Source organism: Oncorhynchus gorbuscha, linkage group LG12, assembly GCF_021184085.1.
Source record: "Oncorhynchus gorbuscha isolate QuinsamMale2020 ecotype Even-year linkage group LG12, OgorEven_v1.0, whole genome shotgun sequence".
Classification (NCBI taxonomy): Eukaryota; Metazoa; Chordata; class Actinopteri; order Salmoniformes; family Salmonidae; genus Oncorhynchus; species Oncorhynchus gorbuscha.
This window is the reverse complement of record NC_060184.1, coordinates 69,396,172-69,540,350: the sequence shown is the minus strand read 5'-3', so window position 1 is coordinate 69,540,350 and position 144,179 is coordinate 69,396,172. Positions and strand designations below refer to the sequence as shown.

The following is a 144,179-nucleotide window of genomic DNA, read 5'->3' as shown; positions in this document are numbered from 1 at the left end:
CTACCTATTGTTCACCTAATTCCTTTTTTGCACTATTGGTTAGAGCCTATAAGTAAGCATTTCATTGTAAGGCCTGTTGTATTCGGCGCACGTGATAAATACACTTTGATTTGATTTGAATACTCACCCAATCTTACAGCAGTCATCTGTGGAAGGAGCAGAGAAAATAGAGGGATGGAGAGAGGCAACAATGTTGAGTTATTATATCTCTTTTCAATTTGATCAAGTTGTGCCCATTATCAAGACTTGGGTAGATGGTGTGACAAAAAATAAGCTATATTTCCATTATAATTTTTTATTTTAAGACGCTGGAACTTTAATCTCTGTATACATACAGACTGATGGTGTTGCCCCCCAACGGTGCTATTATTTTTATTTTTGGACCCCAACGGTGTGAGACTCGTCAGAGCCAAGGTTCTGACAGCCATTGAAATGAGCCTACGGTGATGCCACCATATATATGTACTGCAGGTAGTGTGAGGAGGGGAATCTTAATGAGGCACTTAAGAGGCTAAACACACACACATGTTTGTTTTACTATCCTTGTGGGTACCAAACCCCAAACCCTAAACCTAACCCTAAACATAACCCGTAAGCCTAAAATAGCATGTTTTTTTGTGGGGACCAGAAAATGTCCCCACTTCTCAGAATTGTCCTTGTTTTACTGTCCTTGTGAGGACTTCTGGTACCCACAAGGATAGTAAAACCAACACACACACACTCGACACACAATCCAAAAGGCTCTAAGGAAAAGAATGCTATATCGCCTTCTTTTGTTGTTCAAACAGCATCAGCGAGTCAGTTCGTTGTATCATTTATATTCAATACAGTGGTTTGTATAGATTAGTACAGGGTGCTCTGTAATTACCACAGGGTCCTCCACAGGATGCTCTGTAATTACCACAGGGTGCTCTGTAATTACCACAGGGTCCTCCACAGGGTGCTCCACAGGGTGCTCTGTAATTACCACAGGGTCCTCCACAGGGTGCTCTAATTACCACAGGGTGCTCCACAGGGTGCTCTGTAATTACCACAGGGTGCTCCACAGGGTGCTCTGTAATTACCACAGGGTCCTCCACAGGGTGCTCTGTAATTACCACAGGGTTCTCTGTAATTACCACAGGGTCCTCCACAGGGTGCTCTAATTACCACAGGGTGCTCCACAGGGTGCTCTGTAATTACCACAGGGTGCTCTGGGTGCTCTGTAATTAACACAGGGTTCTCTATAATCATCACAGGGTGCTCTGTAATTACCACAGGGTGCTCCAAAGTGTGCTCTAATTACCACAGGGTGCTCTGGGTGCTCTGTAATTAACACAGGGTTCTCTATAATCATCACAGGGTGCTCTGTAATTACCACAGGGTGCTCCACAGGGTGCTCTGTAATTAACACAGGGTGCTCTGGGTGCTCTGTAATTAACACAGGGTTCTCCATAATCATCACAGGGTGCTCTATAATCACCACAGGGTGCTCTGTAATTTCCACAGGGTGCTCTGTAATTATCACATGGTGCTCCACATGGTCCTTTGTAATCACCACAGGGTGCTCTGTAATTACCACAGGGTTCTCCATAATCACCACATGGTGCTCTATAATTACCACAGGGTGCTCTGTAATTACCACATGGTGCTCCACAAGGTGCTCTGTAATTACCACAGGGTGCTCCACAGGGTGCTCTGTGATTACCACATGGCGCTCCACAGGGTGCTCTGTAATTACCACATGGTGCTCCACAAGGTGCTCTGTAATTGCCACATGGTGCTCCACAGGGTGCTCTGTAATTACCACAGGGTGCTCTGTAATTACCACATGGTGCTCCACACGGTGCTCTGTAATTACCACAGGGTGCTCTGTAATTACCACAGGGTTCTCCATAATCACCACAGGGTGCTCTGTAATTACCACATGGTGCTCTGTAATTACCACATGGTGCTCCACAAGGTGCTCTGTAATCACCACATGGTGCTCTGTAATTACCACAGGGTGCTCTGTAATTACCACAAGGTGCTCTGTAATCACCACAGGGTGCTCTGTAATTATCACAGGGTGCTCTTTAATTACCACAAGGTGCTCTGTAATCACCACAGGGTGCTCTGTAATTATCACATGGTGCTCCACACGGTGCTCTGTAATTACCACATGGTGCTCCACACGGTGCTCTGTAATTACCACAGGGTGCTCTGTAATTACCACATGGTGCTCTGTAATTACCACATGGTGCTCCACACGGTGCTCTGTAATTACCACACGGTGCTCTGTAATTACCACAGGGTGCTCTGTAATTACCACATGGTGCTCCACACGGTGCTCTGTAATTACCACATGGTGCTCCACAAGGTGCTCTGTAATCACCACATGGTGCTCTGTAATTACCACAGGGTGCTCTGTAATTACCACAAGGTGCTCTGTAATCACCACAGGGTGCTCTGTAATTATCACAGGGTGCTCTTTAATTACCACAAGGTGCTCTGTAATCACCACAGGGTGCTCTGTAATTATCACATGGTGCTCCACACGGTGCTCTGTAATTACCACATGGTGCTCCACACGGTGCTCTGTAATTACCACAGGGTGCTCTGTAATTACCACATGGTGCTCTGTAATTACCACATGGTGCTCCACACGGTGCTCTGTAATTACCACACGGTGCTCTGTAATTACCACAGGGTGCTCTGTAATTACCACATGGTGCTCCACACGGTGCTCTGTAATTACCACAGGGTGCTCTGTAATTACCACATGGTGCTCCACAAGGTGCTCTGTAATCACCACAGGGTGCTCTGTAATTATCACATTGTGCTCCACACGGTGCTCTGTAATTACCACAGGGTGCTCTGTAATTACCACATGGTGCTCCACACGGTGCTCTGTAATTACCACATGGTGCTCCACAGGGTGCTCTTTAATTACCACAAGGTGCTCTGTAATCACCACAGGGTGCTCTGTAATTATCACATGGTGCTCCACACGGTGCTCTGTAATTACCACATGGTGCTCCACACGGTGCTCTGTAATTACCACAGGGTGCTCTGTAATTACCACATGGTGCTCTGTAATTACCACATGGTGCTCCACACGGTGCTCTGTAATTACCACACGGTGCTCTGTAATTACCACAGGGTGCTCTGTAATTACCACATGGTGCTCCACACGGTGCTCTGTAATTACCACAGGGTGCTCTGTAATTACCACATGGTGCTCCACAAGGTGCTCTGTAATCACCACAGGGTGCTCTGTAATTATCACATTGTGCTCCACACGGTGCTCTGTAATTACCACAGGGTGCTCTGTAATTACCACATGGTGCTCCACACGGTGCTCTGTAATTACCACATGGTGCTCCACAGGGTGCTCTGTAATCACCACAGGGTGCTCTGTAATTACCACATGGTGCTCTACAGGGTGCTCTATAATCACCACATGGTGCTCCACAGGGTGCTCTATAATATGGTGCTCCACACGGTGCTCTGTAATTACCACATGGTGCTCCACAGGGTGCTCTGTAATCACCACAGGGTGCTCTGTAATTACCACATGGTGCTCCACAGGGTGCTCTATAATCACCACATGGTGCTCCACAGGGTGCTCTGTAATTACCACATGGTGCTCCACAGGGTGCTCTATAATCACCATAGGGTGCTCTGTAATTACCACATGGTGCTCTGTAATTATCACAGGGTGTTCTGTAACACTATGCTAGTTATGAACCTGTCTCTATATACTCTGTCATGAGACCATTCTTCCTGGCTCTTGAGATGGTTATAATAGAGGTAAATAAAGACTGCAAATAGAAAATTCACCACCAGTTGACGTAAACCAGCATCATTGAATACGAACTCATGTGCAAATATAAAGTGGTATGGTGTGTGCATGCTTTGTCAAAGCCTGATTTCTACAGCAGTATAGAGTAGCATATATGTACTGTATGAGCATCATTGTTGAGGATCAGGGATGTGAGCACGGGCTTATACTACCATTTAAGGTCAGACTGCCATGTGTTGCCTATGGTGCCTTTCTCAGTCTCTCACCTAAACATCTTGTGAGTGGTGACACCTTGCAGGAGCTTCCAGCCATCATGATCTATGACTCACAGCAGAAACATGGAATTCAGATAGGGAGAATCTAAAGAGCATGCCCAAATTAGCCGGCTGCTTTACACTTCATACAAGGGCGCAACTTTCACAGGGGACGGGGGGGACTTGAGCCCCCCCCCCCCACATTCTGAAATTGCATTTTTGTCCCCCCCAGATTTACCATTGCACTGTGATACAAAAAGCGGCTTCAGTGTGCTTTAGGACCATGCGGACGCCTCAGAGTGGACGGGCAGGCTATTTTGCAGTTTCAGTCGGCTGGATTAAGGACCGCACGGATACCACAGAGCGGACGGACAGTCTGTGTGAAGGAAAAGTTATTATTATAGGACCAGCACGATGCTGCTGTCTTCATCTGCGATCTTTGTGTGTTGCGCTTTTTCTCCAGATCGTAAAAGCAAGCAGAGCAGAAACTGGCTACTTTTTATTTGACTGATTTAGCTGGCAATGTAACAGCTGTTTGACTTAATGGGAAAAAAGGTATTTATTTCCAGTGCTGAGCTAGTAGTGTAACTGACAACGTTAGCTAATGTTTTATCCCCTCTCAACTGAAGTTCTGAGAATTAACTAGCTAGCTATCTAGTAGCTACCACAGCCAGTTCAGCTCTAGCCTCTAGCTATCTATCAGGTAGTAGCATCAAACAGCTGTTGTGTGTATGGAGATGTTTTGTAGCTTTTTTGTCCCGTTTTAACAAGTAAATTTACTTGGCAATTTTTCGCCAGTTGATGTACCATTTGGAGCTAATCAAAAGTTGGCTAATGTTAGCTTACTAGCTAGCTCACTAACTGTAGTTATTAATTCTTTCCTCAATCACACTAGATCTGAATCAAACGGTGAACCAAGTGGCCAAACGATTGAAGACCGATATTCAGATTGTTTTGACAGTGCAATGTCGAGTCAGTAAAACAATGTAACATTATTGATATGTCAGTTTCCCTAGCTAATTCCCTACTTTTCACACTGACACGGTATAAACAGCTCTAAATGCTACACTGTCACGGTGCACAGTCACTACACAACACTATGCTCATCCTGTCTTAGCAGGATCAGATGGTGACAGGTGTCCCTACAGGGTCAGACAACCAGGGAAGACCAGTCTACGGAGCTCAGGTTCATTTAGCAGTATATTATAAGAATCAGTGAATGGATACAATTGTTTAAATTTTTTATTTTTTAAAATCACCTTTAATTAACCAGGTAAGCTAGTTGAGAACAAGTTCTCATTTACAACTGCGACCTGGCCAAGATAAAGCAAAGCCGTGCGACACATCCAACAACACAGAGTTACACATGGAATTAATAGGCGTACAGTCAATAACACAATAGAACAAAAAGAAAGTCTATATGCAGTGTGTGCAAATGGAGTGAGGAGGTAAGGCAATAAATAGGCCATCGTAACGAAGTAATTACAGATTAGCAAATTAACACTGGAGTGATAGATGAGCAGATGATGAAAAAAGAGCAGAAAAGTAAATAAAAACAATATGGGGATGAGGTAGGTAGATTGTGTGGGCTACTTACAGATGGGCTATGTACAGCTGCAGCGATCGGTTAGCTGCTCAGATAGCTGATGTTTAAAGTCTGTGAGGGAAATATAAATATAAGTCTCCAGCTTCAGCGATTTGTTTTTAGTTCCAGTCATTGGCAGCAGAGAACTGGAAGGAAAGGCGGCCAAAGGAATGTTCCATCTTTAATTGATGGGTAGGCTACAGTCTGGGATATGGGAATAATGGTCATTTCAGTTATTGAACCATTGATTCTATTCTTGAATAATATAATGTATAAATGTACAGCAAGGTCATTCTTTGTCATGCCTCATCTGAGCAGGATCAGATGGTGATGGGGTCTCAGCAGGGTCAGGCAACCAGGGAAGACCAGTCTGTGACGGAGCTGAGATGCAGCAAACACTGGACCAACCAGAAGCTTCAAAGATTGAAACAATTTTATGACAGTCTGTTAACCTCAAGTTGATTTTCAGACTGTATCAAGGGTTAATAGAGGCTTAACAATGTATGTGAAGAAGACATGGGAGACACTATCTGGGATGATGATGATGAATAGATACAGACATATTTGAATACCCAGTCATGTTCATATAATCTCAGACATAAATTACTGCAGTTTAAGACTATCCAATCAATTGGTCGAAAGAAAGACTACTCTTGGTTGACCAAGATTTATTTTAGTCGGGGACAACCCTAGGAGAAATGCAGGAAATTAGCTTTACTGTAGATGCCCAGGTTATGCCCCCCACTTCTAAAACAAAAGTTGTGCCCATGATTTATATTACAGCTGACCCACTATCACCTGGAGAGAAAGAGAGCGATGGAGACAAAGAGAGAGAGTGAGAGAGAGATGGAGACAGAAAGAGAGAATGAGAGAGAGAGATGTGGAGACAGAAAGAGAGAATGAGAGAGAGATGGAGACAGAAAGAGAGAATGAGAGAGAGATGGAGACAGAAAGAGAGAATGAGAGAGAGATGGAGACAGAAAGAGAGAATGAGAGAGAGATGGAGACAGAAAGAGAGAATGAGAGAGAGAGATGTGGAGACAGAAAGAGAGAATGAGAGAGAGAGATGTGGAGACAGAAAGAGAGAGTGAGAGAGATGTGGAGACAGAAAGAGAGAGTGAGAGAGATGTGGAGACAGAAAGAGAGAGTGAGAGAGATGTGGAGACAGAAAGAGAGAGAGAGAGAGCTGGAGACAGAAAGAGAGGGTGAGAGAGAAAGAGATGTGGAGACAGAAAGAGAGAGTGAGAGAGAAAGAGATGTGGAGAGAGAGAGATGGAGACAGAAAGAGAGAGTGAGAGAGAAAGAGATGTGGAGACAGAAAGAGAGAGTGAGAGAGAAAGAGATGTGGAGAGAGAGAGATGGAGACAGAAAGAGAGAGCGAGAGAGCAAGAGATGTGGAGAGAGAGAGAGATGGAGACAGAAAGAGAGAGAGAGAGAAAGAGTGGAAGTGAGTTAGGGAAGGGGGAGGAGAGAAAGAAAAGTCCTTCAGGAGTTAAGAGAGAGAGACAGGCAACGGATGGTAACGCAGGTGACCAGCTGTTGACAGAAGAGACCAGCTGTTGACAGTGACAGAAAAGCAGGTTGTGTGTAAGTGAAGCGTGTATATAGTTACCGTATGGATTGCATAAGTTACTGTGAACCATTTGGCTCGGAGACCTAATGGACATGAGAAGTAGAACTGCCCATTAGAGAAGGTGAAGCAGGCCATTAGACAGAAGTCCTGGAGGACTAGTGATTGGCTAGGGAATCCAGTCTACACAGTTGGTTTTCCAGGTCTAAATTAGATAGCAATTAAGAGAAAAGAAGGAAAACCAGCGGACACTGTGGTCCTCCACAAGTTGACTTTCTCCAAAGCTATAAGGACGACAGTCCGTGATGGAGGAAGCATCCTGGTGGATTATGGGTAAAAGGACAGTGAAGACACATACTACAAGCTAAACTCTCCTATTCCCTCACAATGCAAGGTCAACATATACTGAGTGTGCAACACATTAAGAACACCTTCCTAATATTGAGTTTACATCAGAACAGCCTGAATTTGTTGGGATATGGACTCTACAAGGTGTTGAAAGCGTTCCACAGGGATGCTGGCCCATGTTGACTCAGTTGTGTGAAGTTGGCTGGATGGCCTTTGGGTGATGGACCATTCTTAATACACATGGGAAACTGTTGAGCGTGAAAAACCTAGCATTTTTTGTCTTGCCTATTCACCCTCTGAATAGCACACATACACAATCCATGTCTCAATTGTTGCAAGGCTTAAAAATCCTTCTTTAACCTACAGTATTTCCTCTCCTTCAACTACACTGATTGAAGTGGATTTAACAAGTGATATCAATAAGGGATCATAGCTTTCACCTGGTCAGTCTATGTCATGGAAAGGGAAGGTGTCCTTAATCTTTATATACTCACTGTATAGAAAAGCTCCCAATCCATCGCAGTGGTCTTCACTCCACGTCCGTAAATAGAAGTAAACAGTACAGTAGGGTCACTCTCTGAATCGACTCTTTAGATGGCTCTCAGGAGAATTATGACAAAAAAGTGAAATCACTTCAGTGGCTTGGGGCTGCTTGGCAGACTGATTTAGTGGCACTGGCTTAGTATAGATTTAGCGGCACTCTTACCGATAAACAGTAGAATACCTGACACTATGAGTCTAAAATGTGTCTTTGACTTGAGTCAATAACCAGATTGTGCTGGAAGGAAGCAAACGCCAGTCATTAGCTCTATGACAGCTGAGGTCAGAGCCTGTACTGATCTAGTGTGACGTGACCACACCTTGTTTTTCTCTGGTCAATATCTCATGACTACCTGCTGCTTCCAAACCACTTCCATGCTGGCATGACAGCTCACACCCTGAAAGGGATGAGTGAGAAGACAAACCACCTCCTCCACTGTTGCGCCCTCTCTCTATTTAAGCACATTACACAGATTTCACAGATTCAAGGTACGTTGTTCCAGCTCTTGTAACTTCAAGCTTAATATGTCATAATACAGGAACAAATAAGGACAAAAGGTGAACCTTTGTTTGGTTGATGAACCTTTTTACTGTAACAGAGAGGATCACACCTCTGTCTGCCCCGGTCACAGTGTTGTGTGTCTGTTCTGTTGTCGTTGTGTGTAGGAGGTGCTGGGGGACAAACAGCTGGGGTCTCCCTTAAGTACTGTGGCGGCCGGTAAACACTACAGAAGCTGCTCCGGTTGTGGACAGCTTCTCACCAAACCTGGCCCGGTTCCTAGAAACCACACAGCATGGAATGGAGAGTCCTTGAGATAACATTCCAAGTTGGGTGTGAGTGCGTGTAAGGGAGAGAGCGAGTGTGTGTGTGTGTGTGTGTGTGTGTGTGTGTGTGTGTGTGTGTGTGTGTGTGTGTGTGTGTGTGTGTGTGTGTGTGTGTGTGTGTGTGTGTGTGTGTGTGTGTGTGTGTGTGTGTGTGTGTGTGTGTGTGTGTGTGTGTGTGAGTGTCTGTGCTGTGGGTTGGCATGCTCGTGATTGAGTTTGTGTGTGTGTATGCACTTGTGTATGTGTGTGATTGGTCTGCAGTATTATCCATTGACTCCATGCTGGGGCTTGGAAGCGGAGAGAGAGTTGGTCACTGGCTGGGATCACAGCAGTTACCAGAGGTCATCCCTCAGCCCGTTACTCTACACTGTGGGAGCTGACTTGGATGACATCATACAGAAGGAACACTCACAGACCTCAGTCAATGCCCCTACAACACACTAAGGTCCACTTGCTCAACCCCACAAGTTCAGTCAAAGTTTGGTTGATGTAAGAACAATCCCTCTCCTAGCTCAGTTTATATGATCCCACTTCTTGTCCACCTCTTATTTGTTAAAACCCTGGCCTGCCAGTCACTGGAACGACAACCAAACTTGGGATGGGGGATGTTTTAGCGGGTGGAATAGTGGAGAACAATTGGAGATTTACTTAGTAGCAATGCAAATATCAAGGTACAGCTATATGGAAACTTTTTAATGGTATGTTTACAAACATATATTATGATAAATATAATTTAAACTTGTATCTCATTATGGTAAATGGTCAAATCAGTGAAGCCACGTATAATTGTAATGAATTAGCAGATAATATGAGAAGACGATCAGTATTTACCTGGCTGAAAGAGAAGGAATATAATATCTATTGTTTACAGAAAACTCACTAAACATTTGAAATTATGTTTTGTGGGAAATGAACTGAGCAAAGAAACTCAAAAGGGGTAATGATATGTCCAAACAGATCTGCAAAGTAGACGGATTATTTAAAAAACGTTATTAGACCATAAAAGGATTTGGTGTCATGCAGGTGAAGGAGGACCCAAACGCGACTTAACAGAAACAGAGTTTATTAATGCTCAAAACCGAATAACTGAAATCCTCTAGATAGTAGAGGGGAAAACAACTGGAGAAGCGGCCACAGACTGCAGGTCGCTTCGGGTAGGCGCAGGCCGTAGTCAACTGAGACACCTGCTCACACGCAGCGTCTGAAGAAGGCACAAAACACGACAGGACAGGGTGATACACAATCACGGCAAAAAACACGACAGGACAGGGCGAAACGCAATTACAGCATGGAATACAAAACAAGGAACCGACGGCACAGGAACGGAACACAAAGGAATAAATAGGGACTCTAATCAGGGGAAAGGATCGGGAACAGGTGTGGGAAGACTAAATGATGATTAGGGGAATAGGAACAGCTGGGAGCAGGAACGGAACGATAGAGAGAAGAGAGAGCGAGAGAGTGAGAGAGGGAGGGGGAGAGAGAGGGATAGGAGGGAAAGAACCAAATAAGACCAGCAGAGGGAAACGAATAGCATGGGGAGCACAGGGACAAGACATGATAATAATTGACAAACATGACAGTACCCCCCCACTCACCGAGCGCCTCCTGGCGCTCTCGAGGAGGAACACTGGCAGCAACGGAGGAAATCATAGATCAAACGGTCCAGCACGTCCCGAGAAAGAACCCAACTCCTCTCCTCAGGACCGTAACGAAAAACGATAAAAAGGGAAACTAGGGTACTACTCTAAAAAAAAAAATGAGAACTAGGGACAGACTGAGACACAGCAAGGGCAGGGACAAGAACAGGAGAGATGCGATGGCAGGGAACAGACTGAGACCCAGCAAGACCAGGAGCAGAAGCAGAAAAAAATTACCAGACTTCTTCTGCGCGCAGTCTGAACACGCAGCCACGAAACGGCGCGTGTCACGCTCCTGAGTCGGCCACCAAAAGCGCTGGCGAATAGACGCAAGAGTGCCTCGAACACCGGGATGACCAGCTAACTTGGCAGAGTGAGCCCACTGAAGAACAGCCAGACGAGTGGAAACAGGAACGAAAAGGAGGTTACTAGGACAAGCGCGCGGCGACGCAGTGTGCGTGAGTGCTTGCTTAACCTGTCTTTCAATTCCCCAGACTGTCAACCCGACAACACGCCCATAAGGAAGAATCCCCTCGAGATCAGTAGAAGCCACAGAAGAACTAAACAGACGGGATAAGGCATCAGGCTTGGTGTTCTTGCTACCCGGACGGTAAGAAATCACAAACTCGAAACGAGCGAAAAACAACGCCCAACGAGCTTGACGGGCATTAAGTCGTTTGGCAGAACGGATGTACTCAAGGTTCTTATGGTCTGTCCAAACGACAAAAGGAACGGTCGCCCCCTCCAACCACTGTCGCCATTCGCCTAGGGCTAAGCGGATGGCGAGCAGTTCACGGTTACCCACATCATAGTTGCGCTCAGATGGCGACAGGCGATGAGAAAAATAAGCGCAAGGATGAACCTTATCGTCAGACTGGAAGCGCTGGGATAGAATGGCTCCCACGCCTACCTCTGAAGCGTCAACCTCGACAATAAATTGTCTAGTGACGTCAGGAGTAACGAGGATAGGAGCGGACGTAAAACGTTCTCTTAGAAGATCAAAAGCTCCTGGGCGGAACCGGACCACTTAAAACACGTCTTGACAGAAGTAAGAGCTGTGAGAGGGGCAGCAACTTGACCGAAATTACGAATGAAACGCCGATAGAAATTAGCGAAACCTAAAAAGCGCTGCAACTCGACACGTGACCTTGGAACGGGCCAATCACTGACAGCTTGGACCTTAGCGGAATCCATCTGAATGCCTTCAGCGGAAATAACGGAACCGAGAAAAGTAACGGAGGAGACATGAAAAGAGCACTTCTCAGCCTTTACGTAGAGACAATTCTCTAAAAGGCGCTGTAGAACACGTCGAACGTGCTGAACATGAATCTCGAGTGACGGAGAAAAAATCAGGATATCGTCAAGATAGACAAAAACAAAAATGTTCAGCATGTCTCTCAGAACATCATTAACTAATGCCTGAAAAACAGCTGGCGCATTGGCGAGACCGAACGGCAGAACCCGGTACTCAAAATGCCCTAACGGAGTGTTAAACGCCGTTTTCCACTCGTCCCCCTCTCTGATGCGCACGAGATGGTAAGCGTTACGAAGGTCCAACTTAGTAAAGCACCTGGCTCCCTGCAGAATCTCGAAGGCTGATGACATAAGGGGAAGCGGATAACGATTCTTAACCGTTATGTCATTCAGCCCTCGATAATCACGCAGGGGCGCAGAGTACCGTCCTTCTTCTTAACAAAAAGAACCCCGCCCCGGCCGGAGAAGAAGAAGGCACTATGGTACCGGCGTCAAGAGACACAGACAAATAATCCTCGAGAGCCTTACGTTCGGGAGCCGACAGAGAGTATAGTCTACCTCGAGGAGGCGTGGTCCCTGGAAGGAGATCAATACTACAATCATACGACCGGTGAGGAGGAAGGGAGTTGGCTCGGGACCGACTGAAGACCGTGCGCAGATCATGATATTCCTCCGGCACTCCTGTCAAATCGCCAGGTTCCTCCTGAGAAGTAGGGAGAGAAGAAACGGGAGGGATGGCAGACATTAAACACTTCACATGACAAGAAACGTTCCAGGATAGGATAGAATTACTAGACCAATTAATAGAAGGATTATGACATACTAGCCAGGGATGACCCAAAACAACAGGTGTAAACGGTGAACGGAAAATCAAAAAAGAAATAGTCTCACTGTGGTTACCAGATACTGTGAGAGTTAAAGGTAGTGTCTCAAATTTGATACTGGGAAGATGACTACCATCTAAGGCAAACATGGGCGTAGGCTTGTCTAATGGTCTGAAAGGAATGTTATGTTTCCGAACCCATGCTTCGTCCATGAAACAACCCTCAGCCCCAGAGTCAATCAAGGCACTGCATGTAGCACCCGAACCGGTCCAGCGTAGATGGACCGACATAGTAGTACAAGATCTAGATGAAGAGGACTGAGTAGTAGCGCTCACCAGTAGCCCTCCGCTTACTGATGGGCTCTGGCCTCTTACTGGACATGAATTAACAAAATGTCCAGCAACTCCGCAATAGAGGCACAGGCGGTTGGTGATCCTCCGTTCCCTCTCCTTATTCGAGATGCGAATCCCTCCCAGCTGCATGGGCTCAGTCTCAAAGCCAGAGGAGGGAGATGGTTGCGATGCGGAGCAGGGAAACACCGTTGATGCGAGCTCTCTTCCACGAGCCCGGTGACGAAGATCTACCCGTCGTTCTATGCGGATGGCGAGAGCAATCAAAGAGTCCACATCTGAAGGAACCTCCCGGGAGAGAATCTCATCCTTAACCACTGCGTGGAGTCCCTCCAGAAAACGAGCGAGCAGCGCCGGCTCGTTCCACTCACTAGAGGCAGCAAGAGTGCGAAACTCAATGGAATAATCCGTTATGGACCGTTCACCTTGGCATAAGGAAGCCAGGGCCCTAGAAGCCTCCCCACCAAAAACTGAACGGTCAAAAACCCGAATCATCTCCTCTTTAAAGTTCTGGAATTTGATAGAGCAATCAGCCCTTGCCTCCCAGATAGCTGTGCCCCATTCTCGAGCCCGGCCAGTAAGGAGTGAAATGACGTAAGCAACCCGAGCTCTCTCTCTAGAGTATGTGTTGGGTTGGAGAGAGAACACAATCTCACACTGCGTGAGAAAGGAGCGGCACTCAGTGGGCTGCCCGGAGTAGCAAGGTGGGTTATTAACCCTGGGTTCTGGAGGCTCGGCAGGCCAGGGAGTAACAGGTGGCACGAGACGTGTGACTCTGGAACTGTCCAGAGAGGTCGGAAACCTGAGCGGCCAGGTTCTCCACGGCATGGCGAGCAGCAGACAATTCCTGCTCGTGTCTGCCGAGCATGGCTCCTTGGATCTCGACGGCAGTGTAACGAGCGTCTGAAGTCGCTGGGTCCATTCCTTGGTCGGTTCCTTCTGTCATGCAGGTGAAGGAGGACCCAAACGCGACTTAACAGAAACAGAGTTTATTAATGCTCAAAACCGAATAACTGAAATCCTCTAGATAGTAGAGGGGAAAACAACTGGAGAAGCGGCCACAGACTGCAGGTCGCCGGGTAGGCGCAGGCCGTAGTCAACTGAGACACCTGCTCACACGCAGCGTCTGAAGAAGGCACAAAACACGACAGGACAGGGTGATACACAATCACGGCAAAAAACACGACAGGACAGGGCGAAACGCAATTACAGCATGGAATACAAAACAAGGAACCGACGGCACAGGAACGGAACACAAAGGAATAAATAGGGACTCTAATCAGGGGAAAGGATCGGGAACAGGTGTGGGAAGACTAAATGATGATTAGGGGAATAGGAACAGCTGGGAGCAGGAACGGAACGATAGAGAGAAGAGAGAGCGAGAGAGTGAGAGAGGGAGGGGGAGAGAGAGGGATAGGAGGGAAAGAACCAAATAAGACCAGCAGAGGGAAACGAATAGCATGGGGAGCACAGGGACAAGACATGATAATAATTGACAAACATGACATTTGGCTCATTAATCTATAATGTCCAAATAATGATGATCCACGCTTCTTTGAAAATATATATAATAATTTATCAAGCCTACAAGCAATACAGGACTAATATTATGGTGGGAGATTATAAGTGTGGTTTTAAATACCTCGATGGACAGTACATTTAATCACACTACAAACTATCAGCCTCATGCACTTAAGGAAATCACGAATGTCATGGATATGTTGGAACTAGTGAATAAACACAGCAAAAAAAGAAACCTCTTCTCACTGTCAACTGCGTTTATTTTCAGCAAACTTAACATGTGTAAATATTTGTATGAACATAACAAGATTCAACAACTGAGACAAAAACTGAACAACTCACAGAAATGTGACTAACAGAAATGGAATAATGTGTCCCTGAACAAAGTGGGGGGGTCAAAATCAAAAGTAAGTCAGTATCTGGTGTGGCCACCAGCTGCATTAAGTACTGCAGTGCATCTCCTCCTCATGGACCAGATGTGTCAGATTTGCCAGTTCTTGCTGTGAGATGTTACCTCACTCTTCCACCAAGGCACCTGCAAGTTCCCGGACATTTCTGGGGGAACGGCCCTAGACCTCACCCTCCGATCCAACAGGTCCCAGACGTGCTCAATGGGATTGAGATCCGGGCTCTTCACTGGCCATGGCAGAACACTGACATTCCTGTCTTGCAGGAAATCACGCACAGAACGAGAAGTATGGCTGGTGGCATTGTCATGCTGGAGGGTCATGTCAGGATGAGCCTGCAGGAAGGGTATCACATGAGGGAGGAGGATGTCTTCCCTGAAACACACATCGTTGAGATTGCCCTCAATGACAATAAGCTCAGTCCAATGATGCTGTGACACATCGCCCCAGACCATGACGGACCCTCCACCTCCAAATCTATCCCGCTCCAGAGTACAGGCCTCGGTGTAACGCTTATTCCTTTGATGATAAACGCGAATCCGACCATCACCCCTGGTGAGACAAAATCATGACTTGTCAGTAAAGAGCACTTTTTGCCAGTCCTAACTGGTCCAGGGTTTGTGCCCATAGGCGATGTTGTTGCTGGTGATGTCTGGTGAGGACCTGCCTTACAACAGGCCTACAAGCCTTCAGTCCAGCCTCTCTCAGCCTATTGCAGACAGTCTGAGCACTGATGGAGGGATTGTGTGTTCCTGGTGTAACTCGGGCAGTTGTTGTTGCCATCCTGTACCTGTCCCGCAGGTGTGATGTTCGGATGTACCGATCCTGTGCAGGTGTTGTTACACGTGGTCTGCCACTGCGAGGATGATCAGCTGTTCATCCTGTCTCTCTGTACCGCTGTCTTAGGCATCTCACAGTACGACATTGCAATTTATTACCCTGGCCACATCTGCAGTCCTCATGCCACCTTGCAGCATGCCTAAGGCACGTTCATGCAGATGAGCAGGGACCCTGGGCATCTTTCTTTTGGTGTTTTTCAGAGTCAGTAGAAGGGCCTCTTTAGTGTCCTAAGTTTCCATAACTGTGACCTTAATTGCCTACTGTCTGTAAGCTGTTAATGTCTTAACGACTGTTGTTTATGGTTCATTGAACAAGCATGGGAAACAGTAAACCCTTTGCAATGAAGATCTGTGAAGTTATTTGGATTTTTACAAATTATCTTTGAAAGACAGGGTCCTGAAAAAGGGCTATTTCTTTTTTTGCTGAGTTTATATGGAGGCTTAAATATCCTGACCTAGTGAGATATACATGGTGGAGGCTCAATCAAGCTAGTATCACGCCCTGACCTTAGAGAGCCTTTTAATGTCTCTATTTGGTTTGGTCAGGGTGTGATTTGGGATGGGCATTCTAGGTTTTGTTTTCTATGATTTTGTGTTTCTATGTTTTGGCCGGGTATGGTTCTCAATCAGGGACAGCTGTCTATCGTTGTCTCTGATTGGGAACCATACTTAGGTAGCCCTTTCCCTCCTTTCTGTGTGGGAAGTTGTCTTTGTTTGTTGGCACTATAGCCTTAAGCTTCACGGTTGTTTTTGTATTGTTTATTGTTTTTGTCGGCGTCATCATCCAAAATAAAAAGGAATATGTACGCTCACAACGCTGCACCTTGGTCCAGTTCTTTCGACAGCCGTGACAGCTAGTTGTCTTGACTACTTTCTTATGTCATTCTCGCTGGGACATTTTGAAATGTGGTTTTAGAGACCGTGGCAATTCAGTACTCATCTTTAAAACAAAAGCAATTTAGGTCAAAAGAGTTCATATTAACTAAGGAAATAGAAGGACTAACCATAGAGGCACAGAATACGTTTGAGGGGGAAAAATGGAGGAACTTATTCAAGAAAGATCAAGTGTAATATATTATCAAAATAAATCAAACTAGATGGAATATGTGGAAAAGGCACCTAATTATTTTTTAATCATCAACATAGAAATGCTACCAAAAATAATTTACTGAAACTTGTTACAAATGACAGACACACATGATTCACCAAATTATATTTTGAAAGGGAAAACAAAGTATTTCAAGCATATGTGTATATTTGTAAACAACAGCTGGTGCACGAAATCTAAGAGTAAGGAAGTCTCAAGGTTTTGCTCGGCTGAGGTAGAGTATCTCATGATAAGCTGTAGACCACACTATTTACCTAGAGAGTTTTCATTTATATTCTACGTATCTGTTTATTTACCACTACAAACCGATGCTGGCACTAAGACCGCACACAATGAGCTGTATACAACCATAAGCAAACAGGAAAACGCTAAATGCAGTGAAGCTTAAATCCGTTTTACCAAATTTCTACCAGCCTGTTAAATGTGCAACCAAAGGAAAAAAAACTCTAGACCACCTTTACACTACACACAGAGACGTGTAAAAAGCTCTCCCTCGCCCTCCATTTGGCAAATCTGACCATAATTCTATCCTCCTGCTTACAAGCAAAAACAAATGCAGGAAGCACCAGTGACTCGGTCAATAAAGAAGTGGTCAGATGAAGCAGATGCTAATCTACAGGACTGTTTTGCTAGCACAGGCTGGAATATGTTCCGAGATTCTTCCGAATGGCATTGAGGAGTACACCACATCAGTCACTGGCTTCATCAATAAGTCCATCGATGATGTTGTCCCCACAGTGACTGTACGAACATACCCCAACCAGAACCCATGGACTACAGGCAACATCTGCACTGAGCTAAAGGGTAGAGCAGCTGCTTTCAAGGGGCGGGTCTCTAACCCGGAAGCTTATAAGAAATCCCACTATGCCCTCCAACGAATCATCAAACAGGCTAAGTGTCAATACAGGACTAACACTGAATCGTACTACACTGGCTCTAACGCTTGTCGGTTGTGGCAGAGCTTGCAAACTATTATAGACTACAAAGGGAAGCACTGCCGCCAGCTGCCCAGTGACACGAGCCTACCAGATGAGCTAATTTACTTCTATGCTCACTTCGAGACAAGCAAAACTGAAGCATGTATGAGAGCATCAGCTATTCCGGACGTCAGTGTGATCACGCTCTCTGTAGTCGATGTGAGTCAGACCTTTAAACAGGTCACAAGGCCGCAGGGCCAGATGGATTACCAAGACGTGTACTCCGAGCATGCATGGATTAACTGGAAAGTGTCTTCACTGACATTTTCAACCTGTCCCTGACTGAGTCTGTAATACCAACATGTTTCAAGCAGACAGCCATAGTCCCTGTGCCCAAGAACACTAAGGTAACCTGCCTAAATGACTACCGACCTGTAGCACTCACATCTATAGCCATGAAGCGCTTTGAATGGCTGGTCATCAACACCATTATCCCAGAAACCCCAGACACAATCCAATTTGCATACCGCCCCAACAGATCCACAGATGATGCAATCTCTATTGCACTCCACACTGCCCTTTCCCATCTGGACAAAAGTAACACCTATGTGAGAATGCTATTGATTTACTACAGCTCAGTGTTCAACACCATAGTGCCCTCAAAGCTCATCACTAAGCTAAGGACCCTGGGACTAAACACCTCCCTCTGAAACTGGATCCTGGACGTCCTGACGGGCCACTCCCAGGTGGTAAGGGTAGGTAACAACACATAAGCCACGCTGATCCTCAACACAGGGGCCCCTCAGGGGTGCGTGCTCAGTCCCCTCCTGTACTCCCTGTTCACTCATGACTGCACGGCCAGGCACGACTCCAACACAACAGCCTGATCACCGACAATGAGGAGACATCCTATAGGCAGGAGGTCAGAGACCTGGCCGTGTGGTGCCAGGATAACAACCTCTCCCTCAACGTGATCAAAACAAAGGAGATGATTGTGGACAACAGGAAAAGGAGGACCGAGCCCACCCCTATTCTCATCAACGGGGCTGTAGTGGAGCAGGTTGAGAGCTTCAAGTTCCTTGGTGTCCACATCACCAACAAACTATCATGGTCCAAACACTCCAAGACAGTTGTGAAGACGTCATGACAAACCCTATTCCCCCTCAGAAAATATTTGGCATGGGTCCTCAGATCCTCAAAAAGTTCTACAGCTGCACCATTGAGAGAATGGTTGTATCACTGCCTGGTATGGCAACTGCTTGGCCTCCGACCGCAAGGTACTACAGAGGGTAGTGCGAACGGCCCAGTACATGACTGGGCCAAGCGTCCTGCCATCCAGGACCTCTATACCAGGCGGTGTCAGAAGAAGGCCCTAAAAAACCTTGTCATAGACTGTTTTCTCTCCTACCGCACAGCAAGTGGTACCGGAGCACCAAGTCTAGATCCAAGAGGCTTCTTCAAAGCTTCTACCCCCAAGCCATAAGACTCCTGAAAAGCTAATCAAATGGCTACCCACACCCCTCTCTCCCCTCTTTTACACTGCTGCTTCTCTCTGTTTATTATCTACACATAGTCACTTTAACTCTACCTACATGTACATATTACCTCAATTACTTCAACTAACTTGTGCCCCCGCACTTTGACTCTGTACCGGTACCCCCTGTATATAGCCTCGCTATTGTTATTTTTCTGCTTCTCTTTAATTCTTTGTTGTTTTTATTTTTTACTTAACACTTATTTGACTTAAAACTGCATTGTTGGTTAAGGGCTTGTAAGTATGCATTTCACTGTTAGGTCTTCACCTGTTGTTTTCGGCGCATGTGACAAATACAATTTTATTTGATTTGGAATTAAGATGAGGGGTGGTAGGGCTAGGGGAACATACTAAAGGAAAATATATTTTATGTACGGTGCATTCGGAAAGTATTCAGACCCCTTGACTTTTTCAATTTTTTTATGTTACAGCCTAATTCTAAAATGGATTAAATACATGTTTTTCCTCATCAATCTACACACAATACCACATAATTACAAAGCGAAAACTGGTTTTAAGAAATGTTTTCAAATGTATTCAAAAAACGAAACAGAAATACCCTTTTTACATCAGTATTTAGACCTGTTTCCATTGATCATCCTTGAGATGTTTCTACAACTTGATTGGATCCACCTGTCTATATACAGGGCCTTGCAAAAGTATTCACCCCCTTGGCATTTTTCCTATTTTGTGGCATTACAACCTGGAATTTAAATGGATTTTTATTTTGGATTTCAATGGACATACATAATTACAAATAAAATAATTATAAATACATGGCCCTGGTTCTGTTCACGTGTTTATTATATAAACCAGACCACTGGCAGTTAATATGAGACACACAACTCCACAACCCCCATCAGTTCACATGTTTATTATATAAACCAGACCACTGGCAGTTAATATGAGACACACAACTCCACAACCCCCATCAGTTCACATGTTTATTATATAAACCAGACCACTGGCAGTTAATATGAGACACACAACTCCACAACCCCCATCAGTTCACATGTTTATTATATAAACCACACCACTGGCAGTTAATATGAGACACACAACTCCACAACCCCCATCAGTTCACATGTTTATTATATAAACCAGACCACTGGCAGTTAATATGAGACACACAACTCCACAACCCCCATCAGTTCACATGTTTATTATATAAACCAGACCACTGGCAGTTAATATGAGACACACAACTCCACAACCCCCATCAGTTCACATGTTTATTATATAAACCACACCACTGGCAGTTAATATGAGACACACAACTCCACAACCCCCATCAGTTCACATGTTTATTATATAAACCACACCACTGGCAGTTAATATGAGACACACAACTCCACAACCCCCATCAGTTCACATGTTTATTATATAAACCAGACCACTGGCAGTTAATATGAGACACACAACTCCACAACCCCCATCAGTTCACATGTTTATTATATAAACCACACCACTGGCAGTTAATATGAGACACACAACTCCACAACCCCCATCAGTTCACATGTTTATTATATAAACCAGACCACTGGCAGTTAATATGAGACACACAACTCCACAACCCCCATCAGTTCACATGTTTATTATATAAACCACACCACTGGCAGTTAATATGAGACACACAACTCCACAACCCCCATCAGTTCACATGTTTATTATATAAACCAGACCACTGGCAGTTAATATGAGACACACAACTCCACAACCCCCATCAGTTCACATGTTTATTATATAAACCACACCACTGGCAGTTAATATGAGACACACAACTCCACAACCCCCATCAGTTCACATGTTTATTATATAAACCAGACCACTGGCAGTTAATATGAGACACACAACTCCACAACCCCCATCAGTTCACATGTTTATTATATAAACCAGACCACTGGCAGTTAATATGAGACACACAACTTCAGTTCACATGTTTATTATATAAACCAGACCACTGGCAGTTAATATGAGACACACAACTCCACAACCCCCATCAGTTCACATGTTTATTATATAAACCAGACCACTGGCAGTTAATATGAGACACACAACTCCACAACCCCCATCAGTTCACATGTTTATTATATAAACCAGACCACTGGCAGTTAATATGAGACACACAACTCCACAACCCCCATCAGTTCACATGTTTATTATATAAACCACACCACTGGCAGTTAATATGAGACACACAACTCCACAACCCCCATCAGTTCACATGTTTATTATATAAACCAGACCACTGGCAGTTAATATGAGACACACAACTCCACAACCCCCATCAGTTCACATGTTTATTATATAAACCACACCACTGGCAGTTAATATGAGACACACAACTCCACAACCCCCATCAGTTCACATGTTTATTATATAAACCACACCACTGGCAGTTAATATGAGACACACAACTCCACAACCCCCATCAGTTCACATGTTTATTATATAAACCAGACCACTGGCAGTTAATATGAGACACACAACTCCACAACCCCCATCAGTTCACATGTTTATTATATAAACCACACCACTGGCAGTTAATATGAGACACACAACTCCACAACCCCCATCAGTTCACATGTTTATTATATAAACCAGACCACTGGCAGTTAATATGAGACACACAACTCCACAACCCCCATCAGTTCACATGTTTATTATATAAACCAGACCACTGGCAGTTAATATGAGACACACAACTCCACAACCCCCATCAGTTCACATGTTTATTACTATAAACCAACACCACAGTTCACATGTTTATTATATAAACCACACCATGGCAGTTAATATGAGACACACAACTCCACAACCCCCATCAGTTCACATGTTTATTATATAAACCAGACCACTGGCAGTTAATATGAGACACACAACTCCACAACCCCCATCAGTTCACATGTTTATTATATAAACCAGACCACTGGCAGTTAATATGAGACACACAACTCCACAACCCCCATCAGTTCACATGTTTATTATATAAACCAGACCACTGGCAGTTAATATGAGACACACAACTCCACAACCCCCATCAGTTCACATGTTTATTATATAAACCAGACCACTGGCAGTTAATATGAGACACACAACTCCACAACCCCCATCAGTTCACATGTTTAATATAAACCAGACCACTGACACACAACTCCACAACCCCCATCAGTTCACATGTTTATTATATAAACCACACCACTGGCAGTTAATATGAGACACACAACTCCACAACCCCATCAGTTCACATGTTTATTATATAAACCAGACCACTGGCAGTTAATATGAGACACACAACTCCACAACCCCCATCAGTTCACATGTTTATTATATAAACCAGACCACTGGCAGTTAATATGAGACACACAACTCCACAACCCCATCAGTTCACATGTTTATTATATAAACCAGACCACTGGCAGTTAATATGAGACACACAACTCCACAACCCCCATCAGTTCACATGTTTATTATATAAACCAGACCACTGGCAGTTAATATGAGACACACAACTCCACAACCCCCATCAGTTCACATGTTTATTATATAAACCAGACCACTGGCAGTTAATATGAGACACACAACTCCACAACCCCCATCAGTTCACATGTTTATTATATAAACCAGACCACTGGCAGTTAATATGAGACACACAACTCCACAACCCCCATCAGTTCACATGTTTATTATATAAACCACACCACTGGCAGTTAATATGAGACACACAACTCCACAACCCCCATCAGTTCACATGTTTATTATATAAACCACACCACTGGCATATAAACCACACCAGTTTGCAACAGCAGGAAAATATTCCTGCAGCAACAGGAATTGTGAAATAATATGTGGATTATAATTGATGGGGATTTTTGTAGGAGTTGATACATTTTTCATAAGAGAAAATCAAGTCTGAAATTTCAACCTTTTTATATAATACAAGTGAAACATTTCCTGAATTGCAGGAAAGTTCTCCTGAACAGTTCATATGTAACCCTTGAGTTCATATGTAGTACGCCCCGTTTTAAGTACATGTTCATCACAAATCCCCTCTCTCTCCTACTCATAAACCCTAGTTCATAAACCCTGGTAAACCTGACAGCATGACAAATCTCCACTGGCTCTCTGTAGTTCTAAAAGTGTAACTATCCCATCCTTCCAACCAGCCCTGCGGTTACTAACTTTTTCCAACCCTCATAATCAGATTCTTGAATGAGAACACAAAGAAACGGAAATATGAACTTTGCCAAAAACCTTTATAATGTGTCATTCCCATCAGATCCCTGTGGATATGGCCCTTTTGAAGCTGCATGTAAGCGATGGTAATGAGCTGGTCCTTTAATGGGCTATACGTGAGGGGCATCCAGGGCCGGTATTGATCCGCTCCTAATTAGCTCATAGGTAGGTGTACATAGGTGCATAATGAGAGTGATACTGAGCAGAATGAACACAGACAACCCCTGATACCTAAAAAAGGGAATAGTTGAAAATTAGAGGGGGAGGATTCACACAAGGGGGAAGAGTTTAAATGTTACACAAGGGCTGAATACCATCAGCCATATATGTTTCTATGAGGAAATATATAAATGAGAAATGGGCAACGTTAAACGTTAAAGAGCTAGTGATTAACCCTATTTTAGAGCATTTTGCTTGGAGAAACACATGGCATGCTCCAACGCTGACAAAACCTTCATACAGTTCATCAAAAACAATGAAGCTTATAGCATCAAGGTGCTGCTCAATGTGATGCTACCCATTTTGATGACATTGGACCATGGGGAATAGGAAGGAAAAGAAGCAGAGGAGAAATAGTTTCTCACCAAATGTGCATTTTGACAAGTGACAAATTGGTCTTTTGAGAGACAAACAAAGTACTATTTTCCTTTCTCTCTAGGTCTCTCTCTCACACTCTGACGTTTGAAAGCAGCTCTGGACGGTGCACACTTTAAAATACGACCCATCAGCATCTCACTGTAGGATTGACCTTTTTGAGGATTAAAATAGAGCAGACATTTCTCACTTTTTCATCTGTTAATTTAACTTCAAAATGGCTTAATCAGTTGTCAACGCCAAAGATGTCTTTTAGTCTAGTGGGAAGATGCTGTCACAGGTTCAGTGATGGTTGGTAACAGAAATAAGCACTCTAAGGATAGCTACACTTGATCATGTTAGCTCAGAGGTTGGCTTTAAGGAAGGAATATTGCCATTTTCTTCAACATCTTCTCTAACACTGGTCTCCAATAAAGTCCCCTGTGACCAGTGTGCCCAGAATTACATCTTTATGTGTCATTCTGAGACGCTGTGGCTCCTTCCTACGTCATGTGTTGTTGTGGCATGTCAGAGCTAGGGATGCTCATTAGCCAAAGGGCAGAAGTCACCTTCCACCAGCAGCCATCATCCAGACTGCTCTGCTCCCTGGTACTTACTCCTAACAAGGTGTCAATGCCGTGCTAGCCTACGTGACGGGCCCTGCTAAACGATACACGCCATGTCTGTGTGCTCTGATCCATACGAAGACAACAAGCATTGACACTATTTCCCTATAAGCGGTGCATGTGACACATTTTGGTGACATTCACTGTTTTATTCACCCTCTTAATGAGTGTGTGGGCTATTGCTTCACTGTTGGCCTTTGTCCCGTTGGCTATAAGTCCTGTAATGTTTGGGTCCCAAACTTGACCATGTGATCAATATTGTGCCGTTATTAATGTAAGCCAAGCGCTAAGCTACATTACCCTTGGGTCTGAGTGACGTGTTGCCAATTTGAGTAATTGCGGGCCCCATCCACTCTACCGCTGTCTCCTCCCTGAACATGACAGATGCCCAAAATTTGCAGCGGCGACCAGTCATGAGCCACACATTTTTAGCTAAATAAGTAAATAAAAAAATCAAATACTTTTTTTTTTTGGTGGGGGGGGGGTTTAACTGTTTTGCATGTTATTTTGGCATTAATACGTGTCATATATCAGTTTGCAAACAATGTAAAAAAAAAAATCAAAAAATCATTGAGTTAATAAAGCCGTATACAAACATGGTCTCTTTTTTGCTTTCTTGAGTAAAGGCAGCTCCAAAATGCAGGTGTTTCAGCCTAGCTCAGTGCTTTCTGTGATGGTTGGGCAGCCAGCGGAAAATACTGAGCGTAGGTGTTGGTAATGTTCTCCAGTTGCGCCATGATTAGCTCAGTGTTCTGTCACTCGTGGGGACAGTACGTCACCTCCAAGTCTAAGGGTTGAGACAGGAAACACAGGGATATATACACCAGGGATAATAAGTGACACCTGGAGGGGGTGGAGACAATCACAAGGCAGATGAAACAGATCAGGGTGTGACATGCTGTACATTTCAAAAGTGCTAAACAAATAGTTATACTGGCTACGTCAGTCCTAGCTCGCTCATTAATGTCTTCATTGAAATTACGGATTGCCTCTTATCCGCTTGTCGTCCCCTTATCCATAGTTTGTACATCTCAATTTTCATTAGAAACCACATTTGTTTTAGCAAGTCAGCCATATCAGCTATGTTATTTTAAAAGGCAGTAAATGAGGCTGAATTAACTGTTTCGCTGCCAGACAAGGTTCCGCTGATAGCCAGGTGTAGCAGTGGTGAGGTGTTGGGACTCTGCTGTTGGGACTCTGCTGTTTTGACTCTGCTGTTGGGACAGCTTTATGTAGGCTCTAACAGTTCATGAGCACTTTTTGTCACTGTTATAGTGCAATTAATGTATTATTTAGTGTTGTGTTGTGTAGTGGCTTTGCTGGCATGCATCACACTTTTTACATTTTTCCCCCACCAATATTTACATGCTAAAATCGCCACTGATTATTTGTGAAGATGCAGGTTTTCTACAAGCATACTTATACACTGCAAATTAAATTAATTAACATTTGGCTTCCTATTTTTTAAATGGTTTATTGTAATTGAACAGTAGACTATATTATGTCCTGTTGGCTTCGTGAGGTACCGGTTGACTGACTGTGATTCTCTGGGGAGGTTAGCATAGGGGTGGAGGGGGAGGGAGAGACTCCGCACTATATCTGGGAGGAAATATGTGTGGTTCCAGCCGTGACGCAGACTGGGCAATGTAGAGTCCAGGGATTGGAGAAACCTTAACAATTACACACAGTGGAACAATGGACAATAGAGAGAGAGAGAGAGAGAGAGAGAGAGAGAGAGAGAGAGAGAGAGAGAGAGAGAGAGAGAGAGAGACCAGTTCGACTCTCAAAAGACCAATTTGTCACTTGTCAGAATGCATATTTGGTGAGGAACTATTTCTCCTCTGCTTTTTTCCTTCCTATTCCCCATGGTCCAATGTCATCAAAATGGGTAGCATCACATTGAGCAGCACTTTGATGCTGCAAGCTTCAGTGTCTTTGATGAACTGTGTGAAGGTTTTATCAGCTTTGGAGCATGTTAATCCCTAGCTCTTTAACGTTTAACAGCACATTTTGTCGTTTGCCCATTTCTCATTTATACATTTCTTCATACAAACATGTAGAGAGAGAGAGAGAGAAAGACAGAAAGTAAATCCCCACTGTGCACAGATGTCAATTCAATGTTTATTCCACATTGTGTCTTTGCAATTTCATTGAAATGACGTGGAAACAACATTGATTCAACCAGTGTGTGCCCAGTGGGGCGGGTCCCCCTGCTTGTGGACGACTTCAATTAAAATGAGCTGGGATCAGTTGGGTTGAATTTGATGTGGTGGTAGCGAACAGTGACAGTGAACTGGGTGGGAAGAGAGAAAAAAGAACAACTTCTTATTTTTGAAAAACAGGACTCAACAGGATTTTGATAAAGAGACCTGGGCCCAGTTTCCCGGAAGTGGTGGAATTTAGGCTTACGAGTGTTTTTAAAGATGCATAATTCCTACAACAGCCGATGATGTAACATGCGTTTCCCAAAACACCATGCGGAAAGAAAGTTTGCTGCGTCGTTGAAGCATGTGCCGATGCTGATCGAAAGAAAGGAAGTGCTGCTCTTGGATCAGCTTTCTCCGTTCACATCATACCTTAACATCAAATCAAATCAAAATCAAATCAAATCAAATTTTATTTGTCACATACACATGGTTAGCAGATGTTAATGCGAGTGTAGCGAAATGCTTGTGCTTCTAGTTCCGACAATGCAGTGATAACCAACAAGTAATCTAACTAACAATTCCAAAACTACTGTCTTATACACAGTGTAAGGGGATAAGGAACATGTACATAAGGATATATGAATGAGTGATGGTACAGAGCAGCATACAGTAGATGGTATCGAGTACAGTATATACATATGAGATGAGTATGTAGACAAAGTAAACAAAGTGGCATAGTTAAAGTGGCTAGTGATACATGTGTTACATAAGGATGCAGTCGATGTTGTAGAGTACAGTATATACATATGTATATGAGATGAATAATGTAGGGTAAGTAACATTATATAAGGTAGCATTGTTTAAAGTGGCTAGTGATATATTTACATCATTTCCCATCAATTCCCATTATTAAATGGCTGGAGTTGGGTCAGTGTCAATGACAGTGTGTTGGCAGCAGCCACTCAATGTTAGTGGTGGCTATTTAACAGTCTGATGGCCTTGAGATAGAAGCTGTTTTTCAGTCTCTCGGTCCCAGCTTTGATGCACCTGTACTGACCTCGCCTTCTGGATGATAGCGGGGTGAACAGGCAGTGGTTCGGGTGGTTGATGTCCTTGATGATCTTTATGGCCTTCCTGTAACAACGGGTGGTGTAGGTGTCCTGGAGGGCAGGTAGTTTGCCCCCGGTGATGCGTTGTGCAGTCCTCACTACCCTCTGGAGAGCCTTACGGTTGAGGGCGGAGCAGTTGCCGTACCAGGCGGTGATACAGCCCGCCAGGATGCTCTCGATTGTGCATCTGTAGAAGTTTGTGAGTGCTTTTGGTGACAAGCCGAATTTCTTCAGCCTCCTGAGGTTGAATAGGCGCTGCTGCGCCTTCTTCACGACGCTGTCAGTGTGAGTGGACCAATTCAGTTTGTCTGTGATGTGTATGCCGAGGAACTTAAAACTAGCTACCCTCTCCACTACTGTTCCATCGATGTGGATAGGGGGTGTTCCCTCTGCTGTTTCCTGAAGTCCACAATCATCTCCTTAGTTTTGTTGACGTTGAGTGTGAGGTTATTTTCCTGACACCACACTCCAAGGGCCCTCACCTCCTCCCTGTAGGCCGTCTCGTCGTTGTTGGTAATCAAGCCTACCACTGTTGTGTCGTCCGCAAACTTGATGATTGAGTTGGAGGCGTGCGTGGCCACGCAGTCGTGGGTGAACAGGGAGTACAGGAGAGGGCTCAGAACGCACCCTTGTGGGGCCCCCGTGTTGAGGATCAGCGGGGAGGAGATGTTGTTGCCTACCCTCACCACCTGGGGGCGGCCCGTCAGGAAGTCCAGTACCCAGTTGCACAGGGCGGGGTCGAGACCCAGGGTCTCGAGCTTGATGACGAGCTTGGAGGGTACTATGGTGTTGAATGCCGAGCTGTAGTCGATGAACAGCATTCTCACATAGGTATTCCTCTTGTCCAGGTGGGTTAGGGCAGTGTGCAGTGTGGTTGAGATTATAATTATTCCACAATACAGCGTTGTACGAGATCTTCAGTTTCTTGGAAATTTCTTGCATGAAAAAGCCTTAATTTATCAGACAAGAATAGACTGACGAGTTTCAGAAGAAAATTATTTGTTTCTGGCAATTTTGAGCCTGTAACCAAACCCACAAATCCTGATGCTCCAGATACTAGTCTATTCTAAAGACGGCTAGTTGTATTGCTTCTTTAATCACCACAACAGAGTTCAGCAATGTGCTAACATAATAACAAAAGGGTTTTCTAATGATCAATTAGCCTTTTAAATTGATAAACTTGGATTAGCTAACACAACGTGCCATTGGAACACAGGAGTGATGGTTGCTGATAATGGGCCTCTGCACACCTATGTAGATATTCCATAAAAAATCTGCCATTTCCAGCTACAATAGTCATTTACAACTTTAACAATGTCTACACTGTATTTCTGATCAATTTGATGTTATTTTAATGGACAAAAAATTAGCTTTTCTTTCAAAAACAAGGACATTTCTAAGTGACCCCAAACTTTTGAAAGGTAGTGTATATTTTTTGCGGGGAAAGCCTGGCTTCCATTGGCATCCATGAATACACACCACTGACTTTAAGTCCACACTAGCTGCTTTTCAAACTTAAAGACACCTCATGATTCTCTCATATGAAAACACAACCACAACAACACACACAATTTAACACTTTAGCATCAGCAACAACTATCTCCGTGGAAACACTCACAAGCGCTTCACACTTAAATTAATTCAACATAAAAACAAATCTGTTTACTTCATGTTATCCCCAATCATGAGATCAAAAACAGCATAAACACTCTGCCAGTCCCTTTGTGACATCACCAGAGTTTCGCTTCGCTGTGCCTACCACCAATCAAATTCCCAGGTTTATTTTATGTTCTCTCTCTCTCTCTCTCTCTCTCTCTCTCTCTCTCTCTCTCTCTCTCTCTCTCTCTCTCTCTCTCTCTCTCTCTCTCTCTCTCTCTCTCTCTCTCTCTCTCTCTATGAAGCTCAGCCTTTTAACAGATAATTCACACACTATAGTTGAGCGAAGTGATTAAATTGCTTATTGTCTCAAAAGAAGTGTACAGGGAGGGAACACTCACTGATGGCAGCAAGTCCTCATTTACATTTTCTACTCCAAGTAAAAGCTGATGAGTCATTCTTACAGATGAGTGGGAACAATCAGTGGATGCCAGTGTTCCTATTTGGGGTGTATGGATATTATTATGGACTGGGAAGAGGAGTATGACTGACTCCTGAGGGGTGTGACGAGGCAGCAGCTAGATATTCCTTGTCGTTAGGTTGGCATGGGGCAATGTGTTGTATTCATGGTTGGTTGGTTTGGTTGGTCTCCTTTTCCTTCTGCCTAGCTTGTGAGATGAGGTCACTAACCTTAGTCCAACTAAGCCAAAAGCACCCCAGGGGCAAATGTGACTAGTTTATATCATAGCACACACAACTCTGAACTTGTATGTGTACTGAACACATTCCCATACACATCATCACATAAAATCATCTCAGATCAAGTGTTTAGCAGTTGCAGAACCAGAACAGACTATATGTCCACAAGCATTCAGAGTGTAACTCTAAATCCCTTATCCAATCAGTGTGTAACTGCGGAAAACGTCATTCTTATTAGCTTCTGTCCAGGAACATCGACTGAGGGAAGCCCACAAGAGTTGACCGTTCACCTGGAACCTGCGTGGGCGTAGCTGCACAGCCCAGTGAACTGAACAAATCACAAGAGATTGAAAAACCGTCACTTTAATTACAACATACTGCAACAACAAACTTTGGGCCAGAGTTGTTTATGTGGATGAATGTTCTCATACAACAAGCTCTCACAGTCTCACTGCAGAATTAGACATTCATCCACGTTCTCCAAACATCACATTTCAAAATTGTTGCTGCTGCTCTGTATCATTCAATTTCTCCAAACATCACATTTTTAAATTAAGGGTTAAGTTTTGGCATTCATTCCAAATGGTTAAGGTAAGGGTTAAGTTTTGGCATTCATTCCAAATGGTTAAGGTAAGGGTTAAGTTTTGGCATTCATTCCAAATGGTTAAGGTAAGGGTTAAGTTTTGGCATTCATTCCAAATGGTTAAGGTAAGGGTTACGTTTTGGCATTCATTCCAAATGGTTAAGGTAAGGGTTAAGTTTTGGCATTCATTCCAAATGGTTAAGGTAATGGTTAAGTTTTGGCATTCATTCCAAATGGTTAAGGTAAGTGTTAAGTTTTGGCATTCATTCCAAATGGTTAAGGTAAGGGTTAAGTTTTGGCATTCATTCCAAATGGTTAAGGTAAGGGTTAAGTTTTGGCATTCATTCCAAATGGTTAAGGTAAGGGTTAAGATTTGGCATTCATTCCAAATGGTTAAGGTAAGGGTTAAGTTTTGGCATTCATTCCAAATGATTCAGATAAGGGTTAAGATTTGGTGAGTGGTTTAAAACCAACAAAAAAAATCAGTTTCCTTGACTGGGATCAGAACACACTCTGAACCAGTCATGGGATTACACCCATCCACCACTCCTGTCCAAAAAGCCTACTTGGTGGTAATAGCGCCCACTGTTGCCCCCAGTGGGCAGTTCTGAAGGCATTTCCCGACGTCCTCAGGACGTGGATAGATGTCCAATTTCGACGTCACTCTTGAACAACCTGGCTGCCACAAAGGCTAATCAAATTAAAAGTTATTCTGTGTTTTGGTCGATTGTTGATGCGTTTTTGTGATGATTAAAGAACCAGAGCATTTCTTTTACAAACCCACACTTCTGTCTGTTCCTCTGTCGTGGGATAATCTATAAAGCCCGTCGTTTATGAGTCACACACTTATATTGAACTAAGAGGAGCTGCAGTGGCCTCTACACAAAGTTAATTGTTTCAATGATACATAAAAAACCTGTTAAATAACTTTTAAAACATAATCAAGGAACGTCAACAGTCAGGATTACAAATGTTTTATTTATTTTTTATTTCACCTTTATTTAACCAGGTAGGCTAGTTGAGAACAAGTTCTCATTTGCAACTGCGACCTGGCCAAGATAAAGCATAGCAGTGTGAACAGACAACACAGAGTTACACATGGAGTAAACAATTAACAAGTCAATAACACAGTAGAAAAAAGGGGAGTCTATATACAATGTGTGCAAAAGGCATGAGGAGGTAGGCAAATAATTACAATTTTGCAGATTAGCACTGGAGTGATAAATGATCAGATGGTCATGTACAGGTAGAGATATTGGTGTGCAAAAGAGCAGAAAAGTAAATAAATAAAAACAGTATAAAAACAGTATGGGAATGAGGTAGGTGAAAATGGGTGGGCTATTTACCAATAGAGTATGTACAGCAGCAGCGATCGGTTAGCTGCTCAGATAGCTGATGTTTGAAGTTGGTGAGGGAGATAAAAGTCTCCAACTTCAGCGATTTTTGCAATTCGTTCCAGTCACAGGCAGCAGAGTACTGGAACGAAAGGCGGCCAAATGAGGTGTTGGCTTTAGGGATGATCAGTGAGATACACCTGCTGGAGCGCGTGCTACGGATGGCTGTTGCCATCGTGACCAGTGAACTGAGATAAGGCGGAGCTTTACCTAGCATGGACTTGTAGATGACCTGGAGCCAGTGGGTCTGGCGACGAATATGTAGCGAGGGCCAGCCGACTAGAGCATACAAGTCGCAGTGGTGGGTGGTATAAGGTGCTTTAGTGACAAAACGGATGGCACTATGATAGACTGCATCCAGTTTGCTGAGTAGAGTGTTGGAAGCCATTTTGTAGATGACATCGCCGAAGTTGAGGATCGGTAGGATAGTCAGTTTTACTAGGGTAAGCTTGGCGGCGTGAGTGAAGGAGGCTTTGTTGCGGAATAGAAAGCCGATTCTTGATTTGATTTTCGATTGGAGATGTTTGATATGAGTCTGGAAGGAGAGTTTGCAGTCGAGCCAGACACCTAAGTACTTATAGATGTCCACATATTCAAGGTCGGAACCATCCAGGGTGGTGATGCTAGTCGGGCATGCGGGTGCAGGCAGCGATCGGTTGAAAAGCATGCATTTGGTTTTACTAGCGTTTAAGAGCAGTTGGAGGCCACGAAAGGAGTGTTGTATGGCATTGAAGCTCGTTTGGAGGTTAGATAGCACAGTGTCCAATGACGGGCCGAAAGTATATAGACTGGTGTCGTCTGTATAGAGGTGGATCAGGGAATCGCCCGCAGCAAGAGCAACATCATTGATATATACAGAGAAAAGAGTCGGCCCGAGAATTAAACCCTGTGGCACCCCCATAGAGACTGCCAGAGGACCGGACAGCATGCCCTCCGATTTGACACACTGAACTCTGTCTGCAAAGTAATTGGTGAACCAGGCAAGGCAGTCATCCGAAAAACCGAGGCTACTGAGTCTGCCGATAAGAATATGGTGATTGACAGAGTCGAAGGCCTTGGCAAGGTCGATGAAGACGGCTGCACAGTACTGTCTTTTATCGATGGCAGTTATGATATCGTTTAATACCTTGAGTGTGGCTGAGGTGCACCCGTGACCGGCTCGGAAACCAGATTGCACATTGGAGAAAGTACGGTGGGATTCGAGATGGTCAGTGACCTGTTTGTTGACTTGGCTTTCGAAGACCTTAGATAGGCAGGGCAGGATGGATATAGGTCTGTAACAGTTTGGGTCCAGGGTGTCTCCCCCTTTGAAGCGGCAGCTTTCCAATCCTTGGGGATCTCAGACAATATGAAAGAGAGGTTGAACAGGCTGGTAATAAGGGTTGCGACAATGGCGGCGGATAGTTTCAGAAATAGAGGGTCCAGATTGTCAAGCCCAGCTGATTTGTACGGGTCCTGGTTTTGCAGCTCTTTCAGAACATCTGCTATCTGGATTTGGGTAAAGGAGAACCTGGAGAGGCTTGGGCGAGGAGCTGCGGGGGGGGGTGGAGCTGTTGGCCGAGATTGGAGTAGCCAGGCGGAAGGCATGGCCAGCCGTTGAGAAATGCTTATTGAAGTTTTCGATAATCATGGATTTATCGGTGGTGACCGTGTTACCTAGCCTCAGTGCAGTGTGCAGCTGGGAGGAGGTGCTCTTGTTCTCCATGGACTTCACAGTGTCCCAGAACTTTTTGGAGTTGGAGCTACAGGATGCAAACTTCTGCCTGAAGTAGCTGGCCTTAGCTTTCCTGACTGACTGCGTGTATTGGTTCCTGACTTCCCTGAACAGTTGCATATCGTGGGGACTGTTCGATGCTATTGCAGTCCGCCACAGGATGTGTTTGTGCTGGTCGAGGGCAGTCAGGTCTGGAGTGAACCAAGGGCTGTCTGTATCTGTTCTTCGTTCTGCATTTTTTGAACGGAGCATGCTTATCTAAAATGGTGAGGAAGTTACTTTTAAATAGGTGAGAAAAAGCAGTACCTCCTAACAATGCACTTGTACTCTACATTTGACTAATTCAGAGAAACTTAGAATAATGAGTGCATACATTTTCGTACTGATCCCCAATGGGAATTGAATCCACAACCCTGGTGTTACAAATGCCATGCTCTGCCAACTGAGCCACACGGGACCCCATACTACTTAAACAGATTATGTCTTGTACCTGTCTAGTGTAACTCATTTTTTGTCAAAGCCAGATATTCTACCAGGGTTGTGATTAGAATCTATTGAATACTTGATTGGGACAATTTACTTCGCTTACTTTGTCTAGATATCACAATCTCCTTGCATGAAGTTGTATGCACCTTGACCTTCTTGGCTTTGAGGTCTGATTTCCCCTTATCCTGACAACTTTACTTAATTTTCCTATCGAGGAAGTCCAAAGTAGACAACTGGAAACAACATGATGAACAATGATAACACAACTAAGCATCATTTGAATACTCACAGAAAACAACCTTGAATTGAATGCATTTCCCCCATTTTATATGCAATGACAACCATGTCTAACATCAATCTTGGCACAGATACCACCGTCAACAGATAGCACAGATACCACCGTCAACAGATAGCACAGATACCACCGTCAACAGATAGCACAGATACCACCGTCAACAGATAGCACAGATACCACCGTCAACAGATAGCACAGATACCACCGTCAACAGATAGCACAGATACCACCGTCAACAGATTGCACAGATACCACTGTCAACAGATAGCACAGATACCACTGTCAACAGATAGCACAGATACCACTGTCAACAGATAGCACAGATACCACCGTCAACAGATAGCACAGATACCACCGTCAACAGATAGCACAGATACCACCGTCAACAGATAGCACAGATACCACCGTCAACAGATAGCACAGATACCACCGTCAACAGATAGCACAGATACCACCGTCAACAGATAGCACAGATACCACCGTCAACAGATAGCACAGATACCACCGTCAACAGATAGCACAGATACCACCGTCAACAGATAGCACAGATACCACCGTCAACAGATTGCACAGATACCACTGTCAACAGATAGCACAGATACCACTGTCAACAGATAGCACAGATACCACCGTCAACAGATAGCACAGATACCACCGTCAACAGATAGCACAGATACCACCGTCAACAGATAGCACAGATACCACCGTCAACAGATAGCACAGATACCACCGTCAACAGATTGCACAGATACCACCGTCAACAGATAGCACAGATACCACCGTCAACAGATAGCACAGATACCACCGTCAACAGATAGCACAGATACCACCGTCAACAGATAGCACAGATACCACCGTCAACAGATAGCACAGATACCACCGTCAACAGATAGCACAGATACCACCGTCAACAGATAGCACAGATACCACCGTCAACAGATAGCACAGATACCACCGTCAACAGATAGCACAGATACCACCGTCAACAGATAGCACAGATACCACCGTCAACAGATAGCACAGATACCACCGTCAACAGATAGCACAGATACCACCAGTCAACAGATAGCACAGATACCACCGTCAACAGATAGCACAGATACCACCGTCAACAGATAGCACAGATACCACCGTCAACAGATAGCACAGATACCACCGTCAACAGATAGCACAGATACCACCGTCAACAGATAGCACAGATACCACCGTCAACAGATAGCACAGATACCACCGTCAACAGATAGCACAGATACCACCGTCAACAGATAGCACAGATACCACCGTCAACAGATAGCACAGATACCACCGTCAACAGATAGCACAGATACCACCGTCAACAGATAGCACAGATACCACCGTCAACAGATAGCACAGATACCACCGTCAACAGATAGCACAGATACCACCGTCAACAGATAGCACAGATACCACTGTCAACAGATAGCACAGATACCACTGTCAACAGATAGCACAGATACCACCGTCAACAGATAGCACAGATACCACCGTCAACAGATAGCACAGATACCACCGTCAACAGATAGCACAGATACCACCGTCAACAGATAGCACAGATACCACTGTCAACAGATAGCACAGATACCACTGTCAACAGATAGCACAGATACCACAGTCAACAGATAGCACAGATACCACTGTCAACAGATAGCACAGATACCACCGTCAACAGATAGCACAGATACCACCGTCAACAGATAGCACAGATACCACTGTCAACAGATAGCACAGATACCACCGTCAACAGATAGCACAGATACCACTGTCAACAGATAGCACAGATACCACTGTCAACAGATAGCACAGATACCACTGTCAACAGATAGCACAGATACCACCGTCAACAGATAGCACAGATACCACTGTCAACAGATAGCACAGATACCACCGTCAACAGATAGCACAGATACCACCGTCAACAGATAGCACAGATACCACCGTCAACAGATAGCACAGATACCACCGTCAACAGATAGCACAGATACCACCGTCAACAGATAGCACAGATACCACTGATACCATTTTTGGAGTCTTTAAAGTGTCTTGACAATGGAAGTTATTCAGCAGTTTGGCTGAAAAATGTGTATTTCTCCATAGCATAATATTGTACTGTAAACGAATACTAATTTGAAGTCTATGCCTTTAGTACTTTGTGTTTCAAATAGCCCACAAACACAATTCAAATGCTGTATTTGCTTAAAAGTACTCAACATAATCTGTTACCTGTGGCACAAATTGTAACCATGCCATGGGCAATTACAGTTAACTATGAGCAGTTGCTACAATTCATGGAGGTGTTTTATTATGCTTAGTAAATATTCAATCAATATAAATTATTTTAATTGAAGTAATGAATTGCTAAAATGCCGCATGGAGGTACTCTATCTATATAAATGTATCAATTTGTTTGACTGTGTTTATTGCCTGGAGATACATCAACATTTAGTCAAATAAGATTGAAATGGCCATGCAACCATTATTAACAATCACAATATTGACGCACAGTGATTGACACACAGTATTGACGCACAGTATTGACGCACAGTGATTGACGCACAGTGATTGACACACAGTATTGACGCACAGTATTGACTCACAGTATTGACGCACAGTATTGACGCACTGTGATTGATGCACAGTGATTGACACACAGTGATTGACACACAGTGATTGACACACAGTATTGACGCACAGTATTGACTCACAGTATTGACGCACAGTATTGACGCACTGTGATTGACGCACAGTGATTGACGCACAGTGATTGACGCACAGTGATTGACGCACAGTATTGACGCACAGTGATTGACGCACAGTATTGATGCACAGTGATTGACGCACAGTGATTGACGCACAGTATTGACGCACAGTGATTGACGCACAGTGATTGACGCACAGTGATTGACGCACAGTGATTGACGCACAGTATTGACGCACAGTGATTGACGCACAGTGATTGACGCACAGTGATTGACGCAGAGTGATTGACGCACAGTGATTGACGCACAGTATTGGCACACAGTGATTTGTCATTGAATTTGACAAGGGTTAACTCATAACCCATGCCTATACACTAATATACTTCACTAATATACTACATTAGTATACTACACTAATATACTATACTAATATACTACACTAATATACTACACTAATATACTACACTAATATACTATACACCAATATACTACACTAATATACTACACTAGTATACTTTACTCTAAAATACTACACTAATATACAATACTAATATACTACACTAATATTCTATGCCAAAATACTATACACTAATATACTACACTAATATATTATACACTAATATACTACACTAATATGCCACACTAATATACTATACACTAATATACTATACACTAATATACTATACTAATATACTACACGAATATAATACACTAATATACTACACTAATATACAACACCAATATACTATACACTAATATACTATACTAATATACTATACTAATATACTAATATACTACACTAATATACTATACACTAATATACTATACACTAATAAAGTATTCTACTATACTCTACACGAATATACTATGCTAATATACTATACTACTATTGCTGGTCCTTCTGTAGCTCAGTTGGTAGAGCATGGCGCTTGTAACGCCAGGGTAGTGGGTTCGATTCCCGGGACCACCCATACGTAGAATGTATGCACACATGACTGTAAGTCCCTTTGGATAAAAGCGTCTGCTAAATGGCATATTATTATTATTATTATTATTACTAATATACTACACTAACATACTATACACTAATATACTTTACGAATATACTACACTAATATACTATACTAATATACTTCACTAATATATGACACTAATATACTATACACTAATATACTATACACTAATACAGTATACTAATATACTATACAATAATATACTAAACTAATATACTATACACAACATACGACACTAATATACTACACTAATATAGTATACACTAATACAGTATACTAATATACCATACAATAATATACTAAACTAATATACTATAAACAAAATACTACACTAATATACTACACTAATATAGTATACACTAATATACTTCACTAATATACTACACTAATATACTATACTAATATACGATACACTAATATACTTCACTAATATACTATCGTTGAGTACTTTACCTCTCTATCTCCAAAAAGTTTGTTTGAGTCCTAACCTGCGTTCTCACTTCTCATCACAGTATATACAGAGGAGTATGAATCACTAATTGATGAAGTCTGATACGTAGACACCTTCACCCTTGGTGACATTTACTCCTAACAAATTGTATACGTTTGATGCCACTCAGCCCAGAGCAAGATGTCACTGAAGCTTCTGGCAATCACTTACACTGATGACTTCCAGCAACAGGTGAAAAGAACCAGTTCACTTAATGCAATGAGAGAAGCTCTGAGTGTCTTATCGCTTTCCCCATCTCTCTCTCTCTCTCTCTCTCTCTCTCTCTCTCTCTCTCTCTCTCTCTCTCTCTCTCTCTCTCTCTCTCTCTCTCTCTCTCTCTCTCTCTCTCTCTCTCTCTCTCTCTCTCTATTCAATTCAAATTACTTTATTGGCATGACATAACAATGTACATATTGCTAAAGCGTACTTTGGAAATTAAGTGATTCATTTACAATATTGACATAATTACAATAATAATAATCAACGGGACAATCAGTAACACCAATAATCAAGGGTCAAAATAACCATACATAGGACATGTGCAGGTTGGTTGGTCTGTGAGACACTGTCCCTCAACTGATGGCAGGCAGCAATATAGTGAGCTGCCAACCCACAGCTCTCTGCGTTCTGCCCCAATGGGACGGGTAGCCTATTCTCATCAGAAAGGTATTTGAAACCTTGAATAGGGGTTTTCAATGTGGGGAAATTACACTCTCTAATTGTTTTATAGTTTATAAATGTTGTCAGGATATGTAGCTCTGTCTCAGGTTCTGCTGTGGTGCAGTGGTTGCACAGACTTTCCTCTACAGGGAGCCAGGTTTTCCAGGCTGTACTTTGTCAAGATTTTTCTAAGGTTTTGATCAGTAACCATGGTCAAATATATTGTGTCATGGTGTACTGTCGATTTACGGCCAGATATCACTGCATTTTGCTATGTTCTTGTGTCTGTGTTTCCCAATAGGTAATGTAGTTTTGTTGTGACTATGTTGTAACTTTTGTTGGATGTTCTAGTCAGAAGCATCAGTGCTTTAGTAGAACAGGTTTGTGAACTGAGCCCCAGGACCAGTTGGATGAGGGGATTATTTTCTTGGCTCAGCACTTGGCATTGCAAGGCTTGATAATGATATGAGATGGAGTCACTGTATTTGAGATGTTTCCAAAACTGAATTGGTCTTTTTTTGTTTTTATTATTAGTGGATATTGGCCTAATTCTGCCCTGCATGCATTGTTTGTAGTTTTCATCTGGACATGTAGGAGAATATTACAGAACTATTCATGCAGGGTTTCAATGGGGTGTTTGTGTTGTTTTGCAAGTGGACCCCACACCTCGCTGCCATCAAGTACAATTGGTTCAATGACACATTCAATTAGTTTTACCCACATATTAGATTTTTTTTTGTAACCTTTATTTAACTAGGCAAGTCAGTTAAGAACAAATTATTATTTACAATGACGGCCTATAGTTTGTCGTGGTGTACTGTCGATTTACGGCCAGAATTTTGCTTGTGCCTGTGTTTCCCAATAGGTAATGTAGTTTTGTTGTGACTATGTTGAACTTTTGTTGGATGTTCTAGTCCTAAAGCATCAGTGTGTTAGTAGAACAGGGTAATGGGTAATCCGGGTGACACTGGGCCAATTGTGCGGCGCCCTATGGGACTCCCAATCACAGCCAATTGGAATTCAGCCGGGAATCGAACCAGGGTCTGTGGTGACGCCTCTAGCACTGAGATGCAGTGTCTAAGCCGCTGTGCCACTCGGGAATTATTTTTTTAATGGCGAAAAATGCCCTGCGTGCTTTCGCTCTCAGTTCATTCACTGCCTCATTTAGGTCTCCAGTTGAGCTTTTTTGTTTTACATAAGTAATTGTAGTGTGTGCAGTACTCTATATACACTAAGTGTCCAAAACATGACAGATTGATCTCGTGGATCCAGGTGAAAGCTATTATCCCTTATTGATGTCACTTATTAAATACACTTCAATCAGTGAAGATGAAGGGGAGGAGACAGGTTAAAGAAGGATTTTTAAGCCTTGAGACAATTGAGACATGGATTGTGTATGTGTGCTATTCAGAGGGTGAATGGACAAGAACTGCAACGCTGCTGGGTTTTTCACCCTCAACAGTTTCCCGTGTGTATCAAGAATGGTACACCACCCAAAAGACATCCAGCCAACTTGACACAACTGTGGGAAGCATTGGAGTCAACATGGGCCAGCATCCCTGTAGAACACTTTCGACACCTTCTAGCGTCCATGCCCCAACGAGTTGACGCTGTTCTTAGGGAAAAAGTGGGTGCAACTAAATATTAAGAGGTGTTCCTAATGTTTTCTTCACTCAGTGTATATTGTAACAATGAAGAACTTTGGTCTAATTCCCTGAGATCTGAATCTTCTCTGAAAAATCATATATTTTTGGTCTTTTTGGGGTTTACTGCTAGGGCCCAGGTCTGGCAGTACTGCTCTAGCAGGTCCAGGGTCTGCTGTAGGCCATGTGGGTGACAGCAAGCACGGGCCATCTACAAAGAGCAGGCATTTAACCTGTGAAATGTGGAGACTAGGATTTTTCTAGAATAGGGGCCAATTCTTGTTGTAAATATTGAAGAGCGTGAGCCTGAGATTGCAACCCTGGCAAAGGCGCCGCCCAGAATTCTGTTGTTTTCTTTCCAATTGTAATGCTGCACGTATCAATGTCATATGTTTAACCTCCTACACCACTTTCAATAACTTTGTAGAACATTCCTGTATGCCAAATAGAATCTAATTATTTTTGGAAGTCATTAAAGCAAGCATAAATATTGCTCTTATTGTGGTGGACATATCTATCAGGGTGGAAATATGATCAGTCGTGCCATATTTGTCTTTTACTCAAGTTCATTGTGCTTATTAAGGAAGTTTAGAACTCTTACATTTTATAGTACTACAGAACACCTTCCCAAGGTTACTGTTCACACAAATGCCTCTGTAATGGTCATGACAGTCTTTATTACAGCTATCCAGTTTAACCAACCATGTCGCTCGACTGATAGATGTGCTGTCTTCAGATGATCACAGAGAGTGAGACTGTGGTAGAGAGAGAAAACGAGCAGAGATGACTCCAGAGTTGATGAACAGCAATTAGAGAAGAGAAGTAGCTCTGCAGTCTTTTCTATGCCTCACCACATGTCACCCTCCTCACATATTACCTGGAGTGGAAGAGAGGAAGTCGTGAAATGTGTCATCATAAAACTTCCTTCATGAAGTATAAATCATGAAGAACCCATCGTATCATTTGATACACGAATAAGACTAGCACTACGATGGTTCTAAGAATATCAAGATTTGTTTCTGGCTAGAGTTAATCAAAGTAACTTTTGTTTCGAGCTTTAAAACAGGCACGTCTTCAGTCATAAATGTTCCTTTACTTCATCACATTTGGCCAAAACATCACCCTCCAGAAGTTATATTGACAACTTTATTGGATAAAGAGGATTGCGATGTCAGGATTTCTTGTCTCCATTTGTGTCATCTTGTGATCCTACTGCATTCTACTCATCCATAAAGTTACTGTGCGAAAACATATAAACACAACCCAAAACATTCATGTTTAGCTCATTTGACTGTTTCAATGCAGCTTTGACCCTGTACTCAGAATAGCCTATGTACTTGTTTTCCCTTCACTGGGCAGCATCTTGTGTAACACAGCGTAGTGCATCCGTTACGCACTGTGGGACAAACACTCACAGAGCGATCATCTGCAAAGCCTGATGGGAATTATGCAAATCAGCTGTGACTGAAGGGGACACTAAACATCCGGGATCACCACATGAGCGTGAGACGTATGGATGACAATGTTTTGCAGACTTGGCCTCTGATGTCACTGTGATAAGGTCTTGACCACTCATAGCCAAAACGTGTTTCTGAAGTAAAGCTGACCTGGGAAGAGCCAAAGTAGACAAAGGAACTGTGTTTAACCCCACATGCTCAAAATTAGGGTTTACGAAGGGTAAACTGATCCTATATTTGTGGAAAGACCAGGGGCGTCCTATTGGACTGCAGTTGGTAAGAATACAATCTCAGTTCTGATGCAGTTGTCCGCCATCTTCATGTGCCCTCCTTGTCACACTCTGACCATAGAGAGCTTTTTATTCTCTATGTTGGTTAGGTCGGGGTGTGACTAGGGTGGGACATCTAGGTGATTATATTTCTATGTGGCCTGGTATGGTTCCCAATCAGAGGCAGCTGTTTATCATTGTCTCTGATTGGGGATCATATTTAGGCAGCCATTTCCCCTTTGTGCTTTGTGGGATCTTGACTATGTATAGTTGCCTGTGAGCATTATAGCAGCTTCACATTTATTTTTGCATTTATTGTTTTCTTTGAGTTTCACTTAAAAATAAAGAGAATGGAGCCATACCACTCTGCATCTTGGTCCACTCATTGTAACGATAGTGATAGAAGATCCCACCAACAACGGACCAAGCAGCGTGCCCAGACGAAAAGCCAGGAGTGGAGGACACCCTGGACGTGGGAAGAGATCATGGCAGGAGACAGAAGCCTGCCATGGGAGCAGGTGGAAGCAGCGAGGGAGCAACAGCGACGACACCGGGGTTCGCTGCCACGGCGGAAGCCCGAGAGGCAGCTTCAAATTTATTTAGTGGGAGGGGGCACACGGAGTGGTCGGCGACGCTGAGGGGTGAGTCAGAGACCGAGGAGGAATATTGGGACAGATTGAGCGAGAAGTGGGCGGCGAAAGTTGAGGGGAGTGAACCAGAGACTGTCAGTGAGTTGAGGGAGAATGTGGAGGAGATAGAAATGAGATAGTTATTGAATTGGAGGATGCACAACATTTGCCCTAAGGAGCGTGTGATCGATTTAAAGCCACCTGAGTCAGCTCTCCGTACTCATCCTGAGAAGTGTGTTAAAGTTCCGGTACAAGTAATGCCGGCTATACGCACCAGGTCTCCAGTGCACTTCCACAGTCCAGTACATCCTGTGCCTCCTCCCCGCACTCGTCATGAGGTGCGTGTCACCAGCCCGGTGCCACCTGTACCGGTCCCACGCATCAGGCCTCCAGTGCACCTCCACGGTCCAGTACGTCCTGTGCCTCCTCCCCGCACTCGCCATGAGGTGCGTGTCACCAGGCCGGTGCCACCTGTACTGGTCCCACGCATCAGGCCTCCAGTGCACCTCCACAGTCCAGTACGTCCTGTGCCTCCTCCTCACACTCGCCCTGAGGTGCGTGTCACCAGCCCGGTGCCACCTGTACTGGCCCCACGCATCAGGCCTCCAGTGTGGCTCCACAGTCCAGAGCTTCCGGCGACAGTTCCCAGTCCAGACCTACCGGCGACAGTTCCCAGTCCAGAGCTTCCAACGACAGTTCCCAGTCCAGAGCTTCCGGCGACGTTTCCAGTCCAGAGCTTCCGGCGACATTTCACAGTCCGGAACCTCCAGCGACGGTCCGCAGTCCGGAACCTCCAGCGACGGTCCGCGGTCTGGAACCTCCTGAGACGGTCCGCTGTCCAGAACCTCCTGAGACTGTCCACGGTCCAGAACCTCCTGAGACGGTCCAAGGTCCGGAACCTCCTCAGACAGTCCACGGCCTGGAACCTCCTGAGACGGTCAACGGTCCGGAACCACCAGCGACGGTCTGCAGTCCAGAGCTTCCTGCGACGGTCAGCAGTTCAGAGTCTCTGGCGTCGGTCGGCAGTCCAGAGACTCCAGCGACGGTCGGCAGTCCAGAGACTCCAGTGACGGTATGCAGTCCGGAGCCTCCGGCGACGATCCATTGTCCGGTTCCTCCGGCGACGACCCCTGGTCCGGTTCCTCCGGTGATGACCCACGGTCCGGTTCCTCCGGTGATGACCCACGGTCTGGTTCCTCCGGCGACGATCCCCACACCAGAGCCGCCATTGAGGATGACGTATCCACGAGCAAAGTGGAGCCACCCCCAACGGTAGATGCCCACCAGGACCCTCCCCTATTGAGTCAGGTTTTGTAGTCGGAGTCCGCACCATTGAGGGGGTGTACTGTCACGCTCTGACCATAGAGCGCTTTTTTTTCTCTATGTTGGTTAGGTCGGGTTTGACTAGGGTGGGACATCTAGGTGATTATATTTCTATGTTGGCGTGGTATGGTTCCCAATCAGAGGCAGCTGTTTATCGTTGTCTCTGATCTGGGATCATATTTAAGCAGTCATTTCCCCTTTGTGCTTTGTGGGATCTTGACTATGTATAGTTGCCTGTGAGCACTAAAGAAGCTTCACATTTCGTTTTGCATTTATTGTTTTCTTTGAGTTTCACGTCAAAATAAAGAGGATGGAACCATACCACGCTGCATCTTGGTCCACTCCTTGTAATGATCGTGACACCTCCAATATAGGTTCAGCTCAGCAGTCACTATTTGCCATTTTGTTTACTTCCATAATATCAAATATGAAGTCACAAGAGTGCAAACAAGGAATGAGAAATAATGACAAGAGGCTATGAGAGCAAGTTCTAAGTCACATGCAAATAAATGACTGCAGTCCTGAAACTAAAGATTCAATTGTGACGTCATCACACAAAAGACTGATTCGAGACTCACAAAGTTCTGAGAATTAGTGGCAGGCAGCGTGCGCTGTGGATAGGAGAGGAAAATGCCACACGACATCGACCGCCCTCACCAAGACATGATGGAGGAGAAACATCTTCATTATTTTTCCCACTTAGTTGTCGACAAACACGTCATACACATTCCTATAGACACCTTCATGACTGTGACCTTAGAAAAACAAATCAACTACAATCACTTCCAGTGAATGATTAAGTCATATTATCAAGAAATAAACAAGTTATGTAATATAGGAATTAAAGCAATCCCATTTGAATGGTGTTGATATGCTTTGACACGGACATCACTGGTTAAACGAGTCTCTGCAGATGCATACCCAGATCAGACACCCAGATAAATGGAGTTTCCCAAGAGAACTAAATCTGATTTTTAGTAGTGCACTGCCCACTGTTGTGAGGCAGAAAACGGGCCTATCTGACTGAAGTCTGACTGAAGCCAGTCTGCGGTGGCTTCACGGGAGTCACAGAACAATGAGGAGGAGAGGAAGGCCAGAAATAGATAGTGTATTATTGGGAAAAAATTGGGTGAAAACAATTTTGTGCAGTGCTGTGAGTGACCTACATTTTTCTTTCAATTTCCTTCACAGTAACCCTTCCATGTTCACATTTAAATCAAATCAAATCAAATCAAATTTTATTTGTCACATACACATGGTTAGCAGATGTTAATGCGAATGTAGCGAAATGCTTGTGCTTCTAGTTCCGACAATGCAGTAATAACCAACAAGTAATCTAACTAACAATTCCAAAACTACTGTCTTATACACACAAGTGTAGGGAGATAAAGAATATGTACATAAAGATATATGAATGAGTGATGGTACAGAGCGGGATAGGCAAGATACAGTAGATGGTATTGAGTGCAGTATATACATATGAGATGAGAATGTAAACAAAGTGGCATAGTTAAAGTGGCTAGTGATACATGTATTACATAAAGATGCAGTAGATGATATAGAGTACAGTATATACGTATACATATGATTTTAATAATGTAGGGTATGTAAACATTATATTAGGTAGCATTGTTTAAAGTGGCTAGTGATATATTTTACATAATTTCCCATCAATTCCCATTATTAAAGTGGCTGGAGTTGAGTCAGTGTGTTGGCAGCAGCCACTCAATGTTAGTGGTGGCTGTTTAACAGTCTGATGGCCTTGAGATAGAAGCTGTTTTTCAGTCTCTCGGTCCCAGCTTTGATGCACCTGTACTGACCTCGCCTTCTGGATGATAGCGGGGTGAACAGGCAGTGGCTCGGGTGGTTGTTGTCCTTGATGATCTTTATGGCCTTCCTGTAACATCGGGTGGTGTAGGTGTCCTGGAGGGCAGGTAGTTTGCCCCCGGTGATGCGTTGTGCAGACCTCACTACCCTCTGGAGAGCCTTACAGTTGTGGGCGGAGCAGTTGCCGTAGCAGGCGGTGATACAGCCCGCCAGGATGCTCTCGATTGTGCTTCTGTAGAAGTTTGTGAGTGCTTTTGGTGACAAGCCGAATTTCTTCAGCCTCCTGAGGTTGAAGAGGCGCTGCTGCGCCTTCTTCACGATGCTGTCTGTGTGGGTGGACCAATTCAGTTTGTCTGTGATGTGTATGCCGAGGAACTTAAAACTTACTACCTTCTCCACTACTGTTCCATCGATGTGGATAGGGGGGTGTTCCCTCTGCTGTTTCCTGAAGTCCACAATCATCTCCTTAGTTTTGTTGACGTTGAGTGTGAGGTTATTTTCCTGACACCACATTCCGACGGCCCTCACCTCCTCCCTGTAGGCCGTCTCATCGTTATTGGTAATCAAGCCTACCTCAACACTGGGGCCCCAGTGTTGAGGATCAGCGGGGTGGAGATGTTGTTGCCTACCCTCACCACCTGGGGGCGGCCCGTCAGGAAGTCCAGTACGCAGTTGCACAGGGCGTGGTCGAGACCCTGGGTCTCGAGCTTGATGACGAGCTTGGAGGGTACTATGGTGTTAAATGCCGAGCTGTAGTCGATGAACAGCATTCTCACGTAGGTATTCCTCTTGTCCAGATGGGTTAGGGCAGTGTGCAGTGTGTTTGAGATTGCATCGTCTGTGGACCTATTTATAGCTGTAGATTCACATAGGAAGGCTATGTGCAGCCCCGCATGCAGAATATATCAATGGAAATCTTAAAATAGGAAAGGACAGTATAATATATAAACTCAAAAAAAGAAATGTCCTCTCACTGTCAACTATGTTTATTTTCAGCAAACTTAACATGTGTAAATATTTGTATGAACATAACAAGATTCAACAACTGAGACAAAAACTGAACAACTTCCACAGACATGTGACTAACAGAAATGGAATAATGCAAAGGGGGTGTATCAAAATCAAAAGTAACAGTCAGTATCTGGTGTGGCCACCAGCTGCATTAAGTACTGCAGTGAATCTCCTCCTCATGGACTGCACCAGATTTTCCAGTTGATGCTGCGAGATATTACCTCACTCTTCCAACAAGGCACCTGCAAGTTCCCGGACATTTCTGGGGGGAATGGCCCTAGCCCTCACCCTCCGATCCAACAGTTCCCAGATATGCTCAATGGGATTGAGATACTGGCTCTTCGCTGGCCATGGCAGAACACTGACATTCCTGTTTTGCAGGAAATCACGCACAGGACAAGCAGAATGGCTGGGGGCATTGTCATGCTTGAGGGTCATGTCAGGATGAGCCTGCAGGAAGGGTACCACATGAGGGAGGAGGATGTCTTCCCTGTAGCGCACAGTGTTGAGATTGCCTGATATGAATGCAACGCACAGCGTTGAGATTGCCTGTCCTTCTCCACCTGCATTGCTTGCTGTTTGGGTTTTTTGGCTGGGTTTCTGTACAGCACTTTGAGATATCAGCTGATGTAAGAAGGGCTATATAAATCAATTTGATTTGATTTGAATGACAACAAGCTCAGTCCGATGATGCTGTGACACACCGCCCCAGTCCATGATGGACCCTCCACCTCCAAATCAATCCCGCTCCAGAGTACAGACCTCGGTGTAACGCTCATTCCTTCGACGATAAACCGGAATCCGACCATCACCCCTGGTGAGACAAAACCGCGACTCGTCAGTGAAGAGCACTTTTTTCCAGCTCTGTCTGGTCCAGCGACGGTGGGATTGTGCCCATAGGCAACGTTGTTGCGGGTGATGTCTGGTGAGGACCTGCCTTACAACAGGCCTACAAGCCCTCAGTCCAGCCTCCCTCAGCCTATTGTGGACAGTCTGAGCACTGATGGAGGGATTGTGCGTTCCTGGTGTAACTCAGTTGTTGTTGCCATCCTGTACTTTTCCCGCAGGTGTGATGTTCGGATGTACCGATCCTGTGCAGATGTTGTTACACATGGTCTGCCACTGCGAGGACGATCATGTCTGTCCTGTCTCCCTGTAGTGCTGTCTTAGGCGTCTCACAGTACCGACATTGCAATTTATTGCCCTGGCCACATCTGCAGTCCTCATGACTCTTTGAGCATGCCTAAGGCTGTTTTTCAGTCAGTAGAAAGGCCTCTTTAGTGTCCTAAATGTTCATAACTGTGACCTTAATTGCCTACCGTCTGTAAGCTGTTAGTGTCTTAACGACCGTTCCACAGGTGCATGTTCATTAATTGTTTATGGTTCATTGAACAAGCATGGGGAAACAGTGTTTAAACACTTTACAATGAAGATCTGTGAAGTTATTTGGATCTTTAATAATTATCTTTGAAAGACAGGGTCCTGAAAAAGGGACGTTTCGCCGGAGTGAGATCTGGATTAGCATTTCACTCTATTCCTATCATCAAGCTCCGCTGTATTCACATCCTAATTGGCATTATTAGGGTCACTAGAGATCTCCACCAATCCCCTGGGAGAATCATAGAAACAGGAAGTAATGATAGCAGATGGAGAGAGAGCCAGAAACACCTCACATCTGTAACGGCGTTCTTCGTTTGTCGAAAGAGATTCGGACCGAAATGCAGCATGGTGGTTACTCATGACTTTAATGAATGAATCGCGGTACATGAAATAACTGATACAAATACAAAACAACAAAACGGAACGTGAAACCTAATTACAGCCTATCTGGTGAAACTACACAGAGACAGGAACAATCACCCACGAAATACACAGTGAAACCCCGGCTACCTAAATACGGTTCCCAATCAGAGACAACGAGAATCACCTGACTCTGATTGAGAACCGCCTCAGGCAGCCAAGCCTATACAACACCCCTACTCAGCCGCAATCCCAATAACTACAAAACCCCAATACGAAATACAACAAAATAAACCCATGTCACACCCTGGCCTGACCAAATAATTAACGAAAACACAAAATACTAAGACCAAGGCATGACAACATCCACACACTGCAGCGTGCCACAGTTTTAAAAAAAATGCTAGTTTCAAGGAAGTGAACTACCCCCTCAATAATGATTTAAACAAACAAACCAAGTGCAGAACTTGGAACCTGAGTCTATTTCTGATGTCAATAATGAGAGCTTGCGTGTGTGTGTGTGTCTGTGCATGCGTGCATGTGTGTGTGTGTGTGTGTGAGTGAGATCCGGCTTACCTACATTTAAAGTTGTAACAGAGGGTATTCATCAGGACAGAGTACTGAGTGGCTTGCCCTAGAGGTCTAGAACCAATACACAGAGACATTTTAGCTCCTGAATGGCTGGGTTTACCAAGGGGAATTACAGTGGACTGTATTGAAGATTAACACCAAATGCAATAACTATTGAAAATTTTCCCATGGATTATAACAGATTGTGACTGACAACTGGGAGTTGATATCTAATGAATTCAGCTGTTCAAAATCATGTGATCAGCAGGCCTACCTGTACATAATTAATCTACCTGTCCTCAAGGATGCTTGCGGAGAATTGTATTTGACACTGGTTTATTTTGAGCATTTACCTGGAGTGTGCATGTAATTAACCAAACAAAGCAGGGACATGATCTGTAAAATGTAAAAGAAATACACAGCAATGAATCACTCAAGAGCCTAAAACGACAGCCAGAGGGACAACAAACAAACAAACACACACACACAAACACACAAACACAAAAACACAAAAACAAACAATCACACAAACAAACACACACACACAAACACACAAACACAAAAACAAACAATCACACAAACAAACACACAAACACACAAACAAATACACAAACAAACAAACACACAAAAAACAACCAAACAAACACACAAACAAACACACACACACACACAAAACAAATAACCAAACACAAACAAACAAACACACACACAAACAAACACACAATCAAACATACACAAACAAACACACAAACAAACAAACACACAAGAAACAACCAAACAAACAAACAAAAACAAACAAGCAATCTAGTTATTAGTGTTGCACCACTTCACAGTGAAGTGCAACGTACCTGCATTCTGTTTCACATGACAATTATGAAAGCAAATGATCATAATTTAAGCGGCATCTGTTGCCATGGTGAATTAGTGTCCTCACTTAAAGCTATTTAATGTAGCCGATGCTCTCCAAAGACTTACAGCGAGCCAGTGTCTCTCTGTCTCCCATAGTAATGTCCTTGTAGTCAGTCTCACTACTGTGTCGGATCAACTTCTACCATACTGTAGAAAACATGGCAAGTGATTCCATCATTTCTGCCTTGAGCCCTTCCTGTGTTGCATCACATGGTGTATTGGTGTTGCAGGAATTAAAATCCACTATGTTTTAATACCCGATTAAAATTAATCACTCTATCAATTCAGAAGAGTTTGTAAGACCCTTATTTGTATAAAATGGACAGAGACCAGTCTTTGAAATCAACCAGCTGCGTTTATTCTCGTGAGTACTGAACATGATACAATTTACAACAGGTTATAAACTGAAAATGACCTCATTAGGTTTCGAACTGTCCCGTCCCTCCTCCACTCCGGTACAATGGCAGTATAGTTCTCAAGCCTTCCTACATCGTCTCCCACCAATTTAGATCATTTAGGACCAAGCCAAGGTCTTCCTGTGTAGATAAGCATTCTATCCAGTCTGACGATAAGTTCATTCGTTTCTACCAAGGAACAGACAGTCATTGTTCTAATTCTTGATTATAATTACACACATTATATTCAGTACTAGGATTAAAGTAAAATTCATACATCTATACAGTAACATAATAGTATTCTGATGAGTAGGTCCTGATTGAAATGTATACATAATTAGTCATTATTGCTAAAAAAAATTCCCTTAACAATTGGTTGGTTGATTTGATAGTGAGGTTGATAGTGAGGCAAGTTAATTTTGCGTCGCCCGGTGCGCCGGTTGGGCCGAGTTTGGTCGTAGCATGAAATCTCCACCTATCCGGGGCACTGGGCCATGCAACATGAACTCGCCCATTGATGACCGAAATCGCTCGCACCTCCTGTCTGACATGGTGGTGTGTTCTATTTGTGTCGGACAGCATGTGCTTCTTATGATGGGACCTGACACCTCCCCTACAACAGAGCTAAAACACAGCTACAACAGAGCTAAAACACCAATACAACACCGCTACCACACTGCTACTTTTATTTATTTTACCTTTATTTAACCAGGCAAGTCAGTTAAGAACAAATTCTTATTTTCAATGACGGCCTAGGAACAGTGGGTTAACTGCCTGTTCAGGGGCAGAACGGCAGATTTGTATCTTGTCAGCTCGGGGGTTTGAACTTGCAACCTTCTGGTTACTAGTCCAACGCTCTAACCACTAGGCTACCCTGCCGCAGCTACAACACCGCTACAACACCACTACAACACCATCTGTCACCGCTACAACACCACTACAACACCGTCTAACACCGCTACAACACACCTGTAACACCGCTAAAACACCACTACAACAGAGCTAAAACACCACTACAACAGAGCTAAAACACAGCTACAACACCACTACAACAGAGCTAAAACACAGCTACAACATCATTTACTTTACAACACCATCTATCACCTCTTCCAGTGGGACAACACAATAGTGCATCTAAAACTTAGTCTAACACCGCTACAAAACCACTGTAACACCATTGGGGGCCAAAACACCACTACAACACAGGCCAGCTAAAACACCACTACAACACCGGTCTACAACACCACTACAACAAGGTTGAACACCATGCTCTGAGTTGAAGGGGTTTAATGGCACAGGCAGGAGCTAGCCAACACCAGTAATCCAGACGGGAGATGACAAGTGCCTGGACCTGTCCAGGCACACCGCATGACAACACCACTTGTCGACCGTGATGGCGAGATCATGGAACGGGCAGTCCTTCCCCGGGAGGAAGAGCAGCTCCGTCTTGCCGACACACCTTAACAGAGCTACAACAGAGCTACAACACCACTACAACACCATCTATCACCTATACAAAAGAGCTAAAACACTGCTACAACACCTCTAAAACACCACTACAACACCGCTAAAACACCACTACAACTGAGCTAAAACACCACTACAACACCGTTTATCACCACTACAACAGAGCTGAAACACCGATACAACACCGTCTATCACCGCTACAACACCTCTAAAACATCGCTACAACAGAGCTAAAACACCGCTACAACAGAGCTAAAACACCGCTACAACACCATCTATCACCACTACAACAGAGCTAAAACACTGCTACAACACCATCTATCACCGCTACAACAGGGCTAAAACACTGCTACAACACCATCTATCACCTCTACAACAGAGCTAAAACACCGCTACAACACCGTCTATCACCACTACAACAGAGCTAAAACACCGCTACAACACCGTCTATCACTACTACAACAGAGCTAAAACACCGCCACAACACCATCTATCACCGCTACAACAGAGCTAAAACACCGCTACAACACCGTCTATCACCACTACAACAGAGCTAAAACACCGCTACAACAGAGCTAAAACACTGCTACAACGCCGTCTATCACCACTACAACAGAGCTAAAGCGCCGCTACAACAGAGCTAAAACACCGCTACAACACCGTCTATCACCACTACAACAGAGCTAAAACACCACAACAACACCGTCTATCACCGCTACAACAGAGCTAAAACACCGCTACAACAGAGCTAAAACACCGCTACAACACCGTCTATCACTACTACAACAGAGCTAAAACACCGCCACAACACCATCTATCACCGCTACAACAGAGCTAAAACACTGCTACAACACCGTCTATCAGCGCTACCTCAGAGCTAAAACACCGCTACAACACCACTACAACACCGCTACAACACCACTACAACACCATCTATCACCGCTACAATACCACTACAACACCGCTACAACAGAGCTACAACAGAGCTACAACACCTCTACAACACAGCTACAACACAGCTACAACACTGCTACAACACCGCTACAACACCACTGCTAGAACACCGCTACAACAGAGCTAAAACACTGTCTATCACCGCTACAACACCACTACAACACTGTCTAACACCGCTACAACATCACTGTAACACTGCTACAACAGAGCTAAAACCCTGTCTATCACAGCTACAACACCACCGCTAGAACACCGCTACAACAGAGCTAAAACACCATCTAGCACCGCTGCAACACCACTACAACACTGTCTAACACCGCTACAACACCGCTAAAACAGAGCTAAAAAATGGCGCCGGAAGAAATGGCAGCAGTTTTATGGCCGCCCAACCAATTGTGCTATTATGTGTTTTTTCCCGCATTATTTGTAACTTATTTTGTACATAATGTTTCTGCAACACTATCTTACGGAAAAAAATAGCTTCTGGATATCAGGACAGCGATCACTCACCTCGGATTAGACAAAGATTTCTTCTACAACAAAGATGACGCACAAAATCTAAATCAAATCAAATTTATTATATAGCCCTTCGTACATCAGCTGATATCTCAAAGTGCTGTACAGAAACCCAGCCTAAAACCCCAAACAGCAAGCAATGCAGCTGTAGAAGCACGGTGGCTAGGAAAAACTCCCGAGAAAGGCCAAAACCTAGGAAGAAACCTAGAGAGGAACCAGGCTATGTGGGGTGGCCAGTCCTCTTCTGGCTGTGCCGGGTGGAGATTATAACAGAACATGGCCAAGATGTTCAAATGTTCATAAATGACCAGCATGGTCGAATAATAATAAGGCAGAACAGTTGAAACTGGAGACATTCTCCAAACACCAACAGGACCGACATCCCCGTTATTTGCAAGAGGAAGTGACGCAGGTACAGAGGACAAAGAGCCGGAAGCCTGGTCAGGACCCGGCGAAGGTGAATGGGAAAGCTGCCGTTACCGTCAATACTACTCGCCAACGTGCAATCATTGGACAATAAATTAGATGAGGTACAATCACGAATATCCTACCAACGGGACATCAAAAACTGTAATATCCTATGTTTCACGGAATCGTGGCTGAATGAAGACATGGATATTCACCGACAAGACAGAACAGCACACTCCGGTAAGACGAGGGGGGGTAGATTTGTACCTTGTCACTACAACACCGCTACAACACCACTACAACACCACAATAACACTGTCTAACACCTCTACAACACCGCTACAACACCGTCTAACACCGCTACAACACCGCTACAACACCACTATAACACCATCTAACACCGCTACAACACCACTATAACACCGCTACAACACCACTATAACACCGCTACAACACCACTATAACACCATCTAACACCACTCCAACCCCCTATAACACTTTCTAACACAGCTACAACACCGTCTAACACCGCTACAACATCGCTACAACACTGTCTAACACCGCTACAACCCCCCTATAACACTTTCTAACACCGCTACAACACCGTCTAACACCGCTACAACATCGCTACAACACCACTATAACACTGTCTAACACCACTACAACCCACTACAACACCACTATAACACTGTCTAACATCTCTACAACACAACTATAACACCATCTAACACCACTACAACACCACTATAACACTGTCTAACACCTCTACAACACTGCTACAACACCGCTACAACACCACTATAACACTGTCTAACACCACTACAACCCACTACAACACCACTATAACACTGTCTAACATCTCTACAACACAACTATAACACCATCTAACACCACTACAACACCACTATAACACTGTCTAACACCACTACAACACCGTCTAACACCGCTACAACACACCTGTAACACCGCTAAAACACCACTACAACAGAGCTAAAGCACCACTACAACAGAGCTAAAACACAGCTACAACACCACTACAACAGAGCTAAAACACAGCTACAACATCACTACAACACCATCTATCACCTCTACAACACCGTCTAACACCGCTACAAAACCACTGTAACACCGCTAAAACACCACTACAACACCGCTAAAACACCACTACAACACCGCTACAACACCACTACAACACCATCTATCACCGCTACAACACCACTACAACACCGTCCAACACCGCTACAACACCACTGTAACACCGCTACAACAGAGCTACAACAGAGCTACAACACCACTACAACACCATCTATCACCTATACAAAAGAGCTAAAACACTGCTACAACACCTCTAAAACACCACTACAACACCGCTAAAACACCACTACAACTGAGCTAAAACACCACTACAACACCGTTTATCACCACTACAACAGAGCTGAAACACCGATACAACACCGTCTATCACCGCTACAACACCTCTAAAACATCGCTACAACAGAGCTAAAACACCGCTACAACACCATCTATCACCACTACAACAGAGCTAAAACACCGCTACAACACCATCTATCACCGCTACAACAGGGCTAAAACACTGCTACAACACCATCTATCACCTCTACAACAGAGCTAAAACACCGCTACAACACCGTCTATCACCACTACAACAGAGCTAAAACACCGCTACAACACCGTCTATCACTACTACAACAGAGCTAAACACCGCCACAACACCATCTATCACCGCTACAACAGAGCTAAAACACCGCTACAACACCGTCTATCACCACTACAACAGAGCTAAAACACCGCTACAACAGAGCTAAAACACTGCTACAACGCACCCTTCTATCACCACTACAACAGAGCTAAAGCGCCGCTACAACAGAGCTAAAACACCGCTACAACACCGTCTATCACCACTACAACAGAGCTAAAACACCACAACAACACCGTCTATCACCGCTACAACAGAGCTAAAACACCGCTACAACAGAGCTAAAACACCGCTACAACACCGTCTATCACTACTACAACAGAGCTAAAACACCGCCACAACACCATCTATCACCGCTACAACAGAGCTAAAACACTGCTACAACACCGTCTATCAGCGCTACCTCAGAGCTAAAACACCGCTACAACACCACTACAACACCGCTACAACACCACTACAACACCATCTATCACCGCTACAATACCACTACAACACCGCTACAACAGAGCTACAACAGAGCTACAACACCTCTACAACACAGCTACAACACAGCTACAACACTGCTACAACACCGCTACAACACCACTGCTAGAACACCGCTACAACAGAGCTAAAACACTGTCTATCACCGCTACAACACCACTACAACACTGTCTAACACCGCTACAACATCACTGTAACACTGCTACAACAGAGCTAAAACCCTGTCTATCACAGCTACAACACCACCGCTAGAACACCACTACAACAGAGCTAAAACACCATCTAACACCGCTGCAACACCACTACAACACTGTCTAACACCGCTACAACACCGCTAAAACAGAGCTAAAAAATGGCGCCGGAAGAAATGGCAACAGTTTTATGGCCGCCCAACCAATTGTGCTATTATGTGTTTTTTTCCGCATTATTTGTAACTTATTTTGTACATAATTTTTCTGCAACACTATCTTACGGAAAAAAACAGCTTCTGGATATCAGGACACGATCACTCACCTCGGATTAGACAAAGATTTCTTCTACAACAAAGATGACGCTGTCAAAATCTAAATCAAATCAAATTTATTATATAGCCCTTCGTAATCAGCTGATATCTCAAAGTGCTGTACAGAAACCCAGCCTAAAACCCCAAACAGCAAGCAATGCAGCTGTAGAAGCACCGGCTAGGAAAAACTCCCGAGAAAGGCCAAAACCTAGGAAGAAACCTAGAGAGGAACCAGGCTATGTGGGGTGGCCAGTCCTCTTCTGGCTGTGCCGGGTGGAGATTATAACAGAACATGGCCAAGATGTTCAAATGTTCATAAATGACCAGCATGGTCGAATAATAATAAGGCAGAACAGTTGAAACTGGAGACATTCTCCAAACACCAACAGGACCGACATCCCCGTTATTTGCAAGAGGAAGTGACGCAGGTACAGAGGACAAACAGAGCCGGAAGCCTGGTCAGGACCCGGCGAAGGTGAATGGGAACTGCCGTTACCGTCAATACTACTCACCAACGTGCAATCATTGGACAATAAATTAGATGAGGTACAATCACGAATATCCTACCAACGGGACATCAAAAACTGTAATATCCTATGTTTCACGGAATCGTGGCTGAATGAAGACATGGATATTCACCGACAAGACAGAACAGCACACTCCGGTAAGACGAGGGGGTAACACCTTGTCACTACAACACCGCTACAACACCACTACAACACCACAATAACACTGTCTAACACCTCTACAACACCGCTACAACACCGTCTAACACCGCTACAACACCGCTACAACACCACTATAACACCATCTAACACCGCTACAACACCACTATAACACCGCTACAACACCACTATAACACCGCTACAACACCACTATAACACCATCTAACACCACTCAACCCCCACTGCTATAACACTTTCTAACACAGCTACAACACCGTCTAACACCGCTACAACATCGCTACAACACTGTCTAACACCGCTACAACCCCCTATAACACTTTCTAACACCGCTACAACACCGTCTAACACCGCTACAACATCGCTACAACACCACTATAACACTGTCTAACACCACTACAACCCACTAAAACACCACTATAACACTGTCTAACATCTCTACAACACAACTATAACACCATCTAACACCACTACAACACCACTATAACACTGTCTAACACCTCTACAACACCGCTACAACACCGCTACAACACCACTATAACACTGTCTAACACCACTACAACACCACTACAACACCACTATAACACTGTCTAACATCTCTACAACACAACTATAACACCATCTAACACCACTACAACACCACTATAACACTGTCTAAATACCTCTACAACACCACTATAACACCGCTACAACACCTCTACAACACCGCTACAACACCGCTACAACACCACTATAACACTTTCTAACACCGCTACAACACTGCTACAACACCGTCTAACACCGCTACAACACCGTCTAACACCGCTACAACACCGTCTAACACCGCTACAACATTGCTACAACACTGCTATAACACAGTCTAACACCGCTACAACACCACTATTACACCGCTACAACACCACTATAACACTGCTACAACACCGCTACAACACCACTACTACAACACTGCTACAACACCACTACAACACCACTATAACACCGTCTAACACCGCTACACCACCACTATAACACTTTCTAACACCGCTACAACACTGCTACAACACCGCTAACACCGCTACAACACCGTCTAACACCGCTACAACAACTTCTAACACCGCTAACATCATTGCTACAACACTGCTATAACACAGTCTAACACCGCTACAACACCACTATTACACCGCTACAACACCGCTACAACACCACTACAACACCGCTACAACACCGTCTAACACCGCTACAACACTGCTACAATACCGCTACAACACACCACTATAACACCGTCTAACACCGCTACAACACTGCTACAACACCGCTAACACCACTATAACACCACTACAACATTGCTACAACACCACTATAACACAGTCTAACACCGCTACAACACCACTATTACAACAACCCACTATAACACTGTCTAACACGCTACAACACCATTATAACACCACTACAACACCACTATAACACCTCTACAACACCGCTACAACACCGCTACAACACCACTATAACACCGTCTAACACCGCTACAACACCACTATAACACTTTCTAACACCGCTACAACACTGCTACAACACCGTCTAACACCGCTACAACACCGTCTAACACCGCTACAACACCGTCTAACACCGCTACAACATTGCTACAACACTGCTATAACACAGTCTAACACCGCCACAACACCACTATTACACCGCTACAACACCACTATAACACTGCTACAACACCGCTACAACACCGTCTAACACTGCTACAACACTGCTACAATACCGCTACAACACCACTATAACACCGTCTAACACCGCTACACCACCACTATAACACTTTCTAACACCGCTACAACACTGCTACAACACCGTCTAACACCGCTACAACACCGTCTAACACCGCTACAACAACTTCTAACACCGCTACATCATTGCTACAACACTGCTATAACACAGTCTAACACCGCTACAACACCACTATTACACCGCTACAACCCCGCTATAACACTGCTACAACACCGCTACAACACCGTCTAACACCGCTACAACACTGCTACAATACCGCTACAACACCACTATAACACCGTCTAACACCGCTACAACACTGCTACAACACCGCTACAACACCACTATAACACCACTACAACATTGCTACAACACTGCTATAACACAGTCTAACACCGCTACAACACCACTATTACACCGCTACAACACCACTATAACACCGTCTTACACCGCTACAACACTGCTACAACACCGCTACAACACCACTATAACACCGCTACAACACCGCTACAACACCGCTACAACACCACTATAACACCGTCTAACACCGCTATAACACCGCTACAACACCACTATAACACCGCTACAACTCCGCTACAACACCGCTATAACACCGCTACAACACTGCTACAACATCGCTACAACACTGTCTAACACCACTACAACACCACCACAACACTGTCTAACACCGCTACAACATCGCTACAACACTGTCTCACACCACTACAACACCACCACAACACTGTCTAACACCGCTACAACAGAGATACAGCACCACTACAACAGCGCCACAACAGCACTACAACACTGCTACAACACCACTACAACACCACGACAACACCACTACAAAAGCACCACAACACCGCTACAACACTGCTACAACACCGTCTAACACCGCTACAACACCGTCTAATACCGCTACAACATCGTCTAACACTGCTACAACACTGCTACAACACCAGTACAACACTAAAACAACACCAGTACAACACAGCTACACCATCGCTATAACACCGTTTAACAATGTCTAACACTGCTACAACAACGCTACAACACTGCTACACCACCACTACAACACTGCTACACCACCTCTACAACACTGCTACAACACCGCTACAACACTGCAACAACAAAACTACAACACTTCTACACCACCGCTACAACACCACTATAACACCATCTAACACCGCCACAAAACCACGATAACACCATCTAACACTGCTACAACACCGCTACAACACCGTCTAACACAGCTACAACACCACCACAACACCACTATAACACCTTCTAACACCGCTACAACACCACTATAACACCGTCTAACACCGCTACAACACCACTATAACACCTTCTAACACCGCTACAATACCGCTACAACACCACTATAACACCGTCTAACACCGCTACAACACCACTATAACACCACTATAACATTGTCTAATACCGCTACAACACCACCATAACACGTCTAACACCGCTACAATACCGCTACAACACCACTATAACACCGTCTAACACCGCTACAATACCGCTACAACACCACTATAACACCGTCTAACACCGCTACAACACCACTATAACACTTCTAACACCGCTACAACACCAGTACAACACCACTATAACACTGTCTAACACCTCTACAACACCGCTACAACACCGTCTAACACCGCTACAACACCGCTACAACACCGTCTAACACCGCTACAACACTGCTACAACACCGTCTAACACCGCTACAACACCACTATAACACACTGTCTAACACCGCTACAACACTGCTACAACACACGTCTAACACCGCTAACACCGCTACAACACCGCTCTAACACCACCGTCTAACACCGCTACAACTACTGTCTAACACCGCTACAACACTGTCTAACAACATTGCTACAACACTGCTATAACACAGTCTAACACCGCTACAACACCACTATTACACCGCTACAACACCACTATAACACTGCTACAACACCGCTACAACACCGTCTAACACCGCTACAACACTGCTACAACACCACTACAACACCACTATAACACCTCTACAACACCGCTGCAACACCACTATAACACTATCTAACAGCCTACAACACCACTATAACACCACTATAACACCATCTAACACCGCTACAACACCACTATAACACCATCTAACACCGCTACAACACAGCTACAACACCACTACAACACCTCTACAACACCACTACAACACCACTACAACACCACTACAACACCACTATAACACCTCTACAACACCGCTACAACACCACTATAACACCATCTAACACCGCTACAACACCACTATAACACCATCTAACACCGCTACAACACAGCTACAACACCACTACAACACAGCTACAACACCACTATAACACCATCTAACACCGCTACAACACAGCTACAACACCGCTACAACACAGCTACAACACCACTACAACACACCTACAACACTGCTGTAACACCGCTACAACACCACTATAACACCGCTACAACACTGTATTCAGCTCATCATGGTCAAATTTGCAATTATGTTCGGGAACTTGAAATCCTCACTTGTCCCATTTTCTACAGTTATCCTGTCAGACCGTCACCTTAGTCAGAAGATGGATGCTGTTATCAAATGTAATAACGTTAAGCTATTCCGGGAAAGAACCCACTTTTCATGTTATTTCATTGCATTAGTCCCTGGGGTTCTTTGTAAACCACAGATGGGAAATATTGTTTTTTCTGCTTTTCATACCACAGTTGACAGAGAAAGACATGGCAAAATGTGGGGGTCTAAGGACTAGACATCAGCATTTTAGGGACAATAGCACAAAATTAACATTTTAAACTACAATTTAAAACCGTATATGTGTATGTGGAAGCAGAATGGCAGAGAAAGAGAGAGCTAGAGAGAGACAGAGAGAGAGAGAGAGAGAGAGAGAGAGAAAGAGAGAGAGAGAGAGCTAGAGAAAGAGAGAGCTAGAGAGAGAGAGAGAGAGAGAGAGAGAGAGAGAGAGAAAGAGAGAGAGAGAGTAGAGAGAGAGAGAGAGAGAGAGAGAGAGAGAGAGAGAGAGAGAGAGAGAGAGAGAGAGAGAGAGAGAGAGAGAGAGAGAGAGAGAGAGAGAGAGAGAGAGAGAGAGAGCGTCACTTGAGGCCCGGGCACTTGTCTGGGTGAGGTGGTGGCCTGGCGGGCCTGGCGGGGCTGGCGGGCCTGGCGGGCCTGGCGGGCCTGGCGGGGGGAGAAGACAGGAGTAACACAGCTCGTGACGTACATGTGTGCAGCAGTAATGAATCATTGAGAAACGCTGCTGCTGCTAGTGGTGGTGGTGAACGCCCCTCACTCTGTCACACACTGAGATGTTTGCAGGTTCACCTCCAGAATACAACGCAGGCCATCTGGAGTGGTTAGGAGAATGTTAACAAACAGTAATGCATTGCTTAGTTGAGATTGGTTGAGCTCTAGTAAGTTGAACTCCTATGGCATTCTGAACATTCTGTTTAAGACATTTTAAGGGATTACCATATTGCCATGAAATGTTGGGCAGGTGCATTTTGGGCCCATCTGTGCATCTTGAAGTTAATTAGTACAATTATGTTAATTTAGAATTTACTCTGAGGTCATCTGTTATAAATATTAATCAAGGCTCAGCACTATTTTATTTCCAATTTATAATTCAGGGCACAAAGTCTGGCATTTGATTGTCTGACTGAGATTCATTATGAGAAGTGCCCCACCAAAATTACAATTCTGTCCATTTTCTGAACACCTCTTGTGCATAACATTATTATACAGGCTCTTTCTTGTAGGACAGACCAGCCACTAAGATAAAGATCAACTACCCACTGGGAAAAAACAGGTTAAATCAACGTTGTTTCCACGTCATTTCTACAACGACTAAATAAAATCCACGATGACGTTGAATAAACGCGAAAAAGGAATTGGATTTGCAAAAAGTCCTCAACATCAGGTCATTTCGTATGTTTTTCTTTTAACCTAAATTCAATGACATGGTGAAATGTTTTTTAATTTCACGTTTGACAACTCATCCAAATATAAATTAAAACTAGATGTTGAACTGTGTGTGCCTAGTGGGTATGGTCTAACAATTATATCCACATCCAAGCCTGTCTGTGTTGAAAGCACACACACACACACACACACACACACACACACACACACACACACACACACACACACACACACACACACACACACACACACACACACACACACACACACACACACACACACACACACACACACACACACACACACACACACACACACACACACACACACACACACACACACACACACACACACACACACACAAACATTATGACTCATCTCATTCAAACTATCCCAGACTTTCACAGATGCATTCCTTCAAGTTACACACATGCGCAGACGCAATCTCTGAGCTCAGAGCGGAACAATTGTCGCGGGTCTTGGCTATATAAATCCAAGTTGCCGTTCTTTCTTTGAAGAACACCTTATACCAATTTCCTGAACAACACTACTGGAAGAAGACCAGGACACACAACGGCTCAACTGAAGGTATGAGACCTTTTCTGTTGGCAACAAGTACATTCATATATCATACTTAATTTTAAACTTTTATTTACATTTGTCTGTCGGCAGGTGACATTACATGTTCCTTTTCCTCAACATGAAAAGCTGTTCATAGTTGTTTATATTAACTTGATGGATACTGAAAGATCATAAATAATATAGTCTCTCTCTCTGCTAGCTCTCCTTGTGATTTTGTGGACATTTCATCAACCCCTGGATTTATGGACCACTAAATGGATTACTTTGAATTTACATATTCTATTTTATGCATATCTAGCTGTAAATTCCTAGTTCGATAATGCTAGACGACCAGAGATTAAAATTCTAGACAGTGCATTGAAAACTTTTACATAAAAGTCATGCACATTTATTTTATATTATCCAGCAACTCGCCTTTCCATTTTACGCACAAATTACGCATCAACGTATTGTACAGAAATAATCAGAATTGAGAGGAGACGTGAAGTTAATTGGCTCCTTTCTTTTTTAGACTCCTGTTGATCCCCTGACATGAAGCTCAATTTACTTGTCACCACCGTGGTTCTACTGGTTGCCTTCTTACCGCGCTATGAATGTAGGGCTGTCGAGAGCCCTGACGATGTCCAGCGCTCCACCGCTCCACAGCCCGACGCGCAGCAACAGTCTCTTCCCCTCCTGACGCGACTCGGAGAGGAATACTACATCCGACTGGGCAACGGGAACCGCAACTCTGCCGCGTCTGCACCAAAAGCCATGCACCCCGAGGGCTCCCCAGCGGTCTACAACAGAGCCTTGCAGCTCCAGCTGACGCAGCGCCTTCTACAAGGCAAAGTTGGGGACATCAATAGGTTCATCAGCGGCTTCGCGAACCAGCTCGACGACTCGATGGAGAGGGGGAGGAGGTCCGACGACCCGCCGATATCTCTAGATCTCACGTTCCACATGCTTCGACAGATGATGGAGATGTCCAGAGCGGAACAGTTACAGCAACAAGCCCATAGCAACAGAAAAATGATGGAGATCTTCGGGAAATGAAAACTGCATCAATCCATCCGCCAAAGATTTGTTTTTACGTTTAGCTCAAAACACAAGTATCTATACCATAGTGCTGCTTTTCCATCTTTGTTTATAATTATTTATTTTATAGCTTTAACTTCCAACGATGGAGACTAAATGGGCTTGTACATGACTTGTGTAATTCTCAGATTGTAGCCTGTATCATGCAAGATAACCTATGTCATGTTAATTTATATTAGGCTACTGTTGTTAAAGTGCTCAATCCAAACTGTAGCATATACAAGTTTCTTTCTTTAAAATATGAACATATTTTTTGGTAGACCTTATTGGCTTAGGAGGTTTTATTGTATGTTATGTTATTTACGTTTGTTAATAAACTTATGAGCAACCAGTCAATTTTTTTTTTGTGCAAGAGAATGTCTTATATTTATATTTTTCAATAAAATCTGAAAAGTTATGTTTGCACTTTCCTGTGGATATTTTAAAATTCAACAGTTTATTGCCCATAATAGTTATAACCTTGAAAACATTTGAATCTAAATTTGGTTTTGTTTAAATACTGTACACAAACCTTTCACTGATCTGAAGTGTCTTGCTAAATCAAACTGAACAGGATTGTCTGTGTAACCTACAGTAGTCCGTACAACAGAAGAAAGTGTGAGGACAGGGCGTGAGCTTTCTTAGATTCCTGTATATGTCTAAGTGTATGAGCATCGAACAGCAGCACCTGTCCTTTTCAAACCAACGACAATAGTTGATATACCATTTGCAATGTGTTGAGAAATAAGTCCAAAAATAAATATTCAAAAAGGAAGATTACTCTTAATAATACAGATCTAACAAAACACGTTAAGTGTTTTTCCAGTTCTTTGAACTGATTTGGGATCAGCTCTCTGCCTGGTGTGTGTGCTCTGATCCTGGACACGGGCCGTGGGGTCAAAATAATATAATAATATAATATATAATAATAATACACAAAGCAATTGATGTGTGTCTGTGAGTCAAGGTCCATTGTCTGCCCTACATAGTAACAGGGGGCTTATTACAGCACAGAGCCTAAGTTGGAAAGATTGCAGTGAACTATGCTGCAAACGTGATTGGAATGAAGGCGTAAATGATAGATCTGGATCCGGTTTCGATACCTGCTGGTTAAATCATCTCAGAGACCAGGGGAGATCTGTGGGGAGGGGGAGTAGGGGAGGTCTGTGGGGAGGGAGAGATCTGTGGGGAGGGGGATTAGGAGAGGTCTGTGGGTGGGGGGGCAGGGGAGGTCTGTGGGGAGGGGGAGCAGGGGAGGTCTGTGGGGAGGGAGAGGTCTGTGGGGAGGGGGATTAGGAGAGGTCTGTGGGTGGGGGGGGGGGGTCTGTGGAGAGGGGGAGCACTATGACTGGCTAGTAGATGGACAGTTGAAACAGGTTAATAAAACTGAAGAGATTACATGAAATGTACAAAAGGAAAATAGTACATCAGGTGTCTATATGTGCAGTGAAACAAACCTAACACCACTCAAGGTATCTGGAGAGACTGAACTGATTAACCAGACTATCAGGTGTGATATCTGATTAGATGTATCTCTACATGGATCCGTGTGTGTGAGACACGTTAAAGCACACACCTCAAGATCCACCTCTCTCTCTCTCACACACACACACACACACACACACACACACACACACACACACACACACACACACACACACACACACACACACACACACACACACACACACACACACACACACACACACACACACACACACACACACACACACACACACACACACACACACACACACACACACACACACACACACACACACACACACTCCCTCCACTCAGATGGAAGGAGGTATATAGATTGCACAACAAGCTCCCTGACATCTTTAGCTGAACCGAGGCAGTGAGACGTGTGAACAGCGAGACAAGGCTTCTACAGGGAGGAAGTAGTGGTGCATTCAGATGTTATACACTAAGGAAGGACACCTGACCTGCAACGTAATATACACTGTGACAATACGCAGGCAAAATAAAAACGTCTTAAAAACATTTTTTTCAAATGAATAAAAGCTGCTTGCTGTCTCTTACAGTAATTGAAGTAACTTATACTGTATATATTAAACCTATATATTATTCTCCCATGTGAAGTCCTAATGTTACCAAATATAATTTTGCTTTATCTTACCACCTGTGCGTTCCTTCATGGAATACATGAGGACTCCTTGCTGTCCCCAGTCCACCTGGCCGTGCTGCTGCTCCAGTTTCAACTGTTCTGCCTGCGGCTATGGAACCCTGACCTGTTCACCGGACGTGCTACCTGTCCCAGACATGCTGTTTTCAACTCTCTAGAGACAGCAGGAGTGGTAGAGATACTCTTAATGATCGGCTATGAAAAGCCAACTGACATTTACTCCTGAGGTGCAGACTTGCTGCACCCTCGACAACTACTGTGGTTATTATTATTTGACCATGCTGGTCATTTATGAACATTTGAACATCTTGGCCATGTTCTGTTATAATCTCCACCCGGCACAGCCAGAAGAGGACTGTTCACCCCTCATAGCCTGGTTCCTCTCTTGGTTTCTTCCTAGGTTTTGACCTTTCTAGGGAGTTTTTCCTAGCCACCGTGCTTCTACACCTACATTGCTTGCTGTTTTGCTGTTTGGGGTTTTAGGCTGGGTTTCTGTACAGCACTTTGAGATATCAGCTGATGTACGAAGGGCTATATAAATAAATTTGATTTGATTTGATTCGAATACTTCTTCATTAAAAACAAAGACATAAAAAGGCAAAAACCATAAAAATCCTCCAAAAGTTCTTGTTTGAGATGTTCAGCCTATGATATTCTCTAATGATGTAGATCAGACGGTGGCATCTTGCCAACTTCATTAAAAAACAGCACTGCTGCAAGTGCTACAATGGCAGTCTGAGGGAACGCTAAAACGAGCCACATCTCCTTTTGAAAAAACAAAACAAAAACACTGGTAGTACATTCCTTTTGTATTTAAATAGGTAGACTCAGACATGAATTTAATCAGGCAAAAAAGTTTTCCCATAGTGAACTTCCTGACTCCAAGTCCTGAAATGCACTCCTATTGGGCAAAAAACATGTCCATGTCCAGCTGCACCAACCACAGACTTGGGAGGAAGTCCCAGGAAAGTTTTGTGCCAGAATGATAAGTCTATCACCTGTGCAGGTATGCTCCAGGTCATTGGCAATAGGCACTGATCACGGATCAGCTTTCCCTCTCCCTCTCCCACTCCTAACCTTAACCATTAGGGCAGGGATCATCAACTAGATTCAGCCGTGGGACAATTTGTTATTGAGCGGATGGTCAGGGGGCTGGAACTTAATTACAAATAATTTGTAGATTGCAAATTGACCGCAAGAAGCCCAAACAGATACAATACTTGACAAAAACATAAAACCTTGTTTACATTTGTATATGACCATATATCTCTCTACAATGCGTAGGAATACTTTGGAACAGATTTCCCAAATTAAAATCACATGGAGCTGATTTGCTGGTGTTTTTTTACAGTCTTTTTCAGCCAGTTGGGGAACCCTGCATTAGGGGAAAAACTCAAAATTGACATTTGATCAGCATCTAGAGGCTTCTGCACCATCTACCTCCTCATACTCATCTTCGTCATCTACAGACAGAGGGATATGGAAGTGAGGGATGAATTAAGAAAAACAACAGCATCTATGGAAAGCTTAATGTTGTTTTTACCTAGCCTGTTTTCAGATCAATAAAGATGGCACACAGAAAACAAGGAAAGGAAATCACACAAGACAATTGAGATGCGCCCCCCCCCCCATCCCTTTAGGACCTGAGATGTTGACAATTGAGATGCACCCCCCAATCCTTCTAGGACCTGAGATGTTGACAATTGAGATGCACCCCCAATCCTTCTAGGACCTGAGATGTTGACAATTGAGATGCACGCCCCCCCCATCCCTCTAGGACCTGAGATGTTGACAATTGAGGCGCACCCCCTCATCCCTCTAGGACCTGAGATGTTGACAATGACATAGCCTCTGTGTGCAGGGGCAGACTTTTATTTATTTTTATTTGACCTTTATTTAACCAGACAAGTCAGTTATGTCAGTTTGCCTACCAAAAGGCAAAACGCCTCCTGCGGGGACGGGTCCTGGGATTTAAAAAAAAAAAAGAAAAAAGAAAGGGGAAAAAAAATAGGACAAGACATGACGACAAGAGAGACAACACAACACTACATAAAGAGAGACCTAAGACAACAACATGCAGTAGCAAGGCAGCAACACATGACAACACAGCATGGTAGCAACAACATGGTAGCAGCACAAAACATGGTATAAACATTATTGGGCACAGCACAAAAGGAAAGAAGGTAGAGACAACAATACATCACTGATTAACATAGAGAGACACAGTGACAGAGCATCTGTGTGCAGGGGCAGACATAGAGCGACTCAATGACAAAGCCTCTGTGTGCAGGGATACTCAAGAAGACCTAGAGCTGGGACGATAAACCAGAAATGATCCACACCGATCATACAGATCACTTATCGCAGGCACGTTGCTGATATAGTTCATTATGATAAGTAGCCTATACTAAAGAAATGTGAAGTTTGAAATGAAATGTTTTCTAATATGGGGGATATTCATTGGGACAATTGATGGCTACATGTCACGCCCTGACCATAGTTTGCTCTGTATGTTTATATGTTTTGTTTGGTCAGGGTGTGATCTGAGTGGGCATTCTATGTTGTATGTCTAGTTTGTCTGTTTCTGTGTTTGGCCTGATATGGTTCTCAATCAGTGGCAGGTGTTAGTCATTGTCTCTGATTGGGAACCATAAGCTTGTTCAGTTTACTTTGTGGTTTTTCGTCGTTCAATAAAAGAATGCATTCATGCTGCGCTTTGGTCCGCTTCATACAGTGATCGTGACACTACAACTATCAAACTAGTAATAGTAGTTTAAAGGATAATAAATCTATAAAACTATGGTGCACATTAATGTTATCAACTTATTGTTCTATTTATCGTTATCACATCAATTCAGCCAATTTATCACGATATGGATTTTTGTCTATATCGCCCAAGAAGACGCTTCACTGCCAACTCTTTCTACCTGAGATGAAGTCGATGTTACGCAGAGCCCTGCCCTCTCTCCAGGAGGTAACAGTGTAGTGATCCATCACCTCATATCCAAGCTCCACCTTATCCAGGTGGGAGGTGCTCGACGCCTCCCCAATCCTGACACACACACACGGAGAGTCAGGCTTCCCTTATTCTGTGTGGTCTCTATAGATCTGTAAATAATGTGGTACATGAAACACATACTTTGTTTGATCAAGAATTACTGTTAGGCAGCAAATGTACTCCCTTTTTAAGGAGGTCTTTTGCAGTGTGAAACCTAAATCAGGATTCAAGCCTGAATGTTGAGGAAGTTTATTTGTGGCAGTCACCTGTAAGAAGGCGGCCATCTCTGGTTACTACATGGTCTCTACGGTCCTCCAGCTCCGCTCCAGATGCTCTTTGTACTTCTTGGTTAAACCAATCTATGTGCTTCTCTTCCCGCTCGGCCGCCAACTTCAAATTTAAGTCCCTCTTCCTCTCCTCCAAGATGGTTTACAGATGGTCCAACTTCTCACACACCTGGGACTTCTGCCTCCTGCCATTCTCCAGTACACAGGCAACCACACACACCCCCAGACAGACAGACGGACACACGTAAGTGTTTTCTCCCGTTCCGTGCCTAGTGGACACGACCCAGGTCTGAACACGACCCAGCTCTACATGACAATCCTGGGTAACACCACCACGAGTGACACAGAGGGGACTGGGTATGTGATTTTTTTAGGTGTATGTAGGGAATGGGGTGGGGGGGTGGGTCCTGGTTTCAGTTGTCTGGCTGTGTGAGAGACACACAGACAGACAGAGACAGAAAGACAGGTGCTGCCACACTGGGCCAGTCACCTCTATGGTCTGGCTGGTCTCCTTTAACTGACTGATGATGCCCTGGATCCTGTCGATGTTCCCCACCATCATCGCTATCCTGTCAGTCAACCCCGTCTGTGGCCGCCGCAGCACACCCACCAGCATGCACAACCACACACACACACACACACACACACACACACACACACACACACACACACACACACACACACACACACACACACACACACACACACACACACACACACACACACACACACACACACACACACACACACACACACACACACACACACACACACACACAGGAACGGGAACCCAAGACACATCAGTCACTGAGTGAGTTGCAATGCACTGACTTATACACAGGAGGCAACTTTCCCAGTTGACCTACTATACTGTAAATGTCTTGAAGAAGATGTTTTCCTACATCAGCCAGTCCTCACCTTCTGTGTCTGGTACATGCTTTTGAGCGGCGCCACCTCACAGTCCTGGTGGGCTCCAAACACCTTGCACATGGAGCAGGTGGGCACGCTGTGGGTCACACAGTAGATGTTGATCTCCTTCTCCTCGTGCTCTTGGCACATGGCCTGCTCCTCCGTCCTCTCTGGGGCCGCTGGCCTAGGGCTGCTGGAGGGGGAAGGAGATACGCTGAGACTCCCAACACTAGGGGTGCATCTTACTGTAATAGTATAGCGGCTTCCTCTCCTGATCAGTTGAGGTTAGATTCAGGCTGCCTGCCCATGGTAACTGAACACCCCACCATGCAGTCAGAAGGTGATCATAGGTAACATCACATCCTGAGCCATGGGCATCTGTACAGACAGTATCTAAATGGAGTGTTGTGTGTGTCGTACAGGCCTCAAGGCATTAGTCACACTTCCTCCAAATACATACCACACACACACCACAAACCACACACACACACCAAGTCAGTTGGAAGTATATCATTGTGTGACTGACTTGTTCCCGGAACCCCTTTTGCCAACCGAATCACCCCTCTGACTCACTGCGGGGCTATGGGTTCATATGGGCACCAGTGCTGAGTGACAGACACAATGCCTCCATCTCCCAACACAACACAGGAGAAACACAACATGACCCTCTTCTACTCCGCTCTCTCCCTTTTCTGTTGCCCTAGAGGGTCCCTACTCCTCTTATTTCTACAGTATACACACGCGCTCTCTTTCCGACTAGCAAGCACTCAAAAACACACACAAAGTATCCCTCTTCTTCTCTCTTTTGTTCTCTCTTTCGAGTTAGTGAGTGTCCTCAAACACACAGAGCACCTTTCCCCTCCATTCCATCCATCTTTTCTCTTTCTCTCTTTCTCTCTCTCTGTGTTAAGCGGAAGAGAGTTGTGTCTCAGAAATAAAGCCTGAAGCATTAAGCGTGATGTTGGATACAGGACAGTAGAGAGCTAGATTACATTGCCTCTGGGCTCCTATTCTTAAAAGCATGTAATCAGTTACATGTAATCTGATTACAAAAATCTGTAACTGTAATCAGTTACGTTACCAGCAAAAAAATATTGTAATCCGATTACAGATTATTTTGGAAAACTAGATGATTACTTATTGGATTACATTTCAATTCAGAAGGATGTTTGCAGGAAAAATACACTGTAAGGCATTAGTCACACTTTCTCTAAATAAACACACACACACACACACACACACACACACACACACACACACACACACACACACACACACACACACACACACACACACACACACACACACACACACACACACACACACACACACACACACACACACACACACACACACACACACACACACACACACACACATTATGACATTATGACACCATTCGGTATAAGGCGCAAGTTTAAGTTTGTTCCACCTGAGGGAGTCTGACCACAAGTCATAGACCACTGTGATGACACACCAAATGGGTTTGATGGATCCCTTTTGTCTTCTTCTAATGGAAAGTAATGAGATAACATAACCAAATGTGGGTAATCCAGAAGTTCTGTTACTGATAAAGAATTCAGACAGGTTAACTAGTAACTAATGGATTACATTTAGAAAGTAACCTACCCTACCCTGCTTAAAAGCAACACGTTCATCTCATGCATTCTTATAGCTCCAAACCCCCACCGCAAAGCAGTGATAAGACGACACTCTCACTACAAAAACCCTAACACTTATTTTAACCGGAGTTAAATATAAACTGGAGTTAAATATAAACCGGAGTTAAATATAAACCGGAGTTAAATAGTGGTCCTTCTGTAGCTCAGTTGGTAGAGCATGGTGCTTGTAATGCCAGGGTAGTGGGTTCGATCCCCGGGACCACCCATACGTAGAATGTATGCACACATGACTGTAAGTCGCTTTGGATAAAAGCGTCTGCTAAATGGCATATAGTATTATATTATTATTAAATATAAAAGGTAATCCTTCATGTAAATGTTTGTGAACTACTTCCTTCACTGTATTTAGCTCTCGTCACAGCTGTTTCTTCTGGAGGGAGTCATCTACATTTGAATAATTTAGCAGACACTACACAATCAGGGTTAAGTGCCTTGCTCAAGGGCACATTGACAGATTTTTCACCTAATCGGCTCGGGGATTCAAACCAGCAACCTTTCGGTTACTGGTCCAACGCTCTTAACCGCTAGGCTACCTGCTGTCCAGTTAAAAACATCACCCGTATGTCATTATCTGTTTATCAACTCTAGTTTAGAAACTACTACTAGTCACGTTCACCAGCCACCATGTGTCTTTATAAGGCAGCCTGGAGGTCTGGTACACAAGGTGAGAAAATGAGTAAATATTGAAGAAAACATTCAGTATGAGTGGCACCAGGACTTTTTACCCTGAGAACAATTTCAACACATTTTGCATGTAGGTTGTATGAGTTTTTAATATTTCTATCAGAAGAGAAAATGTCACATTGCTATCATTATGAGTATCTCACTGTTCAATGCCCTAAACTGACCTACTTTTAGAATTCCCTGTTCAATGCCCTAACTGAACACCTTTTAGAAATCACTGTTCTGTCTTCTCGTAGGAAATTCAGAGACATATTGGAAGTAGTTTAAAGCCTGGTAATGGAATAAGGAAAGCTAAGGAAATTACACATAGAAATGGATTTTGGCCGAAAGTCACAAAATTGAGTAACTGGATGTCTGTGCTTTCAGTCTGGTATAGTAGGATCCTGCAAATTGGACCACTTATGGTAGTGATGATGGTGGTGGTGGTGTCCATCTGAGATGGTGGTTACTTTCTTTAATAATTACGTTTTTAAATGATTACTGTAATAAGAACTGTACCGTACCTGTAACAAGCTAGCGAGAACATGGAGCAAATAGTTTCCCCTCAGTTTTCTCATCTGTTCATGCACCTTGGTTGGAAAGCAAAGTTCAGATACCGGAAGTATTATTTTTCCTTTGGACTCCTACAGTATATGACTCTCTGACCTGGTGGACTCCTGTTTGAACATGTCGATGATGTTCTCCACCAGCCGGTTCCTCTGGAGCCTGTAGAACCCGTGGCGGTCCAGCACCACCTCGTGCCTGCAGGACGGGCACCGTAAACGGCCACCGGAGGTCACTGACCCCCCTCTGGTTGGGAGGTATGGGTTGGAGGCCTAGACAGGATAGAACAGACAGAGGCATAATAGAATGTAGATCAAATGTAGTCAAATTAAGATCTTACACCTGTAGCCTCAGTGCCGAGACAAGAAAACCAAAAACAAAAAAATACAAAAACAAAAACAATCCCCCAAAATACAGTCAAACTAGTTGTTATATATTTAGACAAATAAACACAACATCTTTTCATGTCACACGATTTTTGAAACCTCTCACTGAAAGTGCAAAACTACACACCAAATATCCAAAACCATAAGCTATTTCTCAGCGTTTGACTCAGTTGACTCAGTTGTCAACTGCATAAAACACTTTTCAAAACACTACACACAATTCTCTACCTAAAACACAAAAATCTAACAGGAACTTTCTTTCCTTTTCCAAACACAACCAATCAAAATGCTACACTTATTCACCAGGTCACACACACACTCCTCACATGTGCAAACACTAATAGCTTAACTGATCACTAACCAATCACTGCTTTACTGTAGTATAGGCCTATAAATAGGTCAAAGGTCAGATGACCTGTTTTGAACAATGGATGCCAACAATGGACAGAGAGCAAGAGGAGTAGGAGGGAGAGGAAGAGGACGAGGGCAAAGAAGAGAAGGAAGGAGAGCCATCTCTGATGAGATTAGGGCAAAACTTGTTGATCATGTGATCAACCACGGTTTGACCATGAGAGAGGCTGGACTGAGAGTCCAGCCCAACTTGAGTCGATTTACAGTGGCGTCCATAATTCAAACCTTCAGAAATCAGAACAGGTATGCAACTATCTAATGACTATTTTAGCATTAGATAGTTGCTGTACTGTAAAATGCGTATGACTGCATAGTATTGCATAAACATTTGTAACTCTAAGCCATCCACTGAATGCATTGGATGAATGAGAGTTGGTTATCATGCTGTACTACATTTTTTGGTACATTGTTTACAGTTCCTATGCTGAACACTGTTTGAAGTCATTTTTTGGTACATTGTTTACAGTTCCTATGCTGAACACTGTTTGAAGTCATTTTTTGGTACATTGTTTACAGTTCCTATGCTGAACACTGTTTGAAGTCATTTTTTGGTACATTGTTTACAGTTCCTATGCTGAACACTGTTTGAAGTCATTTTCTGGTACATTGTTTACAGTTCCTATGCTGAACACTGTTTGAAGTCATTTTTTCTTTTTACCCCTTTTATCTCCCCAATTTCATGGTATCCATTTGTTAGTAGCTACTATCTTGTCTCATCGCTACAACTCCCCTACGGGCTCGGGAGAGACGAAGGTTGAAAGTCATGCGTCCTCCGATACACAACCCAACCAAGCCGCACTGCTTCTTAACACAGCGCGGATCCAACCCGGATCCAACCCGGAAGCCACGCTTGTTTACAGATGTACAAGAGACTGCAATTATAAATATGGTTTTGGCCAACAATGCAATTTGAATTCGAGAGATAAGAGAGCATATCTTGAATAATGACACCATATTTAACAGCATCAATGCTGTAAGCCTGTCGACCATACAACGCATCCTCCAACAGCACAGAGTGACGATGAAACAACTTTACAAGGTGCCATTTGAAAGAAACCCTGACAGAGTTAAGAATATACGACATGACTTTGTAGAGGTATGTATGCAACACTACTTCCAGTACTTCAGACATACCATATTTACTCATCTGTATATCCTTTTTGTCTTTACAGAGAGTATTAGAGCTGGATGCCCATGTAATTCACCATGAATTTATTTATGTGGATGAGGTTGGCTTCAACCTCACCAAAACCAGGCGCCGCCGAAGATATGTAATAGGACAGAGGGCAATTACCAATGTCCCTGGACAGCGTGGGGGTAATATAACTATGGACAGCGTGGGGGTAATATAACTATGTGTGCTGCCATCACTCAAAACGGGGTCCTCCATCACAATGCCACACTGGGTCCGTACAACACCGGCCATATGCTCACTTTTCTGGATGCAATTTACACAATGCTTGTCCCTGATCCAGATCAGGAGCCTGCTAGATTTGTGGTTTTATGGGACAATGTTAGTTTTCACCGGGCTGTTCTGGTCCAAAACTGGTTTGCCACCCATCCACAATTTGTAGTTTTGTACCTACCCCCATATTCACCTTTTCTAAATCCCATAGAGGAATTCTTCTCAGCCTGGCGCTGGAAAGTGTATGATCGCCAACCCTATGCCCGCATGCCGCAATGGAGGACGCATGTGGGGACATAGAGGTTGCCTCTGTCCAAGGTTGGATACGTCATGCTAGGAGATACTTCCCTCGATGTTTGGCAAGAGAAGTATTGTGGCCAGACCCAGGCCGGAGAAGAGATGAAGCCCCCCCCCCCCCCCACCAATTCCTGGACTGCCCCCCCGGGACCCCACACACACAATTGTGTTCTTTACTCTATTATAAATAATATACTTTTGGTTTACATATGTTTATGGTTTCGTTGTATGCTACTGTATACAACAGTAATGTTTGGCCTAATAAATATTTTCTGTTTCTACATTGCATTGGTGTTTACAGTGTACTTGTTGCCCCTCTCAGCAGATTACTTTCACTGTAGAACATTGTATTGAAATATAGATATAAGCCTATGAAAGACCAAAGAGCTTTAGATTTAGAACAACAGTGTTAACAGAGCAGTGTTTGCCATTTGATGCAAATGCTTCATTCTGACATGTGTTTATGTCATTTTTAATGCAGTGTTACATTGTGAAGGAGATGTGAGGCATTTTGCATTTTGTGTGTGCAGTTTTGGGAATTGTGTGTAGAGTTTTGAAAACGTGTGTAAGCAGTTGGAATAAACTGTAATAGCATATTGATAATGCGTAGACACAGTTTAATCTATAGTTCTATCACATACTAGTCTTCTCTAAAATACTTTCCAATGCTCCAATATAATTGCAGGCCTACTTTACCTGAAAGATATCATTGGCACACTTTCTACAGAGGTTGTGTTGCCACGGTAAAATGACCTCTGTTTTGGTAAATGTTTCCAGGCAGATGGAACAAATGAAAAAGCTTTCACTGACTCACTCAATGAGTGAGTGAGTCAGTGAACAATGTCTGCTCAATAGACCAATCGGGAAGTTGATCAAATGTTTTGCCAGTCAACGGTCATATTAGAGTCTCCTCTTTGAAGTAGCAGACATTTACCTTCCCGTCTGTGTTTTCCCGTGATTCTATTTTACATATTACGAAAGACTTGTTCTGGCTGCATGCTGTTCACTGACAGATTTGCCACATGTTCTATATGCCTTGTGGTTGGGCTACATCAACACAATCCACAGCTACGCTATTTAAAAAAAAGAAGCTATTGGTCATCTGTAGTTCAATTTCAGGCCTACTCTTGGTTTAGTATTCTGAATAATTGTATTTATTTCTGAACTGAGAGCAGTAATTCTATAACTTCGGCAAATGTATTTAAATGAATCAGGGGTGCTGCTGCACCTCCAGAACCCTTCCCACGGCTATGATTCTATCAGGAAATAAATGATCAAGTGCAATGCTGGAGAGATGACAGTTGAGAGATGACATGTCTAGAAGAGAGAGGGAGCGAGATCATAGAGAGGGAATCTGTCTAGTTCTGAGAGAGATACAGGAGTGCTTCTCACTCTCTCACCACAGCAATGGCCATGCATTGGTCTCAAACATAGGTGATAATGTTGAGCAAATCATAAGCCCGGGCAGAGGCCCAAACACATTCATTCTTTGAATATCATGCGGCGGGCTGAAAATCTGCATTTTAATGTCACTTTTTTTTAGGGGGCAGTTGAATTAATGGGAAAGCAATTCAAATGAACTCTGATTGCTTTTATTTGAATGTTTACATCGCAAACACTGCCGGATCCTGCTCCGGCAAATTAAGCACTGGTTAGGGTTAAGGTTAGGAGTTAGGTTAAAGGGTTAAGGCTAGGGGCAGGATTAGCTAACATGCTAAGTAGTTGTAAAGTAGTAAGTAGTTGCAAAGTTGCCCATGATTCAAACATACAACCTTTGGTTTGCTGGATGTTGGTGTTATACACTTACCCACCCTACTTTTGACTCAGGTAACCTTCTCTCAATCATAACCAACAAAACATATCATACTATTTTGAGTATCTCGGATTTACATGTACTATGTTACGTCTAGTCTATGAAACCAGGCTGGTTGTTCTGGGGCAAAACATGCTAATGTAGGAGAGACATATTGAACTGATAAGACAAATGATGTGCTGATAAGAAACAGGTACAGGTGGCCATGGCTGTGTTATTATTGGAATGGATGGATGTTACTTGATGTATTATGGCATTTTAAAATAATGTGTACCTTCATAAAAATGTATCCGATTATGCGATCAGAATCATGAACAGTGTCTCGTACAAAGAGTATTATCTCGAGCTGGAAATACCACAGGTGCAGATCTATGAGAGGCACATTCACGTCTCAAATACATTGTAATCATTCAGATACATTATAGCCACTCATCTAGCCAGCATATTTCCTATGCATAAAAACCAACCCGTGCGCGGCAAAGGGCCGGTTGTGTAAAGCCCGCGGCATGATTTTGAGTTTTTCGAGACATGGTTCGATCCCACCGAGGGACACATGATTATTTACAATACTTTTTACACTGTACTTAAAACATGAATCATATGATAACAAAGTTTACTCTTTTTATTAAAATAAACTGCATTGTTGGTTAAGGGCTTGTAAGTAAGCATCTCACGGTAAGGTGACCTGTGGAATTCGGAGCATGTGACAAATACAATACATTTGGTAAACATAAGAGTTTATTCCCTTAGAACTGTACTTAAAACAATAATGACAATGACAACAATAATTACATGTTTTAATAAAGTTTTTTTGTCTGCCATTCTTTATTATAATAATGTTTATTCCTTCAGATAAAATACGTTTTACAGGAGAGGAAGGGACCAACTGTTATTAACTACTTTTACAGGAGAGGAGGGGACCCACTGTGATTGACTAGTTTTACAGGAGAGGAAGGGACCCATTGTGATAAACTAGTTTTACCGTTTTTCAAGCAAGATGAAGTCACAGATTCCCATCAGACCAACACCTTGAATGCCTAACAAGTTATCTAAAAAACACTGTTTTGTTAGAAATTGATTTTATACACTTTAGTGCGTGTACTTTACTCTGTTTATAGTTGGGATATCGCTGGAGGACGTTTTGACATCGCTGGAGGATATTTTGCATTTGGAGGACTTTGCATTTTCAATTTCCATCGAAGGCATTCAGTTGTACAACTTCCTCCACCTTTCCTTTCCCTTTAATGCATATAAAGACAACTAAAAAAAACAAGAGAAGATTGCTTTACGTTGAGGTTTAATAGAATGAAATCAAAGGCAAATTTATGAGTGTTAGAGCACAATGGAAAGGCATGTATCTTACTCATAAAGACAACTCTAAAGCAGCTCATAGAGAAGATTATTTTGAGGTTGATTTGAATGAAATCAAAGCCATAGTTATGATAGTGTTGGAGCACAACCCTTAATACAACAAACTTATTCACACACTAACTATAGCAATTTGTTTATAATACAAGACATATTCACCACGATCAGAATAAACGTTTGGCCTTTGTGCAACATTTACACAAAATAGTAATGGACAATAATATATACAGTGATATCCAGCAATGTATGTACAGTAATGTAAAAGAATGGACAGTACCTGTGAAATAAATACAAATCAAACGAGTCCAAACCACTTCCATTAATGGAAATAGATTTTCAGCTCCTATTTATTTCTGTGTGTGTGTGTCTGTAGAGTCACCCCCGCCCCCCCTTCTTCACCATCCATCTCTATCTTTCAGTCTCATAAAAGGCAAGGTACAGGGAAAACACTTTGGCTAGGCAGTAGATATTTTCCTCCAACTCAAGGAAAGCCGGTATGTGTGTGAGGGCTGTTGGGGCCTTGTTTCAGCGGCTGGTGGTAGAACCTGTACAGACGGCCGGAGGGATTCTGCTCTAAGGTTTTTCTCAGTTCGCCCATTCCTCACTCCTTCCTCTGCATCGAGGCCTCCAGCTCCCATTGAAAGAAGGCGGCCGCAGCAAAATCCTCAAATGGTATCCTTGAATTGGTGAGGTTTTCTGCTGTGTAAGTGCAGGTGGAAGGGGATGTGGCATTACGGTACTCTCTGCAGTAACAAACAAACTCTCTGCAGCAAAGCAGATCCGCCCACTTCAGGGTCACTTCCTCCCCGTGGTGCTTGACCAGTAGGACATCACTGGCAGTTCTAATGGGCTCTGTCCATGGGCCGTGGTCTAAGATGAAAAGGCAACCACATTTCTTGATGAGCCCAGTGGAGAATCTTTCAAGGGCAGTGGCAGAGGTGTGCTTGGCAGATCTGAAAGAGAGGCACAATATTATTTTAATGACAAAGCCTTTACTATACACTAACCTAAATCAAGTGTGTGTGTGTTAGAATGAGTTAGTGCCTGCACACATAAGTATGCGTATGATATCATTTGAATGACCTGTATCCAGCAGGAACGCTTCAGAGCAATCCTCTTTTGTCGTGTCAGGAGCTGGTGCCAAAGGGGAGGGGAACAGGCCAACCTGTAGGGAGGACCACTGTTAGAGCTGGGCCTGCACTGCTGGGCCCGGATCGGTCTCAGCAGAGGAGAGCCAGGTCATGCATGTCATTCCTCTCCTGTAATTGAGGCCCAATTACCTTAAATGAGAATAATCATAAAGCTAAACTATGAGAGTGAGTGAGCGTGTAATTGAGAGGCGTAGAGTGAACTGTGTGATCATGTCACTGTGCTGTTTCTTTTTTGTTGCATTCAGTCACTTAATGCACAATATAAGCTTTTCCTGACTGCTCAGTGTACTCGCCATGGCAACCCATGGGGTGTGTGTGTGTGTGTGTTCATATGACGCAAAAGTTTGTCAAGCTGACCGAGTCCTTGTAGTAGGACAAAGATTAGCCACTGTGTACTCTCAAAGGTTAGCTTTGTCATCAACTACTATCAACAGTGTACAGTAGAAAGGATATCAAACATTCAGATCTGGATTGACATCATGTGTTAATCATGTGAATCATGTGAATTTACAAAAGCTCTAGGTCTTATTCATCACTCGAGTTTAACAACAGATGGGGCCTCCCGAGTGGCACAGTGGTCACTAGATATCCTGGTTTGAGTCCAGGCTCTGTCGCAGCAGACCGGGGCGGTGCACAATTGGCCCAGCATCGTCCGGGTTAAGGGAGTGTTTTGCCGGCAGGGATGTCCTTGCTCTATCGACTCCAGTGGTGGGCCGGGCGCTGACACGGTCGCCGGGTGTACGGTGTTTCCTCAAACACATTGGTGTTTATGGGTTAAGCGGGCATTGTGTCAAGAAGCAGTGCGGCTTGGTTGGGTCCTTTTTTACGGAGGGCGTATGGTTCTTGACCTTTGCCTCTCCCGAGTCCGTACGGGAGTTGCAGCGATGAGACAAGACTGTAACTACTAATTGGATACCATGAAATTGGAGGTAAAAAAACATAATTAAAAAAAAGAGTTTAACAACATATGTAGGTTACATTGCAAGTGTGTACACACCTCTCAACCCTTGTGATATGCATTAATTGGCACATCTGTTGTTGACAAATGCATTACGTATCTGTTGTTCCATCTGAGTCTGTTCCTGCTCCAATTCATATCAGTCACTCCAAATCTAAATATCAACTTGAGTGATCTTAATTTTACTCAATTCGAAGTCAGATCTCTGGTCTTTCCTGCTAGCGTCAGGTGGCTTCTCGTTCGGGAATGGAGGATCTAGGATAATGGAATATTAACATGAAGTATGCAAAACTTAGAAAGATATATACGGCACCCGCAGCTTTTTGTTTGCTGTGTGTTTAAAAACATGCTCAATAAAATATATGGAAATCATTCTCAATCTAAGTAACATCTGTAAATGAATGACACCAGATGTGTCTCGTCTGACTTAGAATTGCTGATACTATATTTGTCTATTTTTTGTTGTTGAAAATCTGCCATTGAAGCACACACTTCTATCCGGTGAGAGTGCACAGAACATTTTAGCTGTAATTACCTGGTTGTCCCATTTGAAGACAACTTTTTCATGGGAGATCTGCTGTTATGGATAAAGGTATGAGTATTTTCACTCTTTAAAGCAGGGAAATAGCTAAACAATTGACACCACCAGAGTTGCATGAATTTGTGATCTCTCCATATGTTCATTTATCAATTTCTAAGCCCAACTAGCTAGACAGAAGTTTTCAGGCTGCATTGTTGTCATTCAGTAAAGGTGTAACTTAGCTAGCTACTGTAACGTTACTGTACTAGCCTACTGTAGCCTACAACCAAGCCAGATAGCTAGCTAGACAGAAGTTTTCAGGCTGCATTGTTGTCATTCAGTAAAGGTGTAACTTAGCTAGCTACTGTAACGTTACTGTACTAGCCTACTGTAGCCTACAACCAAGCCAGATAGCTAGCTAGACAGAAGTTTTCAGGCTGCATTGTTGTCATTCAGTAAAGGTGTAACTTAGCTAGCTACTGTAACGTTACTGTACTAGCCTACTGTAGCCTACAACCAAGCCAGATAGCTAGCTACAAAGAAAGCAATCCATTTCATCAATAGTCTTTTTAGCTAAATATATGTAGCTAGTGTGATCGCATGCTAAACGACTTTAGTGATGATTAGAAAGTTCCAAAAGCAAAAGTGACCCCTGTCTTTTTGGCGAGTGCTGCTCTGCTGGCGAACTGGATCTAGACTAGAGAGGCAGCTAAAGTTAGTTAGCTAGTTAGCTTTGTAGCAAGCCATCTTGGACTAAATGAGAGAAAACCATTGCAGTTGTGTTGTTTCCAGATGGGGAAATGCCAGATCGGTCTGTAATAACAAAACCTCTACGGGATCAGTTGAGCTAACGTAGGCTAATGTGATTAGCAAAGATCCCAGGACATATCTGATATGGGCAGAATGCTTAAATTCTTGTTAATCTAACTGCACTGTTCATTGTAGCTATTACAGTGAAATAATACCATGCTATTGTTTGAGGAGAGTGCACTTACGAACTTGAAAATGTATTAATAAACCAACTAGGAACATTTGGGCAGTCTTGATACAACATTTTGAACAGATATGCAATGGTTCATTGGATCAATATAAACTTTGACACACACACTGCTGCCATCTAGTGGACCATATCTAAATTGCACCTGGGCTGGAATAATACATTTTAAAGATGGTACAAAAATATTTGTACGTTTTTTCTTTGTATTATCTTTTACCAGATCTAATGTGTTATATTCTCCTACATTCATTTCACATTTCCACAAACTTCAAAGTGTTTCCTTTCAAATGGTAACAAGAATATGCATATCCTTGCTTCAGGTCCTGAGCTACAGGCAGAGATTTCGGTATGTCATTTTAGACTAAATGTATAAAAGAGGGTCTGATCCTTATTAAAGTACAAAATGGAAAATAAATAAACATATATATATATACACTGCTCAAAAAAATAAAGGGAACACTTAAACAACACAATGTAACTCCAAGTCAATCACACTTCTGTGAAATCAAACTGTCCACTTAGGAAGCAACACTGATTGACAATAAATTTCACATGCTGTTGTGCAAATGGAATAGACAACATGTGTAAATTATAGGCAATAAGCAAGACACCCCCAATAAAGGAGTGGTTCTGCAGGTGGTAACCACAGACCACTTCTCAGTTCCTATGCTTCCTGGTTGATGTTTTGGTCACTTTTGAATGCTGGCAGTGCTTTCACTCTAGTGGTAGCATGAGACTACAACCCACACAAGTGGCTTAGGTAGTGCAGCTCATCCAGGATGGAACATCAATGCGAGCTGTGGCAAGAAGGTTTGCTGTGTCTTTCAGCATAGTGTCCATAGTATGGAGGTGCTACCAGGAGACAGGCCAGTACATCAGGAGACGTGGAGGAGGCCGTAGGAGGGCAACAACCCAGCAGCAGGACCGCTACCTCCGCCTTTGTGCAAGGAGGAGCAGGAGGAGCACTGCCAGAGCCCTGCAAAATGACCTCCAGCAGGCCACAAATGTGCATGTGTCTGCTCAAACGGTCAGAAACAGATTCCATGAGGGTGGTATGAGAGCCCGACGTCCACAGGTGGGGGTTGTGCTTACAGCCCAACACCGTGCAGGACGTTTGGCATTTGCCAGAGAACACCAAGATTGGCAAATTCGCCACTGGCGCCCTGTGCTCTTCACAGATGAAAGCAGGTTCACACTGAGCACATGTGACAGACGTGACAGTCTGGACACGCCGTGGAGAACGTTCTGCTGCCTGCAACATCCTCCAGCATAACCGGTTTGGTGGTGGGTCAGTCATGTTGTGGGGTGGCATTTCTTTGGGGGGCCGCACAGCCCTCCATGTGCTCGCCAGAGGTAGCCTGACTGCCATTAGGTACCGAGATGAGATCCTCAGACCCCTTGTGATACCATATGCTGGTGTGGTTGGCCCTGGGTTCCTCCTAATGCAAGACAATGCTACACCTCATGTGGCTGGAGTGTGTCAGCAGTTCCTGCAAGAGGAAGGCATTGGCATTGATGCTATGGACTGGCCCGCCCGTTCCCCAGACCTGAATCCAATTGAGCACATCTGGGACATCATGTCTCGCTCCATCCACCAACGCCACTTTGCACCACAGACTGTCCAGGAGTTGGCGGATGCTTTCGTCCAGGTCTGGGAGGAGATCCCTCAGGAGACCACCCGCCACCTCATCAGGAGCATGCCCAGGTGTTGTAGGGAGGTCATACAGGCACATGGAGGCCACACACACTACTGAGTCTCATTTTGACTTGTTTTAAGGACATTACATCAAAGTTGGATCAGCCTGCAGTGTGGTTTTCCACTTTAATTTTGAGTGTGACTCCAAATCCAGACCTCCATGGGTTGATACATTTGATTTCCATTGATAATGTTTGTGTGATTTTGTTGTCAGCATTCAACTATGTAAAGAAAAAAGTATTTAATAAGAATATTTCATTCATTCAGAAGTGCAGCTCAGTTTCCACCTCATCTTGTGGGCAGTGTGCACATAGCCTATGGTGGCCTTTCTCAATAGCAAGGCTATGCTCTGTACATTATCAAAATATTTCCTTACATTTGGGTCAATCACAGTGGTAAGGTACTATGCCACTGTGTACTCTCTGTATAGGGCCAAATAGCATTCTAGTTTGTTCTGTTTTTATTTTTTTTATTCTTTCCAATGTGTCAAGTAATTTCTTTTTGTTTTCTCATGACATGGTTGGGTCTAATTTTGTTGCTGTCCTTTGGTTCTGTGGGGTCTGTTTGTGAACAGAGCCCCAGGACCAGCTTGCTTAGGGGACTCTTCTCCAGGTTAATCTCTTTGTGTAGGTGATGGCTTTGTTGTGGAAGGTTTGGGAATCGCTTACTTTTAGGTGGTTGTAGAATTTAAAGGCTCTTTTCTGGATTTTGATAATTAGCGTGTATCGCCCTAATTATGCTCTGCATGCATTATTTGGTGTTTTACGTTGTAGACGGAGGATATTTTTGCAGAATTCTGCATGCAGTCTCAATTTGGTGTTTGTCCCATTTTGTGAATTATTGGCTGGTGAGAGGACCACAGACCTCACAACCATAAAGGGCAATGGGTTCTATAACTGATTCAGGTATTTTTTATCCAGATCCTAATTTGTATGTCGAACATATTACACCGATAGCGATAAGACTTACCATAGAGATGAATAGGAAAAGTTCAGGAAAGCCCATCTTTACTATATCAGGGTCACGCTATAACGCGGTGCTGGCCAAATACCGAAATACCGCCACAAAGTAATTAAAATGTTTACTTACGTTTACATAAATTTAGCCACACGCTGGGACGGGAAAACTTTTGGAGAATGCGGGCATCGATCCCGCTACTTCTCGCATGCTAAGCGAGCGCTCTACCATTTGAGCTAATTCCCCTCATAGGAAAAAAAGGGAGCAGTGGATAAAATGAATGCAGCAGGCTATCTCGAGTGCTGTTTTTACTGTAGCTACGATGTTGCTACTTCCCTTGCAATGAAACATTTTCAGGCAGATCTTTCTCGGCACTGGCAGCTATGTGAAGCTAGTCATACTTGTGAAATGTGCGGTTCCCCTTCAAAATAAATGTCCCTGATAAAAAAAAAAACTGTTGATATTGCACTGCTCCCAATGCACTGTGAATTGCATTGGGAGCACACTTATATTTCACTGTACAGACTTACCTATGTATTGTGAATCAGTCTATTCAGTGAAACTAACAGAACACAACTGTAAAGAGCTGACACAAATATTAGTGTCATAGCGCTTATTGCAGGACTTTGACTGCGGGAAATGACCTCACCAGTCAGCCTATGGTGTGTACTGACATTCACATTGTACTGTACAGCCTTACCTATGGATGGTGGATTCATGAAATAGAGTATCATTCTACTCAATGACACCCATAGAACACAACTGTAAAGATATGACAAACATTTGAATGTTGTAGCTCATATTGTGGGACTCTGAAACCATTGTAAAATGAACCACATTAAGCTTACCAGTCAACCTACTATGTGTATTGCACATACATTTTTCACTGAAAATGACACTCACAGAACACAACTGTGAAGTTTACACAAATATTAGCATTGTAGCTCTAATTGTGTGGCGCCAGGATAAAGTGACTAAGAGGGCAGTTGAAATCAGTGAGGGGCCAGAGGTGGCACAATTTTGGGGGGGTTTTGCATTGGAATGACTTCTGCTTATATACCAAAAAAAACAATAAAGTTCAATTGCAGAGACTTCTACACCATTGATTTAGTGCTTTTGAAGTGACACTGGCGCTAAATCTGTAGCGTATCTCTGCTGCGCTGTATCAGTACAATGGAAAGTACCCTACACACTAAAGTAAGTTTTGGTAATGAATTTAGGCTAAAAGATAGATAGGGTAATTCACCTAGAGTATTACTGACAGCCTATGTGAATGCAGCTGTCTTACCAAAATAATGCAAATTAAATGCTGAAAGTAGTAGCCTAGTTATTAATGCATGCAAACAAAATTACTGGATAATAATTTGGCTTAGAATACTGACATGACTGTGAATGCGAACAAAACAAAACAGCTATACCAAGTAGGCCTAGTAAACAAAATAACAGATCAACAATGGCATGGAAAAATCTATATTTGGGCTAGTTACATTAACAGTAACAAATTCAGTAAACAAAAGGTGAATGGAGATCAAATAACCAAAACATAGGCTACAGCCTACTACAGTGAGATGCAGCCATGCACAGCTGTCTTGCCAAGTAAATAGGCGCTCTAGTAACTCCTTGTGGTGACCTGGGTGCCTGCAGGCTGACCTTGTCCTCAGTTGAACAGTGTTTCCTCCGACACATTGCTGTGGGTGGGTGTTAAGGAGCGCGGTTTGGTGGGTCATGTTTCAGAAGACTCATGACTCGACCTTCGCCTCTCCCAAGTTGCAGCGATGAGACAACATCTTAATTGGATATGACGAAATAAACATTTTTTTCCAGAAGAGTTGCAGCCTCCTTTGTGCTCTGTGGAACTTCCTGAGTAATTGATCATTCAATTCTCCCCAAAATCTTCTTGTAAGATCCCCATGCTTCATTTGTGCCAACTGAACACGTTTGTCAAAGTTGTTCTTGCATGTAGCTGTGGACGTACCAAAAGTCAATCCATGTGCAGGATAGCAAGTGGGGTTCATTTGACCTAATTGGAGCAGGAGCGGGCGATTTCAGTCTGCAAAAACTGGTGAGCGACACTAAACTCAGCTTACACCAAATGTGTTTTGCTTTGATCCAGTAGTGCTTACACCGACCTTTTTTACAACTCGAAAGTCATGTCTCTCTGGGTCAAGGGCACACAAGGCCTCCACCAGTTGGCTGTGGTGTTCGCTGAATCATTCTGACATTTCACCAATGACAGCATCCAAGAACAGTCTTTTACATTCAGTCTCTTCTCCTCTGTCCTCCTGGCCTACTGTACTGTTCACCACGTATTGCTGGAAATTTATAGGTACATAACAGTGCCACTGGCACTGAACTACGCACAAATGTCTTCTCGGCGCACTCAAATGCACTATGGACAACTTTGACTCCAGTGTAAAGATCTGTTGCTTTTGCCTTGAGCAATTTGTTTGGAGAGTTGATAAGAGTTAGGATTCTGTGCGCCATGTTGGCTTTAAACTTAAAGGCAGGTCTGTCACTGCCTTCAGCAGCCCTGTAGCCTCGACTCTTACTTCTGTGTTGTACAAACACATGCATTTGGTGTCAGAGAGGAACTTCACAATGCTGTCACAACTTTTAATAACCACTGTTTGGGTACTTTGGAGATGTCCATTTCTGATATCCATTGTGGCAGTGGCAGATTAGCTGGTTCGAGCTAGCTAACTAGGCAAACCTAATAAGACCAACGCTTTTTTACAGCGAACTAAGAAGCTAACTAAACTCTGTAGTGGTGGGTTTTGATGCTGAGTTGAGTGAAGCAGCTTCAAAGGTAAACTTGACACCGTCCTTATAAATCCAAATAAAATATTACAGGCGGAGGCATATCACATTATTCACTTCTCACAGATGAGAAGCGTTTTTCCTGCTTTTTATGGAAACCCAATGGAATCATACCTAACCGCCACAGTGGCTTTCCATAGCCCCCTACACACATCGTGGCGCCCTCTGTCCATTGTGCTGACAGCATAGCGGAGATACAGATTTTGCGTCAACCTGTCACTCAATATTTTTTAACTTTTTTGCTTTTTTTATATAAGAATATAAAACTGAGGGGCACAAGTTTCAACTGAGGGGGCTTAAGCCCTCTTCTGCCCCGTTATGGAACTGGGCTCGGGAAATCACCTCCCCAGTCTATTATGCATACTCACATTCATAATGCAGGGTGCAGCCTTACCTATGGATTGTGGATCAATGAAATTGGGTATCAGTCTACTTAGTAACACCCACAGAACACAACTGTGAAGATAATACACAAATATTAGCATCATAGCTCAGGACTCTGAAACCACTGTGAAATGAGCCACATTAAGCTTAACAGTCAACCTACTATATGTGTATTGGACATTCAAATTGCACTGTACAGGATTGTGGATCAATTAAGTATCAGTCTTCTCAGAGAACACAGCTGTGAAGAGGTTATACAAATATTAGCGCAGTAGCTGTTATTAAGGGACTTTGACTGTGGGAAATCACCTCCCCAGTCAGCCTATTGTGCGTATTGACATTCAAATTACACTGCACAGCCTTAACTGTGGATTGTGGATTAATTAAGTGGTGTATCAGTCTATTCAGTGACACCCACAGAACACAACTGTGAAGAGACAAATATTTGTGTTGTAGCTCATATTTGACCTTTAGTGTGAAATTAACAAATTATTGTCTTTTGTGGCATTTATATAACAACATTCTGTTCTTGTTAATGATTATCTAGTCCAAATATGACATGATTCCACTATTTGTAATCAGTGGTGTAAAGTACTTAAGAAAAAATACTTGAAAGTACTACTTGAATGCTTCGCAGGACAGGAAAATTGTCTATTTCACACACTTATCAAGAGAACATCCCTAGTCATCCCTACTGCCTCTGATCTGGCAGACTCACTAAACACATGCTTCGTTTGTAAACTTTATAAATAATGTGTGTTGCTAGTATTGCCCCTGGCTATCTGTAAATAAAATAAAAACCATAAAATGTGCCATCTGGTTTGCTTAATATAAGGAATTTGAAATTATTTATACTTTTCATTTTAATGTTGTAACATCTCACAGCAAGAACTAGCAAATCTGGTGCAGTCCACGAGGAGTTGCACTGCAGTACTTAATGCAGCTGGTGGCTACACCAGATACTGACTGTTACTTTTGATTTTGACTCCCCCTTTGTTCAGGGACACATTATTCCATTTCTGTTAGTCACATGTCTGTGGAACTTGTTTAGTTTATGTCTCAGTTGTTGAATCTTGGTATGTTCATACAAATATTTACACATGTTAAGATTGCTGAAAATAAGTTGCAGTTGACAATGAGAGGACGTTTTTTGTTGTTGCAGAGTTTAGTATGCATTTGCATCACTTTCAGTAAGGGACTTTTATTTTCAAAACGAACCGAAAATTCCACTATTGTGGTTAATTCTGATTGTGGCTAGCTTCACATATGTGGGACTTGCAGTCTCCGGTTCACAGAGTAACATTGTTGCTTGCTGGCTTCTATGGGAAATGTAGGCATTGACAATGGTAAATTATTGTTACAGCTAGCATACTTTTAGGATACACATGGCCACATTATCTTCGACTTGACTCATGCTAGCTAGCTAAGTGTGTCGAATGGGTTTGAAAGTCGTTGGCTAGCAAGCTACTGTAACTAGCTATGTGCAAAGCTAGATAGCTCGTTTGTTTTTATACTTCATTTAAATATGTGACTGCTAAAATGAGGTCAAATAAACTATTTTGTAATTGAAAAATGTAGGCTAATAATACATTTGATTTAACCCAACTTAATTAAATGACAACTGAGCTGGAATGTCGAGTAGAAAAGCACCTTAATGTATAAATTGCCCACTGCGACACTTTTGCATGTATCCCCTTCGATAGCTCAGTTGGTAGAGCGGAGGACTGTAGAGGTTAAATAGCGATCCTTAGGTCGCTGGTTCAAATCCGGCTCGAAGGAGGACATTTTTTTCTTACCTGATTTGTGAAACAAAAGCAATTGATACACATATATCTTATCTACATGTTTGAAAAACTGTCAATGTGGTTTATAAAATAGATGCCAAAGTAACATTTCAAAAAGGGCAGTCTTTATTGCTCACATGACAAAATACTGACATCTCTCAATTCTTTCACAGCCACAATTTTAAATGCACAATTCTAGGGATACTTTGTATTTTGTTCAGAATAAATAACAAACAAACACAATGCACACAAACTAACACTCATTCAGAATTTACAAAGTGTAGTCAAGGGGTGGAATGTAATTGGAACCCTTTTGGGATCTACCAGGTCAATGAATGAATCCCCTCAGATCCTGGGTTCAAATACTATTTAAATTACTTTAAAATACATTTGGAAGTAAGTAGATATGTTTTATTTCAAAAGACAAGTAGTTGAATATTGGAATGTATTTGAAAATACAGACTCAAATGACGCAAATACACTACCATGCATTTAACCCAGTTATTGGAAAATAGTTTTTGAAACAAGTTAAATAGTAAGCTATTTATAGGAAATTATTTGAAAACACTTTCAAATACTTAGTTGTAAGTGATTCGGGCCACATTATTTGAAAATACTAAAATATATCGAAATAAGTATTCAAATAACAAATACTCAAATACAGGTATTTAAAGCCAGTTCTGGAATCCCTATGACATCACCCGTCCTCCGGTCTTTCTTCTTAGTTGTGTTAGGTATAGGCCCGTCGTCCGTCACCAATCAACCCGGTCCTCTCGCTTGCATTGGTTGGCTGCTGTATTATGGGGATGTCGTCAGCGTCTGGAGAGGGTAAGATCAGCTCATCAGTGCATCCGTTTACGTTGTTGCAGCATGTTGCACAGAACTAATCAAATATGTCATATCCTCCAAAATGTTCCTAAAAATAGGCCTAGGATACTATCTATAGTATAGCTGTTCCTGTTGAGACTGGGGGATGTCTTGACTGTCCTGTTGTGAGGGGGTGACGGCTGCCTGTGTCAAGCCTCTTACCTCCTGCTGCCGGTTGTCCTTTTGGCACCACAGACTGGGCACACTGTCAGCCTGGCTGGCTTGAAGGGCAGTTTTACAACTTTGGTTGTAAAAGTCCCCGTTAATCAGTTCAATTAGTATGGGCTATGCCTACAGTAGGAGGTCCAATTCATATTCATATTCATAAATTCTCCCAATAAATATGTTATCATAAGCAATGTGTTCTGAAGCCAAACACATGAGTAGGCCTTCTCATCATCCTCCCATGGGGGCTGAGACTTTGCAGTGAGTGCCTGAAACCAAGCCCATTGTTTCCCTTTAATCGTGAGATGGGGCTCAAAATAACTGCTATGGAAACACATTTAGAGACGTGACTCAGAGGCAGTAATTATCAGTTGTATCTGAGAACTGCAAAGACATGGGGAAAACACACACCCTACCTCCCACAGCTAACTGGCACCAGAGCAATTTATCATATCCAAACATCTGGCACAAATATATCATGTATATTTATTTTCATTAACTGGCTGACTTGGTGTGTTTGAGAAAACATATTTAAAGTTTGTCTGTGCCATTCCACTGTCTTTGTGCCCTAGCATCAAAGTCACTTTGCAGCATCAAATGCTTTTCCATTAATAGATGAGGTAGTATTGATAAGGTGATGTGATGTAGGCAGAGCTTATTAACGAGGTTGCTGCTGTTGTTGTTTCAATAGATGAATATTAAAACTGCGAGCTATTGGCTAATTCTGAAGCAGTGAGAGATAGTAAAACTGCGAGCTATTGGCTAATTCTGAAGCAGTGAGAGATAGTGTGTGAGGCTTGCTCATGGTAGAAGTTGCCCTTAGGCACAGATCTAGGATCAGCTTACCATCCTAGAGTCCCAACCTTAGCCATTAGGAATGTGAAATGCAACACTGACCTCAGATCAGTGTCAAAGGGCATCTTCATCCTTCTCAGTGGGGCTCACCTTATCTCTCTGTTACAAAACCCTGACCATTGTAACTGTGCTGTGTCACTTTTATCTCTAGCTACATGTACATATTACCTCAATCACCTTAACTATCTCATACCGCAGCACATTGACTTGGTACCGGTAGCCCTTTTATTGTGTTACTGTTTCATTTTTTTGTGTGCTAATTTTCTTCCTTTTTAACTTTGCGTTGTTGAGAAAGGGCTCGTTTCACAGTAAAGTATACACCTGTTGTATTCGGCACGTGACAATGTTATTTGATTTGCTAACCTGTCTCCATGTCTGTGCGGATCTGCTCCTCCAGGTCTTCAGGGGACACGTAGGTGTCGGGGTCCTCCTCTCCAGGAGTTTTGGGTTTACACTTCCCACAGCAGCAGTTGAAACAGCAGCACAGGCAGCAGCAGAAGTAGCAGCCTGTTAGCACGCCGCAGACCGCAAACAGACCCTGTGTGGAGGATGGACATAGACCGTTCACTATTAACACATGAACATAGACTTTCCTTTTTCACACACACATAAACACACACACTCATGCACACGCACACACACACAAACCCACCTTTGCCCACCAACTGGAGAGCATGAAATAAGCATTGACGTTCTCCTCTCCAAACTGCTGTGCCACGTACAGACCGAGGGAGCCATAGCTGTCGTAGATGTTCCTCTTGGAGGCATCTGACAGCACGGAGTGGGCATTGTTGAGCTCCTTGAATTTATCTGTGGCGTTTGGGTTCTCTGGGTTCTTGTCTGGATGATATTTCAAAGCAAGTTTTCTAAATAGTAAAAAATATTACAAAATTGAAAAGATGATGCAATCCGAAAGGCTTAGCTAACGGAAATGTTGTTTGCATTGTTACTGTCTTGTTATTTTATGGTCTTTATCTAATGTGTTCAGTAAGAGGCAGCAGTATTATCTCCCATTAGGTGGGGTTAGAAGCCTGCTCCCTCACGCCCATCAACACACACACCTGCCAGGCATTGGTATATTAGTTCAATGAGCCCAAAATAGTTGTAATAGCATGTATAGTACAATTACAGATCTTAGGACAGGCTCGAGAATATGTAAATATGTAACCTATGGTATATAACTGAAACACTGAGCTAAATGCTGGTGCCCAGTACTATACATGGTGCACCAGTTTGCCATTTTGGATTCAACTGCAGTTGTTTGTTTTCTGGCATTAGGTCCATTGGAACCCTTGGTTGACAGACACCATGAAATAAATATAACTACAGTCACTTTTACATATTTTCTTTTTCTTCTCATTGTCTTTTTATGCTGTAAATTATAATTTCTCATCAACATTTCATGAAGCACGTCTGCTTGTTTATTTTTAATGAAGCCAAGAGGCTCTGAAAATGCTGCTATGATTACATATTCATTAACCACAAACACGGGCTGTTCAAACGCTAACCATTTGGATGGTTCCTGAAAGTGAATTCCAATTAGAGCAATTAATTAAGAACTACTAATTGTGATGGCATCTGTATGACTCGAAGTCTGAAGTGAATTTATATTATAAGTCATTAGATTCTGACTTACTACATGTTGGAATGCCTTACTACATAATGGAAATGTATTGGTGAAATGAGAGAGAAGTCAATGTATGAACGAGGGCTTGACAGACATACTTTGACTGAAATGTAGGTTATAGGATAAAATAGTTATCTTAAACAAAATCTACATTCAAATGTAGAATTACATTACTAAATATAATTGATAATGGCTTGGGTTAAGACAATTGATTTGGATTAGGTCTAAGCATCAAAGGTTCCTTTCATACTAACATTATTACACAATAACCATATTAAAGTTGAGTACTGAGACCAGTGAGTTTTATCAGCAGCTCTCCATATTATAGGAAGTCTGTCCTGCTATTTTATTATAAGGTTGAGGTACTACTTGTTGAGTGGGTACATATCAATTTGTCTGCTGCAATAATGCTAGGGTCATACAATTCCCAACAGGTTGTGACAAGCTTCCAAGTACACCCACGCTTGTGTGTGGGACACGTGCACACACACACACACACACACACACACACACACACACACACACACACACACACACACACACACACACACACACACACACACACACACACACACACACACACACACACACACACACACACACACACACACACACACACACACACACACACTTTATATGAACCGAGTACAACGAGGGGTACCATCTGTTCTGTAGTATTAATATTTGAGTTTTATGGAAGTCATATTGTATTCATGCAGCTGTCTGACAATCAGTTGCTGTGATTCTAAAAGGTCTTGTAGCAGTCAGTCATTCTGTCTCAAAAAGTTATTATTTGTCTACATCTGTGCCACATTTCTCCTGAAAAACATCCCATTAAAATGATTCCCATTAAAACATCCCATTAAAATGATTCCCATTAAAAATGATTCCCATTAAAACATCCCATTAAAATGATTCCCTCTGACCTCCATAGACATTGGTTGTTACATGACGTTTGTTTGTGCATGGTTACAGATCAATGTATAACCTGCTACGATGAAGAAAAGGATCTTTGTTTACAAACCAAAATCCAACAGAATTACAGTATTTTGAGTCATATGGATGAAACGCTTTATAAGAGTCAACATGCTGAAGGGTTGTTGGTCAGTGATGTAATATGCAGTCCGGTTATATGTTACTCAACAAAGCCAATGACTCCAAATGGTGGGTCCTCGTACATGCACAAACACACAAGGAGCAAGGATTTTGTGTGCGTGTGTGGGGTGTTTTGTGTGTGTGTGTGTGGTGTTTTGTGTGTGTGTGTGTGTACCTGTAGGACTTCTTGATGTCATCCGGTGTAGAAGTCTTGTCGAGGCCCAGGACTAGATAGAGGGTCTCTCCTGAGGTGGACAGGGAACGTTGCCTTTGCTCTGACATCTTTTCTCACCATTACCTGCACAACACATCAACCACGATGATTTTCATATGATACCTGATGTTGACTGTGCGGTTGTTTGGCTGATCCACTGATCTGCCAGTAATTGTATACTGTTCACACAGCATCTCTATTCATTATTGATAGAACTGTTATAAATATTAATTTAAAAACTTCCCACAGGGAACCTACAGTTCAATTGTTCCCCAAATTCTCCCTCACTATGTTTTATCTTCAACACTCTATTCGATCCAAGAGTCACTAAGTCACTACATTGTCACTGAGTCACTACATTGTCCAAATTCATCAGAGAACACCAAAATGAGAGAACCCGTCGCCTTACTGTTGAAACATGGACTAAGACCTCAAAAACCAAACAACAGAACTGAAAAGACTTAAGATACATTTTTGCCAAACACATCCTCTGCATTTGTCCACAGTTATTCCTATCTCTGTCTCGGACTTTCCCGTTCCTCTCCTCATACCTGTTCCTCTGTCCAGGCCTCCAGTGCTCCAGTCCCTGGGAGAGACAGACAGGTCAGTGGAGTCAGGTGTCTGCTCTGTGGGGGACTGGATCAGTGGATGAGATGAATAAAACATACAGGCAGATAGTCATGGGCTCACATTTCAGCAGGCCTCGCAGCCAGTGGCCTTAACATTGTTACCTGGATGTTGAGTTGGAGTTTAAAGGGGACTCGGATGTAGGTTTATTATACTGCAGGATACTGAGGTGTTTGGGTGGAATAGAAATGGTGTCAACCGGTGATGACTGTCTGAGAGGATGGTGAAAGATAAGGTAAAATATTTAACGTAATGTTGTGCTGTTTAGTATACTATCTGTTCAGTAGGTTCGATAGGTTTCCACCATGGTTTTCACAAGACCTCTGTATTCAGTGACACAAGAGCACCACCTACTGGAATATAGAAAAAAATGTTATCCTGCATGAATACTCTTTTTCCACAAGATGGCGATACATAAATGCAGATTTTACAGATGAACATGACCAGAGGTAAAAACGTAGCTCCATAAAGGGTGTGCAGGTGGACTCAAAGTTTACCGTAACAATATAAATAGTTTTCACCTCAGCTCAGTGTATATAAAGACTAATGATAGCAATAGTAAAAGGCAAGATGGTGCCGACAGACAATGGCAGCTCTGGTTCTAGTTCACTAAGTAACTTTGCAGTATTTTGTTTTTTTGGGGTGTTATTTTTTACATTATTAGCCCAGAACGTTTGTTGTTTTACAAGCATTTCACTACATCCGCAATATCATCACCTAATTATGTGTATGTGACCAATGCAATTTGATTTGATATCTAATAATTTAGATAATAATTTAGATAAGGTAAAGGTGTCAGACCAGCTATTCTTTCAAGGAGTGGCATATCACAGTTGTAATTGATTGTTTATTGAAAGTCCATAGAAAACCACAGATTGGCATGAACGATTGGATTAAAATTTTATTGAAGGTTAATTTCCTGATAAAAAACAGTCATGTTTATTGTTCAAGTCTAGTCAAATTAAACGTGTGGACTTATTACATCTGAACATGTTATATAAGGAATGGCACTTTTTGCCAATAGTCAGTTGCTCTTATCCAGAGGGGCCCACTGTATCATCAATTAGCGCTAGCGACTCCTCTGGTTCCCTAAAGGCTGTCACAGACAAAGGAGGAGGGGTGGGAGGATTGCAACAAGATACTTGTAGCTGTTTGGGGAATCAGCAGGTATGCGGCTAACCTGTCCCTGGACTCCATGCTCTATAGTCCGCGCCCCCTGGGCTTGCCGAGTGCCTGATGCAGCTGAGCATTTCTGCCTAGGGACCAATACGTGTGTGCTATAAAGGAACTGTTGGAGGAATTAATTAACAAATGTTTTCCTTTTCCCTTTCCCACAGACAGTCACACTCACGGGAGTGTGTACACATACACACACATGCATGCACACACGCATGTAATTTTAGAGTGGTCGAGTGGTTTGTTGAAAACACTTCGTAAAAAATACCAAATAAACACCAACCTCAACTACACTTTTTGAAATGTGTATGAAAAATGTAGTTTATTAATCACCACAGCTAGGCCCAGTCATTCTTACCCGTTAGAACGTCACCCGTCGACATCTAGTCTAATCTAATGGGTCTGGATTGGCTTGTCCTTTGCTAAGGTTAATATGGGGTTCTACTATCATGTGCCTAGTCTTCGCTGAGGGTGAGTGACTGGCTGGTGGAGTGATTTGGCACACTGTTGCTTCAGTTGCCTGGAAAAGACGCAGGACCTCCCAAGGAGTGTGATTGTGTGGAATTGCATTGAGAGTGCCGTAGAAGAGAGGGAGGGAGGGATGTAGTGGAGGAGAGGCCAGAGGGATACTCATTATGCCCCTCAACTGGCATTCAGCCTGACTGTTGCCATGGTACAGCTCAGCCCCCAGTTCTACTGCATAAGACAGAAAGAAAAGTTGAATAAGAATGTATGTAGAGGTGGTTCTTAGAACAGTGTTTTCAGGGGAGAATTCTGGAATGGAATGGTTTGTTCCTTGACTTCCTGGAAGGAAGGTATTATTTAGGTCTAGCCTACTACTCACACGACCTGACAATAGAGACCTACCGGACAAAGCCACTGTCTGCAGGTAATAGGTGTTAGTAATGGATATAGGTCAGTCTGACATTGATGCAGGACAGGCGGAGTATGAGTTCTGTTCTCTCTCTCGCAGATGCATTTGTTGGAAGTTCTCCTTCCTACTGCGTCAGTTGAAATGGCGTGGAAACAATGTTGATTCAACCAGTGTGTGCCCAGTGGGTGGTTGCCAGTCTGTTTAGCTAATATTCCACTCCATTCCTTGTATTCCAAGTCATGTCAGTGGTAGAGGTCTAAAGACACGCTGATTCGAATGCAGGCTGTATCACAACCGGGTGTGATAGGGACTACCATAGAGCTGTGCACAATTTATTTATTTATTTCACCTTTATTTAACCAGGTAGGCAAGTTGAGAACAAGTTCTCATTTACAATTGCCACCTGGCCAAGATAAAGCAAAGCAGTTCGACAGATACAACGACACAGAGTTACACATGGAGTAAAACAAGCATACAGTCAATAATACAGTATAAACAAGTCTATATACAATGTGAGCAAATGAGGTGAGAAGGGAGGTAAAGGCAAAAAAGGCCATGGTGGCGAAGTAAATACAATATAGCAAGTCAAACACTGGAATGGTAGTTTTGCAATGGAAGAATGTGCAAAGTAGAAATAAAAATAATGGGGTGCAAAGGAGCAAAATAAATCAATTAATTAAATACAGTTGGGAAAGAGGTAGTTGATTGGGCTAAATTATAGGTGGGCTATGTACAGGTGCAGTAATCTGTGAGCTGCTCTGACAGTTGGTGCTTAAAGCTAGTGAGGGAGATAAGTGTTTCCAGTTTCAGAGATTTTTGTAGTTCGTTCCAGTCATTTGCAGCAGAGAACTGGAAGGAGAGGCGGCCAAAGAAATAATTGGTTTTGGGGGTGACTAGAGAGATATACCTGCTGGAGCGTGTGCTACAGGTGGGAGATGCTATGGTGACCAGCGAGCTGAGATAAGGGGGGACTTTACCTAGCAGGGTCTTGTAGATGACATGGAGCCAGTGGGTTTGGTGACGAGTATGAAGCGAGGGCCAGCCAACGAGAGCGTACAGGTCGCAATGGTGGGTAGTATATGGGGCTTTGGTGACAAAACGGATTGCACTGTGATAGACTGCATCTAATTTGTTGAGTAGGGTATTGGAGGCTATTTTGTAAATGATATCGCCAAAGTCGAGGATTGGTAGGATGGTCAGTTTTACAAGGGTATGTTTGGCAGCATATGCACACATATATACTGTACTCTATATCATCGACTGCATCCTTATGTAATACATGTATCACTAGCCACTTTAACTATGCCACTTTGTTTACATACTCATCTCATATGTATATACTGTACTCGATACCATCTACTGTATCTTGCCTATGCTGCTCGGTACCATCACTCATTCATACAGTGCCTTGCGAAAGTATTCGGCCCCCTTGAACTTTGCGGCCTTTTGCCACATTTCAGGCTTCAAACATAAAGATATAAAACTGTATTTTTTGTGTGAATAATCAACAACAAGTGGGACACATTTATTGGATATTTCAAACTTTTTTAACAAATCAAAAACTGAAAAATTGGCAGTGCAAAATTATTCAGCCCCTTTACATTCAGTGCAGCAAACTCTCTCCAGAAGTTCAGTAAGGATCTCTGAATGATCCAATGTTGACCTAAATGACTAATGATGATAAATACAATCCACCTGTATGTAATCAAGTCTCCGTATAAATGCACCTGCACTGTGATAGTCTCAGAGGTCCGTTAAAAGCGCAGTGAGCATCATGAAGAACAAGGAACACACCAGGCAGGTCCGAGATACTGTTGTGAAGAAGTTTAAAGCTGGATTTGGATACAAAAATATTTCCCAAGCTTTAAACATCCCAAGGAGCACTGTGCAAGCGATAATATTGAAATGGAAGGAGTATCAGACCACTGCAAATCTACCAAGACCTGGCCGTCCCTCTAAACTTTCAGCTCATACAAGGAGAAGACTGATCAGAGATGCAGCCAAGAGGCCCATGATCACTCTGGATGAACTGCAGAGATCTACAGCTGAGGTGGGAGACTCTGTCCATAGGACAACAATCAGTCGTATATTGCACAAATCTGGCCTTTATGGAAGAGTGGCAAGAAGAAAGCCATTTGTTAAAGATATCCATAAAAAGTGTTGTTTAAAGTTTGCCACAAGCCACCTGGGAGACACACCAAACATGTGGAAGAAGGTGCTCTGGTCAGATGAAACCAAAATTGAACTTTTTGGCAACAATGAAAAACATTATGTTTGGCGTAAAAGCAACACAGCTCATCACCCTGAAAACACCATCCCCACTGTCAAACATGGTGGTGGCAGCATCATGGTTTGGGCCTGCTTTTCTTCAGCAGAGACAGGGAAGATGGTTAAAATTGATGGGAAGATGGATGGAGCCAAATACAGGACCATTCTGGAAGAAAACCTGATGGAGTCTGCAAAAGACCTGAGACTGGGACGGAGATTTGTCTTCCAACAAGACAATGATCCAAAACATAAAGCTAAATCTACAATGGAATGGTTCAAAAATAAACATATCCAGGTGTTAGAATGGCCAAGTCAAAGTCCAGACCTGAATCCAATTGAGAATCTGTGGAAAGAACTGAAAACTGCTGGTCACAAATGCTCTCCATCCAACCTCACTGAACTCGAGCTGTTTTGCAAGGAGGAATGGGAAAAAATTTCAGTCTCTCCATGTGCAAAACTGATAGAGACATACCCCAAGTGACTTACAGCTGTAATCGCAGCAAAAGGTGGCGCTACAAAGTATTAACTTAAGGGGTCTGAATAATTTTGCACGCCCAATTTTTCAGTTTTTGATTTGTTAAAAAAGTTTGAAATATCCAATAAATGTCGTTCCACTTCATGATTGTGTCCCAATTGTTGTTGATTCTTCACAAAAAAATACAGTTTTATATCTTTATGTTTGAAGCCTGAAATGTGGCAAAAGGTCGCAAAGTTCAAGGGGGCCGAATACTTTCGCAAGGCACTGTATATCCTTATGTACATATTCTTTATCCCCTTACACTGTGTATAAGACAGTAGTTTTGGAATTGTTAGTTAGATTACTTGTTGGTTATTACTGCATTGTCGGAACTAGAAGCACAAGCATTTCGCTACACTCGCATTAACATCTGCTAACCATGTGTATGTGACATAAAATTTGATTTGATTTGATTTAGCATGAGTGAAGGATGCTTTGTTGCGAAATAGGAAGCCAATTCTAGATTTAACTTTGGATTGGAGATGTTTGATATGGTCCAGCGTCGTCCGGGTTTGACTGGTGTAGGCCGTCATTGTAAATAATCGAATTGCCTAGTTAAATAAAGGTTACCTGTGCCAAAGTTTGCATAGCTAGCCAGGCTATCAATGAAGGTATGATGGTCAGTAAAGATCGATACAAGTCATTTCAGATGTAAGTAGCCTATTCTTGACTTGTAATTATATTAGTCTGAGCTATCAGACACCCTATGGCTTTTATAAACAGATCATTAAAAAACATTACTTTTGTATACTGGATGTGTACTCAATTCCACCATAGCCTCACATTGAAAACTGGAGTCCCACTTCTCAAGTAGCTACAACTGGATGACTCACGCAGAAAAGGTAATCACATGCAATGATGTGGACTGCTCTAGGGCAAACCCCATTGTGCTGGAATACCCTTGTGGAGATCCGCGCCGTCCGTGAACGACTGCTCAAATCAGTATCAGGGGATCGCCCTGGACGTCTAGCCAATAGCGTAACTTGTTGCAAACGAAGTCAATGCCATTGTCCAATCAATATAGATGTAACATTAGTAGCCATGCTGCAATTGGATAGATTGCACAAGGGCGTTATGCGGTCGCTCGAACGGTTCCATCTCTGGCAGGTGGTGTGTTCGAGAGCAGACTAATGTTTAGGAAGATAGGTAGTTAAAGGAGATCCATTTACCTTGATTCACATTTTTGCGTTTTCGGTGCACTTAATATTGTTTGCCGGACGCCGAGTTTGAGTGAGATTAACGTCGAGTTTCCCCTTGAGCCAGCCACTTTCTGTTGAAATTACACAGTGCTGCATTGAGTGAGACAGAAGTGTGGTCAATTACGGGTACTATTTATACTTACATTGTGAAGAAAGACCGAATACATATTGATAATGTTTCTTCTGGCACGTTAACTGAATACCACCAAACCACTGTAAAGGCAACTTCTCCAATATTTACCTCGTAGGATTCCTTTCACTTCATCCACCACTGCTGTATGTCGGTAGCTGTTGTGTTTTGAGGGGTCGTTCCTTTTGTTTAGATTTTGAGACATATCACGATGAATCACGTCTGAGAGGAGTTTTGGACAAAAAATGAGTACGCGTTTTTATAAAGATGCAGAAAATATAGAGGCCTCGTCTTTTGCGGGCCCAAATCTGTGTGGAATAAGGAGCGAAGGATCCGCATTAAAATAATCCGAATATAATGGGACCAAATGAGACGAGAAACATAGACAATGTATCAATGACGGCGATTTTGTCAAGTTTAAAGTCGCCTAGAACAAGAACAAGTAGCCTACCCTACTGCTGAAGCAACAACTGATCCCCCCCACAAAGGAGGGATACCGCTCTGCAATCAACCCTTATTCTTTTCCTGCATTTCATTTTCCATTCTATCAATTCATTTGTGTTTATTACATTTTTAAAAATTGGAATTTTGATCTGGATCCAGCTCTGACTTTGTTCAATGGAAGTATGTTACCAGCTGCCGGTTTTGCCTCTAGACAGGCCGGTTCCTAAGCATGTCCTCAGCCGGAGAGGAGCCATCAGTTTCAGCTCCAGCTCGTCTCTCTTCGGGGCTCCTGATCCAAGACAGCTGTCTCAGGTACTACCTAATTATTGGACCTGTTTCGGTTTAAAATACACGGTTTCTGCACGCTCTATTGACACTACATAATCAAGTTGATGACAAATGTCATGTACTACCTAATAACCAGCTGTTGAATCGCTTCTTTCAGATTCATGAGTCGTATGGGAATCCTGCAGGTGGTATCAATTTGCAATGTCACCCTAAAACTGTACTACAAGAACCGTTTAATTAATCGGTTAATCAGTTAATGGAGTCACGTTCCAATTCTGCACATACACGTGACTGTACAGTATCGTGAACATTGTCTGTATTGTTATTGTTGCAAGGCTTAGTGTTCGTTGCAACAACTGTCTCCTACCAGTTGTTACAATGTGTGCGCCAAGGAATGTGGCTGCCTGTCTACTTTGTAGTGTGTTCCAATCCAGACACGTTAACAGACTCTCGTTAAAATATTGAGCTGCATTGGATAACCTATTCCTTTAGTTCTTATCCTCCAATTGCACAGTAGGCATAGTTGTGCAATGTCGCTTAGGCCTATGAGTTTAAGTATCTTTTGATGCACACTTTGGTGCAAGGAAGCCAATATCTTTGTCATAACATCATTATAATAATATATTTTCAATTTGGTAAGTCCTGGAACTGATAACACATGACTAAAGTTATCAACTGATGATTATGCCAACTTGTATCATGTTTAGTAGTCCATAGTCATCCTACAGAATAGTTATACATTGCACGTTTGTTCAAGCCAGCCCCCTCCCCCAATTTAACTCCCATGGCATTGTAACACATTAACCAGGCAGTGAGACGTGTGTTTTGTGTTTGGGTCCCATCCCTCTTCGGTGGACAATCCATTAGTCTTTTGTCAAGCCCACTGCTTCACATAACCACCCACGTGTCTGCTTTCAAATCACACTCATTGACAGATATACAACCCCTCTCTGAGCCCACCTTTCTCTGGCTCTCAGGACAAATGATTTTCTGTCAGGTGTTGTGGAATGTGTGCAGGGATAGATCAACCAGACAAGCTACACCCATCCATCCATCACTCCGGGCCCTTTGTGTTCCATCATCCTTGTAGAAGTGGTGTGTGTGTTAGGGTGCATTGTGGAATTAGTAGAGGGTCTGGTTGTGTGGGCTCACATTCTAGAGCACTGGTCTCTGATGGACCATGCTTCACAGAACCTCCCCACTGAAGGACCACGGAGTCCCGACCCCCTAGCATAGAATGTGTTACTGGAACGGATAAAGTCCCACTCAGTTTTTGGATGCGATGATCATTAGTTAGTTGAATATTCCAAATGGCTGCCATGTTACACCATGTAATGTTGCTTGTGCTCATTCTAGTTCTATGCCCCCTGTGAGAAGACCATAGTCAGCAGGGCGTGAGATCAGATGGCCCTGTGTACAAATGCACTGTAGGGTCCATTGTGCTCCCGGTCGTGTTTGCCCCTTGTTTCTCTGGAGTGGGCCACAGTTCATTTGTGGCTGTGTGCTGTTGGGCTTTTACGAGCTACAGGCTCTTTATAGTGTTAAGTGGGGTTACTTGAAACAATGATTTGCATCAGATTTAGGTTTCTTCATGTGAAGAGATCAGCACTACAGAGGGTAGACTTGTCCCAGTAGGGGAGGGTAGACTTGTCCCAGTAGGGGAGGGTAGACTTGTCCCAGTAGGGGAGGGTAGACTTGTCCCAGTAGGGGAGGGTAGACTTGTCCCAGTAGGGGAGGGTAGACTTGTCCCAGTAGGGGAGGGTAGACTTGTCCCAGTAGGGGAGGGTAGACTTGTCCCAGTAGGGGAGGGTAGACTTGTCCCAGTAGGGGAGGGTAGACTTGTCCCAGTAGGGGAGGGTAGACTTGTCCCAGTAGGGGAGGGTAGACTGGTCCCAGTAGGGGAGGGGAGACTGGTCCCAGTAGGGGAGGGGAGACTGGTCCCAGTAGGGGAGGGGAGACTGGTCCCAGTAGGGGAGGGGAGATATTTGCTTTTTCAGAACACTAAACATTTGTGTTTTTCTCCCACTGTTTGGCCATAAGGGTGAGTCTTTTCCTCTGTGGTCACTGCAGTGTTTTTTTTCTGTGTGGTTCTGGTACTGTGTGCTTGGTCCTGGTGTTTGTGGAAGCAGGAACATGGGACGGGCTTAGCGTTACTGAGGGAGCCGGTTCAACATGCGCCCAGTTTCTGAGGCCAGTGGCTCTCTGCCAAATTCAGCTCTCACTCACATTTCCTCTTGTAAACAGACGGCGAAAGTGTATGGTTCAAGCACAAAAACCAACATTTTCTTGGAGTATGCATGTGAATGGGTGGGAAATATGCTCTAGAAAAGGTGGAGCGGCTCCCATGGCCACAGCATGGGAAGAGAAGGCCTTGTTTGTCTCTGTAGGGCTTTTAGTTTGCAGCAGTATCGTATCCTCTGTAGACGTGATCCATGGAATGACATTACATTTAAAGGAGAAACACCTTCTAGGGGCCTATGCATGTGTACGTTGAGGTGTAAAAAGAGAAGGCTAAAGTATATTCTATGGCTTCAAGGTGTTTTACTTAGAGTTGACGTCAGGATAATGTCCAGGTATATTGGAAACGGAGTGGGTATGTCCACCCTAGGAGTCAAGTAGACATTAGTTTGACATCGGACACTATGACAAGTCCTGTTGTACAGGACAAGGAGTAGAACACTGTCATTTAATCATGTGGTCTACATTACACACAGGCAAGATATCGTCATTTGACTCCTGAGTTGGTGTTTACATTGCGAGAGCCAGGCCATTACAGGGAACAATGCAGCTGCCAGTACCATGTGCCACTGTGCTTGGAGCATTGACCGACCACTGAAATACACACCTCTTCACTGATAAGGACATAAGGACGGGCCACAGAGCCAATTGATATTTCTAATGTGTGTAACCTAGATGTAAAAATCTGTCGACAGAAACACTGCGTTGGAGCAGTAAGTCACATGCTGATTTACGACAGGAAAAAGGAGAATGGGCAAATATGATCCAACGAGGTACGCAACAGGACGACACCACCGGTTGTTTTTCTGCAGACAGAGGGGATCCCACCAAGAGTTGTTGGCTGTATTTGGGGGGGGGGGTTGGGGCGTAAGGGTGCACTTTTCTTTGTTGCGTTGGGTCGTTGATGTTAACTGAAGTGATACGGTTTTGAGATGGTGACGTGTGGCTGGACTGACGTAGTTTCAGGATGTGGTAAGGAGCTGTTCAGAGCCTGCTGCTGCTCTTTCACAGCCACACGGCTTTAACCCCCAACATGCCAAACTGACAACCTTCTTGAGAATAGTCTGACTGTTCCCTGAATGGTGTACCCTCTTTAGGAGTAGCACTGTCCTTATCAAAGGTCATGAGTTTTTCTTTGCGTGACTCAATTAACAGGAGTATTTACTCTCCGTGGAGGTGTTTAGGACTTTATGTACAGTAGGAAACAGGAAGGATCTAAACGAACCATACAATTCTCTCTCGGGCCCCTCACGTTAGCATTGTTTATGTGCTACTGTGTTGAGTACAATGGGATGTGAGAATGAGGCTGTACACGTCAACACTGCAGACAGTTTGTGCTGCATGCTCACTGCTCGGGCTACAAGCCAGTCTTCCTTCCTGCTCTTTGTGTTTACTCTGTGAAACATTAGCATTGGACTGACGGTTATAAATGACTACATTTTTACCTTGATTCACTTCACATACAACAGGTGTTTCAATACCCTGAGCCACTGCCTGGATGCCTGTGAAATTCCACTGCAGCGAAATCTCCCCGCAACAGCCCGGTGTGTAGTGTGTCCACTCTCCCTATATAACCTGTGTTAGCAAGCAGATTCAAACTATTTGTGTAAGCAATGTCACACATGTGCACACATGCAGCAACCTGCGTTGCAGTTAAGTCCAGGTTTATGGCTTCAGCACTGCCTTACTGGAATGTACCATGATGTATTACAGCACCACGAGGGTCCATAACTCAGGAAGAAGCTGTCACTTTATGAAGCTCTGCTGCTTTCTTATCTGTTTAGACACACCATTTGTGTTATTCCAGAGTTTATGGGAATAGTGATGGCTTCCTCCTTAGCCTGACTTGTGCTGTCTGTCTGTGGGCAGTCCTCGGCTAGAACCCAGTGTTTTTATGACTGACAACATGAGGAAGTCCGGTTTTATCAATGGGGCGAAAACAGGGAAGTGTGTGGATGAGCTTTGACCAGTCTCTGCTGAACACCACCGTAAAGACCTGGAGCTGCTAGACTTGGCCTAAATGATAATTCACAGGGTTAGCTCTGTAGAGTTCTGGTTGGGTTTAGATTCACTAGCTTCAAGTACGCCTTCAATACAGCATCAAATAGGCTACTTGAGCCCAAACTCAATGCTGAGAACTTTCTCAAGTTAAGCTTGAATTCCATCTGAAAACATTTGTTTACTTAATCACAAACGGTTATCTCCGACAAAAGGTACATTTAAGACACTTTGTTAGTTTGTTTGCAAGTAGGTTAAATGAGAACCTACATACACTATGGTGGTAACCTGTCTATTGCTGAATCCTCCATCCAGTCTGACCGACAAACCCAGTGACCCTGGGTGGGTTGCCTGACCCTGGTCTGAGGGGCATATCTTATCTATTTTGAACAATTTTGGGGCGGCAGGTAGTCTAGTGGTTAGAGCATTGGGGCGGTAACCGAAAGGTTGCTAGACCGAATCCCTGAACTGATAAGGTAAAAATCTGTTCTGCACCTGAACAAGGCAGTTAACCCACTGTCATTGTATATAGGCCGTCATTGTAAATAAGAATTTGTTCTTAACTGAATTGCCTAGTTAAAGGTAAAATAAAAATGCAACAATTTCAACATTTTGAGTTACAGTTCAGATGAGGAAATCAGTCAATTGAAATCAATTTAATTAGGTATTAATCTATGGGTTTCACATGACTGGGAATTAGAGGTTGACCGATTTATGATTTTTCAACTCCAATACCAATTATTAGAGGACCAAAAAAATCTATTGATTGATCAGCCGATATTTATTTTATTTGTATTAATGACAATTAGAACACTGAATTAACACTTATTTTAACTTAGTATAATACATCAATAACATCAATTTAGTCTCAAATAAATAATAAAACATGTTCAATTTGGTTTAAATAATGAAAAAACAAGTGTTGGAGAAGAAAGTAAAAGTACAATATGTGCCACGTAGAAAAGCTAACGTTTAAGTTCCTTGCTCAGAACATATGAAAGCTGGTCGTTCTTCAATATTCCCAGGTAAGAAGTTTTAGGTTGTAGTTATTATAGGACTATTTCTCTCTACCATTTGTATTTTATGTACCTTTTGACTATTGGATGTTCTAATAGGTACTTTAGTATTGCCAGCCTAATCTCGGGTGTTGATAGGCTTGAAGTCATAAACGGCGCAATGCTTCAAGCATTGCGAAGAGCTGCTGGCAAATGGAGAACAGTGCTGTTTGAATGAATGCTTATGAGCCTGCTGCTGTCTACCACCGCTCAGTCAGACTGCTCTTTCAAATCACAGACTTAATTATAATAACGCACAGAAATACGAGCCTTGGGTCATTAACATGGTCAAATCTGGAAACTATAATTTTGAAAACGGACGTTTATTCTTTCAGTTATCTAATGGGTGTCATCCCTAAGTCTAAATATTACTGTTACATTTGTCATGTCTTTACTATCATTAACTGAAGACTGTAATTAGTTATTACGCGATTAGACTGATTAATCATGTAACCGTAATTACTAGGAAGTCGGGGCACCAAAGAAAAATATTCAGATTACAAAGTTATCATTTCCTAAAATAACTTTTCAGATATTTTATCTGATCAATTAGTCTTCGAATTAATTAATTATTTACTTTACCTCACGTTAGTCTCATTCCAAACGTCGTAAATCGTTGGTTATCTGCACGAACCCAGTCTTCACTATGAGTCATCCATACATTAATTGTCTTAAATAATTTATTTATCACTAAGTAATTCACAAATGCATAAACAAGGTAAATGTGGTTACATGAAATGATAGGAGAATGTGCCCTAGTGGGCTAAACCGGCATGGCGGCTTGTTAGACAAAAGGGAAGTGGGGGTTGACTAAGTCACTACAGAGTGATATTATAACTATTGAAATGCTAATCCTTTGCACATGAACGCTCACTCATTCGGGAACAATTGCAATCAATCAATATATTTACGCTCAGTGTGTCTACTTGATCACTGGTGAAAAGTTTGTTTCTTTTGTAGAATTGTCCGTCTCTCTGTCCTGGTTATAGTGGATAGTGCAGTGACATTCCTTTATTTTGTTATTGAATGGATGTTTCGGCGGTTGTCATTCTTTGCGTTCAACGATACCGAATTCCTAGCAGCAGACTAGTAATTAATATCAGACTTGTTCTTATTCTGTTGGTATCGATAGTCTAAGAGTTTAACCACGTGGTATGGTCAACTTCTTGACGCAACCCATCCCGTTAGCGGGATAATCAACACCCGCTGAATTGCAGAGTGCCACATTAAAATAATATTGCTAAAAATATTTATATTCATGAAATCACAAGTGCAATATAGAAAAACACAGCTTAGCTTTTTGTTAATTCACCTGTCGTGTCAGATTTTGAAAATATGCTTTACATCGAAAGCAATCCAAGCGTGTAAGTTTATTGATCACTAGACAAAACATTATGAACACCTAGCATCAAAGTAGCTTGGTCACGAATCAGAAACGCAATAAAATTAATCGCTTACCTTTGATCTTCGGATGTTTTCACTCACGAGACTCCCAGTTAAACAATAAATGTTCCTTTTGTTACATAAAGATGATTTTTATATCCAAAATACCTGTTTGTTTGGCGCGTTATGTTCAGAAATCCACAGGCTCGAGCGGTCACGACAACGCAGACAAATTCCAAATAGTTTCCGTAATGTCCACAGAAACATGTCAAATGTTTTTATAATCAATCCTCCGGTTGTTCTTAAATATATGATTGATAATATATCAACCGGCACTCTTTTTCAGTAGGAGAGGGAGTCGATGGCTGCCCCACTGTTGCGCAAGCAAAACTCATGCGAAAACATCGCGTCAGTAGATAGCTGGGTTATCTTTCTCGCTCATTTTTCAAAATAAAAGCCTGAAACTGTCAAGACTGACACCTTGAGGAAGCGATCGGAAAAGGAATCTGGCAGATATCCCTTTAAATGGAGCGAAGACAGGCTATGGAACATGAAGCTTTCAAAATAGAGGACACTTCCTGGTTTGATTTTCCTCAGGTTTTCGCCTGCAATATCAGTTCTGTTATACTCACAGACAATATTTTGACAGTTTTGGAAACTTTAGAGTTTTCTATCCTAATCTGTCAATTATATGCATATTCTAGCATATGGGCCTGAGAAATAGGCTGTTTACTTTGGGAACGTTATTTTTCCAAACATAAAAATAGTTCCCCCTAGCTGAAAGAGGTTAAAAGATTCAGCAATGGTCTACAACCTTTGTCCTCCTAATGGAGAAAAACATGGTCTGCAACCTTTAGCCATCTCGTAATTGAGGTAAGCTCGATCTGCTGATCGAAAACCCGAGTGGGGTTTTTATTCGTAATGGCAGAAAAGGGCTGTCCCAGGATGCTGACCCTAACTGGGCTCAGGGGCAGTCCTCTGATTTTGTTCAAATCAAAAGGGAATTGTTTAGACATTGTTTCTTCATTAAAGTCTAAAATCATATTACACAATTATACAAACAGTATCATACTCTCTCATTCATCTTATACAACAATTAATGTAAACTTCATATCTGAGGCTATTATATAAACAGCGTTATGGTAATGTGGCCACACTGTCTCCCATGTGCTTCCCCAAGTTCTGACAAACGGACCAGTTCGTAGCTGGATTCTTCACCGATCTTTTATACTTTCTCCGGAACATGGAATTTGTTCGTACCTCATGTTCTGAGGTGGAAGGATTTCCTTTGTTCTCTATGAAAATTTACTCTCTATACTGTGTGGCCATGTGGCAGGGTCTTGTCAGGAATTTACGACCTCTCTGACCACAGCAACCTAGTTGAAGGAGGCAAGGGGGAGGCAGAGAGATGGGGCTGGGGCTTGCTATACCTAAAGAGGTCAACGTCATGACACATTGCACAACGTTATGTCATAATTATGTCCAATTCTGGCATATTAATTACGGTCTTTGTTAGGAAGAAATGGTCTTCGCACAGTTCGCAACGAGCCAGACGGCCCAAACTGCTGCATATACCCTGACTCTGCTTGCACAGAACGCAAGAGAAGTAACACAATTTCCCGAGTTAAAATAAATTAATGTTAGCAGGCAATATGAACTAAATATGCAGGTTTAAAAATCCATACTTGTGTATTGATTAAGAAAGGCATTGATGTTTATGGTTAGGTACACATTGGTTCAACGAAAGTGCTTTTTTTCGTGAATGCGCTTATTAAATCACCTGTTTGGTGAAGTAGGCTGTGATTCAATGATAAATTAACAGGCACCGCATTGATTGTATGCAACGTAGGACAAGCTAAATAAACTAGTAATATAATCAACCATGTGCAGTTAACTAGTGATTTATGTTAAGATTGATTTAAAAAATGTAAGTTTTGTTTAATGCTAGCTAACACCTTACCGTGGCTCCTTGCTGCACTCGCATAACACGTAGTCAGCCTGCCACGCAGTGTCATCGTGGAGTGCAATGTAATCGGCAATAATCGGTGTCCAGAAATTACGATTACCGATGGATATGAGAACTTGAAATCGGACCTAATGAATCAGCTATTCAGATGTTAATCGGTCGACCTCTACTGGGAATACAGATATGCATCTGTCGGTCACAAATACCTTGAGAAATGGGCCTCACAATGGGCCTCAGGATCTCATCACGGTATTTCTGTACAATCAAATTGCCGTTGATAAAATGCAATTGTCCGTAGCTTATGCCTGCCAGTACCATAACCCCACTGCCCCAATGGGGCTCTCTGTTCACAACATAGACATCAGCAAACTGCTCGCCGACACAACGCCATGCACGTGGTCTGAGGTTGAGGCCAATTGGACGTACTGTCAAATTCTCTAAAATGACATTGGAGAGGCGGCTTATGGTCGAGAAATGAACGTGACATTTTCTGCCAACTGCTCTGGTAGACATTCCTGCAGTCAGCATGCCAATTGCTTGCTCCCTCAACTTGAGACATCTGGGACATTGTTGCGTGACAGCCTTATTCTAAAAGTATGTTTTATTTTTCCTCATCAATCTACACACTATCCCATAATGACAAAGCAAAAACGGGTTAATTTGGTATTTTTTGCTAATTTATTAAAAATAAACATACACAAACATACACAAATATCACACAGTACTGGTCAAAAGTTTTAGACTGCCTACTCATTCAAGGGTTTTTATTTTTTACTATTTTCTACATTGTAGAATAGTGATGACATCTACTATAACACATATGGAATCATGTAGTAACCAAAAAAAGAGTTAAACAAATCAATGTTACATTTTATATTTGAGATTCTTCAAATAGCCACCCTATGCCTTGACAGCTTTGCACACTCTTGGCATTCTCTCAACCAGCTTCATGATGTAGTCACCTTTTAATGCAATTCAATTAGCAGGTGTGCCTTAAGTTAATTTGTGGAATGTCTTTCCTTTGAGTTTGAGCCAATCTGTTGTGATGTGACAAGGTAGCAGAGGTATACAGAAGACAGCCCTATTTGGTAAAAGACCAAATCCATATTATGGCAAGAACAGCTCATATAAGCAAAGAGAAACGACAGTCCATTACCTCAATACGGAACATTTCAAGAACTTTTAAAGTTTCTTCAAGTGCAGTTGTAAAACCCATCACATCCTATAATAAAACTGGCTCTCATGAGGACCGCCACAGGAATGGAAGACTCAGAGTTACCTCTGATGCAGAGGATAAGTTCATTAGTTACCAGCCTCGGAAATTGCAGCCCAAATAAATGCTTCAGAGTTCATGTAACAGACATCTCAACATCAACTGTTCAGAGGAGACTATGTGAATCAGGCCTTCATAGTTGAATTGCTGCAAAGAAACCACTACTAAAGGACACCAATAATAAGAAGAGACATGCTTGGGCCAAGAAAGATGAGCAATGGACATTAGACCAACGAGTCCAAATGTGAGATTTTTGATTCTTACTGTTGTGTCTTTGTGAGACGCAGAGTAGGTGAACAGATCTCTGCATGTGTGGTTCCCACCGTGAAGCATGGAGGAGGAGGTGTGGGGGTGTTTTGCTGGTGACACTGTCTGTGATTTATTTTGAATTCAAGGCACACTTAACCAGCGTGGTTACCACAGCATTCTGCAGCGATACACCGTCCCATCTGGTTTGGGCTTATTGGGACTAATTTGTTTTTCCACAGGACAATGACCCAACACACCTCCAGGCTTTGTAAGGACTATTTGACCAAGAAGGAGAGTGATGGAGTGCTGCATCAGATGACCTGGCCTCTTCAATCACCTGACCTCAACCCTATTGAGATGGGTTTTGGATGAGTTGGACTGCAGATTGAAGGAAAAGCAGCCAACAAGTGCTCAGCATATGTGGGAACACCTTCAAGACTGTTGGAAAAGCATTCAAGGTGAAGCTGGTTGAGAAAATGTCAAGTGTGTGCAAAGCTGTCATCAAGACAAAGGGTGGCTACTTTGAAGAATCTGCAACTTTAACAATTTGATTTAACACTTTTTTGTTTTGGTTACCAGATTTCATATGTTATTTCATAGTGTGGATGTCTTCACTATTCTACAATGTAGAAAATAGTCAAAATAAATAAGTCCTTGAATGAGTATGTGTGTCCAAACTTTTGACCGCTACTGTATGTGTGTATACACCCCTCCCGTCCTTTTTGACGTCTGTGTGCTGGGGTTGTGACCTCTAGTAGAGTGGAGGGTAATCCTGCCCTTTGGCTGCTAACTGACGTGATGAGTGACCGTACAGGCCAGCCTAGACACCAGCAGCAGATGTCAGCCAAAGCTCTGTGTGAATGTGTGAGTAAGAAGGTTATATCCACTAGTTTGGGGTCTTTGCGTATGGTTATGCCTGTCTGTGTTTTATCTTTGTGTGTGCGTGTGTTCCTCTGCACATTTAGCTGTGACATTGATATAGTGACCATACTAGCACACAAAGCCCAAACATCTGCCCAAGCCAATGCCAGCGTTGTCTACAGTGAGGTGGGGTATGTTACTTTGCCCTTATCCAAAGGTAGTATCAGGCTGCCAACCTTGTGCTGTGAGTATGATGCCGTTCTGTATATGCCGGAGTGCCTCGCCCACACACACAGTGGTTATTACTCACACGCTAAGTGGCGGTGCTGCGTGTAAACAGTGACGTGTTGACAGTAAAATACTGCACCACATTACCGACCGTGACTCAAGCCTGTTTGCCAGATGGTAAAAGATTAGCCTTGGATTTGCTGCCACTGTCATGTTAGCTTAGACTTATAGGGACAGAGGGAGACTGACACACCCAGCGAGAGTGTATGAAAATGTATGCACTCACTAAATTACTAAAATATAAGTGTGTGTGTGTGTGTGTGTGTGTGTAGGCTTGTAGGAGAACAAACCTGGGAGAATCTCAATTGCATACTCCTTGCAGCCTCGCTCCTTGCCTCCTTCTCAAACCCATTGGATGAGAGCAAGAGGTCCCCCTCTCTGACCTTCTCCAATAGGTTTGGAGAGGAGTGGGGACACGAGGAGTATGCAATTGAGATTCTCCCCACTGATCCTTATCTGTGTTTGTAAGTGGTTAGAGTTGGATCTATCATGGTCCAAACACCCCAACACCGTTGTGAAGAGGGCATGACAGGAAGGGGCAAAGATTTGGCATGGTCCCTCAGATCTTCAAAGTTCTACAGCTGCACTATCGGGAGCATCTTGATTGTCTGCGTCACCGCTTGCTATGGGAACTGCTTGGCATCTGACCGCAAGGCTCTACAGAGGGCCAAGCTCTCTGCCATCCAGGACCTCTATACCAGGCGGTGTCAGAGGAAGGCCCAAATAATTGTCACACTCAAACTGTTCTTTCTGCTACTGCACAGCAAGCGGTACCCATGCATTAAGTGTGGAACCAACCACACCTTGAACAGCTTCTACCCCCAAGCCGTAAGAAGACTGCTAAATAGCTAATCAAATGGCTACCCAGAGTAGTTTATTTATTTTGCACTGATTCTATGCACACACACTGGATTCTACTCTTACACTGACACCCCAATACATACACACACTACTGTACATACGCCCACACACATGCATACTGACGTCATATACACTTTCACACTCCCCACACGCTGCTATCTATCCTTTTGCCTAGTCATTTTACGCCTACCTATAGCTACCTCAATTCCCTCGTAACCCTGCACCTCGAATCTACTGGCACTCCCTGTATATAGTTGTTATTTTCTACTCCGTGTGTGTCTCATTCACTGCGTATTTATTCCTTGTCTCTATTTTATTTGTTAACTGCATTCTATGCAAAAATACCTGTGAGCATTTCACTGTTAGTCTACACCTGTTGTCTATGACGCATGTGACAAATAAGATGGTGTGTGACAGTGGTTGGTAAACTAGTCACTACAGCTTTACTACACAACTGTTTTCAGATGGGACAATTGACAATGGGAGCAGGCCATAACCTGCTTAGACATTTTGTTAATTGTAATGTGTGATTTTTAAGCCTCAATAAATGGATGTTTACACATACTGAATTGTGGGAGAAAATGGCTTCAATGTGTTACATTTTTCCTTTTGAGAGAAGAGCCCAGAGGGGATGGGAGAGGAATGGTAATGGGTAAAAATCATGGATACAAATGAGTCTGAGCCGATTGACGTCACAGGCCTGTGTGGTCAGCCTGGTCTCATAGACTAGACGTAACATGGTAAATGTAATTCCGGGACCATTTGTATGATCCAATTTTATTTGTTACATGTGCCGACTACATCAGGTAGACCTTACTGTCAAATGTTTACTTACGAGCCCTTAATAACAATGCAGTTTAAGAATAACAGCGAGGCTATGGGTTTGGTACCTAGTCAATGTGTGGGAGTACAGGTTAGTGAAGGTAATTTGTAAATGTAGGTAGGGGTGAAGTGACTATGCACAGACAATAAAGAGAGAGTAGCAGCAGTGTAAAAACAAAATGGGGGGGGGGATCAATGTAAATAGTCCAGGTGGCCATTTGATTAATTGTTCAGCAGTCTTATGGATTAGGGGTAGAAGCTGTAAAGGAGCCTTTTGGACCTAGACTTGGTGCTCCTGTACCGCTTGCTGTACGGCAGTCGGGAGAACAGTCTTGGAGTCTGACAATTATTTGGGCCTTCCACTGACATGCCTATTGTATATAGGTCCTGGATGGCAGAAAGCTTGGCCCCAGTGAGGTACTGGGCCGTACGCACTACCCTCTGTAGTGCCATACCAGGCGGTGATGCAACCGGTAAGGATGCTCTCCATGGTGCAGCTGTGGAACGTTTTGAGGATCTGGGGACCCATGCCAAATCTTTTCAGTCACCTGACAGGGGAAAGGTGTTGTCGTGCCCTCTTCACGACCTGTCTTGGTGTGTTTTGACTGTGATAGTTTGATGTGGACACCAAGGAACTTAACTCGTACACTGGTATGCAAATTAGTGGGTCTAGGGTTTCCGGGATGATTGTGTTGATGTGAGACATGACCAGCCTTTCAAAGCACTTAGGCAGGGACTGTGATGGTCTGCTTGAAACATGTAGGTATTACAGACTCAGTCAAGGAGAGGTTGAAAATGTCAGTGAAGACACTTGTCATTTGGTCCACGCATGCTTTAATTACACGTCCTGGTAATCCATCTGGTCCCTCGGCCTTGTGAATGTTGACATGTTTTTTAAAGGTCTTGCTCACATCGGCTACGGAAAACGTGATCACACTGGTGTCCGGAACAGCTGGTGCTCTTATGAATGCTTCAGTGTTTGCCTCGACGCGAGCATAAAAGGCATTTAGCTCGTATGGTAGGTTTGCGTCACTGGGCAGCTCGAGGCTGGTTTTCCCTTTTGTCGTCTACAATAGTTAACAAGCCCTGCCACATCCGACGAGCGTCAGAGCCGGTGTAGTGGGATTCAATCTTAGTCCTGTATTGATGCTTTGCCTGTTTGATGGTTTGTCGGAGGGCATTGCGGGATTTCTTATAAGCGTCCGGATTAGTGTCACTCCTTGAAGCGGCAGCTCCAGCCTTTAGCTTGGTGTGGATGTTGCCTGTAATCCATTGTTTCTGGTTGGGATATGTACGTACGGCCATTGTGGGGACTACATTGTCGATACACTTATTGATGAAGCCGGTGACTGAGGTGGTATACTCCTCAGTGCCGTTGGATGAATCCTGGAACATATTCCTTACCAGACGTAGCTGTTCTGTCTTGCCGATGCATGGAAAACCCAGCCAAATGTATAAACGTGTTGTCGTTTAGCCACGACTCTGTGAAACAGAAGATATTACCGTTTTAATGTCCTGTTGGTAGGATAGTCTCGAATGGAGATCACCCAGTTTATTTTCCAGTGATTGCACGTTGCCCAATAGAATGGATGGTAGAGCTGGCTTACCCACTCTCTGACAAATTCTTACAGGGCACCCCGATATGTTACATTTGGTATGGGGGGGGGGTAGTCTTGGAGGGGGGAGGGTAGTCTTGTGAGGCTGGTGGGCATCCAATTACGTGTTTGAGAGACTCACCTTTCTATAGAGGGGTCATAATAGTTAGTAGGCCAAACCATTCAGAAACTAGATACATTTTTGTGAGAAGACTGATTTTCAGGATGTCTCATGGTCTGATAAACACCACTCTTGCTCTGCCACCTTTCACTGCAAATGCAGAAGGGTGGGGAGGGGGGGGCTCTCTGGAGACTAGTTTTGGACGGGGGTGTGTGGTGCAAGGGGAGGTGAGCCAAGGCCGTGCCCAGGCCTGAGTGTCTGTCTGTAGGTGATAGCTAGGCTGGGGTGACAGGAGGTTGAGGATATCCCTTGGTTAGATCCTCATGTTACTGCAACCTGCTGAGTAGGGCCAGGCAGCAACATACACACACTAGGCCTATAGAGTTGAAGTCAGAAGTTTACATACACTTAGGTTGGAGTCATTAAAAATCGTTTTTCAACCACTACACAAATTTCTTGTTAACAAACTATAGTTTTGGCAAGTCTGTTAGGACATCTATTTTGCGCATGACACAAGTAATTTTTCCAACAGTTGTTTTATAGACCTATCATTTCACTTCTAATTCACTGTATCACAACTCCAGTGGGTCACAACAGCAAAGGACCTTGTGAAGGTGCTGGAGAAAACGGGTACAAAAGTATCTATATCCACAGTAAAACAAGTCCTATATCGACATAACCTGAAAGGCCTCTCAGCAAGGAAGAAGCCACTGCACCAAAACCGTCATAAAAAAAGCCAGACTACGGTTTGCTACTGTACATGAGGACAAAGATCATACTTTTTGGAGAAATGTCATCTGGTCTGATGAAACAAAAATAGAACTGTTTGGCCATAATAACCATTGTTATGTTTGGAGGAAAAAGGGGGATGCTTGCAAGCCGAAGAACACCATCCCAACCGTGAAGCACGGCTGTGGCAGCATCATTTTGTGGGGGTGCTTTGCTGCAGAAGGGACTGGATGCCATCTATTTTATGAAGTGCACATGAGGCAGGAAAATTGTGGATATATTGAAGCAACATCTCAAGACATCAGTCAAAAAGTTAAAGCTTGGTCGCAAGCATACTTCCTAAATTGTGGCAAAATAGCTTAAGGACAGCACAGTCAAGCTATTGGAGTGGCCATCACAAAGCCCTGACCTTAATCCTATAGAGAATGTGTGGGCAGAACTGAAAAAGCGTGTGCAAGCAAGGAGGCCTACAAACCTGTCTCAGTTACACCAGCTTTGTCAGGAGGAATGGGATAAAATTCCCCCAACTTATTGTGGGAAGCTTGTGGAAGGCTACCTGAAACGTTTGACCCAAGTTAAATTATTTAAAGGCAATGCTACCAAATACTAATTGAGTGTATGTAAACTTATGACCCACTGGGAATGTGATGAAAGAAATAAAAGCTGAAATAAGTATATTATTCTGACATTTCACATTCTTAAAATGGTGGCGATTCTAACTGACCTAAGCCAGAATGTTTACTAGGATTAAATGTCAGGAATTGTGAATCTGAGTTTTTAAATGTATTTGGATAAGGTGTATGTAAACTTCCGACTTCAACTCTATATACACATAGGATGATCTAGTATTGTCCTAGGTCTACGTTTTGTGTTAAATTTAGACAATGCTTTCTATCTTTTGGCTATAGGAATACTCTTACCCTCAGACCCAGTCGGAAGGAATGCCTGATCTGTCTCGCTTTCTCTTTTTCTGTGTATGTTCTTGTCTGTCTCTCTCTCTCCTCCCCCCTCTCTTTCCATCTCTCGTGCTTGGTAAGCCTAGTCAGTGGGAGTGTCTTCTGCTGCTGTCCTAATCAGCAAGCAGCTTTGCTCTATCGTCACGGTAACAAGGAGCATATTACTGGGGGAAACGAGGTGTAATTAAGTCTTAATGTTTTACCAGATGGACAACTCAACTATGTTTGGAGCAGCATGTTCCTCTACACCAGGGCTCGCCAACCTTGTTCCTGGAGAGCTACTGCCCTGTATGTTTTTATTCCAACCCTAATCTAGCGCACCTGATTCTGATCATTTGCTGGCTGATAAGCTGAATCGGGTTAGTTATATCTGGGGTTGGACCAAAACCCTACAGGAGGCTAGCTCTCCAGGATCAGGTTTGGAAAGCTGTGCTCTACACACAGTACAGTCTCTCACACCATATCTTTCACACACCACACAAGCCCTCTCTGTTTGCGTGTGGGTACACAGAATGCGTGTTTTACTGCGCCAGATGATAAACAGAGGGTGGGTGTGTGCGCGCGCATTGCCATACAGATGAGGAAACTCTTTATTCGTTATCACAATATATCAGCAGCTTAGCAGTCCTCCGCAGATCAAAATTAACCACATGAACCTCACCTAAATGACTTTAGTAACCAGTAGGCCAACACTACCTGTATTCTTCAACTGTTGTATTTCATTCGTTACATATTTCTCTGGTGCTCTACTGACTGTCTCGGAAGCATTAATGGTGAAACTTTTTTCCTCCTCCTCTCCAGAGACGAGGGGCCATCTCTTATGACAGCTCAGATCAGACCGCTCTGTACATTCGTATGCTCGGTAAGTACTGCCCACTGTCACATACACATCACATACAGTACAGAACAACTTATGCTAGTTACTGTTAGATCTGCCCACAGTCCCCATATTCAGAATGAACAGGCATCATCAAGCTTCTAGATTGCATCAAGGAACGGAAGCAATTTCAGAGAGCGAGAGAGACTCCCCAGATATAAGACTGACCATCGCCCCCCAACACAAGCCACTGCAGCATAGAGACAGGAGGGGGTCAGGAGACACTGTGGCCCCATCCGATGATACCCCCGGACAGGGCCAAACAGGCAGTATAGAACTCCTTTGCCAAAGCACAGTGCCCACACCACTAGAGAGATCTTCAACCACCAACTTACCATCATGAGACAAGGCTGAGTATAGCCCACAAAGATCTCTGCCACGGCACAACCCAAGGGGGGTGCCAACCCAGACAGGAAGATCACATCAGTGACTCAACCCATTCAAGTGACGCACCCCTCCTAGGGACGGCATGGAAGAGCACCAGTAAGCCAGTGACTCAGCCCCCGTAATAGGGTTAGAGGTAGAGAATCCCAGTGGAGAGAGGGGAACCGGCCAGGCAGAGACAGCAAGGGTGGTTCGTTGCTCCAGAGCCTTTCCGTTCACCTTCAAACTCCTGGGCCAGACTTCACTCAATCATATGACCTACTGAAGAGATGAGTCATCAGTAAAGACTTAAACCTAACCTAGAAGTAACAAAAGCATGGATACATTTTTCTGCATCATTTTTGGACAAAGTTTCTGATTTTTGCAATGTTACATAGATTGAAAAAGCTGTCCTTGAAACAGTCTTGATATGTTTGTCAAAGAGAGATCAGGGTCCAGGGTAACGCCAAGGTCCTTCAGTTTTATTTGATACGACTGTACAACCATCAATATTTATTGTCAGATTCAACAGAAGATCTCTTTGTTTCTTGGGACCTAGAACAAGCATCTGTGTTTTGTCTGAGTTTAGAAGTAGAACGTTTGCAGCCATCCACTTCCTTATGTCTGAAACACAGGCTTCTAGGGAGGGCAATTTTGGGGCTTCACCACGTTTCATTGAAATGTACAGCTGTGTGTCATCCGCAGTAGTTTAGTTGGAATAGGGTCCAGTCTGCAGCTTGAAGGTTTAGAGGCCATGATTAATTTCATCATTGTCAAGAGATATAGTTCTAAAACACTTGAGTGTCTCCCTTAATCCTAGGTCTTGGCAGAGTTGTGCAAACTAAGGACAACTGAGCTTTGGAGGAATAAACAGATTTAAAGAGGAGTCTGTAATTTGCTTTCTAATCATTATCTTTTCCTCAAAGAAGTTCATTAATTTATTACTGCTGAAGTGAAAGCCATCCTCTCTTGGGGAATGCTGCTTTTTAGTTAGCTTTGCGACAGTATCAAAAATAAATTTCGGATTGTTCTTATTTTCCTCAAGTTGGAAAAAAATAGGATGATCGAGCAGCAGTTAGGGCTCTTCGATACTGCACGGTACTGTCTTTCCAAGCCAGTCGGAAGACTTCCAGTTTGGTGGAGCAGCAGTAAGGGCTCTTCGATACTGCATGGTACTGTCTTTCCAAGCTAGTCGGAAGACTTCCAGTTTGGTGGAGCAGCAGTGAGGGCTCTTCGATACTGCACGGTATTGTCTTTCCAAGCTAGTCGGAAGACTTCCAGTTTGGTGGAGCAGCAGTGAGGGCTCTTCGATACTGCACGGTATTGTCTTTCCAAGCTAGTCGGAAGACTTCCAGTTTGGTGGAGCAGCAGTGAGGGCTCTTCGATACTGCACGGTACTGTCTTTCCAAGCTAGTCGGAAGACTTCCAGTTTGGTGGAGCAGCAGTGAGGGCTCTTCGATACTGCACGGTATTGTCTTTCCAAGCTAGTCGGAAGACTTCCAGTTTGGTGGAGCAGCAGTGAGGGCTCTTTGATACTGCACGGTATTGTCTTTCCAAGCTAGTCGGAAGACTTCCAGTTTGGTGGAGCAGCAGTGCAGGCTCTTCGATACTGCACGGTATTGTCTTTCCAAGCTAGTCGGAAGACTTCCAGTTTGGTGGAGCAGCAGTTAGGGCTCTTCGATACTGCACGGTATTGTCTTTCCAAGCTAGTCGGAAGACTTCCCGTTTGGTGTTTTGCCATTTCGGTTCCAATTTTCTGGAAGCTTGCTTCAGAGCTCGGGTATTTTCTGTATACCAGGGAGCTAGTTTCTTATGACAAATGTTTTTAGTTTTTAGGGATGCAACTGCATCTAGGGTATTGCGCAAGGTTAAATTGAGTTCCTCAGTTAGGTGGTTAACTGATTTTTGTCCTCTGACGTCCTTGGGTAGGCAGAGGGAGTCTGGAAGGGCATCAAGGAATCTTTGGGTTGTCTGAGAATTTATAGAACGACTTTTGATTCTCCTTGGTTGGGGTCTGAGCAGATTATTTGTTGTGATTGCAAATGTAATAAAATGGTGATCCGATAGTCCAGGATTATGAGGAGAAACATTAAGATCCACAGCATTTATTCCATGGGAAAAAACTAGGTCCAGAGTATGACTGTAACAGTGAGTAGGTCCAGAGACATGTTGAACAAAACCCACTGAGTCGATGATGGCTCCGAGTCGATGAAAGCCTTTTGAAGTGGGTCTGTGGACTTTTCCATGTGAATATTTAAGTCACTAAAAATTAGAATATTATCTGTTATGACTACAAGATCCAATAGGGATTCAGGGAACACAGTGAGGAACACTGTATATGGCCCAGGAGGCCTGTAAACAGTAGCTATAAAAAGGGATTGAGAAGGCTGCATAGATTTCATGACTAGAAGCTCAAAAGACGAAAATGTCTTTTTTTTTGTTTTGTAAATTGAATTTTGCTTTGGTAAATGTTAGCAGCACGGGTCACTAGTGTAACCAGGAGGTGAGGCCTCATTTAACACAGTAAATTCATCAGGCTTAAGCCATGTTTCAGTCAGGCCAATCACATCAAGATTATGATCAGTGATTAGTTCATTTACTATAATTGCCTTTGAAGTGAGGGATCTAACATTAAGTAGCCCTATTTTGATATGTGAGGTATCACAATCTCTTTCAATAATGTCAGGAATGGGGGAGGTCTTTATCCTAGTGAGATTGCTAAGGCGAACACCGCCATGTTTAGTTTTGCCCAACCCAGGTCGAGGCACAGACACGGTCTCAATGGGGATAGCTGAGCTGACTACACTGACTGTGCTAGTGGCAGACTCTACTAAACTCGCAGGCTGGCTAACAGCCTGCTGCCTGGCCTGCACCCTATGTCATCGTGGAGCTAGAGGAGTTAGAGCCCCGTCTATGTTGGTATATAAGATGAGAGCACCCCTCCATTTAGGATGGAGTCCGTCACTCCTCAGCAGGTCAGGCTTGGTCTTGTTTATGTGTGAGTCCCAGAAAGAGGGCCAATTATCTACAAGTTCTCTCTTTTGGGAGGGGCAGAAAACCGTTTTCAACCAGCGATTGAGTTGTGAGACTCTGCTGTAGAGCTCATCACTCCCCTAACTGGGAAGGGACCAGAGACAATTACTCAATGCTGACACATGTTTCTAGCTGATTTACACGCAGAAGCTATGAGGCGCTTGGTGATCTGACTGTTTCATCCTAACATCGTTGGTGCTGACGTGGATAACAATATCTCTATACTCTCTACACTCGCCAGTTTTAGCTTTAGCCAGCACCATCTTCAGATTAGCCTTAACGTCGGTAGCCCTGCCCTCTGGTAAACAATGTATGATTGCTGGATGATTATTTTTAAGTCTAATACTGTGGGTAATGGAGTCGCCAATGACTAGGGTTTTCAATTTGTCAGAGCTAATGGTGGGAGGCTTCGGCGTCTCAGACCCCGTAAAGGGGGGAGTAGAGACAAAAGAAGGCTCGGCCTCAGACTCGCTGCTTAATGGGGAAAACCAGTTGAAAGTTTCTGTCGGCTGAATGAGCGACACCGGTTGAGCATTCCTACAGCATTTCCCTCCAGAAGCCATGAGAAAGTTGTCCGGCTGCGGGGACCATGCGAGGGGATTTATACTAATGTTACTATCTGTACTTACTGGTGGCACAGATGCTGTTTCATCCTTTCCTACACTGAAATTACCCTTGCCTAACGATTGCGCCTGAAGCTGGGCTTGCAGCACATCTATCCTCGCCATAAGGCGATCGTTCTCCTGTATATTATGAGTACAGCGACTGCAATTGGAAGGCATCATGTTAATGTTGCTACTTAGCTTCTGCTGTTGGAGGTCCTGACGAACCACGTCCAGATAAAGCGTCCGGAGTGCAAAAGTTGAATGGGGAAAAAAAAGTTGAGTGAGGGGAAAAACTAAAAATATAAACGGTAATCAAAAAGTAAAAACCGTAAAGTTGTCAGGTAGCAAAGTAAGATTGGCATCAAAACCCACAGCAACTCTTGACTTCAATTCGGGATAACCGGTACCACAAAAGTGGCTCACCTTTTTAGTCTGGTAAATTTCTATGGCAACGAATCCTTCAGAACTAACCTGCTCCGGGGCAGGCTAACTCCATTTATCCTGAATGAAGTCTCTGAGCTGTGAGTTGAGGAACAATGAAGTAATTTTCCTCCCTCTATCAAATATTCTGTCGTCCCCTACATTTGAGGAAGATAACTGATTAAAATATTTGATTAATCAAATGTTTTTTTTGGCCTTAAGTGATTTTAAACTGCCTATCATATTACACATGAGTAATCAGAATGGATTAGAAACTTCCTGCACAGTAAGACTTTATGACTTAATAAAATTATGGGTGGGAAAAAAATATTGTTCACACCAAAGACTGCCTTAACAATAAGTAATCAAGTAAAGATGGCCCTTCTAAAAGCTTATTTCACACCATAGCCTGCTGAATTTGCAATAACTTTTTTTTTTGGCACAACTTAAAGTGTCACTGACTCGCCCACGGATTTATGTTTCAGCATTGTCTCCGTGAAGAGTTTGGCGTTTGACTAACCATGTGTGACATGCACACGCAGTTATAAGCCTGCTCGAGTTGGCGTCAGGTGGATGAGCATATCCACCGTTGTAGTATGGTTGAAGCCTGAGCTGGAATGTGAAGCTAACTGAAGCTGGCTAGCTTTAGAAAATCCTGAGTAGATCCAGCGTTCTTTGTAGTTTACCCCTCAGGTCAATCCCTGGTCCCTTTGATAATCTCACCATCACATAAGGCTTAAATCATGAATGCGTCCATCCAGGTCAACTGTCGGTCCACAGTATTAAGCCTTAGATTTTTTTATATGATTTTCTGAGGCAGAGATCTAATTTTGTGGCCTGCTGGGCCCATGTTCTAGGCCCTCTGTATGGATGCCAGGAGTCCACTCTAATGAGTCCAGTGTGGGTGCTTGTCTGTGGTTGTTGTTTGTAACAGTCTCTCCTGTCTTGTTGGTATGTACCATGAGACTGGCTAGCTGAAAGCTATGATCCCTTACTAATGTCACTTGTTAAATCCAATTCAATCAGTTTAGATGAAGGGGAGAAGACCGGTTAAAGAAGGATTTGTAAGCCTTGAGACATGGATTGTGTATGTGTGCCATTCAGAGGGTGAATGTGCCTTTGAACTGGGTATGGTGCTAGGTGCCTGGCACCGGTTTTAGTGTGTAAAGAACTGCAATGCTGCTGGGGTTTTCACACTTGTGTGTATCAAGAATGATCCACCAACCAAAGGACATCCAGCCAACTTGACACAACTGTGCGAAGCATTGGAGTCAAAATAAATCAGCCAAGACCTCAGAAAAACAATTGTAGACTTCTACAAGTCTGGTTCATCCTTGGGAGCAATTTCCAAACGCCTGAAGGTACCATGTTCATCTGTACAAACAATAGTATGCAAGTATAAACACCATGGGACCACACAGCCGTCATACCACTCAGGAAGGAGACTCATTCTGTCTCCTAGAGATGAACGTACTTTTGTGCAAAAAGTGCAAATCAATCCCAGAACAAGTCCTATATCGACATAACCTGAAAGGCTGCTCAGCAAGGAAGAAGCCACTTCTCCAAAACCACCATACATTTTTTTTGCCAGACTACAGTTTGCAACTGCACGTGGGGACAAAGATTGTACTTGTTTTAGAAATGTCCTCTCGTCTGATGAAACAAAAATAGAACTGTTCGATTACTCGTTGGTTATTACTGCATTGTCGGAACTAGAAGCACAAGCATTTCGCTACACTCGCATTAACATCTGCTAACCATGTGTATGTAACAAATAAAATTAGATTTGAACTGTTTGGCCATAATGACCATCGTTATGTTTGGAGGTAAAAGGGGGAGGCTTGCAAGCTGAAGAACACCATCCCAACCGTGAAGCACGGGGGTGGCAGCATGTTGTGGGGGTGCTTTGCTGCAGGAGGGACTGGTGCACGTCACAAAATAGATGGCATCATGAGGTAGGAAAATGATGTGGAGATATTGAAGCAACATCTCAAGACATCAGTCAGGAAGTTAAAGCTTGGTGGCAAATGAGTCTTTCAAATGGACAATGACCCCAAGCACTCTTGGTAGGCCCACAATATGATCAAATTGCCACTGTTGGCTACTTGGCCACTGTTAAAACTAACTGAAACTAAACTAAAACTGTAAACTGTAAACTAAAACTGTAAAGCGGGTACAGCCTCAGTGTTCACAGTAAACGCACAATGGAAGTTGTACAGAATTTTCACAAAGTTCAAGTTTGCGCTCAGCAGACCTGACATTTGCTCAATGCCTGCCTATAATGATCCCGTCTCCTCCCTCAAATACTACATGTCATGTCTCAAAATCAATATCTATTTTACACCTGTATTGTCTTCCCGTTTCCAGTAGAAAGATGACAAGTTCTGGTGGATGGATTATCTTGGCAAATTTGTGCATAACTTGTGATAAATAAGATTTTTGTGCATATGGAACATTTATGGGATTATGTATTTCAGCTCATGACACATGGGACCAACTCTTCACATTTTTGTGCAGTGGAGTACAGGTTTTTCTTATTCGTGTGAAATTCCTGTTATTTTCCAAAGATTTCTCACAAAAAGCTTCTCTGTTAAATGTCAACGGTACACTGAGCGTACCGCAAGCTTTTTTATTTTCAATGTCTTTTACATCTAATTCAGCTCGTGTTAATTTAGCTTTTTGAAACCTGCAATTTTGCAGACGAGCTTCACAACATGTCTTTAATTAAAAGCCGCTGCGAGCTCTGCTTATTATCGGATGTATACGGTTACGAAATCCAACTTTTTGGATATAATGTTATGTTATTTAAATATTGATAATTTATTTAGAAAATGTATTTTATAACAAGTGAAATTTCATCACCAAAGTGTGTTTTCACCCACTTTGGACAGAGGTGGGTGGACACCCTACAGTATATAGATCATCTTTGTTGATTCCTGCCTGGTGGAAGCCATTATGGTTCATACTGCAAATTAGTTTGTTATAACCTTGAATACACTACACATTTGCATTCCCTGCTGTGCAGGACATTTCCTGGAGCAACAGGGTGATCAAATTTGGATCTTACACCTGTAGTATTTTTGGATAATATGTTGGAAGATGAAGTTCGATTAAAAACCCAAAACGATTACTGACCTCACACTAGTTTTAAAAAATCTGAAGACTATCTTAAATCATTAGCTATTTTGCTTCAGCATGAAACTTAATTCAACGACTTAACAATTGATTTACTGCTGCTAGCTTTCCCCTGGTTATCTCTGGCTCTAGTATTAGACCTACTTTGAGAGCATGTGTGTTTGTGTGGACTCTGGATATTACAGTTCTTGTTAAGAGGTGCAGCAGGATCCCGGTTTAGGACATGCTGGCTATTTGCCAGGGCCTGTGAAAAGTTTCTAGGCCAGTCTGATCTGTTGCTGTGTTGTCATACAGTGGGTTTAAGAACATTAGAGTGTAGAGGTCAGGACACATGGGTAATCAACGGTCTGACCCGTATCCCCCCCCCCCCCTCAGCTCAAGGCCCGTTGGCACGCAGAATGGAAAACCTTAACTCTCTGCATCTCGTCATCACACACACACACAATTACTTGCCGTTGCATCTGTGTGAGAAAGTGGAAGAGTTTAATCTGTGAATGCTGTGTAAACTATATGTAATGTTACCATCCATTACTTTCTTTAATGGTAATTCCCAGTTTTGCTATTTTGCAAGGGGCTTTTGTTATATTTAAACAGCTGTTCCCAAGTAAGTTGCAAGCTGGTGGGAGAGAGACTGTACAATACTGTATGCCTGATTTGATCTAATGTACAAATCAGTATTGAAGAGCTGCACTAGTCTGTCAGTCTGACATTACTGCTGAATGACTCATATAGAAGACTAGTATTGACTTGGTTGCCTGGGAAAGTGCCATAGTACCATAACGATACTGTCAGCACTCGCCTCGAGTATAACGCACTAACCTGTCTACTCTACTGTGTTACTGTAGGTCCCTCTGCTGCTCCTAGCCTGTCTGACTACTAATACTAGGGTTACTGTAGCCCCCTCTGCTGCTCCTAGCCTGACTACTAATACTAGGGTTACTGTAGGTCCCTCTGCTGCTCCTAGCCTGTCTGACTACTAATACTAGGGTTACTGTAGCCCCCTCTGCTGCTCCTAGCCTGTCTGACTACTAATACTAGGGTTACTGTAGGTCCCTCTGCTGCTCCTAGCCTGTCTGACTACTAATACTAGGGTTACTGTAGGTCCCTCTGCTGCTCCTAGCCTGACTACTAATACTAGGGTTACTGTAGGTCACTCTGCTGCTCCTAGCCTGTCTGACTACTAATACTAGGGTTATGTGCCTGACATGGCATTGCATGCTCAGCTGTCAGCTTTTCCTTGTTCTTTTTGGCTGTGTTAACACAGGCAGCCCAGTTCTGATATTTGTTTTCACGAATAGGTCTGTTGACCAATAAGATCTGATGTGAAAAAATCTGATGTGATTGGTCAAAAGTCCAATTAGTGGAAAAAATATCAGAATTGAGCTGTCTTTGTAAACACAGCCTTGGTGGTCTACAAGTTGCCACTCTTTGATTGAGAGAGCGTGAAAGTGTTTGTGTGTGTGAGAGCTCTTTATCCACTATATATTACATGACTCTTGAGGATGTGTGTGTTGCTTCCCTCTAGGAGATGTGAGAGTGAGAAGTCGGGTAGGATTTGACCCAGAAGGAAAAGGTTCCTACTCGTACCTGTGCATCGACTTCCGCACCCTACACTGTGAGTATGATCCATGATAAAACCTTCCCATTCCTCACTACCTGCCTTAGAGGCTTTTCTCATTGACGAAAGTTGGAGAGGCAGTGTGACGACATTTCAATTGAAATCAAATGTACATGAACTTTTCAATTAACATTAGCGAAGGGAACATTGTACCGCGTGAGGGTTAGGCGCTTGGCAGCTGACATTTACTGTAAATATCCCAGTATAGCCACTAGCCAGCATGCTTCAACTTTGCAATTGACTTTTATCTTAACCATGTTACATGTGTGAAAAAAAATAGAACCAAACCACATTACACTCTTCAATAATGCAACAATTCACAAGCATGTGTTGACAATAAAGGATTTAATTTCTCGTCTGTAGGTTACTGGTTACATTTTAGCATGTCCTCACCAAGTAACGCTAGCCTATCAAATATAAGATAAGGTCTACTACCCCCTCATATGAATATAAAGGTACAGTAGACCTACCTTACAGCCTTTCATAAGGCTTCATTTTGATCAATATAATGGAAATCATTTGGCCTACATATGGTAAAAGCAAATTGTGACTGAAAACGTGGGTATAATATATATATACACTGCTCAAAAAAATAAAGGGAACACAAACGACACAATATAATTCCAAGTCAATCACACTTCTGTGAAATCAAACTGTCCACTTAGGAATCAACACTGATTGACAATAAATTTCACATGCTGTTGTGCAAATGGAATAGACAACAGGTGGAAATTATAGGCAATTAGTAAGACACCCCCAATAAAGGAGTGGTTCTGCAGATGGCAACCACAGACCACTTCTCAGTTCCTATGCTTCCTGGCTGATGTTTGTCACTTTTGAATGCTGGCGGTGCTTTCACTCTAGTGGTAGCATGAGACGGAGTCTACAACCCACACAAGTGTCCCAGGTAGTGCAGCTCATCCAGGATGGCACATCAATGCGAGCTGTGGCAAGAAGGTTTGCTGTGTCTGTCAGCGTAGTGTCCAGAGCATGGAGGCGCTACCAGGAGACAGGCCAGTACATCAGGAGACGTGGAGGAGGCCGTAGGAGGGCAACAACCCAGCAGCAGGACCGCTACTTCTGCCTTTGTGCAAGGAGGAGCAGGAGGAGCACTGCCAGAGCCCGCAAAATGACCTCCAGCAGGCCACAAATGTGCATGTGTCTGCTCAAATGGTCAGAAACAGACTCCATGAGGGTGGTATGAGGGCCCGACGTCCACAGGTGGGGGTTGTGCTTACAGCCCAACACCGTGCAGGACGTTTGGCATTTGCCAGAGAACACCAAGATTGGCAAATTCGCCACTGGCGCCCTGTGCTCTTCACAGATGAAAGCAGGTTCACACTGAGCACGTGACAGATGTGACAGAGTCTGGAGACGCCGTGGAGAATGTTCTGCTGCCTGCAACATCTTCCAGCATGACCGGTTTGGCGGTGGGTCAGTCATGGTGTGGGGTGGCATTTCTTTGGGGGGCCGCACAGCCCTCCATGTGCTTGCTAGAGGTAGCCTGACTGCCATTAGGTACCGAGATGAGATCCTTTACCCCTTGTGTGACCATATGCTGGTGCGGTTGGCCCTGGGTTCCTCCTAATGCAAGACAATGCTAGACCTCATGTGGCTGGAGTGTGTCAGCAGTTCCTGCAAGAGGAAGGCATTGATGCTATGGAATGGCCCGCCCGTTCCCCAGACCTGAATCCAATTGAGCACATCTGGGACATCATGTCTCGCTCCATCCACCAACGCCACATTGCACCACAGACTGTCTAGGAGTTGGCGGATGCTTTAGTCCAGGTCTGGGAGGAGATCCCTCAGGAGACCATCCGCCACCTCATCAGGAGCATGCCCAGGCATTGTAGGGAGTTCATACAGGCACGTGGAGGCCACACACACTACTGAGCCTCATTTTGTCAAAATTGGATCAGCCTGTAGTGTGGTTTTCCACCTTAATTTTGAGTGTGACTCCAAATCCAGACCTCCATGGGTCGATAAATTTGATTTCCATTGATCATTTTTGTGTGATTTTTGTTGTCAGCACATTCAACTATGTAAAGAGAAAAGTATTTAATAAGAATATTTCATTCATTCAGATCTAGGATGTGTTAGTTTAGTGTTCCCTTTATTTTTTTGAGCAGTGTATATACTGCTCAAAAAAATCAAGGGAACACTAAAATAACACATCCTAGCTATTACCATTTATACTGTTCGCTGCCCTGCTCAGAGTGGGGGCAACTGTCGCGCGAGTGTCGTGCACTACCTCCAGAGGTAGCGTTAGATACGCAGGAAGTTCACATGATTACAAAATATATAGCCCAGGGTATTATTTTGAAACCTCTAGAGAATCTGTCGTATTGTGAAAAGGGTGCTACTTGCTACCCACACTGAAACACTGAAGACTGGAATGCCAAGACTCATTATTAACAACAAACCAATAGAAGAGTGACTGAATCTCTATATACCCAGTCTCAATTCATGCAGTTGGTAGTGGCATACAGTATTATTTTTCTCATGCTACCCTCACTGATCCAGTCAAATTGTATTTGTCACATACACCAAATACAACCGGTATTACCTTACTGTGAAATGCTTACTTACAAACCCTTAACCAACAATGCAGTTCAAGAAATAGAGTTAAGAAAATATTTGCTAAATGAACTAAAGTACAAATAAATAAATCTAATCAAACAAGAAGTAACGCAATAAATGTACATAACAATAATGAGGCTCTATACAAGGGGTACCGGTACAGGTTAGTCGAGGTCATTTGTAAAGTGACAATGCATAGATAATATACAGCGAGTAGCAGTAGTATAAAAACATCAGTTAAGAAAGCTAGAGATGGAACCCAAATACATGCATACATACAGCCCTACCCCTGTGAGTACTACCTTTAACTCTGTAGATCTGCTACGTTCAGCCCTACCCCTGTGAGTACTACCTTTAACTCTGTAGATCTGCTACGTTCAGCCCTACCCCTGTGAGTACTACCTTTAACTCTGTAGATCTGCTACGTTCAGCCCTACCCCTGTGAGTACTACCTTTAACTCTGTAGATCTGCTACGTTCAGCCCTACCCCTGTGAGTACTACCTTTAACTCTGTAGATCTGCTACGTTCAGCCCTACCCCTGTGAGTACTACCTTTAACTCTGTAGATCTGCTACGTTTAGCCCTACCCCTGTGAGTACTACCTTTAACTCTGTAGATCTGCTACGTTTAGCCCTACCCCTGTGAGTACTACCTTTAACTCTGTAGATCTGCTACGTTCAGCCCTACCCCTGTGAGTACTACCTTTAACTCTGTAGATCTGCTACGTTCAGCCCTACCCCTGTGAGTACTACCTTTAACTCTGTAGATCTGCCACGTTCAGCCCTACCCCTGTGAGTACTACCTTTAACTCTGTAGATCTGCTACGTTTAGCCCTACCCCTGTGAGTACTACCTTTAACTCTGTAGATCTGCTACGTTTAGCCCTACCCCTGTGAGTACTACCTTTAACTCTGTAGATCTGCTACGTTCAGCCCTACCCCTGTGAGTACTACCTTTAACTCTGTAGATCTGCTACGTTCAGCCCTACCCCTGTGAGTACTACCTTTAACTCTGTAGATCTGCTACGTTCAGCCCTACCCCTGTGAGTACTACCTTTAACTCTGTAGATCTGCTACGTTCAGCCCTACCCCTGTGAGTACTACCTTTAACTCTGTAGATCTGCCACACCAGACAGATTGACCGACAGATGTTGGTGCAGATCTTATTTATTTCACACACTGATTAGTCTTCCTCGCCATCTAACACTGGCTGTCTTAATGTAAATAAGTCAGTCAACCTCAAGAATGCTTTTGTGACTGAGCAGGGTTGGTGATCAGGAAGTGAAGTTACATTTAATTCAGTCATGTCTTTTAGCAAAAAGACTGTACAATATTTAAAGTCAATTAATCTCCTAAATGTTTTAAATTACCCACCCCCCAAACCTGAATGTGAGTCCTGCTGCGTGACGTCAGGGACTCCCAGCCCAGAAGAGTTCTCTCTCTGCCGACATACGTTTTGTGTGCGTGTTCACTTCCTGGTTTAAAAGTAATGGCCTTTCTCGGAATGCTGACGGGCTTCCCAAGTGGGACCAAGGCTTTCCAGCCAGCCATGGTGTGTGTGTGTATGTGTGTCCACTGACAAAGCACAACTTGTGGTGTGTGTGAAGGCAGTAGGCTAAGAACAGGTGGCTGAGTCAGCGGTGTAAGTGTGTCCACCCTTGGGCAGTAGTGTTCATAGTCAACCAGTCTTAAATCCAGTGTGACCTCACTGGAATGTAGTACATCAATCATTTTGTTTTCTACACCTCTCTTGTTCTTATTGATGTATTCTATTGTTTCATCAGTGTTCTAATTCTTATTCACTTATTCAACATTTGGTCATTTGGATAGCCCTTACTGTAAATTATAAGTCCACCCAAACATTAGTTGTGCAACATTGCTGAATAGGATTTAGAACAGTTTGAGACTCTACGGATTATCAAGCAGAGTACATTACTAAATGATTATACAGTGTCCATCTTTGTCCCTTTCTGTAGAGCAGGAAACTGTCCAGTGAAACTCTCCCTTTTAAAAGTTCATATTCTGATATCCGAATAATGTTGTTGACTTGTCCTTTACTCTTGTGTGTGTGGCCAAAGCATCAATTGGAGAAAAAAACTACTAACTCCCCACCTCAAACTTTTATCTCAAACAGACTGTTTAAAAAATTCTGGCCACTTCCTCATACTCCTGGGGAGGATGAGCTGGCCAGTCAGCAGTCTACTTGCATGAATAGTTTTAATGACTGGTATACACACCATTCTGTTGTTGGGGTACGCCCACACCATTAATTATGTTTTTGGGGTACATCCACACCATTCCAACACAGTAAAGCTGCTTTTTAACATGTATAGTTGTCCTTAAAAAAAAAAGAATTATTTCACTCATATATTGTAAGTAATTATAGGTCATATTTAATAGAAATCTGGAAACACTGAACAGTTACTTTAAATCTATGCATTATATTTCTATCTACCATGTCACTTTCTATCACTTCTAAATAACTTAATGTTCTAAGCCTTTATCTCTGTGCCTTCAGCCTACTCAGACTCTAGTCTGATCCCTGGTCCTGGCTTCAGTTCGGCTGGGCCTGTGTCTGGCAGGAGGCTCCGCAGACTGCTCAGCTTCCAGAGGTACCTGCACTCCTCCCGTCTGCTCCGGGGAACACCCCACCTCAACCCCCTCCACATCCTGGATGAGGACTACACCGGACAGGCCAAGGTCCGATGCTCACACTCTCTTAGCCAATCATATACTCGTATGCATGCATACACAATTCATATTTCTGTCTTAACACAGACCTACATTTGCATGTTTTCTCTTGCAGTGTATGCTGGAAAGGGTCGCGACCTGGAATTTCGACATTTTCCTCTATGACAGATTAACCAATGGTATGTTTCTGACATATCCATATTTCTCCCAAAAGCCTTAGCTATATATTTGTATTCAATCAAATGTAAAAAGGGCTTCATAAATAAATCAGCAGATGTCACAAAGTGCTGTACAGAAACACAGCCTAAAACCCCAAACAGCAAGCAATGCAGATGTAGAAGCACGGTAGCTAGGAAAAACTCCCTACAAAGGCAGAAATCTAGGAAGAAACCTAGAGAGGAACCAGGCTCCGACGGGTGGCCAGTCCTCTATTGACTCTGTCGGGTGGAGATTATAAGAGTACATGGCCATTTAAGGCCAGATTGTTCTTCAAGATGTTCATCATCCTCAGAGAATAAGCGAAACAGTGTAACATTACTGCATAGGCCTCCTTTCAACTCAGGCATTTGTAGACAATGGCGCTCTCTGGTGTTTGTTTTGATGAATGCTGTGTAAAAGTGGAATGGTTGTTTTTTCCATAGATTCTTTGCAATGCTGATGCTATTGCAATGTTAAACTCCACCACAAACACAAAAATACATAACTACCTACCCCCAACACTATTCCTGACCAGATCTTTAAACTACATATACCATGTCTCCCCTCTCCATGCAGGAAACAGCCTGGTGACGCTGACCTTTCACCTCCTTAACCAGTATGGTCTGTTGGAGCTGTTTCAGCTGGACATGGTAAAGCTGTGGCGCTTCCTGGTCATGGTGCAGGAGGACTACCACAGCCTCAACCCCTACCACAACGCTGTGCACGCCGCAGACGTCACGCAGGCCATGTACTGTTACCTGCGAGAACCCAAGGTATCAAACAGAGCTATTATTCCATTGTACAGAAAGTATTCAGAAGTAACTTACTGGGCTATTGACCACCTTATCCCACTGAGCTAAAGCCTAGGCATTAGCTTATGAGTCTTCAGGCCAGAGGCAAGGTTACCAATCATGTACAGTGCATTCAGAAACTATTCAGACCCCTTCACTTTTTCCACATTTTGTTACATTACAGCCTTATTCTAAAATGGGTATTTTTTTCCCTCATTAATCTACACACACACACACCATAATGATAAAGCAAAAACATTAGCAATTTGTGAAAATGTGTTACAAATAAAAAAACGGAAACATCACATTTACGTACACTGCTGTTGAAAAGTTTGGGGTCACTTAGAAATGTCTTTGTTGAAAGAAAAGCACATTTTCTTTTCCATTTTTAAAATAACATCAAATTGATCAGAAATACAGAGTAGACGTTATTAGGATCCCCATTAGTTGTAAAAGCAGCAGCTTCTCTTCCTGGGGTCCACACAAAACATGAAACAGCTCAAGGACAGAACTACATACATTTGAAAATACACACATGTAGCCTACATATCAATGCATACACACAAACTATCTAGGTCAAATAGGGGGGAGGCGTTGTAAATGACTATTTTAGCTGGAAACGTCAGATTTAAAATATATATATACATATTTTTTTAAATGGAGTATCTACAATCCCATTATCATCAACCATCACTCCTGTGTTCCAATGGCGCGTTGTTAGCTAATCCGTTGATCCTTTTAAAAGGCTAATTGATCATTAGAAAACCCTTTTGCAATTGTTAGCACGGCTGAAAACTGTTGTTCTGATTAAAGAAGCAATACAACTGGCCTTCTTTAGACTAGCTGATTATCTGGAGAATCAGCATTTGTGGGTTCAATTACAGGCTCAAAATGGACAGAAACAAATAATTTTCTTCTGAAACTCAGTCTATTCTTGTTCTGAGAAAGGAAGGTGCATTGCAAAGAAACTGAAGATCTCATACAACGCTGTGTCCTACTCCCTTTACAGAACAGAGTAAACAGGCTCTAATCAGAATAGAAAGAGGAGTGGGAGGCCCCGGTGCACAACTGAGCAGGAGGACAAGTACATTAATGTCTAGTTTGAGAAACATGCACCTCACAAGTCCTCAAATGGCAGCTTCTTTAAATAGTACCTGCAAAACACCAGTCTCAACGTCAACAGTGAAGAGGCGACTCTGGGATGCTTCCTCTGTCCAGTGTCTGTTATTTTGCCCATCTTAATCTTCTATTTTTATTGGCCAGTCTGAGACACGGCTCTTTCTTTGTAACTCTGCCTAGAAGGCCAGCATCCCGGAGTCGCCTCTTCACTGTTGTTGTTGTTGAGACTAGTGTTTTGTGGGTACTATTTAATGAAGTTGCCAGAATAAGTCTGAAATGTAACCATGTGGAAAAGGAGGGATGAGCAGAGAAAAGTATGCCTACGTTCCCTGTCTCTCCGTAGCTGGCCAAGTCCCTGACGTCCTGTGACATCCTCCTGGGCCTGTTGGCAGCCGCCACTCATGACCTGGACCACCCGGGAGTCAACCAGCCCTTCCTCATCAAGACGAACCACTACCTGGCCAAGCTCTACAGGGTGAGAGCACATCGCTGGTACATTCCACAGCTCCTGTAGCTTTCATATTAGACATGGCTGGAAGACACTAGATGGCCATGTTCAACAGGACAAAAGTGTTGATAACTTGACCTAGTTCGTGGTTTATTTGTTATTTTAAGAAAACGTTGAGGTCTATGATTGAATGCACTTAGCAGCGCAGGATTACAGCATTCTAAAAATGCTAATGTGTCGGTAGAACTCCTCTGTTCTGGAGAACCATCACTGGAGGTCTGCAGTAGGTCTGCTCAGAGAGACCGGCCTGTTCTCCCACCTGCCTGCTGAGGACGGGTCAGTCTGCACATTTCTTTTCCCAGTGCCAAGTGATTTAATGACTGTTTTTAATTCAATGTAATGGCAAAATGTTGATTTCCGCCTAAATAGACATACCCAAAGGTAACTGATATGAATGTATAATTACATGATTCTGACATGCAAAAAACTTGGTATATTTGGAAAGGAGACATCTGGGAGATTAGGAGGATGGATCAGAAGATTGAGAGCAGTTACATAGTTCACTGTACACAAGTGATCTTTCATTGACAAGCTAGAAGTGAATTATTGATGACAGGAGCTGGAAACACGTCGGATGGTTTGTGAACAGTATCAGAAAAAAATGGGATTGATAGATCTAACAACTAGAAATGGGCAGATGTTTTAGTAAGTGGTGTCAGGTGTGGTCACGGGACGTTTCCAAGTGTCCCTAAACCTCTCCAACGTGGCTTATGTCTGTAAATTAGATTATTTCAGTGCTATTACATATTTGCAATCCCTAAATGCTATTTGTTCAGTATAAAAACACAATTTCTACCATATTTTGGTGGGGTTATGGAGCATCCAGGAAACATTCAATGTGTACATTCAGTGTCCAAATGTGGTAATTGCACTGTTTTTGCACACTGGAAAGTCATTCTTCACTATCTTTTGGGCCTGACCCTGCTCTCTGATCCAAGGCAATTTCCTCATCTGATTAGGTCAACCTTTCTAAATGAGCGTACACCTACAGTTTTAACTTGAAACATGTTACATTTTTAACCGAATCCAGAATCCCCCCCCCCCCCATGTAGCTCTTGCTCAAACACAGACCAAATGGAAGCTTACCTTGTAAGATGTGGTGAAAACGTTGTGTAAAATTAACATATCGACTCTCAGGGCTGGTGATCAGTAACGGTAGGTCACAGGCAGACAAATAAGATCCTCATGCTCTGTGGAGTCCCGGCTTTCGGTGTGTCAACGTATTCCGTGTTTATTTAGTTTATGCTTGACAACGCTTAACATAATGTAGGTAGCAGCCATCTTGAAATGAGGTCATCGGCTCACCCTGCCCTTATAAATTCTAATGCCCATATGTGGTAGGAAGTCACACAAAAGATTTGAAGGCACCAATCAATAGCTAAGAGACTCATCTTTCCGCAGACAATCTGCTTTTGGAGATAGGGACTACTGTTCTCATACCAGACTGTTCTCATATCAGATTGAACTTGAATTTTTAAAAATCAAATAGGGTCCCCAAATATGGGGACTTTACATTTAAGAGGTTTTAAAGATCAAGGTAATGAGTTGTTGTACACTTAGAGTATTGAGTATGGTAGTAAAACGATTAAAGCATATTTTAATGAATTCCTCTGTTCATCATCTCCTCAGGCTGAAGATGGAGCACCAACTGGGTTCTCTTATCCTAGCCACTGACATCAGCAGACAGAACGAGTACCTGGGGAAGTTCAGGACACACCTGGACCAGGATGACCTGTACCTGAGCAACGCCAGCCACCGACACTTCATCCTCCAGGTGTGTGCCTGGGTCGAACCAGCCATTTTGGATCTTATCAGCTGGAAACTGTGGGGTCTGACTGGCTATTTTGTCTCTAACTCCTTGCAGATGGCTCTGAAGTGTGCGGACATCTGCAACCCCTGCAGACCCTGGGAGCTGAGCAAACAGTGGAGTGAGAAAGTGACGGAAGAGTTCTTCCACCAAGGTATTCTCTCGTTCTTCTTTTCATTCTGTATGATTATCATTCTCCCTCTACCCTTCTTAATCTCCAGCAGTCTTTTCACCTATCCTGTTGATTTCTGATCAGTGTGTGCTGTGTTGTCTATCCCTCTGTAGGAGACATTGAGAAGAAGCACCGACTTGAAGTCAGTCCACTGTGTGATAGCCAGAGTAACTCCATGGCAAACATTCAAATTGGTACGTTTTTATGACGATTTCTAGTTTAGTACTAGCTACAATACATTGATATAAACCAGAAGCTCTCTTAGGCTTGCATCTATAACCCTGTGTGTTTCCCCATCCCTGTCTTCCTTCCTAGGTTTCATGACGTATGTGGTGGAGCCTTTGTTTGCTGAGTGGGGCCGGTTCTCTGACACGCGTCTGTCCCAGACCATGTTGGGCCACCTGGGGCTGAACAAGGCCAACTGGGGTGGGTTAGTACAGCAGGAGGGGTCCTCTAGCCCCGAGGAGCTGGAACCTAGCAGCCCTGCCTTCTTCACCATGTCAATGCCCGCCGTCACCGAGTCAGAACCAGAGTCTGCCTCTGCTGCGGAACCCATAGCTGTCACCACGGCAACAGCCACAGGAGAAACCAACTACAAAGAAATACCTCAGGGAAGCAAAGAGTCCTGACACTCCATGTTTGCCCTTAGAACCCTGACCCCTGACCCTTAACCGCTAGCCTCGACACATACTGGGGAGAGGGTGGGAGGAGCGGGGTGTGGCCTTTAACCCCCCTACTCCCACTGCCCCACCAGAACAGTACTCATGTTTTTGTTGCCTTTGCCTCCCATATTTGACAAACCACAGATTTAATTTATTTCATTTTAAATTTTTTCCTTGGCATACATAGATACTGCTGCTGTATTTAGTATTTTTATTGGCTTATTTTATTTATTTATTTATCCTCTGTAGTTTTAGCCTTACTAATGTAACACCACCATTTTGAAGGCGAAGTGCCATTTTCAAACAAAGTTCTGTAGGAGGATTTGAAACACACTGAGCATTGAAGAGATGCTCTCTAATGACCGCACAGAGATGCCGTGATGTGTGTTGATGCATTTGTAAGGAATCTTCTTCCTGACGATGATGTGACAAGCCCAGTCCTTTTGCTGCCTCTATGAAGACTGTTTACAGATGTCTTGTTTGTTTATCCTTGTTGTCCATTCGAAATGAATCATTATGGTTCAGCGATATGCCTTCTAAGCACAGATGCGAAGAACCACTAGTGTTTGAATTGTCGACTCACTGCTGAAGTTGACTGATACACACACACACACACACACACACACACACACACACACACACACACACACACACACACACACACACACACACACACACACACACACACACACACACACACACACACACACACACACACACACACACACACACACACACACCCCAGATGCCATAAAGAAACACCCCCTGTGCTCCATTGTATTCATCTCTTCCTTGCACTGCCAAAAGACTGAAATATTGGACACAACTTCTGTTCTGAGAGAACTTGGGTTAGACAGAATGGTATTCTAGAATGTAACTAATATGAAGAAGCATTGTTGTCAGTGACTGTAGAGAATGCATGACCTCTAACCCTGGACCAGTCACTGAGGCATAGTACACACACCCCATCTGAAAACTCCCGTCACAACACCACTCACGCAGGGTGGACTGTAGGAGGGATGTTTACTGTGGTTTAGCTACCTGTGAAACAGCTGTTTACTTCTACTGAATGGGACTCTCTCAGAATGTCTCTCATTATCATCATAGCCACATGCAACCTAGGACTGCTGTACTGATGCCTTATAACTATGCACACTGCGCTAAGTGACCAAACCAGCTCCCTACCACTAGTTCTTCTAGTAATCTCATGAAGTACATCGTGTGCTTGTCCTCTTAATGCACTGTCTGATTTTCTTTTGCCTTTTTTGTGAGGAAAAACTGAACTCAAACACATTCTGTATATAAATGGTTTTTTGTTTTTTTTACATTCCATCTCCATTTATACATTTTTATTTTTTCTGTAGACTGCACAAAGATTTTAATAACAGGTGCTTTTTCCTATTTTAGCTGATTTGAGTATTTTCGCTGTAAGACTGTTTACAATTTGTTGCGACAGCCATTTTGGGAAGAAGACTTGTCAAGCCATTTTGTACAGGATTTGCCGTATTGACCTTTTGATACATGCTTGTTGCCGTTTACATTTTGATAAATAAAACAAGTTGACATGAATGACTGTTACTGATCCAAGTGAATTTTGACCGTGATAAAGTCATATACAGGGATGTATTGAGGTGAAATCTTCATTGTAGCTAGAAATGTAACGAATAGATCTTACAGGACAGTACCTGTTCTTCAACATCATACACCATTTGGTCCTTTTGTAGCTCAGTTGGTGTCGCATGTAACGCCAGGGAAGTGGGTTCGATTCCCGGGACTACCCATATGTAAAATGTATGCACAGATGAGTAAGTCGCTTTGGTTAAAAGATGCTTGATGCTTGGGATTACTGGGCTCCTGCTAGAGGTCGATCGATTATGATTTTTCAACGCCGATACCGATTGGAGGACCAAAAAAAGTCGATACCAATTAATTGGCTGATTTAAAATATATATATATATTTTTTAAAATTTTGTATTCTTTATAAAACATGTTTTTAAACATTTGTAATAAATTACAATACTGAATGAACACTTTAACTTAATATAATACATAAAATAAATTTAGCCTCAATAATGCAAAAACAAAGTGTTGGAGAAGTGCAATATGTGCCATGTAAAAAAAAAGAAAAGCTAACGTTAAAGTTCCTTTCTCAGAACATGAGAACATATGAAAGCTGGTGGGTCCTTTTAACATGATTCTTCAATATTCCCAGGTAAATTTTCGGTTGTAGTTATTATAGGACTATTTCTCTCTATACCATTTGTATTTCATTAACCTTTGAGTATTGGATGTTCTTACACTGGCAATACTAAAGTGCATATAACAGTATAGCTTCCGTCCCTCTCCTCGCTCCTCCCTGGGCTCGAACCAGGAACACAACGACAACAGCCACCGAAGCAGCGTTACCCATTGCTCCACAAAATCCACGGCCCATGCAGAGAAAGGGGAACAACTACTCCAAGTCTCAGCACGAGTGACGTTTGAAACGCTATTAGCGCGCACGCCACTAACTAGCTAGCCATTTCACATCACATCTTTACATCAGCCTAATCTCGGGAGTTGATAGGTTTAGTCATAAATAGCTGCTGGCAAACGCACGAAAGTGCTGTTTGAATGAATGCTTACGAGTCTGCTGCTGCCTACCACCGCTGTCAGACAAATCATTGACTTAGTTATAACATAACACACAGAAATATGAGCAGTAGGTCATTAATAAGGTCGAATCCGGAAACTATATTGAAAACAAACGTTATACGGAACCGTTCAGTATTCTAATGGGTGGCATCCATCAGTCTAAATATTCCTGTTACATTGCACAACCTTCAATATTATGTCATAATTACATAAAATTCTGGCAAATTAGACAGCCCAAACTGTTGCATATACACTGACTCTGCATGCAATACACGCAAGAGAAGTGACACAATTTCACCTCCTTAATATTGCCTGCTAAGCTGGATTTCTTTTAGCTAAATATGCAGCTTTAAAAATGTATACTTGTGTATTGATTTTAAGGCATTGATGTTTGTGGTTAGGTACACATTGGAGCAACGATACGCAACGCAGGAGGACATGCTAGATAAACTAGTAATATCAACCATGTGTAGTTAACTAGTGATTGTTTTTTATAAGATAAATTTAATGCTAGCTAGCAATTTACCTTGGTTTACTGCATTCGCGTAACAGGCAGTCTCCTCGTGGAG

The 144,179-nt window shown here is 43.2% G+C and overlaps 3 protein-coding genes, 2 long non-coding RNA genes, 1 other non-coding gene and 1 pseudogene across 9 annotated transcripts; 4 read left to right on the top strand and 3 right to left on the bottom strand.

Moving 5' to 3' along the window:
- The first annotated feature begins 64,284 nt into the window (after positions 1-64,284).
- LOC123990260 (corticoliberin-1-like) lies at positions 64,285-65,819 on the top strand. Its single transcript, XM_046290843.1, has 2 exons — positions 64,285-64,412; positions 64,918-65,819. Exon 2 carries the CDS (start codon positions 64,938-64,940, stop codon positions 65,439-65,441), a length of 504 nt encoding a protein of 167 aa, XP_046146799.1. The 5' UTR covers positions 64,285-64,412; positions 64,918-64,937; the 3' UTR covers positions 65,442-65,819.
- A 763-nt stretch (positions 65,820-66,582) lies between these two features.
- Positions 66,583-79,534, bottom strand: LOC123990412 (annotated as a pseudogene).
- Positions 79,535-80,327: 793 nt separating this feature from the next.
- On the bottom strand, positions 80,328-87,036 carry LOC123990259. The gene is made up of 3 exons (XR_006830618.1): positions 86,806-87,036; positions 81,478-81,559; positions 80,328-81,347 (listed from the first exon to the last, which is right to left on the bottom strand). It is a non-coding gene; the product is annotated as an uncharacterized LOC123990259 (long non-coding RNA).
- Positions 87,037-91,142: 4,106 nt separating this feature from the next.
- Positions 91,143-94,930, top strand: LOC123991327. Its single transcript, XR_006830779.1, has 3 exons — positions 91,143-91,220; positions 92,384-92,486; positions 93,943-94,930. It is a non-coding gene; the product is annotated as an uncharacterized LOC123991327 (long non-coding RNA).
- trnay-gua lies at positions 91,568-91,653 on the top strand. The gene is given in 2 exon segments: positions 91,568-91,604; positions 91,618-91,653. It is a non-coding gene; the product is annotated as a tRNA-Tyr (tRNA).
- On the bottom strand, positions 91,768-104,170 carry LOC123991326 (dnaJ homolog subfamily C member 5-like). 3 transcript variants are annotated; one of them, XM_046292812.1, is made up of 5 exons: positions 103,113-104,170; positions 96,443-97,320; positions 94,198-94,411; positions 93,909-94,083; positions 91,768-92,477 (listed from the first exon to the last, which is right to left on the bottom strand). In XM_046292812.1, the coding sequence occupies exons 2-5, from the start codon at positions 96,547-96,549 to the stop codon at positions 92,389-92,391; spliced, it is 585 nt and encodes a 194-aa protein (XP_046148768.1). In that variant the 5' UTR covers positions 96,550-97,320; positions 103,113-104,170; the 3' UTR covers positions 91,768-92,388. The 3 variants fall into 3 exon arrangements, with proteins under 3 accessions (XP_046148768.1, XP_046148766.1, XP_046148767.1); XM_046292810.1 differs by lacking the exon at positions 103,113-104,170 and having other exon boundaries at positions 96,443-96,565; positions 97,033-99,599; XM_046292811.1 differs by lacking the exon at positions 103,113-104,170 and having other exon boundaries at positions 96,443-99,599.
- LOC123991325 (high affinity cAMP-specific 3',5'-cyclic phosphodiesterase 7A-like) lies at positions 103,020-142,545 on the top strand. Of its 2 annotated transcripts, none has more exons than XM_046292809.1 (12): positions 103,020-104,028; positions 121,201-121,261; positions 130,361-130,447; positions 135,547-135,728; positions 135,835-135,898; positions 136,494-136,690; positions 138,171-138,302; positions 138,520-138,611; positions 139,965-140,109; positions 140,200-140,296; positions 140,428-140,508; positions 140,630-142,545. In XM_046292809.1, exons 1-12 carry the CDS (start codon positions 103,891-103,893, stop codon positions 140,941-140,943), a joined length of 1,590 nt encoding a protein of 529 aa, XP_046148765.1. In that variant the 5' UTR covers positions 103,020-103,890; the 3' UTR covers positions 140,944-142,545. The 2 variants fall into 2 exon arrangements, with proteins under 2 accessions (XP_046148765.1, XP_046148764.1); XM_046292808.1 differs by having other exon boundaries at positions 130,358-130,447.
- Positions 142,546-144,179: the final 1,634 nt, after the last annotated feature.

What these genes read in the sequence shown, in the direction of transcription:
- LOC123990260 (XM_046290843.1), top strand. Translation starts at nt 64,938, where the DNA reads ATGAAGCTCAATTTACTTGTCACCACCGTGGTTCTACTGGTTGCCTTC.
- LOC123991326 (XM_046292812.1), bottom strand. Translation starts at nt 96,549, where the DNA reads ATGTCAGAGCAAAGGCAACGTTCCCTGTCCACCTCAGGAGAGACCCTC. An exon ending in GACATCAAGAAGTCCTACAG is followed by an intron (nt 94,412 to 96,442) that starts GTACACACACAC and finishes TTTACTATTTAG; the next exon opens with AAAACTTGCTTTGAAATATC. An exon ending in CCGCACAGACATGGAGACAG is followed by an intron (nt 92,478 to 93,908) that starts GTTAGCAAATCA and finishes TACCCTCTCCAG; the next exon opens with ACGCTGACGACATCCCCATA.
- LOC123991325 (XM_046292808.1), top strand. Translation starts at nt 103,891, where the DNA reads ATGGAAGTATGTTACCAGCTGCCGGTTTTGCCTCTAGACAGGCCGGTT. An exon ending in CGACTTCCGCACCCTACACT is followed by an intron (nt 130,448 to 135,546) that starts GTGAGTATGATC and finishes CTGTGCCTTCAG; the next exon opens with CCTACTCAGACTCTAGTCTG. An exon ending in ACCGACACTTCATCCTCCAG is followed by an intron (nt 140,110 to 140,199) that starts GTGTGTGCCTGG and finishes AACTCCTTGCAG; the next exon opens with ATGGCTCTGAAGTGTGCGGA.